Source organism: Electrophorus electricus, chromosome 18 (assembly GCF_041902795.1).
Source record: "Electrophorus electricus isolate QZ-2024a chromosome 18, ASM4190279v1, whole genome shotgun sequence".
NCBI classification, from domain to species: Eukaryota; Metazoa; Chordata; class Actinopteri; order Gymnotiformes; family Gymnotidae; genus Electrophorus; species Electrophorus electricus.
The window spans coordinates 1800887-1945065 of record NC_137514.1 but is presented as its reverse complement, the minus strand read 5'-3'; the positions used below and the strand labels follow the sequence as shown (position 1 = coordinate 1945065).

Here is a 144179-nt window from a genome sequence, read left to right as displayed (position 1 = left end):
GTGTCAAGGTGATGGATGTTGTCTCAAGCCAGTCTTCAAAAGACCTCCGTCTCTGTGCGCTCAAAACCTGGGGGTGCGGTGGGATTACATCATTCAGATGATGAAATTCAGATAAAATGATCAATTGAAAGACAGTGCACGCTCATTTCACAGCTAACCCCCTTATATATTGTTAGAACAAAATATAAAGGGGTGGGGGGGGGGGGGGTTGTCGGTGCAGCTTTCAAGCATATAAATGTGTAATTAATGCGTGAACAGATATTGTAACGTCAGTAATGTGTGTAGTCTCTTTAGATTACGTTTACATGTATGCCAGGCAGAGGAGGTTTTGTTTTATGCTGTACATGACGGACATTACTGGACAAAGTAACGTCCTCTAGTAACGTGTAATGAGTTTTGGATGTTTCTACAGTTCATGTATAAACTGTCTACAATACTCCAAGAGTAGCGAATAAACCAGCAAGATTACTGCAAAACTGAGCGAGTCTTACTCGCGTCTCCTCCACGTGCTTCACAGGCTTCCCTTCCCTCTACCAGCCCCAAAACTCACCGCTAATCTGGGTTGGAGTAAAATTTAAAATAGGCCCAACTCCTAAGCGTTATAACATGTCGTCTTCAAGCTAAACGTCTTGGAATGACTGTATGCTACACGCATTGTGAACAAGCAAGCGTGTGCCTCAGTCGCCAACTTGGTTAAGCCTGCACCGCGCGGCAGAAGTCAACACGAAAACAAACAGGCTTTGTGTTGCTCACCTGCTGGTCTCTCTCCATTTTCAGAACTCCGTTTGTCTTTCAGCTTCTTTGACGGGGCTATTGGACCAACACCGGGAGCGGGGGCGCGCTTTCAGACTCCAATTAATCGGATGGTCGTACCAACCGGCGGTAAAGGGGAAGCATTTAGTCAACTCACAGCAAAGAAACCACGTATATATGTTGGAGCACACAATTCAGTTAACAACAACAACAAAAATCACGCACACATATAACGCTTTTTAAAATTTATTTATTTATTTATTTTATTTATTTTTAAATTTTTTTTTTTTTTTTGGGGGGGGGGGGGGGGGGGCGTGTATTTGTGGAGATTTTATTACAATAGCCACCACAAGATGTCAGGCAACGACTACGCGAAAGAGCAAACGCACTTGATTTCCATTTATCCAGGATACGTGAGGGGACCGAGCGTTAAGTGAATTTCGTTTAATTAACCAGTAGGGCTCTCACCTGGAGGTGGTCTCGTCGAAGTCCTCGGAGCTGACGGGGAGCGTCGTGAAGGCCTGTATGCGACCTAATTCAACCCAGGCAGTGAGCTTTCTGAAACGTCATTGTAAAGGCACAGATTTGGCCGGTTTGTGGAACGTGCACTTTGGTCTGTCTTTCTCCATATTGCATTGGCGCTGCATGGGTTTGTGGTTATTCTTTTGCTAGCACACCTGATGCAACGTATCAGTTCGTGATCAAAGGGACTGCTTTCACGAGTCGAATGGGTTTTCAGCACAGCAAACAGAAGCCTTTAATAGACTTCACGCTCCCCCCAGACATTTTATGAAAGTGTTCGTTATATGTAATAGGCTGCTCAGTAGTTAACCTATGAATATTTTTCGAACGTCAGTTCAGGCTAGCGTATTGCATTTATCTTAACCCTATTATTAAAGACTAAGACGGGGCGCATAGCTTAATACGGGGAATTCGTTCCAGATGGCAAGCTTTACGCAAACGTCCTTTTCGATCTTACGCGCACTATTTTATACAGTTTATGAGGGAGCTCTTTTGCGCGCTTCTGTGAGAATGCTTGTCATAGATCTGGCGAAGGAATACTCCCACTTTACAACGCCGCCATTTGCACTGCAAGCGACGAATTCATTAACAGGTGTATTTTTCATTCATCTTTACGCGCTCGTTCAAATGTTTTGTTCAAGAAAACGTGTCCAAGATTACCCTGGAAGTGTTATAAGACGAGGCATGTAAGCTGCAAAGGACCCCGAGCGCGCGTGTACTTCAGCGCGAGAGGGTCATGCTCGAACAGACCGGTTGTAATCAGGTGCCACTAAATGGTGAGCGAAATAAGTGCTACAGTGAACACACTGGTGATTATAGTTCCCGTTTAAAATCTGAAAGTGCGTCCGGCGGTTCTGTAAAATAAATTGTCTGGTGTAAATCACAAAACTCAAGCAACGCACTTTTAGAGCAAAATGATCACGCCATTTGGTTTGCTCTTAAGATAAAGAAAGTAGTGTTTGTTGTCTTCATGGTCGGAGCTCTTACTGCAGACGTAAATTTCCGAAAGCATAAAGAAATATGCTTTTCGGCTATAATTACTTTGTTTACCTTGTAATTATTGGTAGATCGTGGATTCAGCACCTTCTAACTGAGTAAGACAGTAGCTCTGTGCTTTGGGGGTTTCTAAACTGAACTTCCAGAGTAAATCCATTTACACTTTAAAGGTCACTTAAACAGAATGGCTTCTAAATTCCCACCTTGTCTATAAATGAGAGTTCCGCATCTTATTTTCCTTTCGTTAACGAACACCTTCCTAAAAACTCCAGGGCAGCAGCTGGCGTCTGCAGAGTGGCACCTGGTGGTAGTGGCGTGCCACACCATGCTGGGAGCCCGTGCCTTGCGGCTCGGCTGGCCCCATGTTCTTGCAGGGGAGATGTTTAAAAGGCTTTTATGAGAGCTGAAGCTGCCCTGGCCTTTTTGCTCTCTGAGAAGAAGCGAGAGGAGAGCACTTAGACTGCTGCCTTCCTTTCTGCACCCCCCACTCTTCTTCCCGGGCACACCTCGCCCCTTTTCCTAACCTCTCTCCATTTCTCTTGTTTCTCTAATCTCTAAAATGTTTTACATTTGTGAGGATAGACAAAAGTAAATTCACTGTTTTGTGACATAAGGGTGATGTGTAATGCAGAATCTCTCGTTCTTTTTTTTTTCTCTCTCTGGCTCTCTCACTTTTCCTGCTGTCTCCGTGGCTGGGTTGAATGATGTGATGTGGTGTACATACAGCCATACTGATAAACAAGCAGCACATCAATGCCTCATAATGCAGGGAGGGTCACTAAGCTAAGCACATAACTCACGCACCGACAGCAGTCCTGCTGATAAGCATATTAAAACTTCGGGCTGGTGTTGTGACCTTGGCTCTCTGGCTATGCATATTCTCCTCATATGGCCTCACCTATTGACTCTTAACCACATAACGGATTCTTAACTTGGTGTAAGGGATTGATGAACAGGTACAATACATTTACGCACACACCCACCAATAATTGACAAGCAGCGTAGTGGAGTAGATGATCACTGAGCTGTGGCCAAATAGAACTGAATATGTATTTTATTCATTTATGACCTTTCAGCCCTGTGCACAAGTTCTTTTGCTATTAGGAGTCATTTGCATAGTGACAGGACTTCCGTTGCCGGGGGGTCGCCCTGCAGTAACGCACCCATACACACGTTCTGCCACAATGGATGATCCTAGTCCCAATCCCAACCCCAGACTTCACTGCAGGAGCCTGCAGTAAATCTATCGTCCCCTCACATCCTCAGCTGTGAACACCGTGAACTCTTCCGCACTTCCCCTGACTCCAGACGCACGCGTGTGGGGGGGCACTGCTCTGCCTCTGCTTCTTTGGCAGTGCTGGCGGTAAACTAAAATGTATTGTGGACTCGCATGTGCAGCCTTTAGTCAGGTTATTCATTAATTCATTCGTGAGACACTAAAGCACCATCTGCAGGGGGAGGCAGAACGGTAATTTACCTGTCAGCGCGGGGAAGGCAGCGGGCTTTCCCATACACAAACACTTTCTTTCTTTCTCTTTCGCTCTCTCTCTCTAACTGCTGGGTCTTTGCTGCGCAGTTGTACACTAAAAGGTAAGTGCCCAGCCGGCAAAGCGAGGCAGTCAGTTTCTCTACCGCTCAGGGGCTTCCCGCAGCCATAACCGTGGGAGACGTGTTGCTCTCCTCTCAGCCACAGCGACCTGCCATGTGTCTCACGCTGACCTGTGCCGCATCGAAATTATAACGCATTCTGATTGAAGGCACAGTCGTTAGCGTGAGCCGATGGTCTGGTTCAGAACCATGGTCTAGTGCAGATAAATAGCAACGGACTCTTTTCCTCTAAGTCAGGTGTGTCGGCATGTGTGTGTGCCTGCATGTCAATGTTCATGTGTGTTAGGGAGTTGGGTCTAAAGAGTGATCATAGTGATCATTTAAAAATAATGTGAGGTGATGAAATGGCGTGAATGACCAGAGAATGTGATGACCAATGTCACAGAACTTAGGGAGACCTCTTAGAAATATCGCAGCAATAAAACGTATGGACTTTATTTCTAACATCTTTTATGTATTCCTATGTTGTGGCTGTAACACAACCTGATTTTAAATTGAAACCATGAATCTTGTTGCTTTTACATGAATAGTAGCTTTACGTATATTTTATTTGAATTCAGATCATTTATTGCACAATCATCATACATTAAAATTGAACACAGGCCTGTTATGTCTCAGGCCTTCTGTGGGCTGTTTACAGAATGTGTCATTGCATTTTATTTGTGTGTGTGCGCACAGCTGTCTATTGTGACTCCCTCTGCTTGCTTGTTATGAGCTTTAGCAATCAGGTGCACAGATGTTGGTCATTTGCCTTGCTGATAAGAAGTGTCCGTGGCGTTTTGTGTTGATGTCATCAGAGCGGTCAAGTTTGACGTCTATGCTGTCTCAAGCATGCTGGTCAATATTGGTACCAGAGACTATCCTCAAAGGAAGCCATTGGTCCCCCCCCCTCCCCCAAGCACGCTCTCGCTCTCCATCTGCAATGTTAAGTCTCTCAGTAACTCGTCGTCCTCCTGTTCTAAGTCTTAGTACTGTTGTGTTCAACACTCTCTTTTCACAGTTTATTTATACAGTACAACCATTAATGACCAAGGTGGCTATACAACTGTGTACGAAAAGAAATGTGGGTTTTATGGTTATGTACAAATAAAACTGTGTGTGCATGCACACGCCTGTGCATGAGGCTCTTGGGCAAAGCAAGCAGTCACAGAGACAGTAAACTAAACACATCTGCCAAGTTCCTCTTTTAGCCGTAGGATATCAAAGCCACACAGAGCGGCTGGTTTTTTTCCTTACTCTTTTTTAACTGTCTTGCCTTTCCTGCATATATAGTTTAGAAAATTATATAATTATATTGTATATATTTTCCTTCTGTTTATAAATGCATTATCTTATTTGACATGCAGTAGTTTTTGTAGATTTGGAAGGAATAACCTTTTGATATACTGTAATTTTCACCATCTATATAATCTGAGAATGTATTGAAGAAATACATTTCCATAAGAATGACTACAAATGCATGATAACGTTTGTGTGTGTGTGTTTAACACAATATATCTGCACAACACAGGGTGAAGTAAGTGTGCGCGTGCATGTATGCATATGCCTGCGTGTGTTTAACATGGAGGAGTGGTCTAGTGTGAATTGCAGTAATTGCCTTGTTTGTTTCTCTGCTTCTTCTGTGGGCTGGCACACTACTGCTCCACTGCCTCCGATTTTTTTGTCATTTGCAATTTCAAATGGAATTAACAAGCATACCAAGTAACAAGTCCAAGTGGGACAGAAATTGTGTGTGTGCATTTGTGATGGTGAGAGAGAAAGAGACAGAGGAAAAAAATACTTCACTTTTTTTCTTTCTGCATTCAACATGTCATGGCAAACTCGATCTTTCCACCTATGGATGTTTTCATCTTCTGTGTCGTCTGCACCTCAGTGGCAGACACTGAAAGCTAGATGATTATGCTGACGCAGGTCGTCCTGGGTGTATGATAGAAGTGGACGTTATCTCTAATGTACTTCCAGTGACTGAGGTGGGTCTCAAACACACACCATGAATAGCTGTTTCTCTGGGCTGAATGCAAGATAAGAGTCAGATAGAGAAGTGCTTTTGAAAAAAGGTCACGGGGATTGTAAAGCAATGATGGACTGGGAGAGAGAGTGAGTGAATGATGGGTAAAGAGAAAGATGGAAAGAGACTGGATGACAAGGGGGAAAGGTTATGATGGAGTGTAAATAGAAGAGTTTAAAAATGAGGTGAACAGAGAGAGAATGAGAGAGAAGGTAGACAGAGCTAGACAGACCAGGGTACTCTAACTGGAGAATCTGATCATGTCTGCTCGAACTTTCTCTAGCTGGAGAGAGAGAGTTTTTTTTGCAGCTCTCTCTGCTGAAGTCAGGTTTGGATCTTGTTCGTAGAGATCATATGTGGGACGTCCCAGTTCCAGGCTGTTCAGCAGAGGTAGCCTCGGGACCGCATGTTCCCCTGAGACAGTGAGGAAAAAGGAAAACAAGGCTGAAAGGTGTTTCCCTGTCCAGGAACAGAAACAGCCGCGCAGTACTGTACCTACAAAAGAAAAGGCACAGACAGCTAAAGGGCAGGGAGATAGAGATGAGTTCAGGCAGTAATGTGATTCTCCAGCACCACAATGACCAACCAGATGGAAACACTTAGAAAAATAACCTGGACACTGGCCGCTACATGAAGCTGTTAAGACGAAATAAATCCCACCTTTTAGGGTCTGTGGGGGATTTCGCATGGATGCGTCTGAACGTGGTCGAACCAATCAGGAGGCGGCAACTGCATGTGAAATTCATCCCTGAGTTTGCGAGCTCACTTGCCCGCGTTATAGCGACCACCCCAGTACGGGAATTAACTATTACGGCGAAGCTCAGACGTGCACCTACGTCGGACAGCGAGAGTTGCGCAGTGGACGCCCTCTTTGTTGGCTATCATCATTTACACGCGCTCATAGTTCGTTCGTTTGTTTGTTTTTTTGTGCTCGAGTCGACCAACGTTGCTTCGGCACCCCGTCGCTCGTGTCTCTACCGCGTGTACAAAACCGTAACGGATCATTTCAAGTTTTACATATCTGAATGGCTGTTCAGTTAGTCTGTCTCATTTAACGGCACTGGATAACGTTCCGACAAGTTTGAAATTGACTTTCGGCATCTGATATTTGAGGATTTGACTCTGCCCGTAGGATTCCGGACCTTCTATCAGACTGTCGCCCGTTTGGATGCATACAGTGGGCGGTGGGGTGTCGTTGAGGGTCGCGACGGACCGATCGGGGCAAGGCGCGCGCTTAGTCTGCATCTCGCTAGCTTCAGCATCTGTACCCCGAATGCCTCCCGTGACAGGTCGAGATGACTCGCCTAGGACTCACTTCTCAAGACCGTAACACGGTTTCATTTGTATAGCGCGGCTTGGTGACACCAGTAAAGCGGTGTGTGAGTGTAACAATATTGTCATGTGGTGCTCGAGAACAATGAACATGTGCGTTATAACGAGAGCGAAGCAAAACATGTCACCTGTGATTTTCTTAGAGGATGCGTCCTTTTTTTTTTTTTTTTTTTTTTTTTTTTTTTTTTTTTTTTTTTTTTTTTTTTTAATAAAGATTTTCTAATGGAGGCATGAGACAGCTATATGGACGACTAACTCAAATTCTAATTAATGTTCGTCCATTTGTCTCCATGAAACTATTGTGTAACAGTTTGTGGAGTGTTTTATTATTAATTACGAAATGTAACTCATGTTAGTGTTACAGTTTAGGTATGTTTATCTGAACGTGTTATTTTATTCAAAGCTATAGTTTTTGAAGACTATGGGTCATTAATGAAAGATGACTCTAGCCACCGGTTCTGTCTGACTGTTGGGTAGAGTGTGAATGTTACGAATGATATGAATCAGTCTGAAATAGCCTAGTTGCTTTTTTGACAATAGGTTTACCATTTGACTAAATGAACAATTAAACAGGCTCGTACAGACAGGTGTGATTTACTCCGAGTACGACTGCAGGCAAAATTTAGAAATATGGGTCTACAGACATATTTTGTCAGTCAGTATATATTCTCTTCTGTCTTACACGTACATGCAAGAAAACCAGTAATGTTACGAGGAGTAACTCCCCCCCCCCCATAAGGGTACAATAAACGCTCTATATAAACTGTCGAAACAGTTGCGAGTCTGTTTAAATGTAGTACCTTTTTTTGCTCACCTGAGTCGGTTTGATGCGGCGGAGTGTCTCTGCTTTTGTCTTCGATCATCGCATTCATCATCTTGAGTGGTGTTTGTCACACTCCAATGCCGCTGCACACGCTGTAATGCACGCGCTGATCGACAGGTGTATGTATTAGCTGTGTTAATGATTGCAGATTTGATGTGCTCGCGCGTGCTGTGTGTATCCCCAGGGGTCGGGTCGTATGTCAGTCGCGTGGAACGAACAGTCTCATATCGAAAAGCGCAAGACAGAAACAGAATCAATATGCAAAAATTAAGTTCAAGAATTCAGTTTCTGTGTGTGTGTGTTTGATCTGACCCTTTAGAGTGCATAATATTATTCTAAGTAGCCTATATAACGACGGGCGCAAAAGCGTTGCCTTACGAGGAGTCTCTCCTGCTTTTGACGTACAAACGCCCACACATCTCAGACTGACTGACTTCTTATCGCAGGCAGGTGTGTGAGCAGCGTGCTAATCGGACGTATGTCCAGGTGTGTGTGTGTGTGTCTGTTCAGTAGGCTACCCGAGCTTCACTCAGAGCTTCAACACCTCGCTGCTGTCCTGGCGTCTGCCTCCGGGCAACAGATGTTGCGTGCAAAGAAGCCTGGAAGAAATACGGACTACAGAAACAGTTACGATCCTTTTTACTGGATGATTGCGACTGATGATTTCGGTGGATATAGTGAAAGCTGCCTTTTTTTTTGTGTCACAAATAACATGCACTAATTGGGTGTTTCCTCAAAGACGGCGCTTGAGCGCTGCCTCAGATGATTGCTTGGCCAAGGACACATCGAGAGAGTCTAATGACTCCGATATGATTAATAACACTGATGTATATTTATTGATTAGATATGTTTGATAATGCTGATGTATATTTATTGATTGTTTGATAATGCTGAAGTATATTTATTGATTCGACATGATTGATAATGCTGGATCTGTCAGGAAGGTTAATGGTGGAGGAGAGGGAGTACAGGAGTGATGTAAAGGGGGTGGAGTCCAGATGGAGGAGGCAGGGTCAGTGGAGCAGCTCAGCCACAAACCTGCATGAGGCTCATGGACTCTCGTAGCTGGTCGAGCTGGTGGGCGGAGCTTACGGCCTCCAGTTTAATGTCGGTGAGCTTCATGTCATTATCCCGCAGTTCACTACACAACTACATTACTGTTTCTGCATTGCTGTCTACACACTGAGATCCTGGGACACACACAAACGCAGACACAAGCAAGCAAACATAGATGCACCCATACAAACACAGTACATCAGCCATGGTGTTTGGTCTATCACAGTGATGATGTAAAAACTGCTATTAGAATCACCCAGATGTAACTATCAGTGGGTCACACAAGTCCTGTTTAAAATATTAATAATCAGACTGTTTATGGCCACGGAGCATCTCTCAAGAAATGGTGATATGACCAGATCTGACCAGGCAGCAGACAGAATCAAGCAATTACTGCACACTGGATCTATGTGATTTGAATAGATTCAGGATACACTGTAATCTCTGCTCTGGGATCATTGTACCATAAGATTTAGAAATGTCAGACTTGGACCATTCTGTGATTCTGTTCTATAGATTTTCTAAATTGATTTTGTTTATTGTTGTGGTCTCTGTTAACGGGCTAGACAACCGGTCCTGATGGGAGCACGGTTACGGCCCCATCCACTTCCATAAGCAGAGAGTGAGGAGAGGACAGGGCTACAGACACACACCAAAAATCACCATCTTTCCTTTGACATCTCCAGAGTTAACCTGGCTTGTCCAGGGTAGTCACACCTGTCTCAGATGCACTGTGGGTGTTTCCATGTGTAAACATAGCAACCTAACAGTGGTGGGACTTGAACAAGCGACCTTCAACCTTAAACCCTTAGCTAACAAAGCTGAGGCTTGTGTCTCCACAGTGCCAGGAGAAGAGTGCAGAGCTTACAGCGGGTTGGACAGCGAGAGTCAGCGTGCATCTGTACTGGAGTCAGGGCGAGGCAGGCTGGGACGAGTCCACCCCTGGACCTGGACATGGGCTTCTTCCCGAAGACCTGCTTGAAGGAGCTCCTTAGCTAAGGGGGGAACAGACCCTGGAAGACAACACTGAGAATTCTGGGAAGAAAAGGCTGGGAACTAGCTTGGCTCCCATTCCAAAACGAAAAAGTTGAGGATCACACTTGTCAACTGCAGCTTACCACTCTTCTCATAAACCTGTCCAATGAAACACAGGCCCGCAAGAGAGAAGAAAAGAAAAACTGTATTTCAATATCCCATATTTTGCTGGAGTGATGATTCCCGTCATAGCCGACTGGGTGTGCGCGGTAATGGAAGAATGCATTATTGCGTCAAGGTTTCTGCCTCGACTGTAATGACCTCACAGTGAATCACGGGAGCCAACAGGTCCAGCGCCACACAGCCGGAGAATCTGCACAGGTGGCAACTGGCCTCCACAAATACCTCACTCAATAGGAGCAGCAGGTGTCACGCCCCTGTCCTATAATGGTGTCCACTGATGAACAGCTAAGCTACCAGACATCAGGGCAACGGTGGCCAAGTTTCTGTAAAACTGTTATTTGCATACTAAATTACGCACAATGAGTAGACTCCTCCAATAGGGCCATAAAACTCTTTACTACTAATTGTTCGCAAGAAAATAGTACTGCCTGTGACAGAACTCATCATTTTGATCTCACTAGGGATTTTACACCCAGTCTAATATTTCTACAACATCAAAGCAACCCTTAGCCCCTTTGGCCAGGAGGGGGCGGCAGAGAGCAGGAGTACGTGTGCCACAGAACCCTTACGAAACCCCTCAGTGAAGAGGAGATTATGAGCTCAGTTAGTGCTGAGCGGTGCCACTGGCTCAGAGGTTCAGACGTGTCTCCTGAGAGCCTGTGCATGCCTGTGATGACAGCACCACATTGTCATAGGTGCCCCAAATGTAAGACTGCTCACAGGATGAAACCCTCGGTCAGATTCAGCCATTGTTTCGAGACAAAGAACTCTCAGCATATTGAATCTCCTAACCCTAATCCATCTGAAAACACACACACACACACACACACACACACCTGGGGTACAGAAATGTTTGTGAAATTCAGAAGAATGACAACTTGAAACACACAATAAAGCAATGTAGCAGTAAGCAACTCATGTAGAGTGGAGTTTATTAATTAAATTAATGAAGTGGTTCATAGCACAAGCAAGATCCAAGCTTGGTCAAATCCAAATCCAATTGAGGGCTAAAGGTCTTCCTCAGGGGCCCAACAGGTATCTTAATGGTTAAGGTACTTGTGGTGGAAAAATGAGACAATACTCAACTTTTAATTGGAAGATGGCAGTGGTGGGACTTGAACTGGCAAAGTTGCCACATTTAAAACCCAAGAGCTCAGTCCTCAGTCTTAGTCCTCAGCTCAGTTTATTGTGTTTTATTTCCTGTCAGATGGTACTGAGACAGATTTACAAAATTATCAGACAAAGCAAAGAAGCCTGTCTGGAACACTGGGACAATGACACCAAAACTCAGGCTAAAGGCCCTAAACAGAGATTATGAATGATCAGAATATCTCTACATGGTCAGAGATCGACAGAGAGACAGCTCTTCACCAAGAACAGGCTTAGTAACCACAATCTGACCACAGAAATGGCAGATACAAACAATCCTGGCTGCTCAGAGAGAGAAGACTGAGGTCACCGTGAGAGTGGTGAGGTCCAGACAGAACAACACTTTCACCAAAATTCCATTGTAAAGTGAAGAGTAAATGATGTGAGGGGAGGGGGAGAGAGAGAGAGAAACATTCTGTGTGTGTATTTAAACTTTTACATTTTTAAACTTTTATTTACTAAAATATGAAATTTATGTATAATCTGATTGCTCTATATATTTAAAATTGTCTAGATGTATTTTTCTTACAGAACAAGCAGAGTTTATAAATAGTGAATGCATGCATTTTCTCAATGACTGGAATTTTGTGTTTTATTTCAATTTTTGAGTAAATATTTTTGTCTTCAGAGACTAATCTTATTTTAAAAGTTTTCCTTACTCAGTTATAATTCACATCCACTAAAAGCAAATAGTAATAATCTAAGAAAAATAACACTGGATTTCCAAATGACATTTTTGCCATTCACTGGCAAAACTGAATCACAGAATCATATAAAATAGCTTGTCGCAATTTTTTGGAAACCACAAAATAAACACCCTTACACAACAGAAAAAAACGAAAACAAAACAGAAACTAAAACAGAACAGAACAAACCAAACAGAGAACAATGATACGAAACCAGATGATATACAAAACATAAACAGTCACAAGATGCCAAAATAGCAAATGACATTTTTACAATGCTTCAGAAATGCTGAATCCTATTTGAGAGTTACATTTACTGCTCCGGGTGTATCTATTTTTCACATAATCTTTTACAGAGGAACTCAAAAAGCATTATGTACATCAAAATAATTTTACTAATAAAACTGCAGTTGCTGGAAAGTTAAAGTTCTCCCAATAACCGGACAGAATGGTTTTATGTAGCTAAGTGTTGCGTACTTCTTTAATCTTGTTAATCTCCAAGCAATAAGACATACTTTTCAACAAAGGATGTATATTTTATAGGAGATTTTAAAGCGATGGGCTGTATGTACAAAGGGAAGGGAGCACTCATTTCATTTAGGCTGATTTTGGAGACCTATTGCTCAGAAATTTCCCAAAATGCCAAGACAATTCTACTACCACATAACAGTAGAGAACCTTGTTTATCAGTAGAGTAAGTGCACAAATTTAACTGTACCATTTTTTCATAAACCCATATTGAAATCATACTACCTTTAGGCAAACTCCTGTACTTATTTAAAATATGCTGATTTTATGCAAAATATGCAAACACCTTCTCCTGCTTCTCCATCTGTTGTCTGAGATGCAGTTTTGTAAGTGATGCTGTTCCATTCCATTACACAACGTATTCTTTACACAGCATGTATGCCTGTTACTTTACACAATGTTTTGTTTTACACAGCATGCATGATACTTTACAACAGGTGAGTGTGTGTGTTACTTTGTTAATGTGTCACTTATTAGTGTGTCATTTGAACAAACACTTGACATGGCTCTTATTTTTTTCATTTTTATGGTCCACAAACGCACACACAGAAGCTGTCTAAGCACTGATGTAGCTCTCCACCCATTAGCATGATGTAGCATCTCCTTAACCTCAGCCTTACTGCACTGTGAGTCACTTGGCTACAGAAAAATATCAGACATGTGGCCTAAATGTCTGATATCTCCTGTTTTTCTCTCTCTCTCTCTCTCTCTCTCTCTCTCTCTCTCTCTCTCTCTCTCTCTCTCTCTCTCTCTCTGTCTGTCTGGCTCCAGTTTAACTCTGGTCTCCAACACGTCTTCAGTCTATTCCATGGTGAGTCACACTCCCAAACCCACTTACCCTGTGTTATAAAATATCCATTTAACAGATGAGGTTACATGTACTGTGCATAATGCAGTTACGCTAACACATCTATGAGCCATCACTTATGCTGGCAGACTTTAAGTGAAGTCTTCAGAATTTAGTATCATCACTCATCAAATAAAGGAGAATATTAGATGACTCTGTAAACTTTAATGTGTATTTGCTCCCTTTTGGTGGAAATGAATACGTATAATTATTCCTGGGCTACTTAAGAAGAATGGAATAAGACTATGATAGTCAGGTCTCCTGTAGGACCAGCGAGGAGGTATTTGGCCTGAATTAATAATGACTGTATATCTCTCCTCCGTCTGAGAAGTCTCAGTCTGAGGTAAGTTTTCTCTCTTTTTTGGCTTCATTGCTTAGAATTACAAGAACAAACTTAGTCTGACATTGGACTTTCAGTTGCATGGCTGTTAATGTTGGACTCACTTTGATGTAGTTCAGGCGCTTTCCTACAAGCCTGTATAGTTCTAATATCAACGCTAGCTGTTTCTGACAGGAATTGCATGTTTTCAGAAGGCTGGTGTCTAGTCAGGGTGACTTGTTTTTACACTGATCCAGGATCAGGTTCCTTTGTCCAGCTAGTACAAGTTCAAGTTCGGTTTATTCGTCACATACATAGTCATACACAGTACAACACGCAGTGAAATGGTGGAGAGTGCTCTGTCCAAACTGAGGAAGAGAACCAGGGGTGCATAGAGAAAAAATATATATATACAGATAAATATATATATTCTATGTATGTACAAAAATATATTAACAATGTATGTACAATATATGTATATTATGATTATATACATAATGTACAATGTATATGGTTGAGTATATATATACACAATATATGTAGTATGAGCAAAGCTGTAAAACTGGTCTAAGACCTGTGGAAATGATCCACATCTAGCACCACATTTGTGTATGTCAGTCCCATAGAAGCCACATTGCGGAGCATGGGGCCTCCTGGCAGACACTGAACTCTGTACTGAAACTAACTCACGGGTTGCCAGGCCCAGTTTATGTCAGCCATCCTCCAGCTCTGGTATAGCTCGTCTTGGTTGGTAGTGCATCAGCACGATTTATTATTACACAAATGATATGCTCAGTTTGTAATGTTTCTGGGTACTAGATTTGTATTCAGCAGTGTGTCACTTCAATCTCAGACTGTTGTACTGACTAGGACACGTTCTGTGAGGAAGGGCGTCTAGTAAATGTGTCAACTCCATAATCCCAGAGCTGAGCCTGGTACACTTGTGCCAGCCCAGCACCCACTAGCGTGCCAGCTCAGTGCTGTGTTGGGAATGCACTTATGAGACACACTGAAGTGGTCAGTGGTGATGATGAAGCTAAGAGATGATGACGATGAAGTTGGTGAGCTGACGTTGTGCTCGTATGTTGTTGAGCGGAAAAGCTGTGGTGCTGTCCCTGGTATAGTTGCTGCTACAGCCTGCTTCAGTGTTTGCTGTGTGTGGTTTAGTGTTTTCTGTGCATGGTTTAGCATTTGCTGTGCTGCTGTAGCCTCTGTGTTAGCTGTGCGTGGTTTACTGTTTGCTGTACTGCTGTAGCCTGTCAGTGTTTGTTGTGTGGCTTAATGTTTGCTGTGCATGGTTTAGTGTTTGCTGTACTATTGTAGCCTGTCAGTGTTTGCTGTGCATGGTTTAGTGTTTGCTGTAGTCAGTCAGTGTTTGCTGTGCATCCCTTAGTGTTTGCTGTGTGTGGTTTAGTGTTTGCTGTGCATGGGTTAGTGTCTGTTGTGTGGCTTAATGTTTGCTGTGCATGGTTTAGTGTTTGCTGTACTACTGTAGCCTGTCAGTGTTTGCTGTGCCAGATTTAGTGTTTGCTGTGCATGGTTTAGTGTTTGCTGTGATGCTGTAGCCTGTCAGTGTCTGCTGTGTGTAGTTGAGGGTTTGCTGTGCGTGATTTAGTGTTTGCTGTACTGCTGTAGTCTGCCAGTGTTTGCTGTTCATCGCTTAGTGTTTGCTGTGCATCCTTTAGTGGTTGCAGTGCTGCTATAGTCTGTCAGTGTTGGCTATGTGTGGTTCAGTGTTTGTTGTGCATAGTTTAGCATTTGCTGTGTGAACTTAGCAGACAGCAGAGAACACAATACCACTTTATTCTTCAAAAGGAGGCACTACAAAGTCCTAGTCTTACTGTGGTACAGATTTACAAAAATGAAGAAAAACATAGGGAAAATCCAACCAAAAAATCATCACCCTGAGACTCGTGTTTACACCCAGACTAGGTAGAGCAGGGAACTATGAAGGAAACCAAACTATGAACCATGGAAAACAAACGAGAGCAGGAAAACACAGAAATCAGGTAGATAACCAGGGAAACAGAGAATGCTCAAAGATGGGAGCGTAACAATCAGTGTAACTGTTCTGTCCAGCTGCACCACAAACACACAGCAAGGTGTGGGCTTTAGTACATATGCCTAAATAAGGTGTACAGATGCAAATGCCAAGATTTCTTTATTCCAAATGCATAGTTTTGTCTATAACCAGTGATTTTCAAAGAACACCTTTCAGCTGGTTTAAAGTGTTGACATCATTAGCTGGTGGTTATTTGAATGGAAAGTCCCTGATTGTGACTTTACACAGGTAAATAGTAAATAGTAAATAAATGTGGTATATAATTAAAACAGCTTAAACACTGAAGCAAGCACTGAACATGCCTACAAATGGAATTTTCAAATTGACAAGCAAAAAGTGGTAGAAAAAGATTTGCCAGAGATCCTTCATCAGCATACATGAATATACAGAAGTAATGCTTTAAAGGGACCATCAGAAGTGGACAGGGAAAGCTCGTCACTGGAGAGGCCCATACAGAAATCATCTCCTTGACATACTGCAAGAGGAAATTAGGCTCTCAGCAACTGGACGTTACACACACTGTTCTCAAAAGAGAGTAAACACTACTTATTTAATAGAAAAATGTACAGAAGTTTGAACACCATTAAAATAACATGAGGATGTATTTCAGTCTTTTAGTCACTGTAGTTTTATTCACAAGCCATTACCTTCGTGACAGTGAGACCCCTCTTTACTTCCAAGTTCTCACCGGTGACTTGCCTGTAAATAAAGTTATATACACAATATACGACAGTTATAATTTTTGCTGTTAACGCAACCAAAACAACAAAACTCGATGCCTCAATACTGACATAGTATACATGTACCCCTTCACACTTATCTACCATACTGTTCTGTTCCTCATCTATATGAATAACTTACATTAGGGTTAGATTGTTATTTAGGGAACAGTTAAGTTGTTTATGGTAACAATACTGCAAAGTCTAGTCTTGGACTAAAGGGAAGGTGTGTTTGTGTAAGAGAGAACAGAGCAGACATGGTGCTACATTTACATTTTAATTAGTAATCTGAATCAGAAATAAACAATGCAAAAGGTTGAGCCCTGAAAGATTATGCATCCTTAGATGAAAGACAAAGGTCTGTTTAGACAGTATAGCTGGTCATATACACCTTAAATCCATTAAGTGTGCAGTGAAAAGACCGTTTAGGTTTATTTTATCTCACTTGGGTGTTGAGCATATATTGCACATAAATTTCTTTATATGATTAGTCCTGAAGCTCTTCATCTGACTCGGGCAATTTAAGCATCTTCAGATAGTGCTTTGAGCTTAAATAAGTACCAAACAGAGCCTGTAGTATCAGTACAGTACAGGCTCTTTAATATTCAAGTGGTGTCTCCTTTGCCTCAAGGGTTAGTGGGGGTCTAAAAGGGCTCCAACCTCTGGCCAGAAACACACTTTTGTGTGTGTGTGTGGTCTAGAGCTTCAGCACAAAAAAAAAAAAAAAAAGCACACAGATGGAAAAACAAGGTTTGTCTGCAAGTAGTCCGTCCAGCAAATAGGGAAATTCAGTGCAACTTTACCGGTTACAAGTGCTGAAAGAGAGGCCAGTTCACACTCCCATCAGGCCTACCTCCGTGCAACCTGGGTAAAGCCAGGGTAAGTGCACATCCAATCTCAGCACAGAGGGATCAGACAGGAGCCCATGGAAGCAGAACAAGGAGGGGGGTGGGGTGGCAGGAACTACGGACCCATCTGTCTCAGGCTGGCGCCGGAGTTGGCACAAAATCAATCAGCCGGGTCACAAATGAGCACGTGAGCACTGGGGAAGCCAGACAGTCTGAACACCTGGGGAGGTGAAATCCATTGCGGTGGAAATCCATTGCGTGAAAGAAAAACAACGCAGACATCGATATCTACCCTTGCTGCATCACTACTTGGTGATATACTGGGTATTGTTATTGATTCAACATGCACAGGTATTTTTTGGATGAAGGGTGAAAATGTGGCTACATTAGAAAAGCAACAGGCTTACCTGACAGAGGGAACACTGCATTTTAAGCTATTTATATTATTTTAAAAATTGTATTTTTTGCGATTAATGATGGCCTGCACATCTGTCTAAGCAATCTAAGCATTATTGTGGCACCACACATCTAGTACCACACATGCACCTGGTACCATACACACACCTGGTACCATACATGCCTGGTAGCACACAATCCTTTTTTTAAAGTAGAAGGTGGGCTGATAAACTCCTTTTATTCCAAAACCATAACAATTTATGCTTCCCATATTGACTCAAACCTTTCCTTTTATTTACTAAGATGAAGTCACACTTCATGAAATATGAATACCAGTCAATTCATCTATATTACCATATAGCTCCTGTTCTTTTGTTTACCTCTACAAGGTACTTTTCAGTGGGAAAAGCATATCGTGATTCATGATTATGGCAGGTATAAGTGACTCAGTAATAAAATAAGATAAGAGAAGTTGGAATTAGGTTTTTCTTCAGTACCACCAAAGTAAAAAAAAAATTCTGCTCAGGTTCTGCTGACCCAGCAGTCATTCCCTGGTGTGTGCATCCCAAATGAATAACTTGCTCTTATTCAAAGAGACATAAATGTGTGTCTGATGTCCATGTGCAAACAGACCAGCTTTCCACTCCACTCGCTGTTAAGCTCAGCATCAGGGTGACAAGGGGTCAGATAGTATGGAAATAACGACGTCCTGAAGTAGTTCACTCACCTCTACAGTCAGGTCCTCGCCTCGGTTAGGCTATGAACACCTTGATGACCTTCTGGATGACCTGGCCGCAGCCAGGGCAGGGCATGTGGAAGCGGTGCAGCTTGCGCGCGCAGGAGAAGCAGGTGATCATGTGGGCAGTGCAGCCATGGATGATGTTGCCGTCGCGGGGCCGCACGCGGCACAGCCGGCACGGCTCCAGCAGAGCCTGGCGCCCGCCCTTGGCCTTGCCGTCCAGCAGCTCCTGGTTCTCGCGCTTCTGGGTGCCCGGCGCAGCCCGCGCGGGAGCCTTCCCCTTGGGTGAGCCGCCGCAGCGGGGCAGCAGGGTGCGGGACACCTGGTGGGAAGAGAGGACGACGGGGTCGGACACGGTCCGCGAGCAGTCGGGCACATCCACACCGCTGGCGTCCTCGTCCTTGTGGGTGGGGAGGAACGGGCTGCAGGCGGCGATGTCCGGCACGGAGACAGAGGGCGCAAGCCGCGGGCAGTAGCGCTGCAGAGGCGAGTTGAACTTGCGGTAGGAAAAAAAAGAAGCAAAAAGCACATTTAAAGCACATATGAGGGTAAACAGATTGCCTACCAGCATTCAAGATATGTTAAAAATATGAAAAATAAATAAAGTTAATAAAAATATTAAAAGTTAAGGCACTGTATCAGATAAATTCTGCAAATCAAAAGTGACCACACCTTTTAAAACCATGCATACCATGCAACTATTTTTACATCCTGTTCCTGTGTTCTAAGCTCCTCCCTGCACGTCCCACCCTCTGCCAAAAAGGTGTAGCCACTGCAAGCATCAACGGAAGAATCACCAAACTGCCACGCTGCTCACACCCGACCCAGACTCTTAATTATCCCACAGCGTTCCCGCGTTATACCCCCACCACATCGACCCCTGGGCTGTGGCTGACGGGTAGGAAGGTGTGGGACAGATGGGGAAAGTGTGGAGAAGGCTGGTGAGTGGCAAACGGAGCTGCCGACCAGCCTGAGAAAGCGACGGGGCAGAGAAGGAAACTCTGAGGGACAAACAGAGACACTCTTTCCCCATTGGCCACACCCACAGCGGTGGTGCCCCTCCCCTCTCCTCCCCCAAGGGCCATCGGGCAAAGCCGGCCACGGGGATGTACAGAGACGGTGCCACTCTGTACACACACGACTGGCGGAGCTGGCTGCTCTGCTCTTACCCTCTCATGGCAAATCACAAGCAGGCTCACTGCAGTGGACAGGCACCAACTCGAAAATCCTCAAAAACCGGAACTGCGTATGAGCAAAATCAACTGAAATTTGTCAAAGTTTCCCTCAGCTAACTGATCAGCATTAGGAAAAGATGTGTGTGAACATACTTATGCTCTGTTTATTTCTGCCATAGATCCGTGTTCCTTCCTATCTCACTCCAAAATAGTACTTTTAAATAACTATGACAAAATATGTTAATGCTGCTGTCAGCTTACAAGTCGTCAGTGAGGATCTGTGAGGTTTCTGCCATTTGCCATGAAAGGGGCAGACGAACAGCGCGTCTCCTATGCACAAGCTGTCGCTTTACCTCACCAGGATCTTCACAGGGAGACTCATTAGAATCCTTGCCGACTGAAACATTCTTTGCTGCGTCTGCATTTCAAATAAGACATAATAAACAACAACAACAAAAAAACCTTTGCCCTTTATTAAAAAAGCATACACCAATTCTTAGAAATGAGAAAAGCTTCGTGCCATTATCAAGGTCTGTGTGGGTGAGAAAATATATTAAATGACAGTAGAGTCAACCTTGTAAGATTCTATAGTTTAAATCCATGTATGACTCAATTTTTCTAAAAAAAAACCCTCCACACACGTATGCCTGCGCACATACAAGTTTAACTCACAAAAAATCTACACATGGTAAATTTTACTGGAATCACACATTAGTAGACAAATTTAAATTATGTTCACAAAAATAAAACTCTAAATAGCAGTAGCAGGCAACTTACCATTCAAATTAAACAAATTCCTCTTCAGCATCTCATAGACAGGGCTGTGAAACAGATAGTAGCCTATTAATCTGTGATGTCATGTTAGGAAAATACTATCTAATTTTACTGTTATTACATGTTACACTAGTTTCACTTAGTTTACAGCAGGTATAAACCTACCTTGGGTTTTTAACAGAAAAACTCTCAACCTCCATCAGCTCTCCAAGAGGGTCATCTTGACAATGGACAATGTGCTGCCTTTGTTTATCATACAGTTCCTTTACTATAATGTATTGGCCAAGGTAGTGCATGACCTGTAGAAATTAGGGACACATCACAAGGAGACGTTTCTGGTGAAAATATTTTCAACATAGCTGGAATTCTGCCAAGGGGCAGGTTTGCAGATGGGGTTTAAGAGGAGCAAAATTACATTTCCCATAATAAACCTAGTAGCTGTACGCAGGCCTGACCTCCTTCAGCGTGAAAACCTTCTCTTGAGCGCCGCCGTCCCGGAGAATCTGCAGCAGAGAGGCTTTTGGCAGTAACTGTGGGGTCAACGAAGAGTTCCTTTTGGTTTGTTTTTTTAAACAGGACGCTCAGGTTTAAATGATTTACGACCGCGTGTGTGTGTGTGTATGTGTGTGTGTGTGCAGAGTGTTGAACACACCGACCGACTCTCCTCCCCTGGCAATGCTCTGCACGATGAGCCCGAGCCCGGATGCAGGGTCGAGGACAGCGAGGTCATATTTAGGTGCCTACCCGCAAAGACACTAGAACAAACAAGCGATGAGGCAGGCCAGCGACTTTGAGTCACGATCTTAATGCCTCAAAAAAACAAGGCGAGCGGTACAATTCTGATGTGAAACTAAAGGTTTCCTAGGAGGTCAGCCATCAGGTCGGTCAGCCACGTTCTGTCTGGCTGGCTGACAAGTGGCCAGAGCGCTTCAGGCGCAGCCGAGCCTAACCTAGCCGGTTATCTACACTTACAGTCAGTTATCTGCACTTATGGCACTTTTTAAGGTTCCAGTTAAATGTCCGTCATCACTATAAACAGTACCGTTAACGTCTGCACACGGAAGGTTGAACTAGCCAGCCGAGAAAACTGACTCGCCTTAATGAAGGCTCAGAAAGTCCTCGGCTAGTCTGAGGGACCTGCCTAGCTGCTGACCCGGCTAGGCTAGCCTTTCAGCACGTTAACCTAGCCAGAGAGCTAACGCTAGCTACCTAAAGCTACGGTTAAGTGCAACGGCGCCAAATTAGCCCGCTCTTTCAATCTTAACCTGAAAGTTTTGTTTTAGTCTCCCGGCTGACCAACTATACGTTACCAGCTAGCCCACCATGCAGCTAAAGCTGTGGAAATAACGATGTAAATATTTAACCAGTTCAGGGCAAAACTCACCTGGTATTCAGTCAGGGATTACAGCACTGCAACTCTCACCTTCCCTTGGTCACAGGCAGGTGCAGGCTAACGTGGAGCGGACAGAAGAGGCACCGCGACCAACGGCGTAAGATGAAAAGGAGCGCGCGTTCGCATATATTTTTCAAATCATCATCATTATATGGTGAGACAAGGCAAGGAGGAACACGTCATTAGAATCATTTGGTACCACCATCCCCGAAGAGATATACCTCAATTCCAGTAAAGTCAAACAGATGAAACTACGGAACGTTACATGCATTCTATGGCGACGTGTTGTACCTTATTAAAGACGTAATTGTACTAAATTGGGGGGGGGGTCGGTTCAAGTTTTGTTTATTGAGGCAGTCAGGGGAGCTGCCAGTTGTACTACAAGAGACTAGAGACCCAGTGACGCGAATGGATGAGTTGACGGCTGGATCACCTCAGCCCAGGCGATATTCCCCGACTAGGCTGGAGTCGGGGAAGCTTTCAGACACGGCTGCCCTCTGCCTTCTCTATAGCAGCCACATGTCTGTGCAGACAAACCAAAAACAATGAAATAAATAAAGAACCAGAGATGAACTAAACGCGGGGACTCATACATGACTGAATGTATTTGTAAAATAACAAGAATGTAGTGTGTCTGAACTACTTAAGACGGCAGTTTAAAAAAGAATAATAAGATGGGGTAAAACGTTTTAAAGACACTGCTGAATAGTGAGCTACAATGATATACATATCCTACGTGTGTCAAAACACCACCATAAGACATAAAATAACTTGCTTTATTACCAAACAAAAAAAATCTACTATGAAAATGTCCTAGGAAACTGCTTCCTCTGCTCCACCTCAACTTGCACTGTGGTATAGGTGCTTTGAAAGCTCCCAAGGCAGCGCCCTGGCTGCCACAGCCCTGAGAGGCTGTAGTGGAAGCTACTGCCTCTCTCTCTCTCTGTCTGTCTGTCACTGACATTATATCTTTTACAGGTTTGGTTTGGTTTTTTCTCTTTCTTTTGAAATTCTTCTTCATGGGCATCAGTGTGAGTGCATGCTGAGTGGGGGAGAGGGGGACTGGAGTATATATATATATATATATATATATATATATATATGTTATTACATAGTTATGTAATATGTTTGTTTGTGTGTGTATATATATATATATATATACATATATATATACATATATACATACATACATATATACACATATATATACATACATATATATACATACATATATACACATATATATATATATATATATATATATATACACATACATACATATATATACATATATATATACACATACATATATACATACATATGTATATATATGTATGTATGTATGTATATATGTATGTATGTATGTATATATATATATATATATATAATCCTCCCATTGCACGTGGCGGGCCATCCACGTGACTCGCAAGAGGCGAGCGTTCCGTGACACAAATGCATGCACGCATGCACCAGTCCTAACAATATGTCTCATTTCTTCTGAACTTTCCCCCCAGGACAGTTCTTTCTTTATTTAGTTTTTGGTAAGTTGATCAAAAAGCAATGATGTCTAGGTTCAGAGGGCAGATGAAACATCAGTAGAAGTTTAAACTAAAAAAATCTACGCATGGTAAATTTTACTGGAATTACACATTAATAGTCAGGCATCTCCCTGGTGCACTTGAGACAGGAGACAGTGAGAACATTAGTTCTAATTGGGCATTCAGAAAGATGGATTTGTAAGACGGGAGGAGAGAGAGAATGCGAAAGGGGGTGGATGCAGCACCGAGAAGAAGAAGGAAGGTGTTATGTGATGCGAAGTCTGAGCACCTAAGAGTGGAAATAGGGTAGACAATCTCTGGAAGAAGAAACTATGCAACAAACTGAGGTACTGAACTGCTTTTATGTTAAAAAGCATATTTTTATTCTATCAGAACCGAAAAAGAACCACAGCCATTTATTTTGCTTATAGAGTTATATGCTAAAAATATAACTGGGTGCAGTTTGTATTATTTATTAATAAGTTACATAATGTAACATATTTATCTGTGTATGGTTGGCACACAATTAATGATTATGGAAATGAAGACTTAACTTTATGCTAATACCACACCACCACAACAACAACAACCTTATGGCACAGATTGTGTACTGTAATAAATAATAGAACTGGTGACTGTGGGTTGAAGCAGACTGCTCAGATGATATCATGATTGGAATAAAATACTTCTTATTGTAACATGTGCCAGAGTGCAGAAGGGCAAGGGGCAGGATGCACAGACTCCATTGATGTGTACAAACATTTATTGATACATAAAGCCAAACCATGTGACTCGCGAGAGGCGAGCATTCTGACTCCCGACGCGTCCTTCCAGTGAACACGAACCTCAGACCGCTGTGTACACGTAAACACAAACACAGCATGGCAATGCCCGGTGCCCACCCAGTACCAGGCAGGCCAGGTGCCGCCAACAAGGGAGACCTCACGGTGAGAGGGAGAAAGGCAGCTTCCCTGCCTCTCTCAGGGCAGTCCGGTACGCTCCCAACAACGTTGCGCCTGTAGACCTACAAGAGGTGCAAACACAGACAAACAATAGCACCCACACATGAACACATAAGGCGCTGTGACGTGGCACCCGCATTCCGCGCAGGCACCTTGAACGTGTCCGTGGCCTCAATGGACATGCGGGGGTGCACGTCCGCCCCGGTTCCAGACGTGCTACCCTCCCCAACGGTCCTCCTCTCTCCTGCCGCTCTAGGAACATCCCAGAGGCGGTTTGCCTCCGGTGCTTGACAGACCCCTCCAGTCTCGCTGGTGAGTCTGCTGAAGAGAAGGGACTCAGGCTTCAGCTCTGCCCACCTGAAATCCTGATGGCTCCACCCAACTGCCCTCTTTCTGGTTGTTTTGGTGCCCTTCGGGCCTCCTTGGCCCAGGCTCGACAGCCTTAGGCCCCCCCAAGAAATTCCTGGGGGTGTCCCCCTCGACTTCCGGAGTGAACACAGACACCAGTCATGGTCCTCTCCCCAATCTCCTGGGATCCAGGCAGCAGGGCGGGGGTGCCTAAGCACCTCCCGCTAGGAAAGAGATCGCTTCCTGTGGTGGTTGGTCATTCTGTTACGCGACGCGGCAAATAGGATGAGGAGAAGGGGCACAAGCAAACATAAGTTTTAATTAACATACAGATGACACATCTCACTAAACACTTTTCTAACACCTTGTAAACACCAACAACACGTACTACAACACAGGAGACACACACACACACACACACACACACACACACACACACACACACAAGAGGATTACACATATAGAACAGGTGGACGACACGAAAGGGCGTGGCAACACGGACGAACACACACATGCACACACACCAAGACATTTGAGAAGGGGGCGGGGCCATATCCTGACACTTATTCATGACTGTGAGTTAATTTTGTAAAGCCTATTGCTGCTCTGAATTTGAGTCTGAGAGCTAATCTGGAGCATAAAGATTTAAAATACGTTTGAACACACTCTTCTTTCCTTTATACTTTATTTTATGCTCTTTTTTTTTTTAGCCAAATCTATCCAAGAACATGCCACAAAAGCTGCTTGAGGAAGAATAATGCAAAGGACTTAGTAATTGGCCCAGCAAAGTCTTAAGCAATGAATTACACCCATTGAGTTTGACCTTCCATTTATTTTACATTTCCATAGTATTCATCTTCCAGTGGTGATGAGAAATGCAGCCATGTTTAGCTCTGTAGTCCAAGAACCAGTGTTGAGGTCCTGTTTTCACAGAGTGAAATGTACAGGCTGTAAATTACATAAAGTGTCACTGTAATGGGACTCTGGTCCGTTCCATGTGGACAAACAGGAGAGCCAAATATTAGAGGGATAACATAGATAATACATGGGGAACAAACTTTCCGTTTGCTGGAGTTCTGTAAAGTTATTGTAATTGTCTTACATAGTTCAAGGTGGCCAATTGACACTGTAAACTACTAGAGTTAATGTATATTTGTAGATATAGATATATTCATTATAATAAGGTAACAGGAGTTTTGGTTCAAAGCATGTACTTGTTTTGCTCAGCGTTTGCAAGGGCAGTCAAGAGTCAAGAGTAGTGCCCAAAATTGAGGGGGAGTTGTAGTTTTGGTTCACATTATTGGAGCAGGTAATTTTCCAAATAGAAAGGGGGAGGATAAGATTGTGATGAATGGCTCTGTATTTGTATATGGGTATATTTATTTTAATAATTTTTGGTTAATGGGAAAATGTTTTAAATGATAGGCTTTGTTTTGAACCATAGGGGAGAGATATTATGAATTTAATAAATTAGGTATCTAGAATGGTTCAGTCTAAGAGGCAAAGATTAAATATAAGGAGTGGCGTTAGAATGCAAGACAGGCGCGTTGATTTAATTCCATAATTGGAAGCACGTTAAGTTGCCTTATTTTGGGTTAATTTGTGTTAGTGTGGAGGACTAGATTGATTTATTTTTCTTTGTTTTTTTTGGAATTTAATTTTTATCTGCTTATGGCATCATACCCCTGTCACTGAACTTTTGGAGGAAAATAAATCTCCCTTATTGGCATAATTACTACCACAATCGCCCTCTGTTTGATCTCACCCCACGATCCTGTTGCAGTCACTAAGAGAAATACATGTGTGAGACCATTGGAATAATCTTGATTTCTGAATGAATGTTATGGTATGTGATGTCAAAAAAAAGGTGTTATCTAACAAAACACCACTTTAATTTGACTGTGTCTTCTCCAGATATGTAACATCTCATTTTAGTCAGCACATCCTTGGAAAAAGCATTTGAGAAAATGACAAATTAAATTATTTTTATGTAACAAAAATGACTAGTAATTCCCAATCAGGTCATGAACATTACAGTGTTAAGAATTGAAATGTAGATGTATGAATCAGCACACACAGTGTGTTTGCAGTGTCCTGACTGAGTGTCCTATTTTGGAATTTCAAGTATGCCTCAGATGTAATCTGGAGCGCCTCTCTATTGTACCAAGATATAAGTTTCATGGACTGAGCACACAACCAAAACCATCTCAGAATGTTACACTGCAAGGACGTCAAAGCAAGAACTTCTTGTTGTTTCTTTCTAGTCAGTCATTCTTTTTGACAAGTCCAAAAACATGGGAAAGATGAAAACTGAGGAAACTTACATTTGGTAACAACTTATTTGCAAAATTCAATAACTGAACTTTGGACACGTTTGTCACATGGACAGATAAGTGCGAGGCTGATTATGATATATATAAACCTACGTGAGCCAACAGCTCCTACATATGGTGATAACAGACCAGGGACAAAGGAACAGGAACAAAAACAAACACAGGCATACAGACAGGCATAGGGACAAAAAGTGAGACACAGGAACTGGAACAAGCACAGAAACAGAAGACAACAGGACCAAAGACAAAAACGTGGCAGTCAGAGCAGGCAACAACGGAGACACAGGAGGCATACGGGGAATAGGAGAGACAGACTGAGGTGGGACAGGCAGGGAAAATGAAGCTTGTGAATAAGGAGGCAGGTCCGTGGAAAAGACTGAAGAAACAGCAGTTGCAGCCTTTTGGGGCACATGAGAGCTTCGAGGAGCAACTACTGGGATATGTCCGTCATGAGGCATGGGGACAGGCCTAGCACGAGGCATGGGGGCTGGTGGAGTGGCTTCCTCCAGTCCAGGAACAGGAACCAGCGGGTCCTAGGGTGTGGCTGCAGCGTTCAGCGGAGGCGGGTCCGCAGGTGCGACTGCCGGATGCGCGGCTTTGATGGTCAGCAGTGGGTCCAGGGGCGCAGCTACAGGAGCCGACTTGACACAGGAAACAGAACTGGCCACATCCACTATGCCGAGAACAGGATCAGGCCGGGCGGCGTCTCTCACGCCGGAGGCCGTGACTGGCCGGGCGGCGTCCTCCACGCCGGAGGCAGAGACCAACAGGGGAATGACCCCTGTAAAGGAGACAGGGGCCCGCAGAGCAGCGTCCTCTACACTGGGAACAGAGCCTGACTGGGGGTCCAGCAGTGCAACAACCATGGCCCACAGCAGGTCCGAGAGTTCCAAGGACACAGCTGAGGTAGTTAGTGGCGGGTCCAGAGCGATCAGCAGAGGCAGGTCTGACAGGGGAACAGACCTGGGAACAGGACATGAGGCGTCTCACTCCAGGAACAGGAACTGGATCTGGACGGGCGGTGTCTTCTATGCCAGAGGCAGGGACTTGCTGGGTGGCGTCATCCACGCCGGAGACAGGAGCTGGCAGCACAGGAACTGAAGGCACAGAAGCAGACAAGGTGGCAGTAATTGGGCTGATGCAGCAGCCTCAAGGAGCAAAGGAGGTACAAGATGGGTAAATGGTGTGGATACAGGAACTGTAGGGGTCCGGGAGGCCGACGGAGAGGTCTTAAGGGTCATTGGCTCACTGTGAGGTGTGGCACACCTGTAGCAGCTATTGGGGGCACAGGGGACCTGCTTTTTCTGGTAACGACGAGATGCCTGTGTACCTGCAGTGCCAGGGATTTGCTGTCTGGTTTGGTGACACTGAGATGTAACGAACTCGGACTGTGTGGAAACAGCTAGAGTTTCTTCCCAGTGGAACAACCACCTCCCAGAGTCTTGCTCTCCTGCTGCGTCCTTGTTGGGCTGTTCATTCTGTAACGCTGAGCGGTAAGGAGGCGGATGCATGTGCAGAGAAGAGCAAGATTTAATAGGGGTAAATCCAGAATGAGAGTCATTGTAGCAGTCCAGGGTCAAAGAGCCAACATGGAAAGTACGGGGTTACATGATAAACGAGACAAGGATCTTAGCTAGGATACATGAGTAGCTAAACACAAACAACAATGAGAACTAAACACACAAAAGCACACAGGAATAAGCAGACCAGGAAACACAGAGGCTAGGATAACACAAAGGCACGGAGTACAAAGAAACTTAACCATCAGAATAAACATACATACATGGCTTTTAGAAACATTCACCAAACACAAATGCACAGATTCAAAGAAACACAACAATCCTATCAACCACCATGAACAACCAAGACACAGTGAACACAACAGGGTTTAAAATACATGAACTTAACAAGGTAGAAACAAGGGACAGGTGTACGCAATCAAATGAGGGGTGGAGAAAACCAAAGTATGGCGTGGAACTAAAATACACAAGACAGGGAAAACATGGAACATGGAAGCTAGGAGGGACTAATCATGACAACAGTTGCTGTCAGCCAAGCCTAGAAATGATTTCTGAGAAGGACTTACCCACTCCATATGTTTTCTAATTATAATTATTGTTTCTATTCAGGGGAAACTGGTTAAGTGTTCCTCATTATAAATTTACATTCTGACAGCAAGGAACAAACTGACTGAAACTAGGTAGTCTTAATGCTTGAATATTATGCAAGTTTTCTATTTTTGCCACAAGAAGCAGAGGATCATCTATATTATCACCTCCAATGACAATTGGTCTCCTAGATGGTTTTATTTGTATTTTTATTCACATTTTAGCTTTAAAAACTAGGTGAGGATAGGTGAGATCACCTATCTTGGAAACGTTGTTGGTCATGGTATGATGCACCTGTGAGGGAAAAGGCTTAATGCTTGCTTAAAAGAGGAAGTAAGAAATATGTGACCTTTATGTGACCTTTGCCCTTGTCTTGACCAGTCTACAAGAAAGACGAATAAAGAAGTGATGGCGCAATTAATGAAAAAGCAGAAGTATGAGATATCACTTGGCTGTTGCTGGGCAGGGGTGCAGCAACAGGGAGTAACAAACTGTTCTTAGCAGGAAAGAATGTTCAATGATGGTTGAGATGCCTGGCACCTGGAGTCACGAGATTAGCTCATGAGAGAACAACGGGGAATGGTGGGGGTATATGAACTCATGTGAGAGAGAAGTTTGAGGCTTCTCTCCCTCGGTGCATAAGGGACAGAACCAATAAAGTTTGCTCATTGGCACATCTGGCTCGAGTCTGATTGATTTTTCCTCCACAGCGCCCTCTAAATATCAAAGTGCAAGCCATATGTTCCTTTCCACCTCCCCTAACGAAAAGGCAACTAAGATGGTTTTTAGGTATGGCAAGCTACTACTGCTGGTTCTGTAAGAACTTTTCTGGTGTTGTGTGGTCACAAGCCTGTTGAGCAGCCGAGTCTGTAAAATCTGTATTATTTAGTTAGTTAATTAGTACACCTGTTCTTGCTGCCCCTGATTTCAGTCGACCATTTAAGTTTGAGGTTCATGCCAGCGGGACTGGCGCTGGTGTGGTCCTCCTACAAGAGGATTCCGGTGGGATTGATCACCCCCTTTGTTATTTTTCACACAAGTTTAACAAGCACCAGACAGCATGCAGCGCAATAGAGAGTTTCTTGATCTTAACGCATTCCTTGTACTGTAGTAAAGTAGATACTTTTCCCAGTAACATTAATATACCCGCTGTAGCTGAATCGTGGGGTGGGAAAGGTTTCCCCGACACTGCTGTTCCTATTGGGCTACACCTGGAGTGAGTGATGTCGCATCTGTAAATAAGACACAGCAATAATGGCATGTCACTACCAGAGTCAGCACACAGGTTCATGTTACATCTGCATAATGCATTTTGCTGACACTTTTATCCAAGGAAACTTACAATTCTGAGTGACTACAAACTGAGCAAATGAGGGTTAAGTGCCTTGCTCAAGGGCCCACCAGTTGCAACTTGGCACTGGTTGGTCTTGAACCAACAACCTTCCAATTACAGGTCAAGTATCTTAACCACTGAGCTACCACTGCCCTAACCACTGGTTTAGGGTTAGGGTTAGTTGTGGCATGGTTGTGTAGAAAGGTCAAGGGTCATGTACGGGCAGGTGCTTGTTAAGCATTGCCACTGGTCCTGGGGTTTCTCATTTTAGGGTTTTGTTTTAGGGTGTCTCATCAGACTGTCAAAAGTTGAGGGCTTGGGTGACTCATCGAATGATTTCAAGGTGGCTTTCAGGTTTGCAGAAGGAGTAGGTGCAGAAGGAGTAGATGCCTGTCTGGGCACTTTCTGCTCACCTACCCATCCTCCATAATCTCATTTGACAAGCTAGAAGGTGGGGTTGTGTGTGTGTGTGTGTGTGTGTGTGTGTGAGTGAAGGGGCTGTGCTAGAGATTGTTAGGGTGAATCGTCTCCTGATTTCAGGGTGGCTTTTAGGTTTGCAGAAGGAGTAGGTGCACCACCAGGTTTGGCAGGACACCACCCAGGCCTGTGTGGGCACTTTCCACTCACCTACCCATCCTCCCGACTCTCATTTGACAAACTAGAATGTGGAGCAGGTGTGGGGTTGTTTGTAAGTGAAGGAATGTAGGTGGGAATTTAAAGTATTTTCTGATGTCAGGGGTTTGTGTGGTTGATTGGGGTCAGAGGTCAGGTCTTAGGCTTAGGGCCTAAACATGGAGCAGGCTATGTATTTGAGGGCTTTACAGTTATACATTATGGAGAGGAGATAGAAGTGTGTTGTGTATGGATAATTTGTAGGACACATCAGTAGTGTACCTCAGAATCATCGGATGTTTCGGCCTATTAAACACTAGACACCCTCCTCTGAGGCGGCCCGCCTTGGGTTGATTACTTACAGGCGTGTGTCCTAATATGTCCGATCAAGGTTAAGTTTTGGGGCTGGGGTGAGGGTCGGTTAGGGTTGGGGCTTGGGGGTGGTGGTCAGTTAGGGTCAGGGTAAAGGTGTGAAGTGGTTAGGTTCAGGGTTTAGGGTTAAGGTTAGGGAATTGATCACCTTTTTGGAATATTTAACATGGGCCGGAATATGCGGCATGGAATATATTCCAAGATGTTGTTTATTTCCAAGTTTTTATAATGGCGGGAAATAGAAGCTTGGAATCCAAAAAGTTGAGCCAAAAAAACCCCCAAAAAAATGGCCACCAGGTGCTGCCATAGAGTCAAGGAATCAGATCTTGTTTTTGGAATTTCAGTCTTTTTGGAATGGGTGGGTTTTAAAACCCTGACCAATCAGAAAACAATTCAGTTGTCTTCCAAAATCTGTATCCCAATTCAAAGACCATGATCTATATTATTCCAAAAGTTGTCTCAATTCCAAGAATACCATCTGTTATTTCAAAAGTTGTCTCTCAATTCAAAGTATACCATCTCTTATTATTATTATTATTATACATTTTATACATACATAAAAATTTATAAATATATACATTTCAGTGATGTCAAATATATTGCAAATGGGATAAAAATCCCAATTCAAGTATATTTCAGTTGTGTGTCAAATATATTGCAGATGCTAAAATCATTTATATTTGTGTGTGTTTTTACATTTAAACTTCATCCTTGGTGTGTGTGTTATATTAATAAACTTTTGAAATTTAGTAACAATGAGTTGTTGCAGATTTCCATCAATTCACAACCAAATTACTAATTATCCAGGTAATTATCACAATTCAAGTACATTTCACTTATGTCAATCATATTCCAAAAAGTAAATAAATAAGTGACTATTGGGGTAGGTTGGCAGTGCTGGGGCTTGATCTTGGAAGCATCCAACTACAAGAACAATACCTTAACCACTGAGCTAACACTTATCGGCCTAAGATGCCACTTACCTACCTACTCACACCTATAAACAATAAGCCTTGCAGCGTGCCAATCATGCTCTTGCATATGGAGCAGAGAAACAAGCAGGCAGTCCATTGCATCATTGCTCACAAATGTGAGATGTATTGACAAAATAGAGTTGTTGTCCCTGAGGTACTGAAAAGTTAGAAGGGAGGAGCACAGATAGTAGAAGCTTGGTAAATCCAAGCGCTTGCAAAAAGTAAGGTGGTGTCTGCTATTTGTATACAATTCTGTGAATTCTAAAGCAGTAGAAGCTTGGTATCTTTCCAAATCATTCTATTGGAATATTTGGAAAGTTATCTGCTGCTTTTGCTCTCCACCCAAGGCCACTGGGAGGTGGTGTATTGCATGGTGCCTGCCTATCCAGCCCTTGGTGCCAATCATCTGGCAATGGTTGTGGCCTGCTTGATAATGTGGAATGTGTTTCTTAAGTAGTTTTCCTTTCATTTGGTTCACCTGGCACAACACAGGCATCTGATATTGGTTTCAGTGATCCAAAGAGCCCAGAGACAGAATACCATCCATGAATTTAATTAAAAATCAAAAACTTAAGTCTTCATGACACTTAAATCCAATTTACATAATATTGTGGAGTGCGGTGTATATATTTAATGTACAGTGGTGTCAAATTATATATATATATATAAATAAAAATTATATACATACCTAAAATGTATAAATATGTACATTTCAGTGATGTGAAATACATTGCAAATGTAATGAAAATCCCAATACAAGTAGATTTCAATGCTGTGTCAAATATACTGCAAATGGGATGAAAATCCCAATTCAAGTATAGTCGGACATATGCCACTCTGTGGATAAATGTCGAATTGCAACAAAATGACCAAATATTTATTTATAGCACCCCCACAGACAGGCTAGAATTACCGTGCTGCCTCTGACCGAGTCAGGGTGACCCAACGAGCGCCTCTGATGCACCCCCCCGGTTAGGGAAAAGTCTGGGGGGGGGGTTAGTGCTGGGGGACCATCCAGAGGCATTGCCATGGGAACCATGACGCAAGGTAGGGGCAAAGGTGACAATGTGAAAAACACACACTGAGCAGGGTTGCATGGCAATGCTTATGCATAGCTGCTCCTAACTATAGGGGCATAGACTACTCCTTGGCCAGATAGAGCATAAAAAGGTAAGGGGTTGAAACTGGTAAAGTTGGAGGTACGGCGGCCATGATCCTACTCACTTTGGCCATGATGTGAGCAACTGTCTTTTTTTTCCTCCAAAATACACCCAGGTGTTTGTCTTGGTCCCTCAAATGACATATTGGAGCACCAAGTGGCCAAGAACTCTAAGTACCCATCCATTTCATGTCTCCATGTTCCGATCATCTTTAAACTTGAGAATCATCCGTCAGATTTCATGAGTGACATGTCGGTGTCAGTTGTCTCCAAGGCTGCGGGGACACCCCAGGCTGATATATCTGTACAACGGCTCCAGGGGAGTGCCAGAACTCCAAATAGCTTTCTGGACCTCGTAGGTGTCCAGCACCCCAATATGTCATCAGGGCCACCCCCGTCAACCCATAAGTCGAATCCCGTGGCCCTACGAGGTTGGGAACACTTGCCAGACCTTACCAGCATGTAGGAGACTTTGGAAGCATTGGGCATGCCTCTCTGCAACACACCATCCAATTTGGCCAGGATCCGAGCCACTTTGTCACACTTATATTTTTATAGCATCAAAGGGTTTCTAGAAATACATGAGACCCCCATCCTCTCAATCAACTCAAAAGGACTTGATTCAATATGAACAGTTAGCTCCACCGTCTGTATAGTTACGTCTAACACGGGGAGCATATACTGCTCCTTGGCCAGATGGAATATCCTGAGATTCAGCCTAGTAGATTTAAAGATGGGCCCACAGCGGCCGTGAAAGTTTGATTGCATAAGTAGCCCACACTTTAAGTAGCCTATGAAAAACACATTCAGAAGTGTTGTGTGGCAGCAATTTGGCGTAGCTACACCCAAGTCACAGGGCAAAGACTACTCCTTGGCCAGATAGACTGTCCCAAGATTCGACCTCCTAGATTTAAAGATGGGTGTAAGATGGCCAAGAACCTTTGTTTGCACAAGTAGGCCTCACTTTAAGGAGCCTGTGAAACACACACATTCAACAGGGTTGCGTGGCAACGCTTGAGCGTAGCTACACCTAACTTCAGATGGATTATCCTGAGTTTCAACCTCCTTTGGGCACATGGTCTGAGCAACTTTGTCGTTTTTTTTTAAATCAAAATTCACCCAGGTGTTAATCTTGGTCCCTCAAATGACATATCAGAGCACCAAGTGGCCAGCAAAAACAAGTAGCTTTGGGGAGCAAGTAGAAAGATGGGATAGGTATGTGAGCATGTCTCTCAAGTCCCTGAACTGAGATTTGAGTTTTTTCAAATTATTTTTAAATCTGGTGACATTCCCCGAGTGACATCTCTCAGTTATGGTTGTCTGTGAGGCTGCAGGGAGGCCCCAGGCTGACATATAAGCATTTCTAAAGACCCAAGTCTGCATGAGGGAGACCTCTAGCACCACTGCTGCCCTGCCTGGGTGTCCTGCAAGGATCAGTCCATCCACATGCTGTTGAAATCCTCAACAAAGAGACAAAAAAGGAGAGAAACAGAGAGAGAGACAATAAACAGAATGACAGACAGTAGAAGCAGCACGCAAGGAAATCAGACACATGCTGGCCTAGGTATCATGGTGTACGCGTGTGTGCCCACTGAAATCACCTTCAGAGAGCACGAAGTGACACGACACACACACACACACACACACACTGAAGGGGAGAAACACTAGCTGGCAGTGCAGTAAAGCACAGACCAATGTGTGTGTGTACACAAACCACTATAACCAAACAATTGTACAAACCAGCGTGTAGAGGTTACATCTCTCTCATATTCCTGGCTCGAGTCTTCGAACTGAGGGGCAAACCCAACACCATCTGCCATTTCCATGTTTGCGTTCCAAATCTTTGTTATCGACAAAACATACACGACCCTCAAAGCGCCCGAAACATTCCGTCTTCCCCATATGTCAAGCTCGAATCTTTGGCAAAAAAACCCCCATTTATTAATGGCTCTGGCAGCCTGGTCCAGCAGCTGCGTGCATGCGTGCGCGCGCGTCTGTTTTCTTGTTCTGGCTCTATTTGATCCGCCGAAAACGACGGAGTCATTAGACTCTCTCGATGTGTCCTTGGCCAAGTAATCATCTGAGGCAGCGCTCAAGCGCAGTCTTTGAGGAAACACCCAATTAGTGCATGTTATTTGTGACACAAAAAAAAAGGCAGCTTTCACTATATCCACCGAAATCATCAGTCGCAATCATCCAGTAAAAAGGATCGTAACTGTTTCTGTAGTCCGTATTTCTTCCAGGCTTCTTTGCACGCAACATCTGTTGCCCGGAGGCAGACGCCAGGACAGCAGCGAGGTGTTGAAGCTCTGAGTGAAGCTCGGGTAGCCTACTGAACAGACACACACACACACACCTGGACATACGTCCGATTAGCACGCTGCTCACACACCTGCCTGCGATAAGAAGTCAGTCAGTCTGAGATGTGTGGGCGTTTGTACGTCAAAAGCAGGAGAGACTCCTCGTAAGGCAACGCTTTTGCGCCCGTCGTTATATAGGCTACTTAGAATAATATTATGCACTCTAAAGGGTCAGATCAAACACACACACACAGAAACTGAATTCTTGAACTTAATTTTTGCATATTGATTCTGTTTCTGTCTTGCGCTTTTCGATATGAGACTGTTCGTTCCACGCGACTGACATACGACCCGACCCCTGGGGATACACACAGCACGCGCGAGCACATCAAATCTGCAATCATTAACACAGCTAATACATACACCTGTCGATCAGCGCGTGCATTACAGCGTGTCCAGCGGCATTGGAGTGTGACAAACACCACTCAAGATGATGAATGCGATGATCGAAGACAAAAGCAGAGACACTCCGCCGCATCAAACCGACTCAGGTGAGCAAAAAAAGGTACTACATTTAAACAGACTCGCAACTGTTTCGACAGTTTATATAGAGTGTTTATTGTACCCTTATGGGGGGGGGGGGGTTACTCCTCGTAACATTACTGGTTTTCTTGCATGTACGTGTAAGACAGAAGAGAATATATACTGACTGACAAAATATGTCTGTAGACCCATATTTCTAAATTTTGCCTGCAGTCGTACTCGGAGTAAATCACACCTGTCTGTACGAGCCTGTTTAATTGTTCATTTAGTCAAATGGTAAACCTATTGTCAAAAAAGCAACTAGGCTATTTCAGACTGATTCATATCATTCGTAACATTCACACTCTACCCAACAGTCAGACAGAACCGGTGGCTAGAGTCATCTTTCATTAATGACCCATAGTCTTCAAAAACTATAGCTTTGAATAAAATAACACGTTCAGATAAACATACCTAAACTGTAACACTAACATGAGTTACATTTCGTAATTAATAATAAAACACTCCACAAACTGTTACACAATAGTTTCATGGAGACAAATGGACGAACATTAATTAGAATTTGAGTTAGTCGTCCATATAGCTGTCTCATGCCTCCATTAGAAAATCTTTATTAAAAAAAAAAAAAAAAAAAAAAAAAAAAGGACGCATCCTCTAAGAAAATCACAGGTGACATGTTTTGCTTCGCTCTCGTTATAACGCACATGTTCATTGTTCTCGAGCACCACATGACAATATTGTTACACTCACACACCGCTTTACTGGTGTCACCAAGCCGCGCTATACAAATGAAACCGTGTTACGGTCTTGAGAAGTGAGTCCTAGGCGAGTCATCTCGACCTGTCACGGGAGGCATTCGGGGTACAGATGCTGAAGCTAGCGAGATGCAGACTAAGCGCGCGCCTTGCCCCGATCGGTCCGTCGCGACCCTCAACGACACCCCACCGCCCACTGTATGCATCCAAACGGGCGACAGTCTGATAGAAGGTCCGGAATCCTACGGGCAGAGTCAAATCCTCAAATATCAGATGCCGAAAGTCAATTTCAAACTTGTCGGAACGTTATCCAGTGCCGTTAAATGAGACAGACTAACTGAACAGCCATTCAGATATGTAAAACTTGAAATGATCCGTTACGGTTTTGTACACGCGGTAGAGACACGAGCGACGGGGTGCCGAAGCAACGTTGGTCGACTCGAGCACAAAAAAACAAACAAACGAACGAACTATGAGCGCGTGTAAATGATGATAGCCAACAAAGAGGGCGTCCACTGCGCAACTCTCGCTGTCCGACGTAGGTGCACGTCTGAGCTTCGCCGTAATAGTTAATTCCCGTACTGGGGTGGTCGCTATAACGCGGGCAAGTGAGCTCGCAAACTCAGGGATGAATTTCACATGCAGTTGCCGCCTCCTGATTGGTTCGACCACGTTCAGACGCATCCATGCGAAATCCCCCACAGACCCTAAAAGGTGGGATTTATTTCGTCTTAACAGCTTCATGTAGCGGCCAGTGTCCAGGTTATTTTTCTAAGTGTTTCCATCTGGTTGGTCATTGTGGTGCTGGAGAATCACATTACTGCCTGAACTCATCTCTATCTCCCTGCCCTTTAGCTGTCTGTGCCTTTTCTTTTGTAGGTACAGTACTGCGCGGCTGTTTCTGTTCCTGGACAGGGAAACACCTTTCAGCCTTGTTTTCCTTTTTCCTCACTGTCTCAGGGGAACATGCGGTCCCGAGGCTACCTCTGCTGAACAGCCTGGAACTGGGACGTCCCACATATGATCTCTACGAACAAGATCCAAACCTGACTTCAGCAGAGAGAGCTGCAAAAAAAACTCTCTCTCTCCAGCTAGAGAAAGTTCGAGCAGACATGATCAGATTCTCCAGTTAGAGTACCCTGGTCTGTCTAGCTCTGTCTACCTTCTCTCTCATTCTCTCTCTGTTCACCTCATTTTTAAACTCTTCTATTTACACTCCATCATAACCTTTCCCCCTTGTCATCCAGTCTCTTTCCATCTTTCTCTTTACCCATCATTCACTCACTCTCTCTCCCAGTCCATCATTGCTTTACAATCCCCGTGACCTTTTTTCAAAAGCACTTCTCTATCTGACTCTTATCTTGCATTCAGCCCAGAGAAACAGCTATTCATGGTGTGTGTTTGAGACCCACCTCAGTCACTGGAAGTACATTAGAGATAACGTCCACTTCTATCATACACCCAGGACGACCTGCGTCAGCATAATCATCTAGCTTTCAGTGTCTGCCACTGAGGTGCAGACGACACAGAAGATGAAAACATCCATAGGTGGAAAGATCGAGTTTGCCATGACATGTTGAATGCAGAAAGAAAAAAAGTGAAGTATTTTTTTCCTCTGTCTCTTTCTCTCTCACCATCACAAATGCACACACACAATTTCTGTCCCACTTGGACTTGTTACTTGGTATGCTTGTTAATTCCATTTGAAATTGCAAATGACAAAAAAATCGGAGGCAGTGGAGCAGTAGTGTGCCAGCCCACAGAAGAAGCAGAGAAACAAACAAGGCAATTACTGCAATTCACACTAGACCACTCCTCCATGTTAAACACACGCAGGCATATGCATACATGCACGCGCACACTTACTTCACCCTGTGTTGTGCAGATATATTGTGTTAAACACACACACACAAACGTTATCATGCATTTGTAGTCATTCTTATGGAAATGTATTTCTTCAATACATTCTCAGATTATATAGATGGTGAAAATTACAGTATATCAAAAGGTTATTCCTTCCAAATCTACAAAAACTACTGCATGTCAAATAAGATAATGCATTTATAAACAGAAGGAAAATATATACAATATAATTATATAATTTTCTAAACTATATATGCAGGAAAGGCAAGACAGTTAAAAAAGAGTAAGGAAAAAAACCAGCCGCTCTGTGTGGCTTTGATATCCTACGGCTAAAAGAGGAACTTGGCAGATGTGTTTAGTTTACTGTCTCTGTGACTGCTTGCTTTGCCCAAGAGCCTCATGCACAGGCGTGTGCGTGTGCATGCACACACAGTTTTATTTGTACATAACCATAAAACCCACATTTCTTTTCGTACACAGTTGTATAGCCACCTTGGTCATTAATGGTTGTACTGTATAAATAAACTGTGAAAAGAGAGTGTTGAACACAACAGTACTAAGACTTAGAACAGGAGGACGACGAGTTACTGAGAGACTTAACATTGCAGATGGAGAGCGAGAGCGTGCTTGGGGGAGGGGGGGGGACCAATGGCTTCCTTTGAGGATAGTCTCTGGTACCAATATTGACCAGCATGCTTGAGACAGCATAGACGTCAAACTTGACCGCTCTGATGACATCAACACAAAACGCCACGGACACTTCTTATCAGCAAGGCAAATGACCAACATCTGTGCACCTGATTGCTAAAGCTCATAACAAGCAAGCAGAGGGAGTCACAATAGACAGCTGTGCGCACACACACAAATAAAATGCAATGACACATTCTGTAAACAGCCCACAGAAGGCCTGAGACATAACAGGCCTGTGTTCAATTTTAATGTATGATGATTGTGCAATAAATGATCTGAATTCAAATAAAATATACGTAAAGCTACTATTCATGTAAAAGCAACAAGATTCATGGTTTCAATTTAAAATCAGGTTGTGTTACAGCCACAACATAGGAATACATAAAAGATGTTAGAAATAAAGTCCATACGTTTTATTGCTGCGATATTTCTAAGAGGTCTCCCTAAGTTCTGTGACATTGGTCATCACATTCTCTGGTCATTCACGCCATTTCATCACCTCACATTATTTTTAAATGATCACTATGATCACTCTTTAGACCCAACTCCCTAACACACATGAACATTGACATGCAGGCACACACACATGCCGACACACCTGACTTAGAGGAAAAGAGTCCGTTGCTATTTATCTGCACTAGACCATGGTTCTGAACCAGACCATCGGCTCACGCTAACGACTGTGCCTTCAATCAGAATGCGTTATAATTTCGATGCGGCACAGGTCAGCGTGAGACACATGGCAGGTCGCTGTGGCTGAGAGGAGAGCAACACGTCTCCCACGGTTATGGCTGCGGGAAGCCCCTGAGCGGTAGAGAAACTGACTGCCTCGCTTTGCCGGCTGGGCACTTACCTTTTAGTGTACAACTGCGCAGCAAAGACCCAGCAGTTAGAGAGAGAGAGCGAAAGAGAAAGAAAGAAAGTGTTTGTGTATGGGAAAGCCCGCTGCCTTCCCCGCGCTGACAGGTAAATTACCGTTCTGCCTCCCCCTGCAGATGGTGCTTTAGTGTCTCACGAATGAATTAATGAATAACCTGACTAAAGGCTGCACATGCGAGTCCACAATACATTTTAGTTTACCGCCAGCACTGCCAAAGAAGCAGAGGCAGAGCAGTGCCCCCCCACACGCGTGCGTCTGGAGTCAGGGGAAGTGCGGAAGAGTTCACGGTGTTCACAGCTGAGGATGTGAGGGGACGATAGATTTACTGCAGGCTCCTGCAGTGAAGTCTGGGGTTGGGATTGGGACTAGGATCATCCATTGTGGCAGAACGTGTGTATGGGTGCGTTACTGCAGGGCGACCCCCCGGCAACGGAAGTCCTGTCACTATGCAAATGACTCCTAATAGCAAAAGAACTTGTGCACAGGGCTGAAAGGTCATAAATGAATAAAATACATATTCAGTTCTATTTGGCCACAGCTCAGTGATCATCTACTCCACTACGCTGCTTGTCAATTATTGGTGGGTGTGTGCGTAAATGTATTGTACCTGTTCATCAATCCCTTACACCAAGTTAAGAATCCGTTATGTGGTTAAGAGTCAATAGGTGAGGCCATATGAGGAGAATATGCATAGCCAGAGAGCCAAGGTCACAACACCAGCCCGAAGTTTTAATATGCTTATCAGCAGGACTGCTGTCGGTGCGTGAGTTATGTGCTTAGCTTAGTGACCCTCCCTGCATTATGAGGCATTGATGTGCTGCTTGTTTATCAGTATGGCTGTATGTACACCACATCACATCATTCAACCCAGCCACGGAGACAGCAGGAAAAGTGAGAGAGCCAGAGAGAGAAAAAAAAAAGAACGAGAGATTCTGCATTACACATCACCCTTATGTCACAAAACAGTGAATTTACTTTTGTCTATCCTCACAAATGTAAAACATTTTAGAGATTAGAGAAACAAGAGAAATGGAGAGAGGTTAGGAAAAGGGGCGAGGTGTGCCCGGGAAGAAGAGTGGGGGGTGCAGAAAGGAAGGCAGCAGTCTAAGTGCTCTCCTCTCGCTTCTTCTCAGAGAGCAAAAAGGCCAGGGCAGCTTCAGCTCTCATAAAAGCCTTTTAAACATCTCCCCTGCAAGAACATGGGGCCAGCCGAGCCGCAAGGCACGGGCTCCCAGCATGGTGTGGCACGCCACTACCACCAGGTGCCACTCTGCAGACGCCAGCTGCTGCCCTGGAGTTTTTAGGAAGGTGTTCGTTAACGAAAGGAAAATAAGATGCGGAACTCTCATTTATAGACAAGGTGGGAATTTAGAAGCCATTCTGTTTAAGTGACCTTTAAAGTGTAAATGGATTTACTCTGGAAGTTCAGTTTAGAAACCCCCAAAGCACAGAGCTACTGTCTTACTCAGTTAGAAGGTGCTGAATCCACGATCTACCAATAATTACAAGGTAAACAAAGTAATTATAGCCGAAAAGCATATTTCTTTATGCTTTCGGAAATTTACGTCTGCAGTAAGAGCTCCGACCATGAAGACAACAAACACTACTTTCTTTATCTTAAGAGCAAACCAAATGGCGTGATCATTTTGCTCTAAAAGTGCGTTGCTTGAGTTTTGTGATTTACACCAGACAATTTATTTTACAGAACCGCCGGACGCACTTTCAGATTTTAAACGGGAACTATAATCACCAGTGTGTTCACTGTAGCACTTATTTCGCTCACCATTTAGTGGCACCTGATTACAACCGGTCTGTTCGAGCATGACCCTCTCGCGCTGAAGTACACGCGCGCTCGGGGTCCTTTGCAGCTTACATGCCTCGTCTTATAACACTTCCAGGGTAATCTTGGACACGTTTTCTTGAACAAAACATTTGAACGAGCGCGTAAAGATGAATGAAAAATACACCTGTTAATGAATTCGTCGCTTGCAGTGCAAATGGCGGCGTTGTAAAGTGGGAGTATTCCTTCGCCAGATCTATGACAAGCATTCTCACAGAAGCGCGCAAAAGAGCTCCCTCATAAACTGTATAAAATAGTGCGCGTAAGATCGAAAAGGACGTTTGCGTAAAGCTTGCCATCTGGAACGAATTCCCCGTATTAAGCTATGCGCCCCGTCTTAGTCTTTAATAATAGGGTTAAGATAAATGCAATACGCTAGCCTGAACTGACGTTCGAAAAATATTCATAGGTTAACTACTGAGCAGCCTATTACATATAACGAACACTTTCATAAAATGTCTGGGGAGAGCGTGAAGTCTATTAAAGGCTTCTGTTTGCTGTGCTGAAAACCCATTCGACTCGTGAAAGCAGTCCCTTTGATCACGAACTGATACGTTGCATCAGGTGTGCTAGCAAAAGAATAACCACAAACCCATGCAGCGCCAATGCAATATGGAGAAAGACAGACCAAAGTGCACGTTCCACAAACCGGCCAAATCTGTGCCTTTACAATGACGTTTCAGAAAGCTCACTGCCTGGGTTGAATTAGGTCGCATACAGGCCTTCACGACGCTCCCCGTCAGCTCCGAGGACTTCGACGAGACCACCTCCAGGTGAGAGCCCTACTGGTTAATTAAACGAAATTCACTTAACGCTCGGTCCCCTCACGTATCCTGGATAAATGGAAATCAAGTGCGTTTGCTCTTTCGCGTAGTCGTTGCCTGACATCTTGTGGTGGCTATTGTAATAAAATCTCCACAAATACACGCCCCCCCCCCCAAAAAAAATATTTTTTTTTTTAAATAAATAAAATAAATAAATAAATAAATTTTAAAAAGCGTTATATGTGTGCGTGATTTTTGTTGTTGTTGTTAACTGAATTGTGTGCTCCAACATATATACGTGGTTTCTTTGCTGTGAGTTGACTAAATGCTTCCCCTTTACCGCCGGTTGGTACGACCATCCGATTAATTGGAGTCTGAAAGCGCGCCCCCGCTCCCGGTGTTGGTCCAATAGCCCCGTCAAAGAAGCTGAAAGACAAACGGAGTTCTGAAAATGGAGAGAGACCAGCAGGTGAGCAACACAAAGCCTGTTTGTTTTCGTGTTGACTTCTGCCGCGCGGTGCAGGCTTAACCAAGTTGGCGACTGAGGCACACGCTTGCTTGTTCACAATGCGTGTAGCATACAGTCATTCCAAGACGTTTAGCTTGAAGACGACATGTTATAACGCTTAGGAGTTGGGCCTATTTTAAATTTTACTCCAACCCAGATTAGCGGTGAGTTTTGGGGCTGGTAGAGGGAAGGGAAGCCTGTGAAGCACGTGGAGGAGACGCGAGTAAGACTCGCTCAGTTTTGCAGTAATCTTGCTGGTTTATTCGCTACTCTTGGAGTATTGTAGACAGTTTATACATGAACTGTAGAAACATCCAAAACTCATTACACGTTACTAGAGGACGTTACTTTGTCCAGTAATGTCCGTCATGTACAGCATAAAACAAAACCTCCTCTGCCTGGCATACATGTAAACGTAATCTAAAGAGACTACACACATTACTGACGTTACAATATCTGTTCACGCATTAATTACACATTTATATGCTTGAAAGCTGCACCGACAACCCCCCCCCCCCCCACCCCTTTATATTTTGTTCTAACAATATATAAGGGGGTTAGCTGTGAAATGAGCGTGCACTGTCTTTCAATTGATCATTTTATCTGAATTTCATCATCTGAATGATGTAATCCCACCGCACCCCCAGGTTTTGAGCGCACAGAGACGGAGGTCTTTTGAAGACTGGCTTGAGACAACATCCATCACCTTGACACAGGTTAATGGTCAACGAAAATATGGCGGTCCTCCTACGGGTATGTGGAATTGAATGTCTGACCTGCTGCGGGTCATGCATTAGCAGCCGCCTGCAAACTAACCATGCCTTTTCAATTAACGCCTGGCCCTCGGCTATTGGCTTTCAGATACGTTTCAGAGAACGTGAATAAGAATCGCATATGGAGAGGGCTGAGACGAATCAGACATTTTCTTTGTGATTAAGGCTCCAAGCAAACTTAATGGAAGCCCATAGAAAGTATTACCATGTGTGAAAAATCATTTATCAGTGCTGTGACTCTTTGACTGTGCCTCTAGTTCAGGGTAATTAGACAGCACTTAACAATGGCAAAAAGGTCCAGGTTTACCACCAGTTATAGTAACTGGTCAGCAAACTGCATCCCTGAGCGTTGTTCTATCACTTGAGACGATTATGTTCCATGTGCCTTAGCTAGAGACTCAGAGGCTGAAGTTATAATGTAAATAAACTGAAAGCTTTTCTGTCCGTCCCCTTAAGTGCTCTTGGTTTAAGAGTCTTAAATGCCGACGCTGGAGGGCTTTGGTGTTGTCTGAGCGCTGGCAGAGTGAAGGCAGTTCTGCAGATAATGAGGAACTTGCTTTGAGAACATGCAGCCCTCTGCAGCACTTTGAGTCCATGGGATGGGAGGTTGGATGTGCACTTCTGTTGAAGTTTTGTTTTTTAAGTGCTTATTCTTTGGAAGGTGTTTGTTAGTTGTGTTCAGTTTTGGATAAATTTGTTATAGTTTATACTGTTATATTTTATGTTTGTTATATTGGTATGCTTGTGTTTGTTAAATGACTCCACTGTTCGTTCATGTGAAGAGATTTGTTTGAAAGGTTGAAGGGATGTGGGTGAAAATAGAAGGCAAATGGTGTTTACAGTTCAGTCTTTTGGTTCAGAGCCTTTTGCTAGATGTAGTGGTGTTATAATAAATTTACTCTTGCATCTCAAAATCAATACTGTACATGGTTGTATTTGTGCTGAAGGTGATGAGCCTATCACAGCACAGCAGGTGTGTTCCTGTTTGAGGAGGTGGTTAAGCAGAGGTAACCAATGCTTCTGCATGCCGCCTTTACGCAGTTTGCACTTTCAGTTGCTCTTTGGAGATACACACATTTTGTTGGGCACCGTAATGTAGCCATAAGACTTTCTCATTGCTGAAACCTCGAGAACAATTTAGCAATTGGCTGTGTGTCACACACATTTGAGAATAGTTTCAGCGAGTTGTCACTAATTGGTTTTATTATGTTTTGTGTGATTTGTTGTACAACCAATGGTAAAGTGTTAACATGTTTGAAGGAGAAGACTTCCATTAGGCTAGGGATGGAATGTGTACCAGTGTTCCTATTAAATGTGTTTTACTGGATGAGGCAGGTTTTCCAGTGAAACTCGTTATTCTAAGCTCGGCTGCGTGTGAACAGGAAGTCTCATTAAATGGAGTTACGTTTTAATGCCTGAGATTAATCAAACCGGGACGAAAGGTTGCGATGTCTCCTCACTGGTCACATCCACATCGCTGCTGGGTTCTCATCATTGTTTTATTTCATGTTAACTCCAATATGTGTTGTTTGGTCATGGGAATTGTTTAAGGGCAAAAATTGCAGAAATCAGCCCTGGACTGTAGAAATACGTTGTTTTTTCCGAGACACGTGGCCCTTTGGACATGCAGTTCTTCTTTCGTCGTCTGCCGTATTTTGGCTGCAGCTGCTGTATAAAACGCTTTCACCTGCACAGCAGACGTTGATGTGATTAAGTAACACAGACTTGCTACATCAGCGTGTGTCTCTTAAATGAAAGTGTTTTTGATGTATTATTTAAGGGTTAATTTGCCCCAGAGTACTCAGTTAAAAATGGATCAGTCTGACATCACATCCTTTCTGCTAGAACAGATGGGTGATATATGATGACTACAAGATGAATTATAATGTTTGTATTGTCAAACGGCCCTGTGTTTTCCACACATCTGGCAGATAAAAAGCACAAGATTCTAGTTGTGGCATAAGAGTTTGTCTAATATGAGACTTTGAACTTCTTTTCCTTATCCCCCTCCCCTCCTACCCTTCTCTCTCTCTTTCTCCCCTCCTACCCTACTCTCTCTCTCTCTCTCTCTCTCTCTCTCTCCCCTCCTACCCTTTTCTCTCTCTCTCCCCTCCTACCCTTTTCTCTCTCTCTCCCCTCCTACCCTTCTCTCTCTCTCTCTCTCTCTCTCTCTCCCCTCCTACCCTTCTCTCTCTCTCTCTCTCTCTCTCTCTCTGTCTCCCCTCCTACCCTTCTCTCTCTCTCTCTCTCTGTCTCCCCTCCTACCCTTCTCTCTCTCTCCCCTCCTACCCTTTTCTCTCTCTCTCCCCTCCTACCCTTCTCTCTCTCTCCCCTCCTACCCTTTTCTCTCTCTCTCCCCTCCTACCCTTCTCTCTCTCTCCCCTCCTACCCTTTTCTCTCTCTCTCTCTCTCCCCTCCTACCCTTTTCTCTCTCTCTCTCTCCCCTCCTACCCTTTTCTCTCTCTCTCTCCCCTCCTACCCTTCTCTCTCTCTCTCTCTCTCTCTCTCCCCTCCTACCCTTCTCTCTCTCTCTCCCCTCCTACCCTTCTCTCTCTCTCTCCCCTCCTACCCTTCTCTCTCTCTCTCTCTCTCCCCTCCCTACCCTTCTCTCTCTCTCTCTCTCTCTCCCCTCCTACCCTTCTCTCTCTCTCTCTCTCTCTCTCTCCCTCCTACCCTTTTCTCTCTCTCTCCCCTCCTACCCTTTTCTCTCTCTCTCCCCTCCTACCCTTTTCTCTCTCTCCCCTCCTACCCTTCTCTCTCTCTCTCTCCCCTCCTACCCTTCTCTCTCTCTCTCTCTCCCCTCCTACCCTTCTCTCTCTCTCTCTCTCCCCTCCTACCCTTCTCTCTCTCTCTCTCTCTCTCTCCCCTTCTCTCTCCTCTCTCTCTCTCTCTCTCTCTCTCCCCTCCTACCCTTCTCTCTCTCTCTCTCTCTCTCCCCTCCTACCCTTCTCTCTCTCTCTCTCTCTCTCCCCTCCTACCCTTCTCTCTCTCTCTCTCTCTCCCCTCCTACCCTTTTCTCTCTCTCTCCCCTCCTACCCTTTTCTCTCTCTCTCCCCTCCTACCCTTTTCTCTCTCTCTCCCCTCCTACCCTTTTCTCTCTCTCCCCTCCTACCCTTTTCTCTCTCTCCCCTCCTACCCTTTTCTCTCTCTCTCCCCTCCTACCCTTTTCTCTCTCTCTCTCCCCTCCTACCCTTTTCTCTCTCTCTCCCCTCCTACCCTTCTCTCTCTCTCTCTCTCCCCTCCTACCCTTCTCTCTCTCTCTCTCTCTCTCTCTCTCTCCCCTCCTACCCTTCTCTCTCTCTCTCTCTCTCTCTCTCCCCTCCTACCCTTCTCTCTCTCTCTCTCTCTCCCCTCCTACCCTTCTCTCTCTCTCCCCTCCTACCCTTCTCTCTCTCTCTCTCTCTCCCCTCCTACCCTTCTCTCTCTCTCTCTCTCTCCCCTCCTACCCTTCTCTCTCTCTCTCTCTCCCCTCCTACCCTTTTCTCTCTCTCTCCCCTCCTACCCTTTTCTCTCTCTCTCCCCTCCTACCCTTTTCTCTCTCTCTCCCCTCCTACCCTTCTCTCTCTCTCTCTCTCTCCCCTCCTACCCTTCTCTCTCTCTCTCTCTCTCCCTCCTACCCTTCTCTCTCTCTCCCCTCCTACCCTTTTCTCTCTCTCTCTCCCCTCCTACCCTTTTCTCTCTCTCTCCCCTCCTACCCTTCTCTCTCTCTCTCTCCCCTCCTACCCTTCTCTCTCTCTCTCTCTCTCCCCTCCTACCCTTCTCTCTCTCTCTCTCTCTCTCTCTCCCCTCCTACCCTTCTCTCTCTCTCTCTCTCCCCTCCTACCCTTCTCTCTCTCTCTCTGTCTCCCCTCCTACCCTTCTCTCTCTCTCTCTCTCTCTCTCTCTCTCTCTCTCCCCTCCTACCCTTTTCTCTCTCTCCCCTCCTACCCTTCTCTCTCTCTCCCCTCCTACCCTTCTCTCTCTCTCTCTCTCTCTCTCCCCTCCTACCCTTCTCTCTCTGTCTCTCCCTGACATGTTTGTTCGGTCGCTCTACCAGGCTGGATAGGTCCTGCTCCCGGCCCAGGCTGCGAGGTCTTCATCTGCTGTATCCCACGGGACATGTTCGAGGACTGCCTGATCCCGCTCTTCCAGATCGTGGCGCCGCTGTACGAGTTCCGCCTGATGATGAACATCAGTGGGCAGAACCGTGGCTTCGCCTACGCCAAGTACGGGCGTACCATGGACGCCGAGGCCGCCATCCGGGCCCTGCACCTGCACCCACTGCAAGGCGGCGTGCGCCTCGTCGTCAAGCTGAGCACAGAAAAGAGACAGCTGTGTCTGGGGGAGCTGCCAGCCGGCGTGAGTGAGGAAGCGCTGCTCAACATGCTGCGCGTGGTGTCGGACGGGGTCACAGGGGTCATCGTGAGGGAGGCCGGGCCCAGGGGCAGGACAGCCTCTGCCCTGGTGCTCTACTCTTCACACTACACCGCTTCCATGGCCCTGAAGGTGCTGGTGCAAGGTACGCAGAGGGGTGCAGGTGTGGTCGTGGCTAGCAGCTGGGGGCAGGATTAGCTGCATGGGCATGGTTAGTTTTTCCCAATTCCGATACACAATACTTTTAGTCTTCCCACAACTACAGTCAAGTTGCATCGCACTCAGACACTTTCTGTGTTCAGATGATAATGAAGCATATAAAAGATGAGAGATTTTGAAAGGTTTACTAACGCTGCATTTAAGATTATAATACTTTTTGTCTTATTAAGGAGAGATGGAGATAATATTCGTATGGTTTACTAAGGTGATGTGGAGATTATATCAGTATGGTTTGCTAAAGGGAGATTGGGCTTATAATAGATTGAGCTTGTGGTATCAGTATGGTTTGCTAAAGGGAGATTGGGTTTATAATAGATTGAGCTTGTAGTATCAGTATGGTTTGCTAAGGCCAGAGAGGATCTTGTAGTAGTGAGCACACAGAACCCTCTATGGTGACACAGCCTTGCGTCCAGGCTCATAAGTGATGTCAGCTAGTTCATTACTACACTGAACAACTAGAGAAACTGGTGAGAAGTTTACGGAAGCAAGTCCCAGAAAGTATGCTTCTTAAATGTACTTCAAATCTGTATTTAAAAAAAAAAAAAAAAAAAAAAAGGTTTTAACTTTTTGGTTCCAAGCTTGCTCCTGGTTCAGATCCCAGACTACAGCTGTGTCAAACCCTCCAGAGCACTAAACAAGCCCTGCGTAAGGTGTTGGAGGCTTTACGGCGGCTTCTGGTTCGGCTCGTCACACTGCGCTGTGAAGAATGGGGTACCTGCAGAGTACGTCACTCTGAGCAGATTAGACTGATGAGTCTAATTTATGATAATCTAATTTATGATAATTGGATGAAAATAAAGCAGGTGACTGTGCCATATCATGAAACAACAGTGGTGGGGAAAATAATTAAGGCCTTGCAAAGAGCAATCAAAATCTGAACATAGCTCACTGACTAGCAGAACAGGATGACGGGAATGATTCATATTGTTTTTGTTTCTTTTTATACCTAATCTCATGAGGGAATTCATTACAGCTATGTGAACATGCAACTATAGACCTTATTTGATTGAAATACAGTAACTACGAATGCAGACAGTTGATTGTATTTTCTGTTGCTTTAGCACAGTGTCCTTATGGGTTACACACATTACACTGTCCAAAAGTGAAGGCACTTTTAATTCTAAAAGTTAAGAAAAGTGGTAAAATTCTAAAAATGAATATTAAACAGCCAAAACCAGGGAGGAGTGTCCCAAGAGCAGGAAGGGAGCACACACTTGGCTACATTCCCTGCTTCAGAACACCTGTTTGAATTCTTGAATGGACTGATGATTAGTTTATGGATTGAATCAGACGTGTTTGAGCAACTCATCACACACAGACGTAAATTGCAGTTGGAGAGTATGTGTCGGTGTGCGGGATTAAAGACAAGTGCTGTTCTGATTTAACATACAGAAGTGTCCCATGGGCAGGTGTGGGCGCCCCTGCGTCTTCTTAGCTACGTTTGCATTGGCATTAGATCTGGTGTGATCTGGGAAACGGCCCCCAGCTGTAGCAATCAGCATGGGTCTGACGATAGTAAAATGTCAGCCCTTGTTTCGCATCAGCACATTCACCTGTCAGATACTCGCTGACTTCCCGATGAGCCAACATATGCATCTGAGGCAGCTAGTTCGTGCCAATGTGGGCACTTTCCCACATGCCGTGATGTTGACATGTGCCACCGATTTCGAGGAGCGCAGTGACTGCGTTGGCATAAATTGTATCTGAGCAGTGCTCCTGTTTAGGAGTTGATGCACCAGATTCAGGTGAGGTTATTGCTCGGAAAACGAGGCTTCCTTGTAGGTGGGATGTTTGTTCCTTGCTGGGAAGGGATCAGTAGGGCAGACGCTGGAATTACAGGGAAGTCTGCAAGAAGATTGCATTCTTCCACAATCTGTTATCCTTCACGTCATGAGACAGGTTAGTTTTACCCTATTGATGATGTGGTGTTGCAACAGTAATCCTGCTCAGTACGAGAGGAACCACAGGTTCAGACATTTGGTGCGTGTGGGATTATGACTGAACGCCTCCAAATCAGAATCCTCCCTATGCGTAACAATACCGCAGCACTTTGGTTGGTCCTCCACGTCCCCCGTTTTTGAAAGGCAGTAAAACCTGTGTTGAAGCTCTATAAAATGGGAGTGTTGCTGTACTGAGTTTTGACCTGCTTTCAAGTTACAGGAGAGAAATATCTCAATTTCTTCCTTCAGGGTCCTTTTGTAACAGAAACTATAATGAGAACCAGGTTCCTACATTATTTTCTACATTCTCTACGTTTTTTTCACCTTCTCCTCAGCCTTCAAGAAGCAGTTTGGCATCTTCATCACTGTCCATTGGTTGTCCGGCAGCTCCAAGCCCAGACATTACGAGCGCGAAGAAGTGGGCGCCCTCAACTGTCTGGGTCCTACACCTGTCAGCCAGGCTCTTTTCACACCCACGTGCTTCCAGTTGGTGAGGGCGACCTCCCGCGACCCCCGCCCACAGCGCTTCTCGCGGTTGCGCAATGCTGTGGGCTGCCTGCGTCGGGTGTGTGAGCTGTATGGGTTCGGCGTGCCACTCTACGACGTGCGCTATCACACCAACATCAATGGCTTTCTCTGCGTCACCTACAGCGTGCTGGTACCAGGGTTACCCAAACCGTTCTGCGGTGCTGCCGAAGTTTTCCCCTGCGCCAGCACCAACACCATGAAGGAGGAGGCCCACCACATCGCTGCCGAACAGGTCCTCAAGGCCATGGGTCATGCCTAGAGTTACTGCTGTTACTTCTCAGTTTGAATAAGCTTGGTTCATTTTGTTGTTTGAATTCTCATATTTACCGATGTTACGTTTTATCTTATGTAGTTTTATAATGTTTTAATTATCCAGTAAGAGTTTACAGTTTGTAAAGGCTTTTTGTAGTTTTTGCATGTAGATGAGTTCACAATTTTGACTGTGTTGCACATTAAAAAAGAAAGTTGTTGGATACATTTCTCCCTCTTTTCCCTACAGATATTAAAAATGTTCTCATTGACTGGGGGGGGGGGGGGGGTTTACACCTGTCAAAGCGTAATGCAGGTGTCCTAATGTCAGCTCGGGCAGGACAGAAACCTCCCATGGAGAAGAACAGCAAAAGCTCGTTTGATTTTCATTTTCAGTAGGTATACAGACCGTGAAAGTGGGGCTTCACAATCCTGGCTTTTTGGGTTTTAAGCAGGAAGTGTCAGAAAAGTTACCACAGGGATAACTGGCTTGTGGCGGCCAAACGTTCATGGCGACGTCACTGTTTGATCCTTCGATGTCAGCTCTTCCCATCATTGTGAAGCAGAATTCACCAAGCATTGGATTGTTCACTCACTAACAGGGAACGTGAGACTGTCATGAGACAGGTTAGTTTTACCCTACTGATGTGGTGTTGGTTCAGACATTTGGTGTGTGTGCTTGGCTGAGGAGCCACTGGTGCGAAGCTACCAACTGGGATTATGAATGAATGCCTCCAAATCAGAATCCTCCCTATATGTAACAATACCGCAGCACTTTGGTTGGTCTGAATTAGGCAGGGACTCCCTTTTGGGGGACCCCAGTGAACAGACGCATGTGAACGGACCAGGGATTCAGCTGCAAGGGGGCTGCACTCTCTCTGGTCGCTGCAAAGCATGTTTGTGGAGAACCTGGTGCTAAATGACCTTAAATGACCTAATTCTGGGCCAGGTTCTTGTGAGTGGCAGAGCAGCTACGTTGCTGCGATCCATTGAAGAATAGACCTTGATCCAAGTTAAGAGGTTTAGCCCGAGGAGGGGGGCTTAAGTGTGGTCCCTAAAGGGTGCGCTGCATTCCTGGAGGTCTGGAGCTCCAGAATGTAGAGTGGGACAGGGTGAGGAGTGTGTCCAGGTGAGTATGTGGTATGCTGGGCATGAGTGATGGAGTGTAGTGCCCCAGAGGTGTGGCTGTTCCATAAAGGGAAATGGTGTGTAGTCTGTCTGGGAGAGGATGCAGATTGGTGGGCATGAGTGATGGAGTGCAGTGCCCTGGAGGTATGGATGTTCCATAAGGGGAAATGATGTGGGAGTGTGCCCAGGTGAGGATGCACTTAGTCGAAGCTTTCTCTCTCCTCCTGCCGTATACTCCCCAACTCATTGCAGGGCCGACGCAGAGCATGTGGCCGCACGTTTGCTTGCAGCGTCCAGTATTAGTATATCCTATACTCACAAACCCCATTCAACCGCCCAGCACAGCTGTCAGAGGGGGTGTGTGTCTGTCGATCCACAACAGGTGGTAGTAACACTGAAATAACTTTTTTTAAAGCCAGAATTTACAGAATTTATTTTTCACATTACATTCTATATTACATAAAGTCATTTACTTCAGATCTCAAGGCAGAGCTGTCTACTGTATGGCAAATAATACATTGTTAATACAGATTTTTTTTTTTGTATTAATAGGTTAATAATATTAGTTTTATTCGATCAAGTAGGCTAACGCTGGGTGTTGTTAACACCATCAACTACAATGTTTTTATTTACTTACTTTTATTTACATTCTGAGTGTAAAAGCTCATATTTAAGTAAACATTTACATAAAAGATTCACGATCTTTCATTATGCCTGGGCATACAGAGAAACCGTTTTCCCAATGCGTCAGTCCGGCGGGATCCCAGAGTTTAGAGCGTGGACCCCTTCAGTCCTCCGGTAGCCGTTACTAGAGCTGAGCTCAAGACCTGCACCACTGGGTTGAGCTCCGGTCCCGGTGACCTAGATGAGCAGGTGTGTTCGTGTAGACCCGGCAGTACTGATCTGCTCACAGGCCGCGCGCAGCACTTTAACTCAGAAGGGTCGGAGATGTGTCGTCATCACAAGCACGAGCGCAACTCTCAGCTGTCTTAATATCTGTCCCGTCTGACTCACGGACCGGTACCCGCGAATCGATGGGACGACCCCCTTTAATATCGAAGTATATATCTCGGTAAGGTTTGCACATGTGCAAAGGAGGGTTTAAAATGAATAACAGATTATAATGTTGACAGAAAAATCTGCAGGGGTGTACCAAGATGTTTTCATACGTGGCCCGTTTCAGCGTCTCAGGAGCTCGCTCGCTCGCTCGCTCTCTCTCTCTCAGAATTATCTAAATGGAACCTAAAACAAACCGAACTTGGTAACATCCGCGGTACGCTTGATTTGTGCACGAGGAAAACAAAGCGGCTGCGTTTGGCGTTTTTACGGCGAACCTCACGCATCTTGTACAAATCTAACCTGAGGCGACTCTCCAAAACACAAACTGGAGAATAACGGCTGCGCGTGAGACTGGGATTGTTCAGCAAAATTTGTCTACTCCATGCTGATCTCCCCAGTTTTGTGCAATTTTTATGTCACTTCTGTTTTTGTTGTTAAAAAATTCGTGGCACTTCTCTGTAAAAACCGATGGCAGGATACGGTTTTACCAGACATTGACCACTAGATGGCAGCACAACGCTATTGTTTACATTTACGGTATTTAGCTGACGCCTTTTTCCAAAGCGACTTACAACTTGAGTAATTGAAGGTTAAGGGCCTTGCTCAGGGGCCCAACAGTGGCAGTGGTGCGGCTTAAACCAGCAACCTTCCAATTACAAGTCCAGTACCTTAACCACTGAGCTACCACTGCTATCAGTCACATCCACATGTGACAAGCACACGTGAGAATAAGTTGCACATCAGAGGAGTGCAGCAGCCGGCGAGATGTAAAGGGGAGAGCAGTGCCGAACTGTCTTACTAAAGCAACAGCCTCTAAAATCTAATTAAAGTCTGGTAGATTAAAGCACATTTTGTATAGTTAACCTACGTATTACGTTGGTTTACCATTTTAAATCTGTTTATTATTAAATATGACTGTACAGTAAATGCCTAAAACGCTTGTGCTCTCATAATACTCTAATTGCACTGTTTGTGTGTGTATGGCATTACAACCTCAAAACTACATTACTCTGCCACACATTACAACCTCGCAACTACATTACTCTGCCTCTCATTACTACCTGTCAATTACATTACCTCACATTACTACCTCACAATTACATTACTCTGCCTCACATCACTACTTCACAATTACTTTATTCTGCCTCACATTCAGGGTTATCCTGGAGGGTAGGGGCTATTAATCAGTAACACTGAATAAAGCTACACATTATTAATGTATTCTCATCACGTCATTACTTCTAATCTGGGATTTTGTTAAGTGTCTGCATCTGTCTCTCAGGTGATCATGAGGCAAAGGGGGTTCCCCCCCTGCTTGTAATGTGAAAATAAAGCTCCAAATGTTAGGACTCACAGACCTGAGCATTCTTTCTCTTAACATGTATGACCCTACAAATGACCTTAATTTACAAAGGATGTGATAGGTTAGAAACACGGTATTGTATTTGTAAAAAGATGTGATAGGTTAGAAACATTATTATTAAATACAACCTGTACAGTAAACACCTAAAACATTTAGGCTAATGCTCTAACTGCACTGCGTGTGTGTCTGTTCATATGAGTACATTATGTGTACAAATATTGTATGTATTCAAAGACTGGGGGAATACCCATACACACATCATGTACACACTCTAGGTAGTAGATGAGCTCAACTGAACAGAAGGAGTGAGAGTGAGAGGAGAAAGAAGAGAGTGAGAGGAGAGACAGTGAGAGAAGAGAAGAGAGAGAGTCAGCTTCACAACTACATTACTCTGCCTCACTTTACTACCTCACAACTACATTAATCTGCCTCACATTACAACCTCACAACTACATTACGCTGCCTCACATTACTACCTCACAACTACATTACCTCTCATCAGATAAATATTTAGAGCTAGAGATAAAAACCTGTTTATCATGTGTGTGTTCCATCAAATCCTTTCTGTGGTGACTGTGATGTTATGCTGTAATCGATGTTGTTGAAACTAACACAAGGATCTATTGCGACTTTGTCTCCTAACTGCTCTTTCCAAATCTCTCTCTCTCTCTTTCCCTCTCTCTCTCTCTCTCTCACACACACACACACACACACACACACACACAGCAATAACCGTCTGTAACCTGTTTACTAATACTAATCATTACCACTGAACTGTTAAGACTGATCTATGACCAAACTACGTGGCTCAGCATGTAAACAGCACCGATTATTCCAATTACTTTAATTACAGAACGTGCTTTGTGAAAGATATGCTGAACTAATGAATAAGTCTCTAAACAGGCCTACGGGGTCTTAGTCCATTAAGCCCCACTTCCCTGCTACAGTCTTCACGTCATTTTGCCTAAGTGTGGCCTTTAGCCTACAGCGCAGGGCTGCACTCATTAGAATAGACTATGTGTGACAGCCACCAAGATCAGGCCGGTTACCGGGGTCTGAGCCACGGTCACAGGGGCCCGGTTAGTCAGATGTGAGACACTGCTGTTGCATGTACAGTGCCATCTCACGACCCTTGAGTCCCAAACGCATCGCACATCAACGTAAAAACGTCATACCTAAGCGACGTCTAGAGAGTTGCAGGTGAGACGTGGAGTTCTGGAGAAGGATGAAGTGTGGGTGTGTAACCGGTCCTGCGGGGTAAGAGCTGATGGATGGGATTAGGAAATAATCTCCTTCCGCCTCCGAGTGCCAGCGGTGGTTATTAAAAACGTAATCATGAGCAACAGAGGTAACTGTGCACGTCTTGCTTCCGGTATCATTTTTTGATGTTACCAAGGAAACAAGTGACTTGAAGTCCCCTACAGATTCCATATGATGACGTGAACTGCTTCAGAAAACATCACAGATCATAAGTCCAACTTCCCCAAGACCGGATAATTGTACAGTGGCATACCTCACTCTGTTCGGGGTAAGTGGATTGAATAGCGGGACAGGTTCTAAGGGGTGATTCGTCCTCCTTCGGAGTGTCGGTCACAACGCAGGAGTGTTAGTGGTGATATTAAACGATGGATGTTCCAACACTAGCACATTCACTAAGCACATTAATGTACAGACTCAGGGTTGTTGCTTACAGACAGAAGGTTCTGTATTTGAGGTGTATGACATGAGAAGTATGTGGATGATATGAAGTGGGAAGTATATTATCAGAAGTATGAGAAGTATGGTCTGGAAGAGAGAACAGAACATATAGAACAATAATAATTCCATCACTATAAATGCTAGGCATTCATATGCAGTCATATTCATGGAGAATCAACTATACAGTATGAACGTACTGTAAGTACTTAGGTTGTCCAACACCACCTTCTAGGAGGGGGATGCAGTACTGCTCCTCTATTCTAACAGGAGAAGTTCCAGCTGGACACAAAGCTAAAGCTGTGCTAAGTAACATCATATATATTACACACATCACGACTAACAATTCAGCCCACACTAATGTTGCCTCACAGCATTACTAGAGGAATCATAGAGAGGAATAATAGAATAATAATTACAGTATTGAATTAGCAATTCAGTAAGATAATTCTGTAATGTGTTTACAACAGTCAATTCTCAGTAATAACTCACTCACTCACACACACATTCACTCACACTATCGCTCCTTCACTTCCTCCTCTTGTGTGAAAAAACAAGACATCACTGCACTTTAATGTGTGTGGAGATAAGTAAATAAATGCCCTGTGTCATTCATCTCACAGAGATGAGAAGATTTCCACGCATCTGTGGTTCTGTCGAGCAATTTGCTTCTCACAATAAACCTAGCGGGGTTTCAAACCTGCAGATCTGCAGACAGAATCAAAGTTCAAAGTTGCTTTGTCATTTCAGCTATATGCAAGTACACAGCAAAAATGAGACAATGTTCCTCCAGGACCATGTTGCAACAGAAAACAACAGTGCAACAGACAACACGTTACACAAGTGCAAACAATCCAATACAGATAGACAGTGCCATTAGACAGTGACAGTCCAATACAGATAGACAGTGCAATTATTTAGTCCAGTACACAGCACTGGGAATATGTAAAGTGGGTTGTGCATAGGAATCAGTGACATGCTATACTGAACATAGCAGTCACCGGTAGCAGCAAGAACATTTCAGAGTACAGTGCTGGTTTAGTACAGTACTCTAGCAGCAAGTAGGATAATATGCAAGACTGCAACAGGAGTGCATATTGTTTGTGTGAAGTTCGACTAATCCGATGCAAAACAATGTGTAGTATATGGATATGTATATATGTATGTGTGTGAGTGACTGTGTATAAGCATGTGTGTATGTATAAAAGTGTCAATTTTTGGAATCTGAATTCGGATTGAAGTTAGCCAGAGTTCAGGAGTCTAATGGCTTCTGGGAAGAAGCTGTTGCACAGTCTGGAGGTGCGGGACCGGATGCTGTGGTACCTTCTTCCAGATGGCAAAAGGGTGAACAGTTTGTGTGAGGGGTATTTGGGGTCTTTCACCATGGCTTTTCGGATGCAGCGTGTTGTGTAGATGTCTGTGATGGAGGGAAGAGAGACCCCAATGATCTTCTCAGCTGTTCTCACTATTCTCTGGAGGGTCTTGCGGTCAAAGACGGTGCAGTTGCTGCAGTGTACTGGTGAATAGAGGTCTTAGATCATTGTACTGGTGAATAGAGGGCTTAGATTATTACAGTGTACTGGTGAATAGAGGGTTTAGATCACAGTAGTGTACTGGTGAATAGAGGGCTTAGATCACTTCAGTGTACTGGTGAGAAGAGGACTTAGATAAGTGTACTGGTGAATAGAGGTCTTAGATCATTGCAGTGGACTGGTGAATAGAGGGATTAGATCAGTGTACTGGTGAAGTGAGGGCTTAGATCAGTGTAGTGGTGAATAGTGTAGTGGTGAGTAGAGGGCTTAGTTCAGTGTACTGGTGAATAGAAGGCTCAGCTCATTACAGTGTACTGGTGAATAGAGGGCTTAGGTCAGTGTACTGGTGAGTAGAAGGCTTATATCATTACAGTGTACTGGTGAATAGAGGGATTAGATCATTACAGTGTACTGGTGAATAGAGGTCTTAGATCATTGCAGTGTACTCATGAATAGAGGGATTAGATCAGTGTATTGGTGAATAGAGGGTTTAGATCAGTGTACTGGTAAATAGAGGTTTTAGATCATTGCAGTGGACTGGTGAATAGAGGAATTAGATCAGTGTACTGGTGAATAGAGGGCTTAAATCAGTGTACTGGTGAATAGAGGGCTTAGATCATTACAGCGTACTGGTGAATAGAGGTCTTAGACCAGTATACTGGTGAGTAGAGGGTTTAGATCACTGTAGTGTACAGGTGAATAGAGTGCTTAGATTAGTGTACTGGTGAATAAAAAGCCTCTAGATCATTACAGTGTACTGGTGAATAGAGGGCTTAATGCAGTGACTCTAACAGGTTCCTCAACCTGGTTCGATTAACCATGTATGGCTCACAGAGACTGTGATACATATAACATTCCAAGGTGTACTTAATTCTGAGCAAAATCTAACTAGCCTCATTACTACTGAACTATGAGGGGCCGTTTAGGGAGAAATCAGGGAAACACTAGCGCACACGCACACTACTTGCACATACATATGAAACACTTGTGCATACACATTAAACATTTTCACATAAATAGCCTACTTCTTACATTTGTATATAATCATTTAAACTTGCCCATTCAATCACTGGTGTGTAAACATAGAGTTGCACTATGCTTATGCATGTATGGGTGTGGCTGTGTGTGTGAAAAACAATTTTCAGTGTGCCCGGAAGTCATTTCATTGTAACTTCAAGACAGATATTTAATGTTTACAGTGTGTGTAATAGACTGTTTGAGCTACTAATATTAGGACAGTTATGACATTTGTGTAATAAGTAGTGCTTTCTATCTCTAAGTAGTGCTTCTCTTAATGACAAATGCAACTGTTTTCCCATATGTAATTGTGTGCTTTATATTGTTTGTAAGAACTTTGTCTTTTCATTTAGAAATATGCGGACTAAGTGCTCAGGTGACATTAGTGTGATAAAAATGTTCCCACCTATTATGGCTTAAAAGACAATTATCACCTCTCCCCAAATATCAATATCTCAATATGCTTTTGTGTTCCAGTTGTTTTATTTCCCTCTTTTTTTCCTTTTTATTTACTATATTGAACTGATTTGTGTCTTCTAAGTTAATTCGAGAAATGGAGGAATCCACCCAACAGGGTGGATCTGGACGCAGCGGAGCTGATCACAGTCAGCCTCTGGGTGAGTACAGAAAAAGAACTGCTAACTCATCTCAAAACAGCAATTATTAACACACTTTGACCATTAAAGTACACATGAAAGCATATTTACTGTACCTGTACTGTACCCTAAAACTAAGAGTTTAAAATGAGAAACCTTAAGACCAGTGGCGCCAGCCCGTACATGACCCTTGACCTTCCTATACAACCATACCGCCTGATGGACAGCAATGGGGGAAGTCATTTCAGATTCTCAAAACCTAACCGTATGTTTCCATGGCCTGGGTCCATGCGCGGCTATGCGGGAACACAAACATGATAGACATACAGTCATCTGTAGCCACACACATAAGTAATAAGCTTGTGATTTTGTCCACAACTTCATTTCTTTTGCTTGTTGTTAATTTTGATGCGTTCAAAATTAAGAACACTCTATCTCCGGATGAGAGAGAGACAAAGAGTTGTTGAAGCAATGTGCCACTGCTTAAAAACACTGGACAAATTCTATGTTGCCAACTCCAACCTGGAACATTCTGTAAATGTTCGGTCTCTATTCATCGATAACTGCATCTTGGTAAAACCTTCATTAAAACAGTAAATAACACAGAGATACATATGCAAACTACTCCATGAAACCACTAATATACTTATTTACCTTCCTACATGTATGATACCAGATACACACTTACCTAATGCAAACTTTTTTATTCAGGTCTAGTGAGACCTGGAAAAGAACAAAATGAGAACTGATTTGAGAACTAATGCTAAAAAGTGCACTACACAAATAAATTTATCGATGTTTTCTTAACAGCTAAAATGCAAACAACAAAAAATGAACTTTGACGATGACTTCAAGAGAACAATCAGGATTGCTTTCATGGGCAAATGGAATGAACTTCCTTCACTCAACTTCAGTCTGTAAAATTTCTGTAATACAAGTCTGTTCTTTACCTGAACTCCAGAGGTCTCCAGTGGGGCAAGTCAGGCTATTTGGATCCTCCCTGTGTATTGGATACTAAAGTTAGGGTTACAGAATATAGAAAAAAAATCATATTTTATCTGTAAAGAAAAAGAAAGATTCTGTAAAAGTTATGACAGCATATTGAAAATATGTGTAAATTCTGTAGAACTGCATAACCCATATAGAATTAGGGTTTCAGAATACAGAAAAAATATGTATATTCTCTTTAAGAGCATAGAAAGATTCTGTAAAGGTTCTGCTAGTGTACAGAAAAAAAAAATTTATTTTATCTGCCAGGACATAAAACGATTCTGTAAAAGATAATAAAAAATATGTAAAATACATACAACTTCTTACAAAGATTCTGTAAACTGAAAATGTAGAAAAAATTATTTCTAACCATAACTTTAATCTGTTTAATTTCTTCCTTTCAACACTTGCACTTGTGGAGGCAAGACATTTTTTCATTGCTTGAGAAATTACATTTTTTTTCTATAATCTCAGCAAACATATGTAATTCTTCTACTTTTTCCAAAATATTACATAATTTCTCTACTAAAGGTGGTTTTTTAAAAATAGAAACATTATGTAATGGAAGTAGTGCTATTACTGGATTTACATTTATATTTACGGCATTTAGCAGACACCCTTATCCAGAGCGACTTACAAAAGTGCTTTGTCGTTTACTCATAGAATATATCCTAGTACAGTACAGTAGGTTAGAATCAAACATACCAATGAACTAGAATACTGTAGAATACAGGAATGAATGCTGATACCTAAAAGTCCAAAAATACATAAGGTCTATCTTAAACAATGATAAGTGCTAGAAACAATAAGTGCTAGAGTTTGTTAAACAACATAATAATAAACAATAAGTACAATAAGTACTTATACAAGTACAAGTACTTGAACATTAATTTACTGTAATAATGTAATGTAACAAGTACATTATTGTACAATAAGTACAATAAGTCAATAAGGGAGCAGTGTCAGTTGTCCTTTAAATATTCTGCAAATAGATGGGTGTTCAGTCTGCGTTTGAAGACTGCAAGGGACTCTGCTGTCTGGACAGCAAGCGGGAGTTCATTCTACCATCTTGGAGCTGGGACAGAAAATAGTCTCGATGCTTGTCGTCCATGAGACCTGAAGCAAGGTATTTCAAGCCAAGCCGCACTTTAGGTTCGAAGTACTCGAGGTACGGCTCTGGCTTTGACCATCAACTTTATGTATGAAGGGGCTGAACCATTTTTATCTTTGTAGGCATGCATCAAGGTTTTAAATCTGATGCATGCAGCTACAGGGAGCCAATGAAGGAAGCGCAGCAGTGGAGTAATGTGTAAACTTCGGAAGATTGAAGACCAGTCGTGCTGCTGCATTCTGGACAAGTTGTACAGGTTTGATGGCTCTTAGAGGAAGACCAGCAAGTAGCGAGTTGCAGTAGTCTAGCTTTGAGATCACAAGAGACTGCACAAGCACCTGGGTAGTTTCCTGCGAGAGAAAGGGGCGAATCCTTCGTATGTTACAAAGGAGAAATCTGCAAGGCCGGGTTAGATTTGAAACATGAGTTGAGAACAACAACTGGTTGTGCAAAGTTATGCCCAGGCTACGGGCAGCTTCGGATGGTGATACCATGGAGTTCTCAAACGAAACTGTGAGGTCATGGTAAGGTTTGGGAGTACCTGGGATGTACAGAAGCTCAGTTTTACTGGAGTTGACCTTCAAGTTGTGGGCTGTCATCCGTGACGCAATGTCAAGCATGCTGAGATGCGTCTGGAGACCTATGTGTCAGATGGTGGAAAAGAAAGAAATAATTGTGGTAGGAGAAACCAGAAAGTCTTTTGGAGAAAAATAAAAGTCTTTTATTAACTTGCCTCACTATGTTGTGAAGTTTTAGCAAAAATAATCATGCAAACTCGATGTATAGTGACTGATGACTTTGTGCGCCTTTGCAGAGGTGGAGATGTCTAGGACACCTAGTGGCAAATACTGTGTAGCGAATTAGTTATTTCATTTGTACACTCAAAACTGTTCAATTTATTAGACAAGACCCCGGTGAATAAGGAAATGTAGAGCATGACTGAAAATGAATCTGCTGCATACACATTATACACCCCAAAAATCAAAGGCATTTTTTTGTTTTTTGAAATTTTCTTCTGTATTAGATGAGCTGAAATGGAACCTAAATGAAGGGAAAATAAGCCTGGATATGAATGGATAGCTTGTCCCAAGTGTCTACTTCAGTGTGTTAAAGTGAACAAGTTCACATGCTGTGATTACATATTACATCCTGTACACACAGAAGGCAAGAGTGAAAGGATGATGTGCAATACTCAAACATGTCCAAAAAGTTACATTTCAGCACAGAGCTGTGTGACTTTGAGAACTTTTTAAGGAAGTAAAATTCCTGTAGTGTAAAGAAGGTTGGGTCACTCTTTATGTTATATTGTAGTGTCACAATGTCTATTGTGTATATATATATCTCACGCTGTCTATTGTATAATACACAGCCTATCACTGAGCAACTTTGATCCGTCTTCATTAACACTACACATCTGCCCATGCTGTATTCCTCCCACTTTGTGGGAGGACACATGCCTGAAAGCTCTAAACAAAGAATACTGTAGCTCTCCTCTTTGCATAATTACTTGATTTGTGATCATTTTGCTTCAGACAAAACTATAATATGCTTCAAACTAAATCAGTTTCTTTGTTTTCAGTTGATGATATCAGAAGCAAATCCTCCTTTTGGCAGTGTGCCAAGGCAGGAATTATATGTCATAAATGTGGTTTCTACCTCTGGCACAGATATCAATCTGCTGTGGGAACGTTTCCAAATGATACAGACAGCAAAATTTACTTCATGGGAAGCATTAGAAAAAATGCAGAAATGTCATGGAATTCTCCTCCCCCCATGAGTCATGTGGTATACTTTGTAACCACGCCCCTTTGTTGTGATTCTTCCTCCCTGGTTGACTTCCTTTTTTTTTGCTGGAGACAAAGACCTTTTCCTCTGTCTCCTATATCTCCTGCTGAAATGAAAAGGCTACCTGGATGCTCCAGAGACTTGCACTTACTTCCCTGTTACAACATGTGCACCTTCTGCACACCCTTCCTTCAGCTGGAGCCTTCACTGATTGGCTAGAAAATTGAGAATGTTCACACTGAGCTGAAGGCTCTGTGAAAAACAGTAGCTTATATTCATATAAATTAAAGGTAAAACATGGAAAATACATTATAGTAATCAAGATGAAAAGTTAATGTTGTGCATATTCAAATTGTGTTTGACAGTTTGTAAGCTCTGAACAAGAAATAATTAGTATATTGTCACATGTCTGCAATAACTGCAACTTTGGTTTAAAGAAATGTATGGTTTGCTATCATTACTTGTCTTTACACTAGATAGAACATTATTTGGTTTTTACAACATTGCAACAAAACCACAAAACAAAACTAAATGAAAAATTATGAATGGTGCCCCTATCCCCATGGCCATTCCACTGGAAATTTTACAGGCTCATGCAAATGGACATACTGACCAAGAATTCTGATGATTGGACAAATCTTAACCTGTTTATTGTCAGTTGTCAACTGATAGGCATCCTCTATTGGCAGCAGTTCACTTGGGCTGGCTCTAAACCCTATAGGTAGCATTCCAGAAGGATGGCTGATGACACACAACATACAGATGGACTGCTCAGCATATTAGGAATATTATTACCACTGCAATAAGGTAATCAAACTTCACTTACAATTTAGTACCTTCTTTGCTCTGCTCAACCTAATTCACCTCATTAGGTGAGCCCCCAGCAGGCTCTCGTTTCTGGCTTTAAGCAGCCTGGGCCCTCTTCCCAGGACTGGAATTAGTTGATAGGTCAGGTGTATTGGGGCAGGGTAAGCAATTATTTGGATTTGTGAACTCTTTGACATAATTAAATGATTCATTTCTGTGCATATTTCACAAACATAATAATCTGTCTTAAATCTTCACACTATAACTAAGGGGTCCATTCTATTGTAATATTTTCTATAATACATTTCCAGATTTTACTCTGCAACTTCATGGTAGCAAAACGAAGGAAAGAAACATAAGAATGCCCAGAGTCACGTACACAGTAGAAGGGCGGAGTGCTCTGCAGGAAATGGAAGAGCTCAGACGCACAATAAACTGGCCTCAAAAAGAGGACCAGATCTGAAGAAGTGTAAACAGTCCAGGGGAAAGCCGGGATATGTGGAGGAGAACAAGTGCTGGTGGTTAGTAGGCTGATGGCCCGTGACAGTGGCAGGAGTAGCCATGCAGGTGGTAAATATAACCTGTTTAACTGACTATGACCAAAACAAATGACCACTGCTCTGCTTAGCACATCATTGCACCCAATGTTTTAAGTCCTACTTATTTTAAAACTGCTTTTTTTTTTTTTTGCATTTCAAAGGGAACACTATTAAGTTTTATATGCATGGGTGTGGCATAGAAAGCTATTCTTTGTGGTACAGCTTTGTGAGGGATGATGGGAGCATGCGAACCCATGTGTGCTTTGCAGACTTGGGAAAAAAGCATAAGTTGTGGGAGGTGATTCAGGATTAGAGTATGTGTCACTGTTTGGGTGGTTCATTCTCTGTATGAAAGTAGTAAGTGTAATGAATGTAAATTGGGTTTCGTTGCAAGGACTCTCACTGCATAATAGGGTGTGGAGCTCTGCAACCCGGGAATGCTTCGTGCTTAGTAGAGACAATGTTCCTCACATCTGAGAGGAGCCAATTGAGGTGGATAGTGAATCTTAAAATGGCGCTCCCTGGTCGAGTCCCTCTACAGCTGTTCCAGGCAAATGCCACTGGAGGGGTGCCCAGGGGCAGACCCAGGAGCCACTGGAGGAATTACTATATTATAATTATCTCTATATTATATTATGTAGCTGACCTGGGAGCAATTGGGTGTCCCATGTGAGGATCTGGAACCTGTTGCAAGGAGTTGAATAGTCTGGGCTGATCTTCTTGACATCCTGTGATAATCATGGTAGAAACAGACAGAACAGATATACAGGAAACCTATTGCTACATAAGTACTTACATAGATATTTGTACATTTCCATGTCAGTTTCATAGTCTCTTAATGTTAAATTCTGTCTCAATGAGGTCTTACTATACCTGGCCAAAGCTAGAGTTTTCAGCATATGTGATGTGATGCACAGATTCCACTATGATAAGCTGACAGACAAGTCAAGGTACTTGACAACCTCGCAACATCTTTTGGAAGCCAAGAATGCCAGCGGGAATAAGTCCAGCACCAGAGGTGTTCCGGCACAGGCGCACACAGACACCAGATGTTCAATGTAAGTGAAGAATTATGCGACAGAAGGCTTAATGCATCTAGCAGACGCACTTAGCAGAGCTCACCTGCAAGAATGGAACACTGGAGGTTTCCGCTGAGGCTGAAATTCATAATCATATTGGAGGAAGGACTGGGGAAAAGGCTGAAACAGAAAGACAAAATACTCCAGTCCCTGGAACAGATCATACCACAAGGTTGCTGATGGCAGAAGACAGAAGTGATGGATATAGTGAAACCACTACATGTATTTAAAATCCTAAATGATGGTTTGGTTTATGTGGTGGACCGACGGAAGGTGGGTGACCGTTCCCACGTTGTGCAGACGTCCCTCATCAACTTGACCATCTCGGAGCTGGTCTCTTTAAACTCCTCGATCATGTTGAGGTAGACACGGAAAAAGTTGTGGAATACCAGCACAATTATGTCGTAGATGGAGAAGACAATGAACCAGCCCCAGGCGATGTCCAGACCAGAAGGGCCTTCGGGGACTGCACGCTCACCTGGTGCATTCTGGGATTGGACTTTGGCTCAACCCCTTTCACAAAGCCCCATTTTTTGTTTGATAAGCTTCTTACGTTTGTGAAAATGGCTCATCACTGTTCATGTTGGCAGGACTACCGAGGCTCCGTTAGGAGGGTTTCATACCTGTGGGTAGAGTTCTAGCACACCTGAGTGTGTTGCATAAATTCTGTGGAAGTATGTTACCATAGCAACTTGATTTACTTTGAAGTGTTGCTCAAAGAATTGTCAAATACAATGAACAGCCCTGAAAAGGCTCAATAAGACACCAAACCAGGTTTGGATGCAAAGCAGTCAGCCATCTTCCCTCTGAAGCTAAGAGAACATGAGTGGCTTGTGAAGTGTGCAGCAGGACAGTAGGATGAAATCTGCCAGCTTCTGCTCCAGGACATCAAACTGGCAGAGAAGAGAAACTTCATGTCTGGCTTCACAGCACTTCACTGGGCTGCTAAACAAGGAAACAGCAAAACAGTGTGCAAGATCCTTCATCTTTCACGGCGAAGTGGGCCAGGGGTTGAAGCTAATACCAAGAGCTATGATGGCTACACCCCGATACACATCGCTGCTATTCACAGACACAAATTCCTGCCTGATCTGCCCCCCACAGATGACTGTGACCTGCATTACTTCCGGGTAAGCTTCAGCCAACTTAAACTGGACCACTGGATCATAGTGCCCCACGAGTATAACCCCATGTATTGCAAGGGCACCTGTCCGAGGGTGGTGGGCAACATCTATGAGTTGCCGATGCACAGGATGGTGCAAACTATCATTTACGAGAAACTTGATTCCTCTGTGCCCAGACCCTCATGCGTTCCTTCTGAGTACGACCATTCCGAGTTTTGACCATTGAAAATGACTGCTCTATTGCCTACTGCTTACTCTATTGACTCTAATGACAGCTCTGTTACCTACTGCTTACTGTCATGATCTGAACTGATTGCTGCCCAACGTCGTGTGTCAAAACAAAAGGTGGTCATTTTCTTCACTGTAGCCATTTCATCCAAACAGTATTAAGAACATTTGAGTGTTCAGTAAAGGATTTGTGTACTCTTTCCACTGTTCTCTAAATTTCCATCATGCTAATGAACAGAGGTTTTGGGATGGAGATTTTATACCTGATCTATAGGAGTAGGTCTAATGGACTATAAAGTTGACGAGAAAAAAAACATCAATTTTGCCACCATTTATGTCCATAGATGCTGCGATTACAAATAATAACACTGTGTTGATTCTTTAGATGACAGGTGATTTGACCGGATGTTGCAGCAGTACAGCCAACTACTCCTGATCATAACATATTCATTACAACTCTTCCCTTTTTTATGTCTGAGGTGCTCATGTTCATGATGCTCAAGAAAATACCAAGACCCACAAATGCCACTCTAACATGACAACACGTGATCTTGCAACTTGTATGTGTTTTAAGAAAAACGCCCAGTGTTTTAAAGTGCAGCAGCAAACATGTAACTGAACTCTATGAGCGGAGTAATTTCTTCCATTCTGTTGAAATTAATAGGCATCTGTTAAACTCATTCATGAGCGTATTTTAAAGTGCATTCAATATTGCCCTAGCTGTAATCTTTTGAATCTTGTAACCATGTGGCATCATATGTATAAAAAAAGACACACTTACAAAAGTGGCATGAATTTGTGGCGGAACAGCATCCATCCCCTTCAAGTTAGTAGCAGCAAGTTCTAACATTTTAGATCCAACCTACATTGTAGGACAACTTCCTGTTGAGCTGGATATCAGTGTTTTAAGCAGTGTGGAAAAATCAAATGGACTCGACCCAGATGTGCAGATGAAAGAGCTTTATTGGTTCTGTCCCTTATGCACCGAGGGAGAGAAGCCTCAAACTTCTCTCTCACATGAGTTCATATACCCCCACCATTCCCCGTTGTTCTCTCATGAGCTAATCTCATGACTCCAGGTGCCATGCATCTCAACCGTCTGTGAACATTCTTTCCTGCTAAAAAACAAGTTGTTACTCCCTGCTGCTGCACCCCTGCCCAGCAACAGTTAAACGATAACTGTCATAGTCCATTACTTTTCTATTCGCCTTTCTTGCAGACTGGTCAAGACAAGGGCAAAGGTCAAGTATTTCTTACCTCCTCTTTTAAGCCAGCATTAAGCATTTTTCCTCATAGCAGGTTTCTGTTTTGTAGGAAGACGGTAAGCAGCTGGAAGATTCCACCGTCTCAGTGCATCATAGAGTGAATTACCAACACAGCTGTCGACTGTTACAACTAACAAACCACTTTAAATTTTGATAGATAGAGCCCTTTTTAGATAGAGATTTTCTCCTCTCTGGAGAAGTAACAGAAGAGCGTTCACTAGTCCAGTTCACCCCTGCATCTCACTATCATCTGTACCCAACTCACAGGTCCTCATCCAGTACCCTTCTCACTACATGACCAAAGCGTTCTGCTGAAGTGCATGCCACACTTCCACAGACACCCAAATGCGTTCCATCAAATTCCTGACTGACTCCATCTGAGGTGTTGCGAGCTTGTCTAGGCTCAAGGCCATAACACAAAGTGGGAGGAATACAGCGTGGGCAAATGTGTAGTGTTAATGAAGACAGACTGAGACAGACCAAAGTTGTTCAGTGATAGCCTGTTATATATTATACAATAGACAGTGTAATATATATCATATATATACACAATAGACATTGTGACACTGCAATATAACATAAAGAGTGACCCAACCTTCTTTACACTACAGTAATTTTACTTCCTTAAAATGTTCTCAAAGTCACACAGCTCTGTGCTGAAATGTAACTTTTTGGATATGTTTGAGTACAGCATGTGAACTTGTACACTTTAACACGCTGAAGTAGACACTTGGGACAAGATATCCATTCACATCCAGGCTTATTTTCCTATCATTTAGGTTCCATTTCGGCTCATTTAATACAGAAGAAAATTTCAAAAAACAAAAAATGCCTTTGATTTTTGGGGTGTATAATGTGTATGCAGCAGATTCATTTTCAGTCATGCTCTACATTTCCTTATTCACCAGGGTCTTGTCTAATAAATTGAACAGTTTTGAGTATGTACATGAAATTACTAATTAGCTACACAATATTTGCCACTAGGTGTCCTAGACATCTCCACAGTGTTCAAAAATCTCTGCAAATGCGCACAAAGTCATCAGTCACTATACATCGAGTTTGCATGATTATTTTTGCTAAAACTTCACAACATAGTGAGGCAAGTTAATAAAAGACTTTTATTTTTCTCCAAAAGACTTTCTGGTTTCTCCTACCACAATTATTTCTTTATTTTCCACCCTCTGACACATAGGTCTCCAGACGTATCTCAGCATGCTTGACATTGCGTCATGGATGACAGCCCACAACTTGAAGGTCAACTCCAGTAAAACTGAGCTTCTGTACGTCCCAGGTACTCCCAACCCTTACCATGACCTCACAGTTTCGTTTGAGAACTCCATGGTATCACCATCCGAAGCTGCCCGTAGCCTGGGCATAACTTTGCACAACCAGTTGTCGTTCTCAACTCATGTTTCAAATCTAACCCGGTCTTACAGATTTCTGCTTTATAACATATGACGGATTCGGCCCTTTCTCTCGCAGGAAGCTACCCAGGTGCTTGTGCAGTCTCTTGTGATCTCAAAGCTAGACTACTGCAACTCACTACTTGCTGGTCTTCCTCGAAGAGCCATCAAACCTCTACAACGTTTCCAGAATGCAGCAGCATGACTGGTTGCATGTCTCTAGCTCACATAGTGGGTAAACAAATAAGGCAAGTGAGGTGTCTATGTTTTCGTCTAAGCATACTCTATTTGTTGAAACAGCTGCCAATCACTTGGCTTGCGCCTGGAAAATGCTTGTGAATTAATTTGATATCCCCCTCCTTGGTAAGCCTTGGTGAGAATTGCTGTGACTCCAAAACAACAGCAGTGCAATGGCCAATAGAAATCAAGGAATCTAAGAAAAGGGGGGTCTAATGCTCTATTCAGAAGCAGTTTTACATCAGTAACGTGCATTTTGAGGTGACTAAAGGCTTGCATATTTTGTGTTACGTTGCGAAGGAAGGAAGTGAGCACGTAATTAAAGAACTTTACTAACAGTCTATATACCTTTTAAACATGTCATGCAGTTGGTTTGATGGTAATTGAATTTTCTATGACAAAATATGAAGTTATACTATACTAGAAGCATTTTTTAAAAGGACAGGCACGATTGTTGGAAATTTGCCAGAAAAACACAACATCTTCTGCATGGGATTTCTGGTGATTTCTGGATTTCTGGTTTATGTAGATAGCTGAAAATTGGTAAGAAGGTACCTGTGTTAATCATAAGAAATATTATGTTGAAAAATGTACTGTATCTTAAGAATATTCGATGCTATCAAGTGGTTTATTAGTTTGGGCCCGCCGGCGGGCCCGCAAGGGGGCGGCGTGCAACAGGAGTTTTTTAACCTTAGGAAATCTGTGTTCTACATATTCAAAAGAAGCACACTGGCTTCTTCTTTGATGAAAATCTCCTTGTTAAAGAACCTTTTTTTTTCTACTGCTTTGTTGTAAGTTTAAATTTGGTTAATGTTTGTTCAGAGTTGTATGATTTATAATATTTTTACTGTTTGGAAAGGCTTATAATCTTACAAGGTGGAACATTATCTTCAAAATATGTACCAACTCAAGGTTAATAGAAGAATGTGTGACTTTGTACTTTGTTATATATGTGCTTGTCTACAGTGGGGATTTTTTTTGTTCAGTCCTTGCTTTCTAGTACATATCTTGAGCCATAGGTCAAATACATAATTTAATTTTACTTTAATTTAATATTTGTAGCTGTTTAATACAAGCATGCAGGGCGCCCCTGTCAACTCAAGGCTCCAGATTGTGCTCTTCATATGCGCACTGGCAAAGTAGTGATTAAGGGAACAAGAGTAGTTGCATATTATCAACCTTGAGACAAAAGATTGCATTCACTGTATTCACTTTCAATAGATTTATTTTATACAGACCCTGTGGAGTCAGATAAGCTGTCCTAAGAATATGAAAGATTCTGGTGAGTTCCATATTTCCAAAGCAAGTCAGTGTTCTTGCATCACTGGTTGGTCAGGAGCTCTTTGAAGTTTAGAACATAGTCTGTCCTAAATGATGTGTACTGTCTGTTAGATCCTGGAGCCTTTCTGTCTTCAGGCACCCAACGCAAGGTCTCTGCTTATCAGCCATGACATGGCGGCTTGACCGTGAGCTGGTCGCCCGAGGTTATCCGCTCCCTCTTCTTGTCTCCTTTACCCCTCCCTTTCTCTTTCTCTCTCTCTCTCTCTCTCTAAGCACAGGAGTGGCTCATGGTGGGCATGGGAACAGCTCGTGGCTTGTTCATGCAGAGAACATCTAATCTTTACTAACCTTGTCTTTCCTTTCTATGTAGACCCTTAGAACATGCCTCACTTTTGCCCATCATCCTGTAGATTTAGATAGTAGATATAGGACACATATACCCTGTGCTTTCCTCATTAAAGTGGAACTCTCTTGATTCACTACCTTGGTGTCAGTGTCTCTTGACTTCCCCAGGTTGATCCGGCTACAAAGGACGGAGGGCAGAGGGTAACTTGGAGGAGATCAAACAGGACTGAAAATCGACTATTGTCTGATCTATTGTCTGATCTGGCCTGGCAATCTCTTTGTCTTTGGCAGGCCAGAAACCCTAATGGGACTCATTGGTAATAGGCGAACCGCAGTGGTAATTTCACATTTTACAAAGGGCCTAAAAGTGGTCAGTTGTGTCAGTTTTGATTAGGGTTAGGGTCTGCTTACTAACTTTAACTTTTCTGTTAAATTATGTAATTTTTCTTTTAGGTTTTTTTGGGAGGGAAGGAGGATTTGCTTTTTTTAAATGTATTTTTAATCCAATTTATGTAATCGTGTTGGACAGCAAAAATGCATGTTATAAATTACAACATAATTGAAAATGATGTAATATTTCTACAACAAACACATAACAATATGTATTCTGCTTTTAAAAGTAATACTTTTATTTTGTTGTAGGACTCATTTTTCACCACGAGGTGGCGGTGTTATGTAGTATTTTGTCCTTAGAGATAGTATACCATTTTTACACTGTACACATTTACAGAATCAAATTTTCCTATATATATATATTCTGTAACCCTGGCTCTAATCCTAGTATCTGATATACTGGGAGGATCCAGATTGTTTGACGTGCCCCACTGGAGACCTGTGGAGCTAAGATAAAGACCAGACTTGAATTACAGACATTTTACAGATTCTTTCTAGGTCCTAATAGAGAATTTACATATTTTTTCTATATTCTGTAACCCAAAGCCTCATTTCCAGCATGTGGGCAGGATCCAGATGCAGAAAGTTTGCAGAATCTTTCTATGGAGAATTTACATTTTTGTATAATCTAACTAAATGTTTACAGAATATTTGTCTTTATAGATAATATGCAAATGTTTTATATGTGTATCCATTCTAATTTTTCTTATAAACTCATGTTTGTATTTAATCATCATAAAGGTTTTGTAAGTTTAATGAAATTTACATCATTTAAACATTAAACCACATACAATTTTCTGCAATTTTTCTACTTTTTTTCCAGGGTTGTGTCGTTCCTTAATTTTTCCCAAGTTTCCAGCTGTTTATTCAATACACACTAAATAGAAATAAAGTTGCAGACTCTGGAATTAATTGAAGAGAATAGCCAATCCCGTCTTTATTCTGAGCTCAATGTTACAAATGAGACATTGTCTGGAGAATATCTTACAGTCTCAGGTGGGTTTAATCTTTATACATTTTCATCAAGGTCAGTTACATAACTTATTTAAATATTTTAAATATCTGCCTTGAAGTTACAATGAAATGTCTTCCGGCCACACTGAAAATTCTTTTTCACACACACAGCCACACCCATACATGCATAAGCAGAGTGCAACTCTGTTTATGCACCAGTGATTGAATGGGCAAGTGTGTGTATATGCAAATTTAAATTATTATACACAAATGTAAGTAGTAGGCTATTTGTGTGAAAACGTTTCATATGTATGCGCAAGTAGTGTGCGTGTGCGCAAGTGTTTCCCTGATTTCTGCCATAACGGCCCATCATAGATCAGTAGTAATGAGTCTAATTAAATTTTGCCCAGAATTATATGTATGTGGCTCTGTGTGTGTGTGGCTCTGTGTCAGTAGTGGGGCCCGTGGCCTGATTGGAGTGTTTGCGGATTGAGAAGGAAGAGTTGGAGAACTATTTGCTGGAGCAGCTGAAGGAGCTGAGAGTGCAGAAGCAGAAGGAGCTCCAGGTTCCTCAGGAGATACTGAGACACAAGCAGCAGGAGGAGACAGAGCTCCTGCAGAAACAGCAACACGGCCAAGTAGAGCAGCTCTGCTCACAGCCCCACTCAGGTCACACACACACAACTATCTTAAACAATAATAAGTGCTATAAACAGTAAGTGCTAGAGTTTATTAAACATCATAATAAACAATACCCTACAATAAGTGCAATAAGTACATTGTACATTAATGTACTGTAATAATGTAATGTAATGTAATAAGTACATTATTGTACAATAAGTACAATAAGTCAGTAAGGGAGTAGTGTCAGTTGTCCTTTAAATATTCTGCAAATAGATGGGTCTTCAGTCTGCGTTTGAAGATTGCAAGGGACTCTGCTGTCCAGCCAGCATGTGGGAGTTCATTCCATCATCTTGGAGCGAGGACAGAAAATAGTCTCGATGCTTGTCATCCATGAGACCTGAAGCAAGGTATTTCAAGCCAAGCCGTACTTGAGATTCGAAGTACTCGAGGTACAGGCTTTGACCATTGACCTCATGTATGAAGGGGCTGGTCCATTTTTGGCTTTGTAGGCAAGCATCAAGGTTTTAAATCTGATGTGTGCAGCTACAGGGAGCCAATAAAGGAAGCGCAGCAGTGGAGTAACGTGTGAACTTCGGAAGATTGAAGACCAGTCGTGCTGCTGCATTCTGGACAAGTTGTAGAGGTTTGATGGCTATTCGAGGAAGACCAGCAAGTAGCGAGTGGCAGTAGTCTAGCTTTGAGATCACAAGAGAATGCATAAGTACTTGGGTAGCTTCCTGCGAGAGAAAGGGTCGAATCCTTCGTATGTTACAAAGGAGGTATCTGTAAGACAGGGTTAGATTAGAAACATGAGTTGAGAATGACAACTGGTTGTCCAAAGTTACGCCCAGGCTACAGTCAGCTTTGGATGGTGATGCCAGGTGATATATGCATGCAAGTAAGCATCACGTTCGGCATACGCAGACCTTTTAACCTAGAGACTTCAAACCTAGATACTTCATGTCACTTCATCTCTCAGGTCTAGTATCTATCTATTGAGTTTGGGGCTCCTACGTTGTACGAACAGGACCACATAGGGTCACAAAATTTCATGGGTGGGATGTAGGCGGTCTCATGGATGACATATTGGGGCAGTGGCCCACTAGGTGAACAGAAACAACAAAAATCAACTGTTCTCAAGGTTGTCCAAAACTAGTATACGATTTATGAATGGAAACATGAATGGAGTGGGATGTTTACAAACAATGTTTGGAGAGGTGCCCATATATACATACATATATATACATACATACACACACACACACACAGACACAGTTTTGAATTACGCCAAGGCTCAAACATTTCTACATCATGCATAAGGGGTTAACAAAAACTGAGTGAAAATAACAGGTAGGGGGACAGACTGTAAGGGTCGGTGCCAGGCTGAGGCCCCTCTGGCTGAGGCCTTGAGTCAGGCACACCACTAATCAGGCTTAACACACAACAACTGGGCTAGGCCTATATAAGCCCAGTGACCAAGTCACTCAGTGCTGGGTATTTGCCAAAGTTCTGAGTCAAGTTTCTAGCCGGTAACTTCAGGTATGGAGGTCTGTGAGCCCTTGAGCCACACCTCACTTCTGCACTGTGAGGGTGTCCGTGTTTTTACACGTCCCCTCCCCTCTCCAATCCCCCTCAAATCTGTCTCTCTCCCGAGGCTCCCCTTAGCCATTACAGTTCCACCCTGTTTTCTGGTTTTGTTTGAGAAGTTTTAGTTTGGTTTTTCCAGGGCATCGGGGCTGCCATTCTTCCCGTGGCGTCCTTGGTTCTCCTTCTTCCCACGCTTGGCATGGTGTTTAGTTTTTTTTCCCTCAAGTTTTGTCGTCCTCCGTTCCTCTGAAGAGCGATATACAGATATGTCTAATAGATAGAAAGACACCAGCAAAATGACACTGCCAATAGGTTAATGAACTATGCTTAAACAAGGCACTATGCCTAAAGTAACTTGTATCCTACAATTGAAGATTTTTTTCAACAGCAAAAAAAAAAAGAAAAGTTTTTTCTCACCAAATTACCTGAGTAGCGGAAATGCAAGCGTCCTTACTGCCTAAGCCGGAAGACATTACAGAGGAGCGGTTCTCCTCTGCAAATGTTCTGGATATATGCTGATCGAAGCAGAATGAAAAATAATACATTAGATGCGTCTCTGATATAAGTTGTTTTGTATGTCGTCTTCACGTTTTTTGACGAACGTTTGTACTATCAAGGCCTTGGCTAAGAAAAAAAAAACACCCTGGGGGTTGATTAATAAACAAAGTGCTACACTGAGACGCACCGTGAAGTCTGTAGCGCATCAAGGTAAGGTCCTGCACCAGCTGGGTAGTTTATGACGTTATTAGCTTGTTTTCTCAGTCGTGCTGTTTGGCGGAGTGGCTTGAGAACGTTTTACACGCGGTGGGTTATTGATCGTCTGTCATGGCTCATTCAAACGCTCGTGCTTGTAGGCAATTCCCTGCGCGTGCAGTGCAGTCGTTCGTTCACCTCCGTGCGATCTGATTTCAAGCTGTTTTTTCTTCGTAAATATGAACATTTGCTGAGCTGCGTCGTTTGTGTTGATGGTAGAACTGTATTAAGAATTAGTCCAGAAACACACTTTTAAATGTAAAACATTTTTAAAACTTTTTCTTTCAGTTAATGTCTCTTATTCCACCACTGGAGATGTCTGAGGAATGCAGTGAGGAGGTTCTACTGGAGTTACAACAACCATGTGACTCCGAAACATCCTGCACAAAGGCAGTAGAGACTGACCTCTCCATGGAAGATATTGGAAACATACAAACAGAAGTCTGTGAACTGAGAAAAATGATTGCACTGCTGGAGAGAAAGTTGAACCAGCAAACAGAAAATCTTTCTAAACAGGTTTGTGGCATTTGGATTGAAGAAATGAAATACACACAAGAAAGTTGTTTTGCTATTTGTTTTTATTTATTTACATGTATGTATATGTAAAATACTGTAAATTAATGTGATCAAATGCATTTAAGTGGCTGGTAATCATTTTATATTCTCATGTGTATGCTAGCTGTTTTATGTGTACTGATTCGGTTATTTAACTGACTATAGAATTACAATACTTAAATGACAGTGTGAATACTACTTAAAATGACAGTACTTGTACCATATTTGTATTTTTTATGTTTGATTTCTTGTGATCTTTTTCACAGAAAGATGTTTCCACTTTGTGTTCTGTCTGTAAAGCAGAACTAAACCACACAGAAACACAAGACACTGGTCACCATGGTGGAGAGTAGCACACACAGTACATGGAGAATGTACCCAGTCTGTCTCCAGTGTGTAAATCTGAACCAAACCCCACAGAGACTCTGAAACCAGACTAATACTGGGTACCAATACATAAAGCAAGAGCAGCAGGAGGTACCCAGTCAGTCTCCAGTGTGTAAAACTGAACCAAACCCTCTAGAGACACGAGATACTGACTGTAACACTGGGCACCAATGCTTAAAGCAGGAGCTGCAGGAGGTACCCAGTCTGTCTCTTGTGGATATAATTGACCCAAACCCCACAGAGTCCACTATCTTTGATGGTGGAGACCAGCACACACTGAAGACTCCATTAAATACATTTTCAGTGAGACATGGTGGTAGTAACAAGAAGGATTTGATCTCATCAGGTAAGTAGTTTTTCCCTTTCTACATTTGATCCATGCTCATTTCATTGTTTTCTTGCCAGAGCACTGAGAAAGGAGGGTAAGGGTTAGGAGGCGGGGTTAAAAGGTTGTTGGTGTTTATTTGTTTCACGATATTTGATCTGACCTTAAACAGTATGAATATTGTTTACATTATGTATGGCCCCTAACAATTCTGTCATAATTATGTTCTCTCACTCACTTTGTAATGTCTTTTTCCCCCACAAATGAATAACATTCAATTGCATAACCTCAGATTCTATTATTGAATCATTTTTCATACTAATACAGACTGACTCTTTACAGAACCTTACTCTGCGTGTTCCCTCACTCTATGCTGGTCTCGCTCCCTTTTTCCTTTGACAACTTCTGCAGATTTTTAAAATCAGATGGCACTGTGCAAGCTAAAGGAGACGGAGAGGCAGCAGGGGAACAGTGTTAAGAGGTGGGAGGAGCCAGACTGAAATAACGGATGGGCATTGAACATGTGAAGATGAGGCACCTCACCTCTAGAGATGGGAGATTCAGAAAGGGAGGAATAAAACAGCAGAGAATGAGGAAGAACGAGAGTAAGTGACATCCACAAACGTTTTATAACAGTAGCCAGCTAGCTGATTTGCATGCTAATACAGGGTGACATTAGCAAAATAGTAGCAAAAAGGTGTTATGCGCAGCTTTAGGTGTTGTAGAATTTGTGCTCTGCCCCCTTAGTCCTCTAGATTTTTTACTGTTTGATTCTTTGTGTTGTTTCTGTTTCTCTGTTGTTCTGGTTTTTGATTCACTGTTCAGTGTTCGCTCTGTTGTACTAATTTTTTCTTGTTCGGATTCTGAGTTTGTTTATAGCCCTTTTGTATAATCATCGTATACAGTAACGCACCAGGTACCCTATCTACTGGGGGTGGGTTTTGTAACTGTATTTCTATACTTTGGGAATTAGGGAAGCAGTCTTGGAAGTAGTCCTGGAAGCTTCAAGGTTGAGAAGAATGGTAGCTTATTGCACTTATCTAATGATTGCTGTTGGTTTTTGACAAGTCCCAACAAAAGGAAATTCCATCCTTTAATAAGAGAGCCAAACACTTTCCTAAAGACATAGCCAGCCATATATATATATATATATATATATATATATATATATATATATATATATATATATATATATATATATATATATATATATATATATATATATATATAATCAGACAAGTGCCGGTTACACCAATATTATTAAACATCATACATGCCATGGTGAGCATCGCTTAGTGTTTACAGCCTTTCACAAACCATATGGAAGTGTACTTGGCATTTTCCTCCACCTTACTGTACTCTTTTGTGGTGTGACCACATCAGTTGTCATGGCTACCTCAGTCATAGCTACCTCAGTCATAGCTGGTAAGAAGGATGGTAGATGCAAATTTTTGCAGTCAATATCAGGGACAGATGCTAAATAAAATTATTACCTATTAATAAATTAATAGGTAAAGACAATTTTAAAGAAAGAAATTCAATGGTAATTAAGCTTTAAGAGATTAGAAAAGAGCTTTGTTTTGCACATTCCCTTGGTGTGACGTTTCTTCAATGGATTCCTTAGTTTTATTTTTTTGAATAAACCATTACCTGTTGCAAGCTAGAGAGAAGTTGAACAATAAAAACAGCACCACCAGCTGATGCACCACAACTCTGCATTCCCTGGTCTCCTTCTTTCAATCCATCAACGCAGAGCCTCGCCAGGGGGCGGCAGACAGAGAGAAGGGGTTACATAATATTTATGGGGACAAGGATGTTTCACGCGTTACAGTGAGCAGAGGAACGATGCAGCATTTTGTTGCTGCTGTTCCTTATATGTATGCAAGTTGCACCGTGAAGAAGCTGTGCAGGGCTAGTTGCATTAAGATGGATTTAACAGAAGCCACACCAAATCCAGTTGCAGGAAGTATGCACAATGCAAAGCTCTCCTCATCACCCGCGCCGTTGAACGTCGGTGCATCAGATTTGTGCACTGAATTCATGCTGTAGATGGAATCACAGGTTTTTCAAAATAGCCAGTGGAACAGTACATGCTCGGGATGTAGGACAAAGAGCTACAGTATTGCACTGTATTGTCGCACCTGTTGAGGATTTTTTTCGAACCTACCGGGAGAGAAAGGTACTTATGCGTAAACAGTGTCCGTACTAAAGGCATATTTTACACCTCCAAAGAACGTGGTGTTGGAAAGAGAAATTCACAGAGAATGCAACCGCCAGACGATGCTTATGTAAACGCGCTAAGTTAGCTAAATCATGTGTTGGAACGCTTGAATTGGACGTGTTGAGGGACCAGCTTGTGGAAAAGTGTATGCACAAAAGACTATGTGACAGATTTTTTCAAGAAGAGGGACTAACATTAGACAGGGCTTTCAATTGCTAAAATCTTCCAGTCAGCTCAGATGAAATCAAAATTGCTGCCCGATAATTGTAAGACCAAAGATATATGTGAATTACATGAGAAGTGCAAGAAACTGAAATCCAACTTGCAAGACAAAGTGCGAACCGGAGTCTACGACTCTGTAAAGGAAGAGTGTAATGGCGACACCAAGTCATAGGTGTGGACTTGCCACAAATACAGCAATTTAATGTGGAGCAAAAACAGCTAAATGTCTTTTTTGTAAGAAAAAGTGGACATTATGCGTGTGTATGCCCACCCACCCAAAAAAAAACAAAAAACAACCAACCACGCCCCACAATGCACAAGGGAAGAAGTACAAAGGCAGTCGACTGAAAGTAAAAAAGTAAAAAAAGAGAAACCAGTAAGGGCATTGAACGAGTCATCATCAGACTCAGAGGAATTTGTCTATTCTATAGATCCAGAGGGCAAAGAAACGATTAAAGTGAATGGGCAGAAACTGAAAATGGTCCTACATACTGGAAGTGAATGAAAATTCATGGGAGAAAAAAAAAAAAAGCATCACAATGTTCCTAGACCAACAAACTGAAACCAACCAAAAGGAAATTCTATGCATATGCCCAAGACAAACCCCTTCAGTGCATAGGTTACTTTGAGGCACATTTGTGGCAAAAGTGAGTCAAAAGATGAAATCTATGTGATCAAAGGAAATGTTGAATCAGAAGGTTGCCAGTTCAAGGCCCACCATGATCAGGTTACCACTGGTGCATTCCCAAGCAAGGCCCTTAACCCTGAATTGCTCAAGTTGTGTTCAGTCATAACTGTAAGTCACCATAGATAAAAGCATAAGTTAAAAGGTCATGAATGTAAAATGGAACTATAACAATTATTAAAGTTAATTCTAAATATTTATGGATGTTTTTCAGGCACCATGTAGTGAATATTAAAAAAATAATTAAAAGCATTGGCAAGAAAGAGTGAAATGAGCAAAAAGGAAAAAAGGGGGAGAAAAACAAACACTTACTTGACAAAATAATTCTTGTGACTACCATCATGTCTACCACTCCTGCAGTCCACCGATCTCACTCAACAAGTCTTCACAAGAGACAGATCGGGTACCTTCTGCAGCTCGTTTTATGTATTGGTGCCCAGTGTTACAGTCAGTATCTTGTGACTCTACAGGGTTGGTTCAGTTTTACACAAAGGAGACTGACTGGGTACTTGCTCACACTTTAAGGGGTGACATTTTTGGATCAGCATACGAGGAACCTTCCTTGGGCTTTCTTCTTGTTGCCTCCTCCTCACTGCTCAATTTTTTACGGAGAAAACCACGAGAAAACCGAGAGAGAGAGAGACACACACACACACACACACACACACACACACACACACACACACACACACACACACACACTTCAAAGGTAGAACTGCTGCTAATATTTGAGTTCTATATTGTCTTTACTTGTTTCCTCTTCTTACACTCATCTGGAAAAAGATGCAGCGTGGATTTTCTTTTCTGCTTCCTTTTTCCTGACTGTTCAGCCACTGATTCTTCCTCTGGCACCCCCTCTACAAGACTTTCAAATAAGTCTCTGTGTTCTGCCTCTTGACTATTCAAATTTAGCCCAAAGACTTTGTTGGTGGTGGCGATGTCATGGCACACTGAATGTGCATAAGATGCAGACTGAAGGACAAATAAGGAAACATAACATTAGACACAGGATGGGAATAGTCAAATGACTGACATTCTGTGCCATCTCTGAAATGTTAAGGGTTCAAAGCTAAATGTCATGCCATCTTACATCAGGCTCATCCTCCTTGTCCAGACGAATCCTTGGGACATCATAGATGTTAATTAATTTCTTTTTTTGAAGCTGCCGTCGCAGAAGTCCGTTTTGTCGCCTGAGGAGGTGGACTGGTGTTGAGAGGCTGTCGAGCTCCACGGACATGTCCTTACATTTCTTTTCTAATTTTTTCATTGTTATTACTTTTCTTTGGCATGCAGCATTTTCGCATGGCTCAGGGCATGGGGCATCTTCAGCTGCAGGGCCTATTTCAACATCTTTTAATTTTTCCCACCACAATTCCTCCACGATGTCCAAAATGGAGACCATTGCAACAGCCGGCTGTGATGCCCGAAGCTCAGCCAACTTTGCAATAATGCATTTTCTTTTGAGCTCATCCAGGACTTCCTTCTGCTTATCTTTAGAAAGCTCCGTGTGTGATTTTAGGTGCCGGTCCATCCGGGTTGTATGCTGATTGCAGCTTGGCATGGGGCAGATGCCCACTCTGACATCCACCCTCCCTGACACCAGCTTTAAAAGAAGGGCCTTTTCTTCTTTATTTGCCACACCGTGGCTAATCCTAAGGTGCTGTCTTACTGATGAAATGTTTTTTCTGCATATAGGGCACCCGTCCATTGCCATTGTTGAATCTGGATGAGAAATGAAACAAGAATTAATTGGAGATGCAGTTCCATACGATATAAATCTGGGCACCCATTTAAGGTCTGCTAGCCCTGGAACCACCTTGCCTGCATGCTGCTGTAGTGGACCCAGGGAGGCTGAATACTTACCCACTGCCCAAATGACTTTGTTAACGCTAGGTTACCGAGGTCGTCCGAGCATATCCTGAAGAGAGGTCGTGTGTCTCTTAGTGCTTAGCACTAAAGGTGGGGGCCTACCCTGGTAGAAACCAGAGCCAGTCCCCAGAGCCCAGGGCCAGCTGTGAACAGATCACTGCCTCCCAGAGGTCCCAGGACTGGGGTCTGTACCCTAAACATGCCTTCTAATATCACCACAAGGTTTCCTGGCAGCTTATTTCACTATGTGTGGAGCCTACTCCAGTATATGCTGGAGCCAGATCATAAAAGCCCAAAGTGGGCCTACAGAGCCTGCGCTCCTCCCACCTAACTTTTGGTGGCTTGGGGACACTGGGTCTATTCTGTCAATACATTTTCTATTCATGGTGAGGCATATAATAGAGGAGATTGAACTTTATATGATGCAAAAAAGCCTCTTTCTAGGTGCTTGCATTTGAGATATTGTCCTTCAAAATCTTTTAGCTAGATTTCCCACGATGCACTGGGCTCCTCAAAATTAATTTTAGTAATCTCCTAGTGTTTTCAGTGGAAAGGGTTAGAGCTTGGTTTTAAAGATAGTGTGCATGTGTGTGCGTGTCCGTGTGTATGTGAGCAAGTGTATATATGCACATGAGTGTGCCTGAATTTGGAGGTCATCCCAATTGTAATATTTGACAACTAGAATATACTGGGAGTTGTGATCCCACTTGTAGTATATTTGACATAAAAGTACGCCAAATGGGACACATGTGAGACTCTGACCTTTTGACCTATTGTCTTCAAGTATATGACTTATGAATGGAAATATACTTCAAGGGGGATGTTTACAAACTGTTTGCAGAAGTGCCCAGACTTCGCAGCTTTGACTCTTGGCTCATCTGGGTGCCCTGAACATACCAGAAAGCAGGGTTTCTACCCCCTTCCCCTTACATCTAAGGGTCTGGCACTCCAATATGTTGTCTGTGTAGCCTCCCATATGCCACCAGTGCAATTTTGTGAAAATGCAAGTTGGGTAAAGCCTACTTTCTGTTCCTTAACCCCCGTTTTCTCTGGGTGCTCCCTCACTGAGCGACTGGATGTGATTGGTCAGGGAAAACCTGACTGAGCCCCAAAACAACCATTTGTAGTATTTGAAGTGCAATTCAAATATACTGAGTGGCATCCAAGAACCACCCCCTTGACATGGGATGGGCTTGAGTGAACCAACGAACAACCATCCAACCACATGTATATATGCCACACAATGTATAAGAAAAAGATGCTACATTAGTGCTACGGCTAGCAATGAACCATCAGGCTGCAGCACAATGGCCAACCTTGACATCAGCAATATATCGAGATCACACATCAGTACTGCTATTCAAACTTGCATGCATGACCCAGCACCCAACGTGAACAGAACAGGATACAGAAATTGCTTCTGTAAAAGTCAGGGGAAGATCCATCTACTTGGTATTTTTGTAAGTTTGTGAGCTCATCCATTTAGCAAACCTTACCAAAAAAATAAATAAAAAATTTAGTTTATACGTAATGATTTCTCTACTGCTGCAAAGCAATTCTTCTCTGTAACAGATATCGGCAGGTTCAGTGCTTTTAAGCTGTGTGACAGTTTTGCCATCAGAGCACATGATTTTAACCCAAAGTAATCCAGAGGCTTCTCTTCAGAGATTTACTGACATTTCCCTTGTCAGATATAAATGAGCAAAATACAAAATCAGCTACCACATTATGTTTGTTACCTCTTTTTTTTAGCTATAAACTGTACCTACAAGAGCTACACTACTGCCAAAGGTATTTGCTCACCAATCCAAATCAGTGAATTCAGGTGTTCCAATCGCTTCCATGACTACAGGTGTATAAAATAATGCACCTAGGCATACAGACTGCTACAAACATTTGTAAAAGAATGAGTTGTTCTCAGGAGCTCAGTGAATTCCAGTGTGGTACCGTGATTGGACTTGTTGCACAGCTGGCATCGTGTCAGTTTCCTCACTACTAAATATTCCACAGTCAACTGTCAATTTTAACAAATTGGAAGCGATTGGGAATGACAGCAATTCTGCCACAAAGCAGTAGGTCACGTAAAATGACAACGCGGGGTCAGCGGCTGCTGGGGTGCATAGTGCGCAGTGGTCACCAACTTTCCACAGAGTCAATTGCTAGAGACCTCCAAACTTCATGTGGCCTTCAGATTAGCTCAAGAATAGTGTGTCGAGAGCTTCATGGAATGGGTTTCCATGGCCGAGCAGCTGCATCCAAGGCTTACATAATCAAGTGCAATGCAAAGCGTCAGATGCAGTGGTGTAAGACACGCCCCCACTGGACTCTAGAGCAGTGGAGACGTGTTCTCGGGAGTGACAAATCAGGTTTCTCTGATCTTTCAATCCGATGGATGAGTCTGGGTTTAATGGTTGCAAGGAGAATGCTACTTGTCTGACTGCATTGTGCCAAGTGTAAAGTTTGGTGAAGGATTATGGTATGGGGTTGTTTTTCAAGAGTTGGAGCTCAGCACCTTAGCTCCAGTGAAAGGAACTCTTAATGCTTCAGCATACCAAAAGATTTTGGACAATTTCATGCTCCTAACTTTGTGGGGATGGCCCCTTCCTGTTCCAGCATGACTGCACACCAGTGCACAAAGCAAGGTCCATAAAGACATGGATGAGCAAATTTGGTGTGGAAGAACTTGACTGACCAGCAGAGTCCTGACCACAACCTAAAAGAACACCTTTGGGATGAATTAGAGCGGAGACCGTGAGCAACGCCTTCTTATCCAACATCAGTGTCTGACCTCACAAATGCGCTTCTGGAAGAACAATCAAATTCCCATAGCCACACTCCTAAATATTGTGGAAAGCCCTGCCAGAAGAACTGAAGCTATTATAGCTGCAGTGTGAGCCATCATCATATTAAACCCTATGGATTAAGATTGGGATGTCTCAAGTTCATATGCATGGAAAGGTAGCTGAGCGAATACTTTTGGCAATATAGTGTATTTGCCTAATTAAGTAACCAGTGAAAGAAGGAACAAAGGAACTGTGAAAGGAGAAATTGTCACGGTGTGCCAGGAACCCAATACAAGGGACACACCCACCCCACCTCCCTAGTTCCCAAAGTCCTGATTATTGATTGCAATCACCTGTCCCTTGCATGCCCATTTGTTTTCCGTTCTATGTAAGCCCACAGAACCACTTTTCCAGTGCTGCACACTGTTCCTCACTACTCCTGCCCACCAACAATACTTTGAGTTTATTTGCCAGTGCTGGTTCCTTTGTTTCTGGCCAGTTCTCTACTGTGCTCGTTTCCCCTTTCTGCTATGGAGAATGAAGAAACACCAAATGTGCCCCCCCCCCTCCTCACAGGAGCAAGGTGATGGTCATTAGAAAAAAATGTCAACTTACTCAGCATCACAAACTGGTCAGTGGTGCAATATGTTAATGACACTATTTGGTCCTGTATTTTGTATTTAGTTTTGCATGTGTTAAACATGGTCCTGGAGAAATTTAGTTTCAATGTATACTTGAGTACAGCCGCAACTTTGTCTAGAGCCTCTTAATTTAAGCTGTGTTAGTGAGAGTAAAATAGTGTTCAACTTCAAAATGGCTGACAACACCAAGGTTGTGCCAGTGGTGATAGAGGCACTTGGGGCTGTGATCCCTAAGCTGGACGAGCGGCTCAAACAGATCCTAGGAATGACACAGTTTAGAAGAACGTAAACCTAGGAACAGCAAAAATAGTGGACCCTCAAACTACCAGACCTCTGGTAGAAGGCCAAAGTGTGTGGAAAAATATATGACCATCCTCAGGAAGGGTGAGAGGCATGATTTACTGGAAATAAACACTCAGTACTGTGCTGAGCATGGTCTACCAGTTCAGTATAATCTACTTCTGGTGAGCAGTGGTCTTGTGATCAAAAACTAACCAGTGATTGGTATAGCAGATGGTTGCCAATGTGTGTATTGTATCAGCTTGGCTACAGTCTGTAAATGTAGCCAAGCAGATACAATGCACACACTGGCAGCCATCTGCACCAACAAGATCAGTGAAGTAACCTAATGAAGTAACCAGTGAGAGATGGAACAAGGTGGGTGTTTGTCAAAGTTTGAGTATATACTTTTAAAATATTTGAAAATTGTAAGTCACCATGGATAAAAGGCAGTTAAAAGGTCGTGAATGTAAGGCCGTATGATGTTTATTTTCAGGCACTATGTAATAAATGTTTAAATAAATGAATTAAAAATGCATTGGCAAGAAAGACAATGAAATTAGCAAAAAGGACACAGATCAAATGTAGAAGGGAAAAAAAAAAAAACACTTACTTGAGCGAATAAAACAATTCTTCTGACTACCATGTCCACCACTCCTGCTGTCCACCAGTCTCACTGAACATGTATTTAATGGAGTCTGCAGTGTGTGCTGGTCTCCACCATCAAAGACAGAGCCCAGGGACTCTGTGGGGTTTGGGTCAATTTTATCCACAAGAGACAGACTGGGTACCTCCTGCAGCTCCTGCTTTAAACATTGGTGCCCAGTGTTACAGTCAGTATCTCGTGTCTCTAGAGGGTTTGGCTCAGTTTTACACACTGGAGACTGACTGAGTACCTCCTGCTGCTCTTGCTTTATGTATTGGTACCCAGTATTACAGTCTGGTTCCAGAGTCTCTGTGGGGTTTGGTTCAGATTTACACACTGGAGACAGACTGGCTACATTCTCCATGTCCTGCGGTGTGTGCTGCTCTCCACCATGGTGACCAGTGTCTTGTGTTTCTGTGTGGTTTAGTTCTGCTTTACAGACAGAACACAAAGTGGAAACATCTTTCTGTGAAAAAGATCACAAGAAATCAAACATAAAAAATACAAATATGGTACAAGTACTGTCATTTTAAGTAGTATTCACACCGTCATTTAAGTATTGTAATTCTATAGTCAGTTAAATAACCGAATCAGTACACATAAAACAGCTAGCATACACGAGAATATAAAATGATTACCAGCCACTTAAATGCATTTGATCACAGTAATTTACAGTATTTTACATATACATACATGTAAATAAATAAAAACAAATAGCAAAACAACTTTCTTGTGTGCATTTCATTTCTTCAATCCAAATGCCACAAACCTGTTTAGAAAGATTTTCTGTTTGCTGGTTCAACTTTCTCTCCAGCAGTGCAATCATTTTTCTCAGTTCACAGACTTCTGTTTGTATGTTTCCAATATCTTCCATGGAGAGGTCAGTCTCTACTGCCTTTGTGCAGGATGTTTCGGAGTCACATGGTTGTTGTAACTCCAGTAGAACCTCCTCACTGCATTCCTCAGACATCTCCAGTGGTGGAATAAGAGACATTAACTGAAAGAAAAAGTTTTAAAAATGTTTTACATTTAAAAGTGTGTTTCTGGACTAATTCTTAATACAGTTCTACCATCAACACAAACGACGCAGCTCAGCAAATGTTCATATTTACGAAGAAAAAACAGCTTGAAATCAGATCGCACGGAGGTGAACGAACGACTGCACTGCACGCGCAGGGAATTGCCTACAAGCACGAGCGTTTGAATGAGCCATGACAGACGATCAATAACCCACCGCGTGTAAAACGTTCTCAAGCCACTCCGCCAAACAGCACGACTGAGAAAACAAGCTAATAACGTCATAAACTACCCAGCTGGTGCAGGACCTTACCTTGATGCGCTACAGACTTCACGGTGCTTTTTTAAAATAGCACTTTTAGTTTATTCAACCCCAAAGGGTGGCTTCCTTAGCCAAACCCTTGACAGTAGGAAAGTGCGTAAAACACGAAAACTACATACAAAACAATTTATATCTGAGGCACACCTACAGTTGATTCCCTTTTAGTTTTTGTTAAAGTTCGCTCTGGTCAGTGTGCGTCCAAGGATTGGAAGAGAGGAGAATTTCTGCTAATGTCTTCCGGGTTTGGGGGTGGAGCTTTGAGGCGCCCGCAAGAGTCCAAAAAGAATGGGAGCCAACGTAGCTAAACTACTAAAACGAAAAAGTAAAGTATATTACATTAAAATATAAAACAAAACCCTTCCGTACATTTCCTTTTTTTCTAGGGAAACTGTCGCTGGAATAGCAGAAATTCTATCGTTTTACTGCCCGACACCCCTTTTGTGTGGTACGTTTGTTTTTCCCGTCTTATGCCAGAGAATTTCCGGGTAGTGACCATAGATTGTTTATACAGGTGACCTAGACAACGGCGGGCGAAAAGCCACAATGTGTCTACTTCCCTCTAGTGGCTGACTGCAATACAACTTTTAACCCCGCGATGCAAGTGAACGGGTTAGACGACAGTTACTCTTAATGGCTGATAAAACTCCAACTCCTTCCAGTTCGGTTCCTCCATTAGATAGGAGCATGACCGGTTTAAAAAGCATGTAGGAAATAGCCATCAAAATAATATAATAATGGACCTTGATTCAAGAAAGACCAAAAAACAAAAATTGTTAATTTTTTGTCTACCAGATATATGCATATTTCCATAACATGGAAGGTATATAGCTACCCCATCCTTCTTACCAACTATAGCCATGACAATTAATGTGGTCAAACCATGAAAGAGCAGAGTCAGCTGGAGGAAAGATGCCAAGTTTACATTTAGTTGATGCTTTTTTCAAAAGAGACTTAGTTATGACTGGACACATGAGCAACTGAGGGTTAAGGGTCTTCAGGGACGCAACAGTGGCAACCTAGTAGTGGTGGGGCTTGAACTGGCAACCTGCTGATTATTAGACCACCACCACCTTAAACACTGAGCCACTACTGCCTCATTTATATATATATATATATATATATATATATATATATTAAAAAAAAAAAAAAAAACCGGCATAGGTCAGAGGCAGGAATCTTAAGTCAGACACGTGAGGGTCAAAAAGACAAGGATAAAAGAACAGCTTGGTATTCGAACAGAAACTGAAGGCAATACTTCATGATGGCTTCATAGTCCTGGAAGCTTTATATAGCACTATACAGCCACTTATACAGCCACTTTATTCAGTACACCTTGCTAGTACTGGGTTTGGCCCTGTTTGCCTTCAGAGCTGCTTTAATTCTTCTTGGCATAAATGTAACAAGGTGCTGGAAACTTTCCTCAGAGATTTGCCAGCTGCAAATCGATGATGCGAGTCTCCTGTTCCACCCCATCCCAAAAGTACTACTCTATTAGCTTGAGATCTAATCTGTGGAGGCCATTTGAGTACAGTGAGCTATGAGTTGAGCTTTGTGGCATGGCATGTTATCCTTCTGGAAGTAGCCAGAAGATGGGTACACTGGTCATAAAGGGATGCTACATGGTCCACAGCAATAATCAGGTAGGCTGTGGCATTTAAATAATGCTCAATTGGTATTAAGGGGCCCAAAGTGTGCCAAATTATCCCTTACACCATTACAAAACCAATAGCCTGAACCATTAACACAAAGCAGGATGGATGCATGCCTTCATTTTGTTTGTCAATTTCTGACCCCAACATCTGAATGTCGCAGCCAATTTCAGGACTAAGCAATGTTTTTCCAAATTTTTTTGCCCAATTTTGGTAAGTCTGTGTGAATCGTAGCCTCAATTGCCTGTCCTTAGCTGACAGTTGTGGTCTGCCGCAGCTGTAGCCCATCTGCTTCAACATTTGACACCTTGTGCATTCAGAAATGCTCTTCATACCTTGGTTGTAATGATTGATCTGAAAAAAGAGAACATATCCAGTAAGTGGCAGTTCTCTGGGCTAAAATCCCTTGCTGATGTCAGAGGTAAGAGAAGGATAGCCAGACTGGTTATTTGAGAGAGAAAGGCAAGAGTATCAGCTAAAACCATTCTCTGTAAACCCTAGAGATGGTTGTGTGTGAAAATCTGAGTAGATGAGTAGTTTTTGAAATAATGATCAGAACAATTAACAGCCATGCAACATTCAGTCACTTCAATCATATTTCTTCCCCATTCTGATGCTTGGCTTGAAATTCAGGAGGTCATCTTGACCATGTTTATATGCACTGGGTTGGTGCCATCTCATTAGCTGATATTTTCATTAATGAGGGCAGTGATAGTTCAGTGATTAAGGTACTTGCCTTGTAATTGTAAGGTTGCCACTGTTGGGTCCCTGAGCAAGGCCTTACCACTTGAGTTGTGTTCAGATTTGAAAGTTGCTTTGGATAAAAGGATCAGCTAAATGCTAAATTTAAGTGAGCATTAACAGATACCTGATAAAGTGGCTTATGAGTATGTTTGTAAGAAATGTGTCCTCCTTTGGATGCAAGAGCACAAAGCTTTTATTTACATATACCAGGAACATGCATGAAAAATGCACACTAGGGGCAATCAATATACAGCTATTATGTTCATAAAAGCTAAACACAGCTAAGAACTTAAGAACCGGATCGTTCGAGTGTAACATCCGCCACAAGAGTTACCTGACTACACACACGACGGAAATTAAACCGAAATTTGATAACTAGCTAGCGAGGTTTTCTCCTGTTCCATGTTTTCACCATTTGTGGATAATGGCTCTCCCTGTGGTTTGCTGGAGTCCCGAAGCTTTAGAAATGGCTATATAACCTTTTACAGACTGAGATCTTAATTACTTTGTATGTCATTCGTTCCTGAATTTCTTTGGATTACAGCATAATGTCTATCTTTTGAGGATCTTTTGGCCTACTTAACGTTGTCAGGCAGGCCCTGTTTAAGTGATTTTGATTGAGAACAGGTGTGGCAGTAATTAAGACTGGGTGTTGCTAGAGAAATTAAACTCAGCTTTCCATAGATGTGATAAACCAGTTAATTTGTTTTAACAGGGAGAGGGGCAATCACTTTTCCACACAGGGCCATGTAGGTTTTGTTTTTCCCCTTAATAAAAACCTTCATTTAAAAACTGCATTTTGTATTTACTTGTGTTATCTTTGCCTAATAATTAAATTTGTTTGTTTGAGTGCTTCACTAGCACTGATGGCCAACAAGCTACCAAGACAGTTTCTTCCTGATATTACCTAAGACGCTGGCTAGCTAACCTTACTTGCTGGACAGTCTCATCTGGAGTATGGGTTATGTTGGTTCATTCATTTGCAGTTTTTTTTTCTAAAATGCTGGTTTGTTATCAGTGTCTTAGAGTGATATTTATCCAAATTAGAATTGTCTGGAATTTTGGATTCAATACGGTTCGCTATGACATTCAACTTCCTCTGGAACAAAAATGTTCTGCAAAAGGTTAGGTTCAGACACTGTATTTTGGTGCTTATTTTAATTTAAAAACTAACTTTAGTTTTGAAACTAAAATGTATATAATTTTACGGCAAGTGTCGTACTCACACCTAATTTGGCCTAATTCGTTATCATTCTAATAAGAGGCTCAAGATGTGAGTTTAGGTGTTTGACACAGGAATGCAGTGTAGTTCCTTAAATTCCCCAGATAAACAGGATTGAAAATCTACTGATCTAAGACATTTAAAAGCCAAATTTAGTTTTTTGTTTATTTCTTTTTCAACATATTTGATGTTAAACAGTAAGAATGTTGTTTATATCTTATATTTTATACATGGTTCCTAACAGTTCTGTGTCATTTTGTTGCATTCCACTTTGAACTTGAATTGTCTTTTTTCCCCCAGAAGTGATTGAGAATCTGGCACCCAAAAAACATTGGTAATACACAAACATTCTCTGTTACAATCCACACTAAAACTTCACAGGCGATCACAGAAGGACTTGGAAAAGGAGAGAACTTATTCTGTTCCTGTTCCTCATTAATTCGCACTATTCATCCTGATCAAATATGTATGTTGCTTGTCACATCGACCAAACTCCAAGCTCACTACAATGCCCAACATGCCGTTCGTCGCAAGTCCAAGAACTCATTCAATCATACACATTCATTCAGATCCTCATCATCACAATATTGACAGCACCTGTGTTCCACTCCACACCTGTATTTAAACCTGTTGAGACCTCACTTACATTGTGAAGTATTGCCACTAGTTTTGACTGTGCAGACTGAGTGTTCTCATTAATTGCTTTCCTGTATTTTGACTGTGTGTTTTGCTCTCTGGACTTCTAATTTTTGCCTACCTCTTTTGTATTGTTTGCCTGGTTTGTTATTGCTCTTTGCATTTTGGACTCAGACTGTTTACCCTCATGATTTGGATTATCCCTGTCTTGGCTTGCTTGGTTTTGACCCTAGCTTATTCACCTATCACGAAGCTAGAACAAAATAAACCTATCTACATCCGCAAACGTCTGGCCTTACTTGTCCTGTCACAGAGCTTACTTAAAGCTTATTGTGAACAAATTGTTAAACACTCCTAGATTTGTTTACTGAAATTCTTATAGGAATTAATCAAAACAAAATATATTAAAGTCTGTAGTTTGTAACTTGAAAGGAATCAAGTTGATTATCCAGTTGCTCCACCCATCCTAAGGTTTGTTTTACAAACTTCATTCCATGACCAAGAAGTAGAAATTGATAGTAAATGTATAGATTTCTTTGTTTAAGTGATTCATGGTGGATTATATGTATTCCTGTATGTCCTACAGGAATTCTTTTCCCCATCGTAAAAACAAAGGCTATTGAATATGCATGAACCAGGCATGCCCTGTCCCCCAACATATACCTGGAAAGTTCGACCCCTTCTCAGTCTGGTACAAGATGTGAACAGAAACAGACCTATGGAAGGGGGTCTGAACCCCCCAGAACTTCTGTAAGGGGAAATGAAGACTCAAATATTTATTTTGAACTAAATCAATAGCCTTTTGCTAAGCAGTTAGAAAGGCTTGACTCTCATGTTATGGTTTTTTTTTCTTTTTTTGCTTGCTGGTTTGCTAATTTCTTATTGTTAACTCGTGTTCATCTGAATTTGCTCATCAGAACTTGTATCAAGCAAACCTGTATCAAGCAAGGTTGTTTTAATACTGGAGTTCCATTGTGTGGCTGATACACATCCAGCACTCCTGCCCATGAAGGCCTATTTCCTCTCATCTGTGATACAGCTTCATCAGTCCCATAATTAGTTTTCCCTCTGACTGTTTTGCAATGCTTTATCATCTCTCTAAGTCTTCCTGTTATGCTTAGTCATGCTCAGACTAATACCATCCTCTTTGTTGCTTGTAGTTTGGTTTGATAAGTAGACGGCCAAGTTGATCATTCTTGCAGATTAATTAAAGTTTTCAGAGATTTTGTTTGTTACATTTGGTATTTTATAGCAACTGTTAGAAGACTCAGTAACTCTGGTGATTTAGTATAATTTTAATGATATTTATGCATGTTCTCCTATCTCTCTTTACTCAATAAACATACCTGTGAGTCAAGAGTGATTTTAATTTTTCGTAGATGCAAACTAATCCCGTTATTGAACTGGTGCCTGTCATGAGACTATTATTAGTCATGAATAAATTTGTTAAAATGAATAATTTCCCTGTTAATCAGAGTGGTGCCCCAATTAACCTCACCAACTGTAATTGACAATGTATTAAATTGTTAGTGTAAACTTGCATATTCAGGCATACTATGTTTTACATATGATATCTTGTGTTTCTGAAGCACCACAGATTTACATCTGTGAAACAGATAACTACATATCTCATGTCTGTGAAGCACCACAGATTAACAACTGTTTGAATAGCTCTAGGCTTCTTGGCTTGGTCTGAGTTAGGATCAGTGCAGACACGCAAATGCAGGTGAATTATTTTTCTTCCTGCTATCCTGTTTAGGTTAAGAGAAGAGAACTGAAGAGAACAGATAAAGAGAACTGCAGACAACACTGAAGTGAATGACGGCACACCTGCACCAAGCGTAAATGCAAAAGACAGTTTGGGGGACGATAGCCATTGCACATCCTTGTGTAAGTGAATCTGCCACATATTTTACATTCAGTGAGACAGCAGGGGCTACAGAGTATGCTAAGCTACCATTAATTGCTTTTTGTGAGTTTTTCCCAGTGTTTAGAAAAAAAAATTATTTTGACTGATATGCTTTGTTTTTACTTCTCTTCATACAGTATAGAATCTCAAGCATATATATATATATATATATATATATATATATATATATATATATATATATATATATATATATATATATATATATGTATGTATGCATGTATGTATGTATAAGTGTGTGTGCAACCATTTAGATATTGCAACCATTTAGATATTCAAACACCTGGAGACCTGTATCAAGATAGTATCTTTCAGATACCTTCAGGATATATGAGGAGTTTGAGAAGGCTGAACCCAAATGGTTTGACAGATATCTTATGCTAGGTGGCAGGACTACTCAAATCATATTGGCTATCCAAGTTGGTTGGCTAATTATTGTATTATAATACTCCATCCACTGTGAATGGGAACAAGAATCAGGACTACAGATTCAGGAATTACTTTGTGATGATTCAGGAGTCACTTTGGGATGATGCCCTGAGCTCTGCTAACTCAATGCACCACCTTAAACAATTCAGTACTTTGCTACTTGTGAAAAGAAGTGTAATACAACAAACTCTGAGATAAAGACAACCACAAACATGCCTCATATTAAATACATAACAATGTCAAAGATCTGAGTTATATTTTCCTGTTCTGCCCATTTAAGCCATTTCTGTGTAATTGAACATCCTTTTACTACTGCACTCTGAAGTGTATGTACTTCTCTGTATATACTTCCCTTAGTTCGTACCCAGAGCAAAGGGGAGCACTGCCTTAAGAAAAATCATACAATACAAATTTAGAAAATGTTTAAAATACAATCTTAATTTCCTTTGAAAAAAGGCTTGGTTGGATAATTAAGGAATATAGAATCAAATCAAATAAAATGTATTTATACAGTGCTTTTTACAACAGATGTTTTCACAAAGCAGCTTTACAAATGTACAAGTCCAAGGCCCCAGTGTGCAAGCCAAGGGTGACTGTGGCAAGGAAAAACTCCCTAGAGCATGAGGAAGAAACAAGACTCAAAGACTCCTATGGCCGACAACGGTCACCACAATAGTAAAAATTTAAAGAGAAAAATAAATAAATAATAAAATGAAAAACTAAGCAATTAATGTCTAGTCCGATTTTCTAGAAGTCCTAGTCATATCCTGATTGTGTGCATGTGTCTGAAACCCATCCCAAGAGAACATCCAGTAAAGGCACTGGAGAAGTAGTTGGCTGGGGTGGAGGTGTGGTGGGCTACAACAGGGGACATCAGGGGGTGGTGGGAGGAACCATGAGACGGGTTGAGGCTAAGAAATATCATGACATCAGGGATAGGTGAACTTCAGCAGAAAGAGAAAACAGATTAAGTTAATAAAATGCCTGACTGTACAATTAGGTTTTCAGCCTAGCCCCCTGTGGTAGATTCTTATTCTTGCTCCTAATAGAGCCTGCACCTTTTGATCTAAGCAGACGTGGTAGATCATATTACACTAAGAGTCCTCTAAGGTACTGTAGGGCAAGACCATTCAGTGCTTTGTAGGTCATTAGAAGTATTTTTAGTCAATACAAAATTTTTTCTGGGAGCCAGCATAAAGTAGCTAAGTTAGGAGTTATGTGATCAAATTTTTTTAATTATAGTAAGAACTTTGGCTGCTGCATTTTGAACTATCTTAAGTTTGTACTATCTGGTGCAGCCAGATAGTAAGGCATTACAGTAGTCCAATCTTGAAGTAATAAATGCATGGACTAGGTTTTCTAGATCATGTGAGGAGAGTATGTGGGGTGGGGCAGTGGTAGCTCCGTTGATAAGGTACTTGACTTGTAATTGAATGGTTGCTGGTTTAAGTTGCCACTGTTGTGCCCCTGAGCAAGGCCCTTAACCCTCACTTACTCATATTGTACTCAGTCATAATTGTAAGTTGCTTTGGATAAAAGCATCAGCTAAATGCCATAAATGTATGTTTCTAATTGCTGAAATGGTGGACAAAGGCAATCCTAGAAATATTATTTACATGAGCTTCGAAGAAGAGACTGGAATCCATAATCCATAATAATTCCAGATCTTTAAATGTTAGAGATGATGTGATTTGGAGACCGTTGAGGTTCATTGAGTAATTAGTGAGTGAGGACCTAGCTGTCTGTGGGCCTAATAGAATCACCCCTGTTTTGTCAGGATTATGTGAGAAAAAGTTACTCAACATGCAGTGTCTGATGTCCTTTATACATCAGTCACTAATACTAAGATGATATGTCCTCTGGTTTGGCTGAAAATGATCAGTGTAGCACTGGAAACTAGCAGACTGTTTAAGTATAATGTCACAGAGGTAGCATATATAAAGAAAAAAAGCAAAGGCCCTAGAACAAATACTTGTGGAACACCCTAGCTAACTACTTTAATGAGTGCCATTTCCTTACTGTGATTGGGCCTAAACCCTGACTGAGACTTCAAGTATCTGGTTTCGATTCAGATATGATCTTAGCTGCTGAGCTACAGCTTTTTCTAGGATCTTGAAAATAAATGGAAGGTTTGAGATTGGCCTGTAGTTTAACAGTTGACATGGGTCAAGGTTAGATTTTTTTGATAAGTGGTCTGACTACTGCCATTTTGAATGATTAAGGAACATCACCAATATTCAAGGAGGAGTTTATTAAATTTAGTAAAGGTTCAATTACTTCAGGTAGGATTTCCTTAAGAAAGTGTGTGGGCAGTGAATCTAGTAAGCAAGTGGAGGATTTTGAGTGCAAGATCAGATATGTAAATTCTTGCTCTTGGATAGGTGTAAAGGATTTTAGAGTCCTTTTTGGCTTGGTTTTTCCTGATCTCTAAGTAGTTGCCCATTGTCACATTAATAATCTTAATGTTATCTCCAATGTGCTTAATTTTCTCATTAAAGAAATGTATGAACTCATTACTACTATGATTTTACAGTTTGAGCATTGGTGTCAGTTTTATTCCTAGTTAGATGTGCAACTGGACTAAACAGAAATCTAGGATTATTTTTGTTATTTTCTATTAGGGATGAGAGAAGCTGTTCACGTGGTAAAAAGTGCTTTTCTATACTTGAGAAGGCTCTTCTTCATGCAAGCTGGAAGACTACAAGCTTAGGGTGGTGCCATTTACATTCTATTTTTTGAGTGTTTTGTTTTAAATTGCAAATGGGATCATTATACCAAGGTACTAATTTTTTGTCCCCAATTTTTGTCCCTACTTTTAATTGGAGCAACATCATTGAGTGTGCAGCGAAATACTGGTTCTATGCATTCAATTATTTGGTAAAGTTCCATGGGGTTTGAGGGTATCCTAGTCACAAATGATAAATCTGGGAGATTCGCAATGAGTTTAGGTGCAGTGGCTGACGTGACCTTGGTTGACGTCACATAGTGACCAGCAGATGGTTTGTTTAGCCTGTTTGTCTGCTGACTGGCCTCTGGTATTTTTATAGATTAACTAGGTCTGTTTTAAGACTATGGCTTATGTTACAGGACGTTGAGCGGTAAGGAGGCAGATGCAAGTGCGGAGAAGAGCAAACTGACTGGCAAATCCAGTCAGTACAATGATCCAGGGTCATTGAGCCAATACTTAAGAGTACAGGGATACATGATAAACAAAAAACACATGAAGGCAAACAAGGGAAGAAGGCTATAACAGAGACTAGGAAACATGAAGGCTAGGATAAACAAAGAGTACAAACTTACGGATACGGGAACAGGATCAAGCTGGGTGGCGTCTCTCACTCTGGGATCAGGAACTGGATCAGGATGGGTATAAATACATGAACTTAACAAGACTAGATATGATGAACAGGTGTGGAAAACCAAACGAGGGTCAGAGAAAATGAAACTATGGAATGGAACCAAAACACACAAGACATAGAAACCATGGAACATGGAAGCTAGGAAGGACTAACCATGACAGCCCTCCCTGGTAAAATGGGTAGAATCCTGCCCTAAAAATCCAGGCTTGCCCTCAAATGTGTTCCTTCACTAATTGACAGACCTCTTCAATATTATTTTCAGCAATCTCTGACTGGCAAAGGTATATATCGTTAGCTCCAGATCTTGTACTTCTAGGTCCTTAATAGGTCTAACACTTTGTAAGGTCTGGATATGCACCTCTAACGCTAAAATCTTCTCCATCAAACTAGCAATTAATCTGCACTTCTCACAGATAAAATTATCACTAACCACGGATAATACTTGAATTGGGATCCCATCCCACTTGCAGTATATTTGACACAATATAAATATATACAATATATGCAAGTGGGCATGATAAATATATAATATACACTTCTGTATATATTCTCCAATTTACTCATTTTACAGGCATTTAGCTGATGTGTTTATCCAAAGCATCTTACTATTATGACTGCATATAACTTGAGCAATTGAGGGTAAAGGGCCTTGCTCAGGGGTCTGACAGTGGTGGGGCTTGAACCAGCAACCTTCCAATTACAAGATTACCCGCAAAGCACTGGGCTGCATGTGTTTGTCAGCATGTATATGTATAAGTGCATATGTTAGGGCTCGGCACACATACCTTTTAACCTAGAGGCTTCATCTCACTTAGGTCTAGAATCTAGCTACCAAGTTTGGGGCTTCTACATTGTACGGCTTGTATTTAGCACCCTGAAATGTTAGTTTGACCTCTCCTATTCAAATGCATTGCCTTTAAGTGTATATATTAGGGGTTGGTGTATGCCGACCTTTTAACCTAGAGACTTCAAACCTGGGACATTTCTTCTGAATTAGGTCTAGTATCTAGCGATTGAGCATGGGGATCCTACATTGTACGGCTTGTGTTTAGGGCTCTAAAATGGACACATCTTGGGTTAGGGTTAAATTTAGGGTTATCATTTCAGGAACAGGACCACATAGGGTCATGAAATTTAATGTGTGTGATGTAGGAGGTCTCATGAATGACATATTGGAGCAGTGGCCCCCTAGGTGATCAGAAACAACAAAAATCAACTGTTCTAAAGGGTGCCCAAAACTAGTATATGACTTATGAATGGAATTATACTTGGAGTGGGATCTTTGGGGAGGTACCCAGACTTCACAGCTTCGACTGGTGGCTCATCTGGGTGCCCTGAATAACATATCAGAATGCAGGTTGCTATGCCCTTCCCCAACATAGAAAAAAATAAACAAATTTATTCTAGAAAAATGTTCTCTAACTGCTCCTAAGTGTCTGTGTGCTTTCAAGTCTATACGCAATGCAAAGAGAAATCTTCAGGGCTTTAAAATTTATTTATTTTTTTACAGAAAGCAACACACTAGGGTGTCCTCATTTCACACACTGTCTCATGGGTTGTCCATAACAAACATAATGGAATGGAAGATTGCCTCTATCATGTTGGGTCGGCTGTTTTTGTCAGTAAACTTGACCGCTTGATAGGTTACTGGCAGGTGCCACTTACCCCCATGCATCAGAATATAATTTTTTGAACTAATTTCTCTGTAAGTTATAAAATCACAAAAAATACTCGCAAAGATACACATTGTTTTTCTGCATTTTTTGTTCTGAAATAGGTCTTCTGAACATTCATATCACACTCTTCTAACACAGCTGGCTCTGATACAGTGAAAAGTTACGGATGTCTTTGATTAACTGCATCATGTGTGTTAGATTAGAGTGGGAACTAAAATCTGCAGGGTTGTAGATCTCCAGGACTGCAACTGGACACTCCTGGTTTAGAACATACACAGTGTTTAAGAACTATACAGATGGTGCAGCTGTTTTCATTAGACAGGAAATGAGACTAATTGCAGGGGCTTATTAGAGCACCATGCAGAAAACTAACATTTGTAGTAGTTGCTCTGCAAACCTTTCTGAAAGAGTTGAAAAGACCAGAATCAAACATCTACAGACCACACAGGTGATCACACATATTAGCAGTAAACGGTCAAACCACTTGATGGTTTAGGATTATCAGGAGCTTCTTCATGAGACACAGATTATGGTGTCATTATTTGCACTTTATTTGCATTTTAAGTGATTCATAAGATTGTAGGTGAAATGATAGAATGTCCATTGTCTCTAGACGATGATAAGGGCAGATTATAACAAAAAAGTTCTATAGTAACTTTTTTACTCAAAATGACTCAAAATGCACAGAAGTCAATGAAGACATTTTCTTAAACTGGCCTATTGTGTCTGAGAAGTCCCTCCATGTGTCAAAGTCAAAACCAGGGAATGTGTCTTAGATTTATAGCAGAGGTTTAAAGATGCTCTGGTTTATCCTGATTTATTCCCTTGAGGTCCCTTGATGTCGTATGCTGTTTTCCTTCATATATATTCCCTGCACAGTGGCCAAAAACAATAACTATTCTTTATTTTCATTATCTGATTCTCTGTTAAGAATAGTTGTTACTATCATGTGAAATGTAAAGTGATAGTTTCCTATTGCACACATTCCACTTGCACTAAACATTTACCACCATCATCATGCACAAGGAACAATAGCCATGTTTTTCTGTTACACATTGCACACATACAATAGTAATAAATCTATTCTTATGTTTTTATTATATTGAATTACATATCTGTATATGATGAAACCTTTTTATTCTTATTTCATTTTATCTTTCTTACTTTTATTCTATTGCTGTGTTTTATCTGTCTTGCTGCTCTAGCATCCAAATTTCTTTCGTTATGAATAAATTATTTCTTATTCTTACCAGGGGGCACCGTTAACATGCCATATCAGTTCTTCACATGACTGTGAACTGTCCAACACAGATATGCTGAAGCAGGCCTTATGGCCAGGGCTTCAGCACCATGGACAATGACTCTGATTTACCTGTTGTCATAAGAGAGTGCACTATACTGTTTGACTAGCTCTGAACCAACCAATTATCTCCAGCAATCCAAGCAAGGGAATCCTTTTCAATGCAATGTGTAGGAATGAATAGCAGTGAAAGGAAAGTTCACAATCATGTAGCATGTTGTGGACCATATCTATGGTCACAATTCCAGACCAAATTCTACCTGGAGGCTGAAGCTAAAACTATGACTGCAAGGAACTGAAGGGATGTTTGATACTGTGTTTTCTTACCCCTCCCTCACCTACAATCAATGACAGAAATAGAAGATTAATGCAAAGGTATCTTAAGACCTGTCTAACAACACAGGAGAGAGAAGGAGAATGTTGTTCTTAAGCAATGTTCCATGTGCTTCTTTGTTTTGGTTCTCTTTGGTTCTGCCCTCTATCCTGTGTTTTCCCATTGTTTGTTGGGTCCAGCTGTATCTTGTTTTGGTTTATGTCCCTGCGTATATATACCCCATTCTTTGAGTTCTTGGTTAGTTTTGTGCATATACTGTTGTGTTGGAGACTTGCCTTTATGTGTGCTTATGTTTCTCGCCTTGCCTGTTTGTTTCCCTGTGGTTTTGCTGTTCCTGTGTTTGTTGTTTCTGTTTTTTCCCCCCTTTGTGCTTGCCTTTCTGGTTTTCACCCAGGTTTGGTTTCCTTATGTTCTTCATGTTTCCCAATAGCCTGCTGTGGATTACATCTCTTCCACAGGCCATAATAAAAACATTTGACTATACTCTTGCATCCTGTCATTTCTGCTGCTTCATTACAGAGGGTGGGGGGATGATGATAATGGAATGGGTGAATTAGACCTAGAGCTCAGGGAACGTTTTCACTTCTTAACCTTGGTGTGTTCAGCTGGTGTATTCAGAGTTTTTTGTCTACTACATATGCACTTGTCCACAACAAGAACAAAAAAAAAATAATTGAAGATAACATCCTTAACTGTGACTGAGGTAGCCATGACATCACACCATGAAAGAGCATAGATAGCTGGAGAAAAATGCAACGTTCAAGTGCATATGGTTTGTGAAAGACTGTAAACACTACGATATGCTCTACATGGCATGCATGATTAATATTGTTAGTGTCACTGTCACTTGTGTTCAATTATGATAGGCCTGGCTACAATAGCAGTGTTTAACACTTTGCGTGGTTTGTCATGTGGGTCTGGTTTATTCACCTTTATTCTCGATTTTATGACTGCTGAGTTCTACCAAATTATTTTCTTGTTTATTCACCTTAGCTTCAAGTTTCCTACTAGTGGATTCTACTGAGTGGTTCTATTTACAGCAGTGCAAGTGTTGGAGCAGGTAATATTGTCAGTGAAGGTAATGTGGCGGAGCAGCTAATATTGTCAGTGAAGGTAATGTGGCGGAGCAGCTAATATTGTCAGTGAAGGTAATGTTGCGGAGCAGCTAATATTGTCAGTGAAGGTAATGTGGTGGAGCAGGTAATATTGTCAGTGAAGGTAATGTGGTGGAGCAGGTAATATTGTCAGTGAAGGTAAGGTGGTGGAGCAGCTAATATTGTCAGTGAAGGTAATGGTGGCGGTGCAGGTATCGGTGGTGATGAAGGTAACAGTGTAAGTGATGGTGGTGGCAGTGAGGTTGCGATCAGTTGTTGGTGCTATTGTTCTATCTTGTAAACCAAACAATAAACTATTTTTTTGTGTATTTAGTTTTTTGTCCAGATTGCTAATGCTGATTGCATATACTCATCCCACTCAGGATTTCCCTGTCCATCCAGAATACACACTATGGCCAACCGTAGGTGTGTGTCCTGGAATAAACCCTCATGCAGATGTGTGTGGCCAAAATAAAAGATGCTGGAATTATTCACCCATGGAGAAATTTATGTCCCCTAACCACTTCTATCCATCCATCCCAGAGCAGGGTGTGTCACCCAGTTGAGTATTTACACCCATTTGAGAGAGAAAAGGGGACAGTGGGGTTGTGCACAAAATTATGGAAGAAACTTCTGATCTAACACTTTTTGGCAATATTTCTTCCTACCCAATTATATTCTCCCACCCATTGGTGCAAAGAAACGGCCACCACAGAGAAGCAGTGTTAAATCAGATTAGAGGAAACATGGACAGTCCATGTCTAAAGTACATGATCTTTTTCAAACTAGACCAACATACATAATTTTATTCTAAGGACAAGAATTTGATCCTTAACCCGTCTTTAGGAAAAGGTTCCTTTATTCGGACTTGAAGGTAATGATAATTAGACAAGCATGATAAGCTACCTTTTATTTGTCAACTTTGGAGCTTGCAAGGCTACTAAAAACAATAATAGTAGTGCTAGTAATGAAATGACAATATTTTGAAACTGCATGGATTTATTAGTCACTAACCATCACTTTTTCTTATATGTTTGAAAGGAATTTGTCCTTCACTGTACAGTCGTGGCCAAACGTTTTGAGGCTGACACAAATTTTGGTTTTCACAAAGGGCACTGCTTCAGTGTTTTTGTCAGATTTTTATATGGTATAGTGGAAGTAGGTTTTGCCCAGAAACTGATATCCACCATGCTAAGGCGAATTGCAGAAGCCTTAAAAAAGAAGGGTCAACCCTGTATATATTGGATGTATTTGTCAATAAAAAGTAAAAAAAAAAAAACTTATGAAATGCTTATAATTGTACTTCACTATACCATATAAACATTTGACAAAAGGACCTAAAATACTTATGCAGTAAACATGCATAACAACAAAGTTAAACAAAAGTCAATATACATAAAAGCTAAGGAACATCAAAACACAGTCAAAACAGAACCAAGAAATTGAAAAACCCCAAAACATACCAAGTTGTGTGAGCTTAAATAACTACAGGTATTGTCTGACCAGACGGTGACTCTGAGAGCTGATAGGCTGACGTGACTGGAAGCGGGACTTTTCTCCATCAGTGTGCCTACTCCTCATGTTGTAATCGACAGACTGTGCACACATTTCTGGTGTGCTTTTAGATTTCCTGAACATGTAAAGCATTTTCCACATTCAGTGCAGCTGAAAGGCTTTTCTCCTGTGTGAATCCTCATGTGAATTTTAAGGTAACTTGATGTTGTGAATCTCTTTCCACACTGAGAACAGCTAAAAGGCTTTTCCCCAGTGTGATTCCACATGTGCTGTGCAAGACGCTCAGATCTCAAAAACATTTTTCCACACTGAGGGCAATTAAAAGGATTAACCCCTCCATGAACTCCTTGATGTGCTTTTAAATCTGAGATGCTTCTGAAACTCTTGTCACACTCAGAGCACTGATGAGGTTTCTTTCCTGTGTGTATGTACCTGTGGTTTCTTAGAGTACTTCTATCACCAAAACTCATTCCACACTGTGAGCATGTAAAAGGCTTTTTACCAGTGTGTGTCATCATGTGGATCTTAAGGGTGCCTGACCGTGAAAAACTCTTTCCACACTCAGAACAAGTAAATGGCTTTTCCCCATTATGAACCTTTATGTGCCGTTTATAGTGGGCTTTTCTCATAAAACCCTTTCCACACTGGGAGCAGGTAAAAGGCTTTTCTCCAGTGTGAACTCTTTGATGTACTTTTAATTGTGACTTATATTTAAAACTCTTCTCACAATGACAGCACTGATGAAGTTTCTCTTCTGCATGTGTGAGCATGTGGGATTTTAGATGGCTGACAAAAAGGAAACCGTTTCCACACTGGGAGCAGGAAAACAGCTTTTCCCCAGTGTGGGTTCTTTGGTGTAGTTTCAATTCCGAGGGCCATGTGAATCTCTTCTCACACAGAGAGCAGTGATGATGTTTCCTTTCTGAAAGCATCAAAAACAAAACAATAAAGCAATATGTTATATTCATAAATGCAAGATGTTATATTCTACATAATTGCATCAGTTAAAAAAAGGTAATGTTGCAGCTGATTTCTGTAAGTGTTCAATAAGCTCGAGTTCATTCAAAACTCAGCAGCGAGTCCTCATTGTTACCAAGCACTTAGCACACGTCACCCTCTTCCTTCTTTCTCTATTTACTGTACACTTTTCCTCTGCCTCAGTCCAACTGTTTTTTCCTTCTCATTCTTGTTTTCCTCATAATGCATTCTATGATCTGACATGTCGATCAATGCTTCCATGGTGAGCAAATTCAAATCCACACAGCTGCTATTCAGGAATTCTTTGAGTAATTTTCATGAAGCTTGACAGGACCATTCAAGTAAGAAGTTTGAGGTAGCCTGCAAATTTGGTGTATTTTTGTCCACGGGGCACTATAACAAAAATGTATTAGAAAACCAAGAAATCAGACAACCCCACTGTGCTTGAACTGGGTCATCTATATTAGATTTGTGTCAATAAACAACATGAAGCACTTCCTTTTTCTAAATATTAAAAATATGTTGACCCTAAAATGTGCAATGGCTGGCACATATCGGTGAGTTTCCTAGAGCAGGCCGCAAGTCATCAATTGTCTAAACTGCATAAATGAGAACGGTATGTACAAAAACACTTCCTTTGAGTCAGTGTTTGGGCAGTGCTATAGACCTCTTGTCTGAAATATGAATGGTGAACTTGTATCGATGTTGCATCAGCCGAAGTGTTATGTACTACCACCACTACTACTACTAATACTACTATTACTACTTAAATAGCAGCAGTTCAAAAATACAGCAATATATAAACAAATATAAGCTAATTTAAATCTTTTTTATGATCTATATTAAGAGTGAATCATTTTTCTGTAGTGAAGTTTTATTAAATAAACAGTCCAGCCCTTGGAATTCTACACTCCCTTAAAAAGTGCAGTCTGCAAAGAAATGCTGCTTGTTTTGTGTACTTGGTTAGTTTTTATTTATTTGTTTATTCTACCTTCCCTTTCTGTGGTGATTGGTTTATTTGCTTGGTTTTTTATTTTTGGACCTGGGCTCAATTTTAGCAAAAGATTCCCCCTTCCCACACTGGCACCCAGCCTGAGGGACACACAAACACACGCAACCTTGCATCTTCCACACACCCAGTCTCCCGATTAATGACCACCTTGACCTTGTTTTGCCTTTTTTCTCCCTTTTATTTGAGCCCACAGGAACACTGCCAGCTACAATGGTGCTTGAAAGTTTGTGAACCCTTAAAAAGTTTCTATATTTCTGCATAAATTTGACCTAAAGCTTTGGATTGTCATACAAATCTTAAAAGTAGACAAAGAAAACCAAATCAAACAAATTAGACAAAAAAAATTGATCATTTTCCTCATTAAATAAATGACAATGTTGCATATCTGTGAGGGGCAAAAATATGTGAACCTTGAGGATTATCAGATGAAATTTGAGTCAGTTGTCAATCAATGGATTGTCAATCAGGTGTGAGTGAGCAACCTGTTTTATTTAAGGCACAGGGACCTAGCAAAGTCTGATCTTCACAACACTTTTGTGGAAGTGTACCATGGCATGAAAAAAGGAGATTTCTAATGACCACTGAGTTGTTGATGCTCATAAGGCTGAAAAAGGTTAATAAAAACATCTCTAAAGAGTTTCTAAAGACTCCACCAATCCACAGTCAGACAGATTGTGTACAAATGGGTGAATGTTTAAGAATTTCAATTCATTACCTTCCTCGAGTGGTCGACCAATGAAGATCATGCCAAAAGCAAGGCTTTTAATAGTCCACGATGTCATAAAGGAACCCAAGGTAACTTTTTAACCACTAAATGAACTTCCAGTTTTAAGGTCACTTTTGGTTTTTGGGCACTTTGGAGATGTCTAGAACACCTAGTGAATAATACTGTGTAGCTCCTCAACAATTTCATGTATATGCTCAAAACTGGTCACTTTATATGCCAAGACTCTAGTGAATGAGGAAATGTAGAGAATGACTGAAAATTAATCTCCAGCATCCAAATACTTTATTTATTCTAAAAAAAAAACTTTTCTTCTGTAGTAAATGAGCTCAAATGGAACATAAATGATGGAAAAATAAGCTTGAATATGAATAGATGTCTTTGCCTAAGTGTCTCTTTCAATATGAATCCTGAATGATCATTGTGCTATGTGTACAATTTCAGATAACTAGTGTTAAAGTACAAAGCATTCAAAAATAAGCTTAAAACTAGAAGTTCACTTAGGGGTTAAATGGAAAGATAAGTCCTTACCTATGTTTAATCACTGGGTTAAATATCTGATGTACTATTTCACTTTGGAAACAATCCTTTACACTATAAGAGGTGATATTGCAGGATGTCATTACTTATGTAGAAAAAGTGAACTCTATGTATTTCGATTATAAGATCCACTAGAACTATAACCATTATAACTACTGACATTACTATCACTATTCTTATTGCCACAGAGCTCAGCTAATTTTTTTCATGAATTTGATTATATATTATTGATCTGTATCAGTGGGGTTTGTGGCTCTGTTTTGTTCCTTTTATTTATTTTTCTTCTTTTATGTTCTTTTTTCACTTCCCTATGCATCAAACTGATGAAAAATAATGAAAAGATGTTTGAACAAAAAAGAAAAAAAGAAAAGGTAATCCCAAGCCTATTTAAATGTATACATTTAACTAGGTTAAACAAACTGTCTAGTGATGTATTTGACTGTTTAAAATTGAGAAAGCACATTAACAAATTCACTGATCTAAGGTCAGTTAAATCAGCAGTTAAAACAGATGAAGTGCAGTGGTCCATGAACTGGATTGTCAGTTCTCTCATGTATTGTATTCTCTGGTCTGCTATTCATATCAGTCACCAACTAAATCTGAGATTTAGTTTCCTCCTACAGTTTAACATTATGGACAATAAAGTTATTAAAAGACAACAATTTTTTTTCCTATTCAGGTATGGCGTGAATATTTAAATAAATGCAACAGCAAGAAAAGAAGAAAGAATCAGCAAAAAAAGACGCGGATCAAATGTAGAAAGAAAAAAATTACTTACCGGATGGGATCAAATCATTCTTGTTACTGCCATCATCACCATCATGTCCACCACGCCGGCAGTCCACCAGTCTCACTGAACACGTCTTTAATGGAGTCTGCAGTGTGTGCTGGTTTGCACCATCACAGTCAGAGCCCAGGGACTCTGTGGGGTTTGGGTCACTATAACAGTGTATAGAGAGGCTGGGTACACCCTCCTCCAACTCCGGAAGTGTGGACTGATTCTCACGGTCACATACAGAATCCAGTGTGGCTGTAGAGGTCTGTTCAGGTCCACAAATAGGAGACAGACTGGGTCCATCCTGCATTTCCTGCTTTATGTATTGGTCCCCGGTGTTACAGTAAGTATCTCGTGTCTTCACAAAGTTTGATTCAGTCTTACAGAGCCTTACCAGAGATAGACATGGTACCTCCTGCAGCTCCTGCTTTATTTGTTGGTATCCAGTGTTACAGTCAGTTCCCAGTGTTTCTGTGGGTTTCATTTCTGTTTCACACACTTGAGACATACTGGGTACATCCTCCATGTCCTGGAGTGTGTGCTGGTCCCCAGCACTGTGATCAGACTCTTGTGTTTCTGTGTGTTTTAGATGAAGTTTATAGACAGAATTCAAAGTGGAAACATCCTCCTGAGAAAACAATCACAAAAATAATAAACATAACAGAATCAGCGCACATAAAACAGCAAGCATGCATTTCAGAATTAAAAACATCATGATCAAACATGATTCCTAGCCACTTGAAGGCATCTGATTATCACCACAATTTACTTTACTTATTTACACACACACACACACAAACAGAAATTACCTTGATTGCATTTTTTTGAGCTGCATTCAATTTCCTTAATTACAAAACTAACAGCCACAAACCTGTTTAGACAGAGTTTCTGTTTGCTGGTTCAACTTTCTCTCCAGCAGTGCGACCACTTTTCTCAGTTCACAAACTTCTGTTTGTAAGTTTCCAATATCCTCCATGGAGAGGTCAGTCGCTACTGACTTTGTGCAGGATGTTTCAGAGTCACATGACATGTGTAACTCCAGTAGAACCTCTCCTCTCTCCTCACTGCAGTTTTCCATGCTGAAGTGCCCAGATATCTCCAGGGCTAGAGTAAGAGAATCTGTAGCTTTGCCTGATTAACTGAAAAGGAAACCATGTTCACAGGAGTTTTGAATAAACTGTTTTTGTCTATTTTACTGGTTCTTTATTTCTCGTGTTAAACAATAAGCACACACTATGTGGTCATCACCAGGAACAAGTCTGCAAATACCAACAGAAGTGTATTCCACAAAGTTGGTTAGCCACTAACCTGGATCTGCTAACCTGTAGTTCCTGGAGATTTAGGGTTTTCCATTCCAAAAAGAATATTTGTAGGCTATTTGCTATGACAACATATCTTATGAAGCAATCCTGTTATCAAGAGATAAACCAGAGTTTATCAGAACATCGGACGAACGTACAATGCGGAAGTTCCTAAAACGGGGGCTAGAGTATTTAATTAATGTTGCGATTCAAATTATTATTAAAATGTGTAATTATATGAAATGATGAAGAGTGATTAGACATCATTTAAACATTTTATTACTTTTATTCACTAACGTACTGTTTCAGCCCAATCAATCTTTTGAACATTCATCACCATCGGATTTTACATGAGAGACTACATGATCATGGATTGGCCCTCAGTTTAACTACAAACTGTATTCATAATTGTTTTTGTTTTTTTTTTTACAACTTTAAACTTTCTTTTAACAGAATGCAATGAACACTGTAGGGCATGTCCTTTTACCATTGGTTGTTGGTCTATTACAAAAAGCAGGCCCTGATATTTTCCTGGGCATACATTTATGAAAGTCAACAAGATCTCCATATAATTTTAATTACATTAACTAGAATTAATAAATATATGAGGCTTGGCCAGTTTAACACTATGCATCTTACCATGAATCCTTTATTGCTTATAGCCTGCATAGACTTATATCCTAGTGCTACTTCAGTATGCAAACAAATTTTTCCAACCAATTAATATGCAAGCAATTACATGTTTTCTTGCAATTCAAGGTTTTATTTTACAATATATTTGCTTTCTCCACCATCAGTAACAATTAATAATAACCATAACTTATAAATAATAACAGCTGTCAGTAGCCTAATAATTATTGGCTAAGTGATGTAGGCTGCAACAAATTTGCATAAGGCAAATGTCATGTCATTGTCTTATAATCACATGTTCATTCCCCATGTGATTAAGACAGATGGTACATCTGCCTGCTGCCTCTTATAACACAACAGAACTACACGGTTGGAGAGCCGTGTAGTTCTGAATGCAGGGGGGAAAAAACCGTCATCGGGGAAGATACTGCAATTTATGAGGTAGGCCGTCATCTCTGCAAAGGTCAAAGGACCCACATGATGACATAAGATCACATAACAGCCTATCACAGGTGTCCAGTCCGATCCACCCGCTCCACTACAAATTACGATTAGTCAACATAACGTTGCCTTAATTTGAACAAACTCATAGCGTACCCACGCGGGGCCCTCCAAAACACTAGGCCTAACTTACCTTAATGTGCACGTAGTTTTCGAGGTGCTTTTAAACTTCATTGCACTATTATTTGGGATTTTATTTTTGCGAAATGGTACAAGTGTTTTAAAAATGTTTCATGAGGTTAGAACCATGAAAATATTCAAATAAAATCATAATGATATAAATAAAATCATAATGATACACGACTCCTCTTTCGTCTCCTCTTCGCGTTAACTGAACCACGGTCGGAGCGAAACTCTAGTCACTAGGACCCACGGTAGATGTCTTTGGTCTGCCTGCTTTAAATATCGCTGTTCGTTAATTCATGCACTAACAATATATTTTTCCAATTTTTTAATTTAAAAGACGGATAAATACAACTATTCAGATAGAACGCATGTGTCTGTTAAAATATTTTTGCTTAGTAGATGGTTGTTGAAATGAATAGATGGATAGACCTTACATGAAGATTATTGAAAAAGTAATGATGGGCCAAGCAACTAATACTGATCATAATACGATAAAGAAAATAACATATCAGGGTGCACGATGGACACTATCAAAAATTAAAACTGTGAAAGCAACTAACATGCACATAGTACTAGGTTTGCATAATATTGACCCTAATATATTAATATAGCACTAATATTATCACAATTATAACTAATTTAATATTATAAAAATGTTGAATATTTGTTCATCCGATGAAAGGCTGTTTGGCCAGGGGTCTGAGTAATAATGCTCAAATCATAATGAACCAATCATAAAGCAGTACTCGGTTCTATTTTTCCACAAGATATTGAAGTTGTGGTAGTGCAACTTTTGTATGTCGTTCATATTTTATTTTACTCCTGCATTACACCTTTTTATTTGTGTTCATAATTCTTGTTTTTCTGTGTTAAGTATTGTGGAAAGTCCATGCTCTGGACTTTGCAAGAGAGCACATCCTGGTATACTAGGCCTGACCTTTACCACACTGAATCAGAGATAATGTAAGGTCCTGAAGATAGCAGCAACAGCCTGTTTGTAACTGGGCAGAAAGGTAAATGAAGCAGAAATGTAATGAAGTGACTAACAATTATGACTGAGTACAACTTGGAAGGTTAAGGGCCTTGATCAGGGGCCCAACAGTGGCAACTTGGCAGTGGTGGGGCTTGCATACTCCAGACGAGACTGTCCAGCAAGTAAGACGAGCAAGCAAGGTTAGCTAGCCAACGTCTTAGGTAATATCAGGAAGAAAGTGTCTTGGTAACTAGTTGGCCATCAGTGCCAATGAAGGATCATGCAGACGCACAGCTCATACACTTCTATATGTAACCCTCTGTGTGGACTGATTGGTGTTACTCTGCCTCTCTCTGAAGTTGGCAGCACTGAGTATAACCATGCTTATTTGTATTTTTTTTATTTTTTTTTTGCAATATATGTATGATTTATTTTGCTATTTCAACTTCATCTTATTTTTTTTTACAGATACCCAAGAGCAGTGAGTGTGATGAGGTGAAAAATACGGTACTTTTACTCTGCAGCTCATTACCTGTTGGCCATCTGTTATGAATAATGAATTTTATTGTTTTTTGTTTGTTTAAAAAATATCGCTGTTCGCTCACCCAGGGTCATCCGCTCCCTCTTCTTATGTACTTTACCCCTCCCTTTCTCCTTCTCTCTCTCTCTACGCACAGGAGCAGTCCATGGCTCAGTCATGCAGAGAACATCCTTTACTAACCTTGCTTCTCTCTTTTCTTCGAAGACTCTTGGATTAGACAGTAGAACATGCCTCACTTTTCCCCATCATCCTGTACATTTAGATAGTATATATAGGACACATATATACTCTGTGCTGTCTTCAGGTAAGTGGAACTCTCTTGATTCACTACCCTGGTGTCAGTGTCTCTTGACTTCCCCGGATTGATCTGGTTACAGAGGAGATCGAACCTGAAGTTCTGGTCACTTTGGACCAGTTTCTAACAAGTATTAGTCATTCAGTTAAACCATCCATCAACACTTTCCATTATGGTTGACAGTTAACAAAACTTTTTTTTTAGTCTGATTACAAGATAGTGTTAGCAGGGTTTTTTTTTCCATTTGCAGAGTGAAAGACCAGATGGACTTCCCGGTAATATTACAGAGGTTAGAGACCGGAGTGCCAAAGTTTGTTGTTTTTTTTTATATAAATATACTCTGTTTTTCAGTTCCCAATTTTCTTCCCCAATTTAGTCATATCCAACTCCCACCTGTTAGGTGAGTCTCCCATGTCACACAACAGCTGCCAACTCAAACCATAGACCCTACTGCTGAGAGGCAAACATGCTAATCACTAAGCCACCATGCTGTCTGTACATGTCCAGTGTTTATCAGCTGCATGACTGTGATCAGGCTTTTTTGACTTAATGCACTGCTGCACAGACCAATCACAGGCTGGCTCAGGCTTTTCCTTTAAATTTAGAAGGTAGAAGCATGTGTTGCACTAAAATTAGCAATGAAAACCAACCTGTATAATTCCTTTGTTTTACAGTAAACCAGTTTTTGGCACTTCCTTCTCTGAGTGCTGATGTCTGCTGATCATGCCTGGCTTCTACTCAGGACCCTATAAATATCCTACTTCATTTCATCTTCCTATCTGTCTTTTTTCATCTTCGTCCCTCCTTCCTGGTGTCACAGTTCCCATGGTGCCCACTTTGTGGGTTTGACCCACCCCTAGTTACCCTCCTGTGTCTGATTATCCCTCATTAGCCTGAATATTTTAACCCTGCCCCTTGTTATCCTCACTTGTGTCTCATTATTCCTCATTAACCTGAGTATCGTCACCCCGCCCTTACTTAATCTCACTTGTCTGACTATCCCTCATTAGCCTGCCCATTTTAATTTATTTATTCTTGTCTGTGTCTGATTATGCTGCATTAGCCTTAATATTTTAATCCTGTCCCCAGTTATTCTCACATGTTTCTGTTTATCCCTTATTAACCTGAGTATTTTAATCCTGCTCAACTACCTGGTGTAGTTTAGATAGTATGTTATGGCGTCTCGTTTTGTCTTGCATGGTTTCATCATGTGTTTGCCACTTGTTTGACCACTGGTTATCTGACTTTGGACCATTCATATGACTGATGTTTGAATGACCCTGATGTTTGAATCACTCAGCATTACAGATGACTGGCCCAACTAAGAGCACAGAGCCCATCTGCCCCCATTCATAATTATACACTTATACAATTTTAAATGATCTTACAATGCTGACCTAGTGTAAAAGAAAACAGAAATGTGTGCAGGAGAGATTAGTAAATTATTAGTAATGAGTAATATTAAAAGTAAATCTAATAATAGGGAAATATTTAAAAATAATTATAATATGGATATCAGTACAATATCATTAAGCACTTTAAAAAACAAGGAATGGGAGCCAGTGCAATTTTTTCAAAATAAGTTTTTTTTTGTTTGTTTTGTTTTTTATATTGTAAAATATTTTTGTTAAGGTCCATGCTGCTGAATTTGATAAAAGTTTTAAGAGGTGTAATGATTTCCTGGGCAGTCCACTTAATGAAGCATTACAGTAATTAAATCTCCTTATAGCAAACGCATGGCCAAGTTTTTCTGTCACACTGAGGTATACATAAAACCTTTTGTAACATTATCCTGAGATTATTTTGTATACACTGCCTTTTCAAAGTAGCCAGTAGAACGTAACTGTGATCAGCATGAATTTCTCCAGCACACCAGCGACACCCGGAAGAAGTATTCCTTCAGCCTGTTTCAGTACTAGAGGCGTCTTTGTCCTGTATCGGGAAGGGTCCAAAATACATGCAATACACTTTGGTAAACTACTCGAACGGCAAACACATTCTGTTCAGGTTATTGGCAGTTCCACTTTCCGTCACTAGGTGGCGGTTGCTCATGAGTGAGCCCGGTCCCTCACCCTCACTTTGGTAATCTCCTGTAGGCTAGCTAGCTAAGGTAACTACTGCAATGTTGATAATACACTGTATAGCTAGTTACGTGGCTGTTTATTTCGGTTTGCAGGTGAGTTGCACATATAAACAGCATTTCTTTATCATTTTATCGGTTGTGTTGGTGAACCTCTCGTGTTATATGCTAGCTACCTAGTTCATTTGAGATAACCCAGCACTGGTAGCGTGAGCTTCTATTACCGAGCAGAGCATATGCGTATCGGGTTTGATTTATATTAATGGGGAACGTTTGTGCTAATATGCAAGTGAAATTTGTGTTAATATGCAGACGTAATTACACTGTTACCTCTGTTTAATGTCGGTTTGCAGCCTTTCAGTAATAAAAGGAAAATTGTGTTTGCATATGTTAAGACCTCTTTTCCATGTTTGCGTTAGACAGACTAGCATCTGTTAGATACCTTGGCCTTAGCTCGCTACAGTTATCAGCGTCAACTGAAAAGAGGTCAGCGCTGTCTATGGACCAATTCACTGATTAAGATTAGACTAGATTAGGCAACAGTGTCCCAGTACAAGCACCAAAGTTTCATGCAACGCAAAAGTGTGTCGCTTCTCTTCGGGAAATCGCTGTTTCTCCAAGGTACAGGATTCTTATAACGAGTATACTGAGTTCGGAGTGACTTCCATCTGTTCTTGAGCTCCAGGTACTTCCATAAAATTGCATACAGTAACATCAGGGTAATAAGAGATGATCTACTTGTTCTCCAGACACTGCGCACAAAAAATATTTTCCGTGTAGTAAAATATGCCTAGCTAGATGAAGACACAATACCCTATTCAGATTAGTATATAGTATCTCGTTTCGAGTCAAATTTAGACTAAGCAGGCTATCAGAAATCTCCCTCACATTTACCTGACACCTTTTCATTATGACTGAATGCAATTTGAACAATTGAAGGTTAAAGGCCTTGCTCAGGGACCCAACAGTGGCAACCTGGTTGTGGTGGGATTTGACCTGGCAGCCTTCTGTTTACAAGTTGAGTACCTTAATCACTGAGCTACCACTGCCTGCTGTCAACACCGTCACCAATTCAATATGCACAATCGACCAAAACAGCGCTGATGAGGACCAACTAAAGCCAGTGTTGTGGAAAAGTCGCCTGTACTAGTTGGCTCTAGTTGGTCCTTGTCAGCGCTGTGGAACAGCTGTCATTACCTTGACATTACTGATTGCAGTTTTGTGAAGAAGACGCTCAAGAAGAAGGGGTAGCCCTCAGAACTCAGTAATACGAACTATTCTTTATATTCCTTACTCCTCCTTAGAGATTAGGGGTTAAGAATTGTGCTAAAAATCTGTTCATATCATTATGTGAAATGTAATATGATAACAGTGTTTCCTATTGTACACATAAGAATTGCACTTGCGCTAAACAGTTACCATAATTGTCATGTTCAGTAAGGAACAATAACCATGTTGTTCTATTGCACATTGCATACAACAACTTTTATGTTACTGTATGCAGTTTCATGGATGGAAGGTGCTGAAGATGATGGAGTCACTCAGATCTCAGTGTAGTCATTATAAGAGGTCTGTACCTTAAGCAGTGGGTTTGAGTTGTTTTCTTCCGTGTAGGTGCAAAACATAGGCCTGTGTCGTTCGTCAGCAGTAGTCTGTTTGAGGTGTTTGAATGTAAATGCACACAGACAATGAGGGGTGACAGTGAGCTGATGGAAGGCTATCATCAGTCGTTTATTTATTGATTTAGCTGTTAAAGAAATTGTTTCACCACTCTGGATGTCTTCCATTACCATAGTGTGCGTCTTTCTGGTGATGTTGCTCATGAAACCATTTGTATACATCTGGAGAAAAACTGAAAACCTTTGTGAATAACACGCATGCTTCAAAGGCAACAAAATATCTAATTCATAATATATGATTCATGCTACTTTTTAATTGCATTTTACTGTCTTACAGGTTATTCTGTGATAAACATAAGCTTAGTGTCAAATAACCCAGCACTGTATGAGTTCAAGTAGAACATATTGAACAGTAATGTCACCAAAACACTCAGTATGGAATTAGCTTCAGTGCTTTACTAAACCAAATTACCAAAATGAATATATTTAAGATGGCATGTTGGGTCACAGATGAATATAAATATCGAATACTGAATAGTTTTGCGCCATGAGATGTGCCACAGTTCAAACATAGCGAACATTTTTAAACCCTTCTGTACAGTTCATTAAAAAATAACAAAGGTAAATGAATAAACAGCCAAATCTAAGGCTTTATGTCAGGATGACAGGATGTATGAAAGCACCATGAAGTTTGATATCAACTGGAAAGAAATTGCACACTTAGGTGTTACACAGGTGTTACACAGGGCTTTTCTCCCAGTAATGATCAAACACATCATTTATGTGACAGGAAATAAAACCCACCAAAATAAAACAAAAAACAAGGTTATTTAAAGTGGATCACATTGTATACATGTTTGTTTCCTTTTCAGTTAATCAAGCAAAGCTGCAGTTTCTCTTGCTACACCCCCTGAGATGTCTGGACACTTCAGCATGGAGGACTGCAGTGAGGATGGGGCAGAGGTTCTACTGGAGTTACACTTGTTATGTGACTCTGAAACTTCCTGCACAAAGTCAGTTGGAACTGACCTCTCTATGGAGCATATTGGAAAATTACAAACAGAAGTCTGTGAACTAAGAAAAGTGATTGCACTGTTGGAGAGAAAATTGAACCAGCAAACAGAAAAACAATCTAAAGAGGTTTTTATTGTTTTTATTATTATTATTATTAGTTTCATGTGCTGATGTAGCTATTTAGTTTGCTGCAAGCAGTAAAATTAATATGCATTTAGGTAAACTTAGTGAATATTTTTGTGATCTTTTTTCTCCTTATTCCTCAGGAGTTAAATGTTGTCACTTCGTGTTCCATATGTGAAAATGAACCAAACATCACAGAAACACAGGACTGTTATGACAGTTACGAGTATGACACACTACAGGACCTGAGGGAGGAACCCAGTGTACCTGTGTTGTGTAAAACTGAACCAAACCCCACAGAGACACGAAAACATTACTACAACACTGGGGACCAACACATAAAGCAGGAATTGGAGGATGAACCCCATCTGTCTTCAGTGTGTAAAAGTCAACCAAACCCTGCAGACAGACTGGAATCTGACTGTAACACTGAGGACCAGCACACACTCCAGGACGTGGAGGATGAACCCAGTCTGTCTCAAGTGTGTAAAACAAAACCCACAGAAACACTAGAACCTGACTGTAACACTAGATACCAACACATAAAGCAGGAGCTGCAGGAGGTACCTTGTCTGTCTCTGGTAAGGCTCTGTAAGACTGAATCAAACTTTTTGAAGACACGGGACACTGACTGTAACACTGGGGACCAATACATAAAGCAGGAATTGGAGGATGAACCAATTCTGTCTCCTTTTTTTGCACCTGAACAGACCTCTATAGCCACACTGGATTCTGTATGTGACCGTGAGAATCAGTCCACACTTCCGAAGTTGGAAGAGGATGTACCCAGTCTCTCTCTACACTGTTATAGTGACCCAAACCCAGCAGAGTCCCTGGCCTCAGACTGTGATGGAGGAGACCAGCACACGCTGCAGACTCCATTAAAGATGTGTTCAGTTAGACTGGTGGACTGCAGGAAAATGCTGGAGCTGAATGAAAACATCACAGCACAGGGAGACCAGAGTGGTGATGACATTGATCATGAAGATGATGATTTCCATCCCCCAAGTAATCCTCACTTACTTTCTATTTATGCAAATATTCCTGTAGTCATAATATAAGAATATGACCATAGTCATTATGTAAATATGTCCCAAATTCACTCACATTGATTTTTCCACATGGTGTGGCAACATGCCTTTAATTAATGATATCTTAGAACGAATGAAAATGCATGCCCAAGCATATTTTTTTACTTCAGATACTTTGCGTAAGCCATTTGATTTTAGCATGTAGGTGGAAATGAAAAAAAGATTTTTCAAGAATAACAAAACTTACATTCAATAATTACTTACAGAAAGTACATAATCACTAGAAAACTAATTCCAAGTTTGTGTAATTCATTTAATCTATGATTAAATTATTATTCTTTGTTTAAAATACTGAATTAAAAGAAATTAAAATGCCTAGTTGAATGATGCTTTGTTTAGCTGAAGGTTTTAAACATTTTTATTTGATTTGTAAGTCTAATTTAAAAGAAACCACAAATGTGTGACTGTTGTAAAAAAAATGTTTTATTAATCTATCGATTTACTTTGTTCTTACTATATAAAATTAGAAGAGGTTGAAGGTGAAGGACGGGAAGTGAAGAAGCTTCATGGAGAAACTCTGAGATGTCACCAAAACACTCAACTTGGAAAAAGCTTCATTGATGCCTCACACCTGAAAGATCCCCTAAGAACTCACACTGAAGAACAGCCTTTCACCTGCTCTGATTGTGGAAAGAGTTTTCTGAAATTAGCCAACTTGAAGACACATACATTTATTCATACCAGGAAAAAGCTATTTTTGTGCTCTGAGTGTGGAAAACGTTTTTTAAAACCATGCCACCTTAAAAGTCACATGAGGATTCACACTGGGGAAAAGCCTTTTATCTGCCCTCAGTGTGGAAAGAGATTTTCACAAGTGTGCAACCTTAGACGCCATATGAGGAGTCACACCGGGGAAAAGCCTTTTACTTGCCCTCAGTGTGGAAGGGGATTTTCACATGTAAGCAGTGTTATAACCCACACAAGGATTCACACTGGGGAAAAGCCATTTATCTGCACTGAGTGTGGAAAGAGGTTTTCAAGAGGAAACAACCTTAGAACACACATAAGAATTCACACTGGTATAAAACCATTTGCATGTCCTGAGTGTGGAAAGGGTTTAAGTTCTTCTCAAAGTCTTGTAAAACACATGCGCAAACATGCAGGAGAAAAAACCTAGTCAGTTCACTCAACCTCTATCATAGCTGAGCCCAGAAGTACTGGTGAATGTAATAATGAAGATTGCAACATGCATTGGGCCTGAAAGCCCATGAGAGGGCAGTAGAGACAAATGTGACAAGAAGTGCAGCAATTTGGACACAAGACAATTAAGAGGAGGGGCTGTACTGGTGAAAAGCAACAACCCACTTACAGGTTAGGAGTGGGTGGGGCCTTCTTCAGTCACCAAACTCTGTTGAAAACAGAAGGCACATAAAACACATTTTACTTAGCAACTGTTATGTATATTACCAAAATACAGGAGTTGTCTGCCTGCTCTGTTGTATCCATCCCCACCAGCATTGTCACTAGCCCCCAACTCTGTTCTTTCGCTGAGTGCTGTCGTCTGCCGATCATTCCCTGCTCCTGGTCAGGACTCTTAAATACCCCTCATTCCATGTCTGTTTGTGGAACTTTGCATGGTTGACGTGCAGTCTTTCTGGTCCCTTGCTATTGGTGTTTTTTTTAATTTTGTTTCTTTGTCCGCCCCGGTCCCTCTACCTGTGGCATCAGAGTTTCCATGATGCCCACTTTGTGGCTTGGACTTAGTACCTGTCTTGTGTTCTGTGCTCACCACCCTTAGTTATCCTCACCTGCATCTGATTATCCCTCATTATCTTGAGTATTTTAACCCTGTTCTAAGTTATTCTCACCTGAGACTAATTATCTCTCATTAGCCTGAGTTTTTAATGCCGCCCCAGTTATCCTTTTAAGCCCGCCTTTAGCTCAATAAATATAAGGTTATTAATCAGATGTGGAATTAGTTACATTCCGTAAATTAAAAATTAATCAGCATTTTTTTTCATATAAATTTCAGGAGTGAGTTGGTGAGGCAATCGTACTGACAGACAGATTGAGTGAGTGTGTGTGTGTGCGTGCATGTGCTGAGGGACAGTATTGTATTAATTTATTATTTTATTTATATATCTGTCATATCCATATGTTTGTAAAATAACATGTATAATGCATCCCTCACCAAATCAATTTCCCAAAAGTACTGAACCATAGCTCTATAGTGGTTTTTGTTTTAAAAAATGTTGGCTCGGTATTGATATCAGATGACATTGAAATGTAAGATATCGGTATCAGATCTGTACAGAAAAACTGGTATTGTGCTATCTCTAGGAGGAAGTAGGCTTTTACATAGCGTTTAGATAGGTCAGGGAAACTGTAGGTTTAGTCTGTCATTAATTTTAAAGCCATGAATCTGTTTAATTAAGGTGTCTTTCTGTTATATTATACTTTTATGTTCTGTTTGTATTTTAGAGGATAAAATCCTGTATTCCCTGACACCTGTATCCAATGTAATTCATAACAGACACAAAACCTTTTAACATATTAGATCATTTTTTACAGCACAATAAAAATAATTTTCATAATTCTTCATTATATTGATCAGTGCTGTGCAGTTACATGCTCAAGGACCATTAACACAACATACCAACATTAATACATTATTAGTATATAAACTGTTACTTGGAGGTGATTTAAGTTTTCCAGTAAAGAGAGTCAGGTGTCTTAGTTCTATAAATAAAACAGAAAAACAGTTATCAGACAGCATAATGTTCTCCTGTAACAAAGTCTGTTATATCATTTTCCATCTCATTATAGCACCAAGAATTACACATCTTTTCCAAATATGACCATGAAAATTAGCAAAGATGCTCTAACAATGGACCTAGAGTTGAACCATTCCAGTGTATGTTTAGTGGTAACTGAGTTGAAGCTGTTTTGTATGGCGGAATGGGCTAAAATTCCTCCAAGCCGATGTGCAGGACTAAACAATTATGAGAAACAATTATGAGAAACATTGCTGCACAAGGGTGTCACACCAGATACTGAAAGCCAAGGTTCACATACGCTTGATACATATACGTAATATTGGATTGTTTTCCTCAATAAATAAATGACAGAAGCTAATATTTTTGTGTCATTTGTTTGATTTGGTTCTCATTATGAATGTTTAGGTCTTGTGTGATGACCTATTGAAGTTTTAGATTGAATTTATGCAGAAATACAGAAACTTCTAAAGGGTCCACAAACTTTCAAGCACCACTGTATGTATGAATAAGGAGCAGGAAAAAAAAAAAATAAATAAATAAAATTATATATATATATATATATATATATATACACACACACACACACACACACACACACACACACACACACACACACACACACTAACATTTCGAACATAAAAGCAGAAACGTGGTTGGAATGTCTCTTTGCCCTATCTGCCTGCCTGTAAAACTAATGTGTGTTTACCTTCCATTTCACAACTGTGCAGAACTACACAGAAAAACTTTCTAATTTCCATCACCCTTTAATTTTAATCAAACATCCCAAGGACAAAAGACACTTCCACACTACCTTATTTGCTTTGCAGGAGCTATTAATATTTATAATAAATATCTATATGTATACAGCTCCAGAAAAAAATGAGACCACTCCAATTTTTTCTTAAATCAGCATCTCAACATGTACAGCAGCCATTCCATTCAAGTGTTTGTTGAATTCCTTCACAGACACACCTCATTCTACTTAATGAGATGCTGAACAGGTGATCACCTTAAAAAAATCCTATTCGAACGAGCAACTGTATAAAAACCACTGCTGCTGTCATCACTATTCTCTTGTTATAGAATCAGTTGGATGGGAAAAGCAGTGCTAGGACTACCCAAAAAGTAAGTGTAGTCAAAATACAACTACAGACCGTGCCAAGAGTTGAAAAGAAAGGTTCTTAATGAGGAAAAGAAGGGTTCAATTGTAGCTTTATTGGCAGAGGGATACAGTGAGTGTCAGGTTGCTTCTGTCTTGAAAATTTCAAAAACTACAGCTCATAAGAACAAGGTCAAGCAGCAAACACATGTGACAACAACAGCTACAGACTGGCAGAGGTCAAAAATGACTCTACCGAGCATGATGCACAGCGAGGATGATTCAAAACACGCTTCTGGAGGCAGGGCTGAAGTCGTGCAAAGATAGAAAAAAGCCCGTCATCAATGAGAAGCAAAGAAGAGCCAGACTGAAGTTTGCAAAAGACCATAAGGATTCGACCGTAGAGGACTGGAGTAAGGTCATCTCTGATGAGTGCAATTTTCAGCTTTGCCCAACACCTGGTAATGGTTAGATGTCGACCTGGAGAGGCCTGCAAGCCAGAGTGTCTCGCACCCACTGTGAAATTTGGTGCAGGATCGGTGAAGCTCTGGGGGTGTTTCAGCAAGGCTGGAATCGGGCAGCTTTGTCTTTGTGAAGGACACATGAATCAAGCCACTTACAAATCTGTGCTGGAAGAAAACTTGCTTCTTTCTGCTCTGACGATGTTCCCCAATGCTGATGACTGGTTTTTTCAACAGGACAATGCTCCATGTCACACAGCCAGGTCAAACAAATTGTGGATGAGGGACCACTAGATCAAGACCCTATCATAGCCAGCCTAATCTCCAGATCTGAACCGCAGTGAAAACCTCTGGAATGTGATCAAGAGGAAGATGGATGGTCACAAGCCATCAAACAAAGCTGAGTTCCTGGAATTTCTGTGCCAGGAGTGGCATAAAGTTACCCAACAGCAATGTGAAAGACTGGTGGAAAGCATGCCAAGACGCATGAAAGCTGTGATTAAAAATCAGGGTTATTTCACCAAATATTGATTTCTTGACTCAGCCCAAGTTGAAATATTAGTAGTGTTGTTTATAAATGAATATGTGCTTGTTTTCTTTGCATTATTTCTGTAACTGTTTGTTATTTTGACCATTAGTCATTTTCATTTAAAACATGCTCTAAAATACAAAATTTTTATCTGGAATTTGGAAGAAATGTTGCCAGTAGTTTATAGAATAAAACAAAGCTGCTCAGCCTGGTCAAACACATACCCATCAATTGTAAAACTAGAGAAATTTTGTAAAACTGATAATTTTGTAGTGGTCTTTCATTTTTTTCCAGATCTGTATATCCATATCTATATATTTATATATATAATAAATCTATTCTTGTCATAGTGCCATATAGCCCGGAGAAATTATGAATCTATGGTCTACCAGAATATTATTTCCCCCAAAATATTTCAAAATACTTACTTTGCTGCCAAGGCAGGTCATACTAAATACTGACTTTTGCCTGTAGAAGCCATTTTATTCAGAATTTCTTTAAAATTGTGTGTATATTTCCTGTACTTTCTGTTTGTATCTTAATAAAGTGACAGCTAAACAATTATACCATTGCTAAAAAAAGAAGTCTAATGATGACCTAAGACTTTTATACAGTACTGTATACTTATTTTCCCAAAGATATAAGCTCTACAAAGTAATGACCATTTAACATGGTGTTCACTATGACCTTAAATAGTGTAATAAGATCATGTAATGACTGGTTGTCTTAGTGTAATCTTCAAAATGTGTTTGCTTCTGTTATTTTGATCATTATTTATCATAATTATCTTTATTACATGTTGCTTACCTTATGCACATCAAACACAATTGATAACTATTTACTGGTAATCTTGCAATAATCTTGTAATAATAATAATAGTAATAGTAATAATAATAATAATAATAATAATAATACATTGTATTGTGATTTTGAAGGTCCCAAAGATGCTTACAATAGTCAGTACAAAAGAAGAGACACTGATAGGACAACATATCCAGTATCCATTACATTTACAGATGGCACTTACAGGACATGGACAAGAGCTGATGAAAGAGGTTAGGATTGAGAAATATTATAGGCAAGGGAAGAGAGATTTTTAAGGTTAGACTTGAATAGAGAGAGTGGCAGCCTGCTGGACCAGAAGGGGAAGAGAGTTCCAGAGTGGATGAGCACATCTGCAAATGGCACAATCACCATCGCCGTGTAGGCTGGAGGAAGGAACAGTCTGCAGCCTGGATGAGGAAGATCTGAGTGTGAATGGGTTTGTAAGGAAGGAGAAGATCAGACTGCTATGAACAGGTTATTTCGAGCTTTTTAGGTGAATAGGAGTATTCTGAATTGAATACGTTATTTTACAGGAAGCCAGTGAAGATGCTGGAAAATGGGTGTGATGTGATGGTGAGAGCCAGTATGGGTGAGAAGGCAGGGAGAAGATTTCTGAACCATCTGAAGCCTGTGAACAGAGGAAAAGCTAATGTTGAATAGAACAGCTGCAGTAGTCCAAGAGGCTAGAGATGGAAGCATGAATGAATTTCTACAGCAGATTGAGAGAGGGATGACCTAATTTTAGCAATGTTACACAGATGGAAAAAAGACATTTTAACTACAGAGTTGGTGTGGGCACTGAATGAAAGATTGGAATCAAGGATGACACCCAGATTTCAAACTAGAGGGCAGGAGATACAACTGTATTGTCAATAGAGAGTGAGAGAGAGAGAATCAGCTTTTTTGAGAATTGATTTAGAACCGATTCGCATGAGTTCAGTCTTATCACTATTTAGCATGAGAAAATTGCTCTTCATCCATTTCCTGATTTCTGACAGACAGGTTTGTAATTGAGGTGGATTTTTAATTGAGTTAGTGCACCGCATAGCGGTGGAAGTCGAGGTTAAAGTGTCCTAAAGGAAGCATGTACACAATGAATAGGTCACCTTTTTAAATTTTAAAAGGGGCTAGTGAATTGAGGGACTCAGTGGCATGTTCCTCAGAGGAAAGCAGATTCAACTGGCAAGGCAGCATAAATAGAATGGTTAAATATAAGAAGATCAATAGAACGAGTCTTACAGAAGAAGATTCATCTTTTGATTAGAGTGATGAGGAATAGCCAGAGGAGCTGTGAACATAGTAATCCTGTGATCAGAGTGGAAATAGTAGAGGACAGAGATCCAAAACAGGCAAAGAGGAAGAACAGGCTAAGTCAAGAGTGTGATCTTTGAGTGGGAAAATCTACATGTTGTATGAGCTGGAAACTCATTTATATGAATATTAAATTCAACTTCAAACAACCTTGAGAACATAAGGAATGATGCATTAGGTTCTGTAGATGATAGAGTAGCAGAGTAGTTATAGAACTAGGTCATTTTGGATTAAAAGATGTAATGGATATAGGCCTGACTTCTGTAATATTGATCTAATGATTGAAAATTACAGCCACACCACCTCCACCCTCAGTCGAGTGAGGATTGCAGATGAACTTGAAGTTGGTTGGGGTTGCCTGATAAAGGGCATAAAAAATCACCCACTTGTTGCCATATTTTAGCAAAGAAACACATATCAATATTATTTACCAGTATAAATTCTTGAAGTGCAGATGATTTGCTAGAAAGAGAGTGAACATTCAACAATGCAAAAGAGGTGCCAGGAAACGAGGGAGCAAGAGAATGCAAATTATACAGATTAGCAGTACGACATACAGAATGTGAGGTATGTAGAGCTGGAAGAGTTCTGGTCCAGAACGAAAACGTTCTATTGCCTTGAGCCCCAACACGGCATCGGCACTGTATGCCAGCTCTACTGGCAGCTGCAGCAGCAGCAGCAGCTTCAGGGAGGTGGTATAAATTAAATTTCCTTAGTTCAGCAGCAGTGTAGGTCAAGTAGTGTGGATTAAACAAGAGGCTTTGGACAGTACTGAGAATGGACGGGGTCCGGAAAAGACAGCTAATGGCAAGGCCAAAGAGATTAAGAGCTGCGTCATTCAAAAAGTAGAAGAGAGAGGTCAGAGTCAGTCAAAACACAGAGCAGCAGTGGTGATACAGCGATCCAGTCACGATTAGTGTGCAGGGTAAAGTAGCAGTGGCGAGAGCAACTGCACCTGCAAGGGCAGTGGAACGGCAGTAACAACAGGCAGGTCCAACCAGAAATTGTTCCAAGAAATGTATGATTATTTTGTTTTAATTAACTTATGGTCACCCTCCTTAGAATGCCTTTAAAAAAATTCACCCTTGTTTTTTCAGAGAAACCAAACCAATAGCCTTTCACGAAGCACGTCTTAAAAAAAGTGTTTTAATCTTCTTGTGCATGTTTATCAGAATTCACTCAACAACCTTTTCATTACCTACATTTTTTTTATCAAGCAAACTAGTTATGTTTTGTGGTGATAGATACGTTTTGCCACATGACCAGCAATTAATCATTTCTAGAGTCTTCAACAAAAAATAAGGACAGCCTACAAGAACCTACTAGTACAAAGACTCCTGCTATGTCATCATCTTGAAAGGCTGTCGCTAATGTATGAAGCCCTGAATGTGCCAGCTTCAGGAATCAATTCCAGTGGATCATGAACAGCTGTGTCATTTCTTTCACCACTGACCGTGAGTCATGGGCACAGGCTTGTGAACCAGTAACACAATAGAAAGGGGAGCCTTTATTGCTCGACCAATATCATTTAGCAATGAAACAAGGAAAGGATCTTAAAACACATATACGATGATTACGAATTTACTAAAATTGTCACATTGTGTTGTGCATACACCTAGCGATTAGGGCTAGGCACCTCAGGTGTGTGTGGGGGGGGAATAAATTGGTTTAAGAGAGTGGAAAAAACAAAGACTGCATCAAAATGCAGATAGGATGATGAAAGGTAAATAAAATATGGATTTACATGCATCATACTAAATGAAGAACAATACCCAATGTGTTATGATCAGAGGTACTTGCAAAGGTTTCAAACCTGTGAAATTAGTAAGGCACAAACACCAAGCATCTGACATTCAAAGACAAGCTAGCGGACAGAGTAGCCATTGCTGGCTACTCAGAAATGGACAACTGGCTAAACCACAGTGACATTTCAATTCCTATGATCTGCTTGCAGAAACAGGCTCAGCTGTCACACAGAATAAGGTACAATTATCTTTTTATAGTATATATTTAAATCAGCAAAAGTGAATCATATGTACGACATGCAGAACGTTATATTATTTTTAGCTTATCAAGAGTTTTCTCAGTTTTGCATGAGGGTGAATGTAGTTGGGGGTTCAAAGTACACAACGGAAGGGGTTGCCTGTCCAGAAAGGTTGAAACCCCTTAAACTAGGCTACAAGGACTTCAAGGAGACACACTTTGGCTTGCACAGGAAAAAGGCAGAATGATAAGTTTTGTACAGGACTAGAACAAATATTTTAATTTGGTTCTAAGCCTACCTGTGGGTTATGAATATTAATCTGCATTTGGAACTTATTCATCAGTGACATGTTTTCTTCCTGTGAAGTCTCTGTGTTCCATCAAGGGATGAAATCTCTTGTTAGTCAGGTTAATGAGAATACACATTTCTTTTTAGCAGGATGCTGATGATGCGCAACCATGTACATCTACAGCTACTGGACCTCGATGGCCGATCATCTCCTTTATTTACTAGAGGAAATCAAATTATCCTCTACTAGTGCATTGAGAAATGTTACACTGTCACGTGTAGAGACCATATCATTGAATGCTAAAAACTCAAAAATCAGCAGTTACTTTCGACAATGTCATTATCTTTACGAACCTAAGGGCATGAAGTAATGTTTGCAAAATGGCATTCTACCCCTTTAGAAATACGTCCAAGTTCTGTGACATCCTCCCAACAGCATGGTGTCTCAACATCACAATAAACTGATTCTTAGGTTCCAATCAAGGTTTGGCTTTATAAGAGAAATATGCCAGTCATACCACCTACCTGCCTACAGAGAGTAGGGGAAGTATTTTCTTACAATTGCCCTACTCTGTGCAGTTTCCTTCCTAATCACATGAGGGCTGCTATAAGTGCATTTAAGAGGACAGTAAAGATCTCTCTCTGCTATGATTAGTGTTTTAATTAGCCTGTAATTAACCTGTAACTGCTGCACTTTTATCCTTTGCTTTACATTTTGTTTTTACTTATTCAGATCGATTTGTATTCTATTTCCATTACATGTTTTCTGCAAGGCAGCTTGTAAACCTATTTTTTAAAATGCCTTATAAATGAAGTGGATGAGTAAATTTTAAAAAAAAAATTTTCATTATTATAAATCACTACATGGTAATTTTGTTTACCAACAAAAAGCCTTAATGGCCCCAGTGTATGAGAGGACCAGAAACACAAATGGCTCAGGCGCCATGAAGAAGCATGGCCAGCCAAGTCCTTCAGGATCTGAGAGAAAGAAAACAAAGCTCGTTTTGCCTTTTAAACAGACAAGCAGGGAAGTTGCACAAGTCAAGCCAGAGTTGTGCAAGAAACTGAAAACAAAACCCACTATTTCACCAATCCATGCCCACCCAGAGAACACTGCCACCTAGCCTTAGCTGAGGGCAGTGCACCTCATGTGTTTTTTCTTGTGAGAGTGAAAACTGCCCAGGTAGGCAAAGGTCTCTGAACACACTGTACAGCGGTAAGGCTTCTCCCCAGAATGCTTCCTCTGGTGGGTTTTTAAAGTGTCCAGCCTAGCAAAGGTTTTCTCACACTGAGAGCATTTGTAAGGCCTATCTCCAGTATGAACTCTTTTATGCACACTAAGACTGTAAGGTTTATTGAACCTTTTTCCACATGTAGCGCACATGTACGGCCTTTCGCCAGTGTGTATTCTCTGATGCGTTAAGCAGTCCTTCAACCACGTGAATGTTTTCCCACACTGAGCACAGAGGTAAGGCTTCTCCCCTGTGTGTATTCTCTGGTGACACAGTAAATACCTCATTACTTTAAAACTCTTCCCACAGTGAGAGCACTTGTGAGGCTTTTCTGCAGTGTGTAATTCTTCATGTGCTTTTAAACCATGGGATCTGCAAAACGTTTTCTCACAGAACGAGCACTGGTATGGCCTCTCGTTTGTGTGTGAGCGTACATGGTTCATACAGTGGGTTTTGTAACTGAAGCTCCTGTCACAATAGGAACACTGGTAAGGTTTTTCCCCTGTGTGAACTCTCAGATGTGCCTTAAGATTCCCTTTACAGCTGAAACGTTTCCCGCACACGCTGCAGTCGAAGGGCTTTTCACCATGCCTCGCCTGGTGTGCTTTAAAGACAGTGAGCTTAGTGAAGACCTTCGCACAGGGGGAGCACCTGTATGTCTCTCTTCTTGCATGTAAACTTTGGTGAACTTTGAGATTGCCTTTAGTACTGTAATTCTTCCCACACTCGTTACAGTGGAAGGTCTTCTCTCCGGTGTGTTTCATCATGTGTGTTTTCAGATAACTCTGTGTGGAAAATCTTTTCTCACACTCTGTGCAGGTGAAGGGTTTTAATCCATATTTAGTGTACTTCCTTTTCACATGATTTAGCTCCTTGGACGGAAAGGACCCACTGCATTTAGAAGACGTTCTGTTTACACCTGAAAGAAAAGGAAAATAAATAAAATGTTACATACATTTCTAAACACAAATACTATATTTAACAATAGGTATTGTATAACCTATTATATTATTGTATTATTATAAAATTGTATAAGTTATGTGGAAAAAAGTCAAACTTTTAAAATTAAAGGCTATAATCAAATTCATAGTACACATTTACATTATTTTTAATAATAATATTTTCAAGACCAATGCAAATTCATTCCTATTCAAAACAATGCCTACAATAATCAAGAAGAAGTGTTTAAATATAAGGTGTTTAAAAGCGTATCTGTTATCCAATAATAAAGTAGTAAGGGCACAATAAACAAAGACAAGCTCTAACTAGATCTGACAGCCAGATTTTTGGCAAAAATTATTCATACTTGTGTGAAAAGACCTGCAAGAACAAATGTATAGTTGAACTTCAATTAGAATTATTATTATTATTCATCAGTGATCCTGCCTGAAAGCTACCAGGATGTAAACTAAACGTAAAGCTGATTAGCCATATAGTTAATATAAACAAACCAATGTAAAGCTGATTGTCCATACAGCACCAGATGAGCTGAAATCAGTTTTGTTTTGCCACGTGACTTATGTGCATGTGTAGGTCAGTGCAGGGTCTAGCAGGGCTGTTTGATCAAACAAAAAGTCTTACTCCTTCAAGGCCCAATATCTGACTCCTACCCCATGGCACTCTGCTACGTAAAACAAATAAAATACATTAAAAAAAAAGTTGCAGTTTTTGCTTCTGTACCAGTAATGCAAGAACAAAGGGCAATGTACTTTTTTGAAGCAAAAGGTCAGAATTAAAAATGTCAGAGAAGACAATAGGATGACAAGAAAATCTGCAGTACATCTCATATTTCTAAGACAGGCTTACCTGAAGGAACAAAATCATCACCATCATCATCACCATCACCACAGTCACCCTCATCATCATCATCATCATCCCCAGCACATTCAGCATCATCACCACCACTCTGGTCTCTCTGTGCTATGATGTTTCCATTCAGCTCCAGAATTTTCCTGCAGTCCACAAGTCTAACCGAACATGTCTTTAATGGAGACTGCATTGTGTGCTGGTCTCCTCCATCACAGTCAGAGTCCAGGGACTCTGTAGGGTTTGGGTCACTATAACAGTGTAGAGAGAGACTAGGTACATCCTCCTGCAGTGTGGACTGATTCTCATGGTCACATACAGACTCCAGTGCGGCAACAGAGGCCTGTTCAGGTCCACAAACAGAAGACTGACTGGGTTCATCCTCCATGTTCTGCAGTGTGTGCAGGTTAAGAGTGTTACAGTCAGGTTCCAGTGTGACTGTGGGGTTTGGTTCAGTTTTACACACCGGAGACTGATTGGGTACATTCTCCATGTCCTGTGGTATATGCTGGTCTTCACCACTGTGATCAGAGTCTTGTGTTTCTGTGCAGTTTAGTTCAGTTTTATAGACAGAACTCCAAGTGGGAACATCCTCCTATGAAAAAAAAATCACAAAAACAGAATCACAAAAAGAGCAACTAGGACTAATATAATTTTAAGTACTGGAGTCAGTTAAGTAACTGAATCCACACACAAAACTGCACTTGAAAATTTTAAAAACACATCTCAATCAAACATGATTCCTAACCATCTGAAGGATTTCAACAATACTTCGGTTTTTTTTGCATACTTTGTTATATACGTTATACACTGCCTAGCCAAAAAAAAAAGGTCACAGACTAATATTTCCTTGGACTGCCTTTAGCTTTGAATATGGCATGCATTCAGTGTGGCATCCTTTCCACAATCTTCTGCAATGTCACATTTATTTCTGTCCAGTTGCATTAATCCCCCCCCCCCCCAGATCTTGTATTGATGATGGGAGATTTGGAGCACTGCGTAAAGTCTTCTCCAGCACATCACAAAGATTCTCAATGGGGTTCAGGTCTGGACTTTGTGGTGGCCAATCCATGTATGAAAATGATGCTCCCTGAACCACTCTTTCACAAAGCATGATGAATCCTGGCATTGTCATCTTGGAATATGCCTGTGCCATCAGGGAAGAAAAAAAATCCATTGATGGAATAAGGTGGTCATTCAGTATATTCAGGTAGTCAGCTGACCTCATTCTTTGGGCACATAACTTTGCTGAACCTAGACCTGACCAACTGCAGCAACCCCAGATCATAGCACTGCCCCCAGAGGCTTGTACGGTAGGCACTAGGCATGATGGGTGCATCACTTCAGCTACCTCTCTTCTTACCCTGAGGCACCCATCACTCTGGAACAGGGTAAATCTGGACTCATCAGACGACATTATCTTCTTCCATTGCTCCAGAGTCCAATCTTTATGCTCCCTAGCAAATTGAAGCCGTTTTTGCCGGTTAGCCTCACTGACAAGTGATTTTCTTAAGGCTACAAAGCTGTTTAGTCCCAATTCCTTGAGTTCCCTTTGCATTGTGCATGTGGAAATGCTCTTACTTTCACTATTAAACATACCCGAGTCCTACTGTTGGTTTTTCTACGATTTGATTTCACCACACGTTTAAGTGATCACTGATCATGATCAATCAAGATTTTTTTCCGACCACATTCCTTCCTCGAAGATGCAGTGTGTGTAATTTTATATATATATATATATATATATATATATATATATATATATATATAATGTGTGTGTGTATATATATATATATAATGTGTGTGTGTGTATATATATATACACACACACACACACACACACACACACACACACACACACACACACACACACACATATATATATATATATATATATATATATATATATATATATATATATATATATATATATATATATATATATATATATATGGAACACACAAACAAGAAAAAAATATCCTCGATTTTATTTTCCTTCTTTATGTTGAATTACTTCAGTTAAAAAAATGCCACAAAAAAGCCACAAACCTTAGAAAGTTTTTCTGGATTCTGATTTAACTTTCTCTCCAGCACTGCAATCACTTTTCTCAGTTCACAGACTTCTGTTTGTAGGTTACCAATATCCTCCATGGAGAGGTCCGTCCCTACTGACTTTGTGCAGGATGCGTCAGAGTCACATAACAGGTGTAACTCCAGTAGAAATTCTCCTCTTTGCTCACTGCAGCCCTCCATGCTGTAGTGCCCAGAAATTTCCAGTGGTAGAGTCAGTTTTGCCTTTCAGTTGCTTTGCTTGACTAACTGAAAAGAAACCCACATGTTCACAAGGAGTTTTGAATACATTGCTTTTGCCCATTTTGCTAGATCTTTATTTTTTGTGTTACACAATGAGCAAACACTAAACACTATTTAGTCATCACCAGCTCTTATCATAAGTCTGGAAATACCAACAGTTCAGTGTGTCCATCTCTGATCCTTGTCACCAATAAAAAGTAAGATGCAAGACCATGTATGTGTCCCAACTATGAACATGACAAATTCAGCAACAGTACACATAAATGCATCAACTCAGGTTTGTTTTAATAACCACAGACCACAAATCACTGAATGTGCCATGTTCTCATTTATTTTGAGGTATAAAACCACCAAGAGTCAGACTAATAGATTCTCTTTACAGTAGAAATGCAGCCCAAAAACATTCTTTAAATCTTTTCATATTACAATGATATTAATTTATATATTTCATATTTACAGCATTTAGCAGGCAGCCTTATCCAGAGCAACTTACAAAGGTGATGTCATTTACTCATAGAATATATCCTAGCTAGTACAGCAGGTGAACTAGAATACTGTAGAAATACAGGGATCAATGCAGATGCCTAGAAGTACAAAATACATAAGCTTTATCTTAGACAATGATAAGTGCAATAAACAATAAGCATAGAGACTGTTAAGTCAACATCAGTGTAAACAATAACCTACGTATTAAATCTTAGTTGAATTTATAGCCTATATTTTAGAAAATGCGTATTTTAGATTTTAATCAATCAGTTTTTAAATCATCAATGTTAGGATGAAAAGAAGAATAAGTTCTTAACTAATTTATGATCATATGTTCATTAGTACTTCATCCATGTCTGTAAAAGCAAACAAAGTGCGCAACAAATTCACCACAGGAATTCACGAGTCCCTTCACAAATAAGAATTTCCGCCGTCGAATAAAAAGCAGCGAGTAAGTCACTAATTTCAGTGCTGTATAATGGTGAGTCACTATTTTCTGTGCTGTACAATGGTGAGTCACTATTTTCTATCACAGACAACGCTAGCTACAACAGTCGAAATCCTTTATGAGCAGAACGAGCCGAAACCTGAAATTTCTGTATATTCAACAACATATACATGTACGAGAGAGTGGGTAATAAACCGGAGACGCTATCAGTTCGTCATTGCAGAATATGATGGGAAAAGATAATAACATTGCATTAATTTGAACAAACCCATAGCGTAGCTACGCGGGGCCCTCCCAAACACTAGGCCTAACTTACCTTAATGTGCACGTAGTTTTCGAGGTGCCTTTAAACTTCATTGCACTATTATCTGGGAGTTTATTTAACGCATATGGTACGAGCGTTTCTAAAAATCACTGTCAGGAGGGTAGAAACATGAATGATAAACGTAGCTAACTAAACTTCTGCCGCGACACAATATTCCCCTTGTGTGTCTTTGGAAGTTTTGTTCCGTCCCGTAGTCTTCGCAGTAGAGCGAAGTTCGGAGCGTACGTCGCTGTGGTCACTAGGACCCCAGGTAGATGTCTTTTGCCTGCCTGGTTTAAATATTGGTGTTCTGGCATTCATCCACTAAGAACATTTTTCCCTCTTTCTGTGTAGTCTGTATAAGTCAACAAATATAACCTTGCATACATGCATGGGGGCACCTACAACTTTTCAAATAAAAATATTAGATTATATGATTTTAAGACACAGTTTTTACATTATTTCCAAAAGTAATGAAATGTTTGTTCTTACTAAAACAAGATTAATTTAATAAGACAGATTGATCTCTTAAATATAGATAAATATAAACAGTTTTACATCTTTATCTCAAACCAAGCTGAACACTAGAATGATGGGACTTAATTTAAAGATGCCGTATGTAAGTGCACTTCTTGAAAGTAAGTAATACATGTGGTGTGCATGTAAGATGTCTGATCACAGTACAAGTAGCTTGTAAGATTTCAGGCAGCTTCTTCAGGATGCAGTTGTGGCCTTATGTAAGGATTCCCATCGGCGGATGGTATGATCCACTGGAATTCCAGGATTTAAGCATGGTTTTGCAGCAAGGACGGCATACAGGGTTCACCACACCAAAAGTACAGGACACCTCCAGAGTGTGCTCAATCTATTGGTAAAATGGTGAAATTAAAGGGAAAAAAGAAAATAAATGGTTTGAAAAGTAAACAGCAGTTCAATAGGACTCTAATGCTCCTCAGGCATTAATCAACAGTCCTATTAATAAACACTGGACGAGGTTCTAGGACCAGGCAAAGCTAGACTTAGATCCTGTCTTACCAAACTTCCGTTCTTCATCATCTTCACCCCCCACCCCCCCACCCAGGGCTAAACCAATATGCAGGGGATTCTACAGAAGAACAATAAAATCTATTTCAATATAATACAATGTGTCCATGTCAATCCTGTGCACAGTTCGATGGCCATTATATCAATATATTTACCGTTAAACGTGAACATTTATTGACTTAGTCATTTTCTCTCCGCAGGTGTTCTTCTTTGGCAGCTCCCCCCTACCCTTGTATGGTCATGGGCCCATCTGACTTGTACAGGGGTTGGAGCTGCTCTTGCTTTCACTCTTTTGGAACACGGATCGTAGGTAATTCCACTTGTTGCTTCGCTACCTGTTGCAGCAGGTATCGCTACTGTCTGGCAGGTGACATGGTGATGGAACAGCTTTCTGGCTTCATCACACCTAAACATCATTATCTTGAGCACTGCCCTGAACTCATCAGTCATAAACATTAAAACAAGAATATTCCCTTCTCCTCTGCTCTTTCACTACTGTATGTTTTATCTGGTGTATTTATATTTTTTTGTGGAGACTATCAGAGAACATTTGTGGAATCTTTTGGGTGCCATATTCTCATATTTCATCTCTCCTGATTTCAGCAGGTTGACATACTTCTCATGGTGGCATCCAAGGTGGTTGTGTTTGTGGAGGTCAATTTGAGCTGTATAGAAAAGTAGACACAGAGCATGAAGGAATAAAAGACAAACTCAGTGTGAGATCCATAACAATAATGACAATAACTGTTTGATACTATTTATACTGTGTAAGGTCAAATAAAAATATGTTGAAACAGAAGTAATTAAAAAAAAACTAACAGCGCTTTTTTTTACAACAGATGTTTTCACAAAACAGCTTTACAAATGTCTAAATCCAAGCCTCCAGTAAGCAAGCCAAGGGTGACAGTGGCAAGGAAAAACTCCCTAGAGCATGAGGAAGAAACCTTGAGAGGAATCAAGACTCAAAGGTGGGGAGCATCCTCCTCTGGCTGACAACGGTCACCTCATTAGTAACAATTTTAAGAGAAAAATAGTTAAATAATAATAAAATGAAAAGAAAAAAAAAGCAATTAATGTCTAGTTCAGTTTTCTAGAAGTCCTAATCTGGTCCCAATGATGTGTGCGTGTCCGAAACCCATCCCACACAAGAAAGTCCATCAAGGGCAATGGAGATGTAGTTGGCTGGGGTGGAGGTGTGGTGCGCTACAGCAGGGGACATCAGGGGCTGGTGGGAGTAGCTTGTTATTTGAATGATGACAAACATAAAAATGAAGAAGCTGTACTTGTGAAAAGTGGTCACTGTCTCTTCTTTCTATGAGTGTTCAGTCAGAGGCTTCTTCAGCTCTGCTACAGTAAGGTCCACTACAAGAATCATTCCTGCCCACTGCAGTAGTTATATACAATGACTTACTTCTGTGCAGCTAGAGAAGAGACTCCTTCTCTGAATTTCTAATACACATGGTACATCAATTAGCACATAGTGCATGTTTACATTATCGCACTATATCTATTTTTGTACATTTTTACAATATTTGCAGTATATGTATGTTTTTTATTCCATTTGTGTCATCTATCTATCGATCTATCTATCTATCTATCTATCTATCTATCTATCTATCTACAAAGATGTGGTAAAGCATCGGTTTTCACTAGTTAGATTTCTTAGGAGTTCAGATATAATCTTAAAAAAATGCACCATATCCACTCATTTGAATAAACTAACTGATCAGATAGATTAGATGTGTTCATTCGGGCTGGACATGCAGAATAAATATTTATAAGGTAATTACTCTCTGTCTCTCATTCCTGAGAAGAACTGTTCAGATATTAGGCTATTAATCCATGCAGCCAGTTCTGGTACCAACTGAATCCTCCTCAGAATGTTCTTGTCATCCTTACCACTCACACTGCCCTCAAAAACACCCATACTACCCTCATACACCCCAAACTGCCCTCATACGCCCATACTGCCCCCATGTTACCGCATTACCTCATAAACCCCCATAATACCGCATACTCCCTCAAAAACAACAACAACAATAATAATAATAGTTTTAATTTATATTGTACATTTCTCCAACTCAAGGTCACTTTACAATAACAATTCAGTGGGAAAAGAACTCGCAGCCCCATACCCCCTTTAGACCCCCCAATACTTCCCCATACCCCCACATTGACCTCCTAAACCACCATACACCCCCAACTGCCATCATAAACCCCCAGGTTACCCTCATACTGCCTCATACCCCATACTGCCCTAATACACCATACATACACCCCCACACTGCCATCATAAACCCTTATTCTACCACACACTACACTCATAAAGCCCCATACCCCCAGCTAGCCAGCTCTTTTACAAACTAAATCCTACTCAGAATGTCTTTGTCATCCTTTGCAATGCTGTGGTTAAAAGTGTAACAGAGTGCATAATGGTAAGATTAACCTGTGATGAGGTGCTCACTGGGATTTTACTGCAGGCATTGACTCTTCAACTAGGGCATGTGACTGAAGAGATTCCCTTTCTGAGCCAACGGAAGGGTCCATCATTTTAGTATTGTTTCCCAAACCATATATTTTTTGTAAATAGCATAATCTCTGGGACTTTCTGCCCTCATGCTAAATTTAAGTAAAAAAGTCCAAAAGCTGAAATTTCATAATTTTATAATATAAGATTAGTGCCAGATACTGGAACAATACAATTCCTGTTAGATACCAAAAGAAACATCATAAAATGGCTCCAGGTTTCTGAACATATCTGCTGTCAGAATTGCTACAATATGCTTGTAACGCAGAGTGACAGTGAGATGGATGCTAACGAGATTTATTAAGATTTATTAAGATTTATTAAGGGCAATTCAAATGTCAGGTTTGTTGTAACAGTCCAGTGTCACAAAGCCAACAAGAACAAATCCGGGGAAACATGATAATGCGCAAAAAAATTAAACACAAAAATCCGGAAAATAAATGAACATGCCACATAGAAACAAACAACCACATAGAAGATGTAATACAAGGCAGGACAGCGAACATAACAGAGGCTAGAAGACAGGGAGCAAGAACACAAGGGCTTGTACAATGTTTATATCCTTTGAGTATTTTACGCAGTTCTGACAGGGAGGCCAAAAATATTACTAGTAATGGTCTATACGCTTTCAAAGTACAATGGAGATTTTATTGATGCATTTACAGATATGATGAAGCTATTATTAAAAAATAAAAACTTGGATGCAACTATGTTAAGTAATTACTGACCTAAGTCAGATCTACTGTTTATTGGGAAAATCACTGAGAATTTTTTCAAACAACTTACTGAGTTCCTATCTGCAAATGGCTGTTCACACAAATTTCAGTCAGGATTTCAGTCTACTCACAGTACTCAGACTACTCTAATCAAGTTAATTAATGATATTCGTTGAACACAGAATCAAGGAAGCTGTCAGTTCTAATAGTGTTTGATCTATGTGCAGCTTCATGCTGTAGACTTCTTATAGGTAGGTTCAGTTCATATGTGCAAAGCAGGTTAATTATTTTGTTGAATTAGAAAATAAGGTTTCTGAAAGCTTCAGCTTGGACAAATCCTAAAACTCTCTGGGCTGTTGTAGCACAGCTATGCAGATGACACTCAGATTCACGTAGCCCTTTCCCCAGACAACTATGGTCGCTGTAACTCTCTGTCAGTGCAATGAGCACGTCATGAATGGGATGGGCCAAGACTTTCTGCAACTGAATAAAGGTAAAACATAGATTATTATATTTGGTGAAATTAATGAAAGTCACAGACTAGCTGTCTACTTGGACTCTAAACTCTATTTCATAACCTATATGTACTAATAGACTCTGACCTCAGTTTATCAATCACATAAATTCAGTAACTAAGTCAGCATTTTATCTTAAGAACATGAACAAGATCAGATTTCTTGACTAAACCATATATAGAAAAACCTTTCCATGTTTTTCTCTAGAGCAGACTTGACTACTGTAATAACTTCTTAATAGGACACCCAAAAAAGACAAACAGCTTCAACTGACTCAAAATGCAGCTGCTAGAGTTCTCACCAGGAGAAAAAGAAGAGAACAAATCACCCCCATTTTTACGTTCTCACACTGCCTACCAGTACACTACTTCAATTTCTACAGTGCACTACAGAATTTACTTCAGTACTGGTCTTTAAATTGCTTAATGTTGTAGGACCAGCATAATTATATGCTGCAGAGTTATGAGCCGAGTAGAACTCTCAGGTCCTCAGGAACTAATCAGCTAGTCTTGCCCGAGGTAAACACAGCACGAAGAGGCAGCAATTAGCTACTATGCTATTTCTGCCAGCTATCAGAGGATATTAGAAGAGCTCTAACACTAGATGGTTTTAAATCAAAGTTAAAAACATCCGTATTTGGCTTTACGCTCAGATTAGATACTGTTATTTCAGTTCATGTGGCATTCTCTGGTACTGCATTTAAGCAGCATCATTTTATTTCTAGTTTCTTTCTTTATTTTTATTATTTTATTTAATTCTTGATTTTTTATATACTCCTTATTTTAGGCATTTTTATTTTAATTTCTCTCAACCTTTCAGTTTAATTCCTTAAACTGTTTAATTTCTCTTAATCTTTGTTTTGTTTATTTCAATTCTTGTTTTTAATATTTCAATTTTAATAAATCATGTAACATTTTACTATATTTCTTGGCAAAGACCTTCTTTAGGTGATAGATCTCAGGTTGTAATAAGCTTTTTTGTATTGTTAAGCACTTTGAATTGCTGCTGTGCATGAAAGGTGCTATAGAAATAAACTTGCCTTGTCTCGGCTTTTATGCAATATACTGAGAATAAAAGGTATATGACATATGCTGTCCTTTTAGGGTTTCTGTTCCATTCGTGAACCTTTACTGGCATGACAATATTATGCTATTGTATTGCTAAAGTATTAAACCTGTTTATCATACATGTTTCTAATACACACATACATAAACATCTATATACAAGCAAACCAAGAGAATCCTGTATAAAACATTTCTAAAGCTATATAACTAAGATATATAACTATATAAACAAAGTGTTTTGTATGTATCTTTGACAGTAAAGGAGAAAGTGCATGTTGCTCTCCACCTTCTGTGTCACAATGATTCTATAGTGGGCAACCATCTTTTCCCATCATCTCCTCGTATGGCTCAGTTGGGGTCATTTAGATCTGTACTTGTTCTGGATAAGCAAGAAGTGATAGAATTTTGCCTCGGTGTCTGATAGATTAATTGGCCTTGGAGTTGTGTTTGTTTCATAATTTGGGGAATTGGAGTTTGTGATATAGATGTACACCCACACCACTATACTGTTCAATTCCATCACTCTGCCCCCATACTGAGAGTTGAATGATGTGTTGTCTATAACAAAAACAAATACAGAGAAACGAAATACATCCAACTTAAATGGCTTATTACTGGGTATACAATAAATCTCCCTTATCTGGTTGCTATTGCACATGTACTTAACAGATAAACCATAAAATGATAACACAACAGTTCTACACAAGGAAGATATGACTTACTGACTGCTCCTTTAATTTACAGCATATACAACCTTTCATACTATATAGAATCCACTCTGACAGGAAGATAAACTAGTATTAACATAACTAAGCCACATGGCAAGCAGATTGTTAAAGGGGCATGTTATTGTAAACCTCTGTACAACATATGCCCCTACCCTATTAAATGTTTTATGAAAATTTAGATGGTCTCATAAAGTCTCAGCTTTCACTCATTCTGTATTTGATTTAAAATCTTATGGTTTATGTTTACAGATTTGATGTGTGTACTGTACACTATAGTTCTACCATATGTCTAACCTCCATATTATGTGAATTGTTAGCATTAATTATAAACAAGAAGCACACATGAAACAAGTCATCTATGCCTGTTAGTGTAACAGACTGTCATCTTCTGCGCAGGCTTGACTACTGCCTTCTCCACCTTTATTTGTTTTTTGGAGGGGCAGCTCGATTCACCACAGCTGATCATTTCTTTCGGTCTTTTGCGTATTCTTCCATGACGTCTATCGCCTGCATGTCCTACCTCACCACATCCAGCCTCAACTGCCTCTCCACAAATGACTTTTCAGACGTTAACAACATTTAACATTATTTCAAGATTTCAACATTTCAGAATTACATTTTACATTTAAACAGCATTTAATATAATTTAACAGTATTTGTCGGGTTATCAACATTAAATCAGCCCCTTATTCATTTTTAGCTGCTTTGACAAGCCAATAAAGTTCATGAACTTTCTAGTGCAGTGCATTTGTGTTTCTTAAAAATATTAAAATAAGTGAAGTTCTGCCCATATTTCTGAGCAGTAATATGGCTTCTCTCCTGTGTAAATGCGCTGATGATTGTGGAGATGGCTCTGTTGAGAAAAACTCTTCCCACACTCTGAGCAGTAAAATGGCCTCTCTCCTGTGTGAATGCGCTGGTGTCCGTGGAGATGACTCTGTCGAGTAAAACATTATCCACATTCTGAGCAGTAATATGGCTTCACTCCTGTGTGAATGCACTGGTGTCAGCGGAGATGACTCCGCTGAATAAAACTCTTTCCACATTCTGAGCAGTAATATGGCTTCACTCCTGTATGAATGTGCTGGTGTGATCTGAGACCACTCTGTCAAGTAAAACTCTTTCCACACTCTGAGCAGTGATACGACTTCTCACCTATGTGAATGCGCTGGTGTGATTGGAGACTACACTGTTGAGTAAAACACTTTCCACACTCCAAGCAATAATACGGCTTCTCTCCAGTGTGAATGCACTGGTGTTTTCTGTTGAGTAAAACTCTTCCCACACTCTGAGCAGTGGTGAGTTCTCTCCATTTCCATGTTTTTCTGTGATTGTCTGTGAGGTGTGTAGTGTGGTGATTATCAGAGGATGGTTGTAGACGTTTTTGGTGATTCTCCAGATTCTTGTTATTAATTTCTTCTGATTTCAGCAGAGTGGCGTACTCCTCATAGCGGCATCTACTGGTTGTTTGTGGAGGTACATTTGATGTTTAGGAAAGTGGACACACAGGGCAGGAGAAGACTTGCAATAGATATCACTCACTTCTGGTAGAAAAATAGATATTACAAACTCCTTGTGAGATGCATGACAATAATGACAAAAACGTTTAGGAGCTATATATAATCTAAACAATATTCATACTGTTTAAGGGGAAAATATGTTGAAACAGCAATAATTTAAAAATGTGATTTGTAAATGTCTTCTGGATAATGTCTAGAGCTAATAAGTAGGGATAAAATAATCACACTGAAATGCATTCAGTATCTCGCTGGTATAGCTGAAAGTAACGTTACTGCTAATAAATAAGACAACATTTTAGTAAAAATGGCATTAAACCTAATGCTACAGAACCCATAACCCATAACCCAGACGACACTGCCATCTAATAGCGATCCAACGTCTTAGGTAATATCAGGAAAAAAGTGTCTTGGTAGCTAGTTGAAGATAACTTAGTTATTCATCAGTTGGCCATCAGTGCTAGTGAAGCAAGTAAAAAGAGGCTAGCTAGCTCGTTAGCAAACTTCCGTTTAATTCATTTCGTTTAAAACACTGTACCCGTCGGTATATATAAAATCTAAAAAATATATAAAAAACAAGGTTCCCATTTTGAATACAAAAAAGCTGGGTTTGTGTTAGACAGTGAGATATACAGGTGGTTTGTTTGCTAACCCTAGCTAACGCTAGATACGATAAACAGCATACTTTAGTCAGAGAGCGCTTGCGGCAGTAGTGATGTTACATTCTGGCGATCTTTTAAAAGGCTCTTTGGTAAGAACGACGAGACCGGAATCGTACTTCAGATTAGTAATTTTCATCACTGTGGCCAAATTTCACTGCCTGTCCTAAATACACTACCCTCCCCAAGTGAACAGTGAGAATCAGACAGTCACAGACTGTCGTCTGTTAAGGGCAGAAGCAATCGGATTTATCGTTTGCTGTTGAAACAAACAACGAAGTTGGCTCCCCAACGCAATATATATGGCGAGAGAATTAGAGACTTTCTCTCAGTACTTGACAGTACATGGCTTGAGCTTTCCTTTTACCCTTGAGTGATTAAAACGCTCATACTACGCTCATACTACATGGCAAGGAATTGCAAAATTTAAGTCCATGTAGAAAATTTTATGTTTTTAGTAAAAGATTTAAGGAAAGAATATTTAAGGAAACTAAACATGCTTTTATGTATTATGTGTGTCACAGTTGAATAAATAACTACATATACTAATTAGAGCTTTTGTATTTTATGAAACGTCCCATAATGTCACCCCACTTGGCATTTTAACCTTAAATTTATATTATCTGTTATCCTATGATTCAGCCACTCTCTTCACTGTACAAATAACAGATGAATGATAACAAATAATAAATTTTGTGATTCGTGGCCAGTTGCCT

General features: G+C 41.1%; 7 protein-coding genes and 3 long non-coding RNA genes across 28 annotated transcripts in view; 4 read left to right on the top strand and 6 right to left on the bottom strand.

Annotated features, from left to right (window-relative positions):
- The window catches only part of LOC118242669 (dead end protein 1-like), an 8650-nt gene extending 5502 nt beyond the window's left edge, over positions 1-3148 (bottom strand). The window contains exons 1-2 of the mRNA XM_081701566.1: positions 3128-3148; positions 1-67 (exon numbers count right to left, since the gene is read on the bottom strand). The exon at positions 1-67 is cut by the window's left edge and continues 39 nt beyond it. Of these exons, the coding sequence (XP_081557692.1) occupies positions 1-67; positions 3128-3148 (88 nt within the window). The remainder of the gene's footprint in view (positions 68-3127) is intronic.
- Positions 3149-18562: 15414 nt separating this feature from the next.
- On the bottom strand, positions 18563-21228 carry LOC113568350 (protein Mdm4-like). Its single transcript, XM_081701565.1, has 7 exons — positions 21151-21228; positions 20954-21028; positions 20664-20797; positions 20502-20545; positions 20078-20142; positions 19413-19550; positions 18563-19045 (listed from the first exon to the last, which is right to left on the bottom strand). The coding sequence occupies exons 1-7, from the start codon at positions 21226-21228 to the stop codon at positions 18563-18565; spliced, it is 1017 nt and encodes a 338-aa protein (XP_081557691.1).
- A 20119-nt stretch (positions 21229-41347) lies between these two features.
- LOC118242670 (dead end protein 1-like) lies at positions 41348-52968 on the top strand. Its single transcript, XM_081701564.1, has 5 exons — positions 41348-41368; positions 44421-44526; positions 48583-49044; positions 51394-51744; positions 52916-52968. Exons 1-5 carry the CDS (start codon positions 41348-41350, stop codon positions 52966-52968), a joined length of 993 nt encoding a protein of 330 aa, XP_081557690.1.
- A 5362-nt stretch (positions 52969-58330) lies between these two features.
- LOC145652076 (uncharacterized) lies at positions 58331-61212 on the bottom strand. Its single transcript, XR_014118273.1, has 3 exons — positions 61176-61212; positions 60914-60948; positions 58331-58625 (listed from the first exon to the last, which is right to left on the bottom strand). It is a non-coding gene; the product is annotated as an uncharacterized LOC145652076 (long non-coding RNA).
- A 12508-nt stretch (positions 61213-73720) lies between these two features.
- Positions 73721-98788, bottom strand: LOC113591581 (uncharacterized). Of its 6 annotated transcripts, XM_081701368.1 has the most exons (8): positions 98590-98788; positions 88113-88340; positions 87311-87809; positions 82216-82847; positions 81893-82097; positions 76663-81717; positions 76403-76492; positions 73721-76247 (listed from the first exon to the last, which is right to left on the bottom strand). In XM_081701368.1, the coding sequence occupies exons 1-6, from the start codon at positions 98779-98781 to the stop codon at positions 81590-81592; spliced, it is 1884 nt and encodes a 627-aa protein (XP_081557494.1). In that variant the 5' UTR covers positions 98782-98788; the 3' UTR covers positions 73721-76247; positions 76403-76492; positions 76663-81589. The 6 variants fall into 6 exon arrangements, with proteins under 6 accessions (XP_081557494.1, XP_081557493.1, XP_081557496.1 ...); XM_081701367.1 differs by having other exon boundaries at positions 76403-81717; XM_081701370.1 differs by lacking the exon at positions 98590-98788 and adding an exon at positions 88827-89274 and having other exon boundaries at positions 76403-81717.
- Positions 98789-103893: 5105 nt separating this feature from the next.
- On the bottom strand, positions 103894-111388 carry LOC113591574 (uncharacterized). Of its 2 annotated transcripts, XM_027032127.3 has the most exons (5): positions 111162-111388; positions 109905-110005; positions 109468-109735; positions 108600-109224; positions 103894-105489 (listed from the first exon to the last, which is right to left on the bottom strand). In XM_027032127.3, exons 3-5 carry the CDS (start codon positions 109672-109674, stop codon positions 104630-104632), a joined length of 1692 nt encoding a protein of 563 aa, XP_026887928.3. In that variant the 5' UTR covers positions 109675-109735; positions 109905-110005; positions 111162-111388; the 3' UTR covers positions 103894-104629. The 2 variants fall into 2 exon arrangements, with proteins under 2 accessions (XP_026887928.3, XP_026887929.3); XM_027032128.3 differs by lacking the exon at positions 109905-110005.
- LOC145652071 (uncharacterized) lies at positions 110904-114835 on the top strand. The gene is made up of 3 exons (XR_014118268.1): positions 110904-110968; positions 112596-112634; positions 112805-114835. It is a non-coding gene; the product is annotated as an uncharacterized LOC145652071 (long non-coding RNA).
- A 99-nt stretch (positions 114836-114934) lies between these two features.
- On the top strand, positions 114935-120846 carry LOC113591573 (uncharacterized). Of its 7 annotated transcripts, none has more exons than XM_081701378.1 (5): positions 114936-115139; positions 117535-117802; positions 117943-118380; positions 118510-118807; positions 119358-120846. In XM_081701378.1, the coding sequence occupies exons 2-5, from the start codon at positions 117578-117580 to the stop codon at positions 120005-120007; spliced, it is 1611 nt and encodes a 536-aa protein (XP_081557504.1). In that variant the 5' UTR covers positions 114936-115139; positions 117535-117577; the 3' UTR covers positions 120008-120846. The 7 variants fall into 7 exon arrangements, with proteins under 7 accessions (XP_026887927.2, XP_081557504.1, XP_081557502.1 ...); XM_081701376.1 differs by adding an exon at positions 116548-116612 and having other exon boundaries at positions 114940-115139; positions 117943-118807; XM_081701377.1 differs by lacking the exon at positions 114936-115139 and adding exons at positions 115154-115664; positions 116548-116612 and having other exon boundaries at positions 117943-118807.
- Positions 120847-126962: 6116 nt separating this feature from the next.
- LOC113591575 (uncharacterized) lies at positions 126963-134936 on the bottom strand. Of its 7 annotated transcripts, none has more exons than XM_081701374.1 (5): positions 134706-134936; positions 133192-133461; positions 131143-131737; positions 130918-130960; positions 130101-130255 (listed from the first exon to the last, which is right to left on the bottom strand). In XM_081701374.1, exons 2-5 carry the CDS (start codon positions 133393-133395, stop codon positions 130234-130236), a joined length of 864 nt encoding a protein of 287 aa, XP_081557500.1. In that variant the 5' UTR covers positions 133396-133461; positions 134706-134936; the 3' UTR covers positions 130101-130233. The 7 variants fall into 7 exon arrangements, 5 of the variants coding, with proteins under 5 accessions (XP_026887930.2, XP_035391058.1, XP_081557499.1 ...); XM_081701375.1 differs by having other exon boundaries at positions 130918-130957; XR_014118253.1 differs by having other exon boundaries at positions 130117-130255; positions 130788-130960.
- Positions 134937-135942: 1006 nt separating this feature from the next.
- Positions 135943-137008, top strand: LOC113591577 (uncharacterized). The gene is made up of 3 exons (XR_003412210.3): positions 135943-136047; positions 136341-136453; positions 136577-137008. It is a non-coding gene; the product is annotated as an uncharacterized LOC113591577 (long non-coding RNA).
- Positions 137009-144179: the final 7171 nt, after the last annotated feature.

Excerpts from the sequence above, each read along its gene's own strand:
- LOC113568350 (XM_081701565.1), bottom strand. The coding sequence starts at position 21,228 with ATGACCTCGCTGTCCTCGACCCTGCATCCGGGCTCGGGCTCATCGTGC. Across the intron at positions 21,029-21,150 it reads CAGGGGAGGAGAGTCGGTCG|TTACTGCCAAAAGCCTCTCT; the intron begins GTGTGTTCAACA and ends TTGACCCCACAG. Across the intron at positions 20,546-20,663 it reads TTTTCTGTTAAAAACCCAAG|CCCTGTCTATGAGATGCTGA; the intron begins GTAGGTTTATAC and ends TCTGTTTCACAG.
- LOC118242670 (XM_081701564.1), top strand. The coding sequence starts at position 41,348 with ATGCATAGCCAGAGAGCCAAG. Across the intron at positions 44,527-48,582 it reads ATATGGCGGTCCTCCTACGG|GCTGGATAGGTCCTGCTCCC; the intron begins GTATGTGGAATT and ends TCGCTCTACCAG. Across the intron at positions 49,045-51,393 it reads CCTGAAGGTGCTGGTGCAAG|CCTTCAAGAAGCAGTTTGGC; the intron begins GTACGCAGAGGG and ends CCTTCTCCTCAG.
- LOC113591581 (XM_081701367.1), bottom strand. The coding sequence starts at position 98,781 with ATGTTCCATGGTTTCTATGTCTTGTGTGTTTTGGTTCCATTCCATAGT. Across the intron at positions 87,810-88,112 it reads CAGAAAATCTTTCTAAACAG|AAAGATGTTTCCACTTTGTG; the intron begins GTTTGTGGCATT and ends TCTTTTTCACAG. Across the intron at positions 81,718-81,892 it reads GCATCTTTTTCCAGATGAGT|TGAGGAGGAGGCAACAAGAA; the intron begins GTAAGAAGAGGA and ends AAAATTGAGCAG.
- LOC113591574 (XM_027032127.3), bottom strand. The coding sequence starts at position 109,674 with ATGGAAAACTGCAGTGAGGAGAGAGGAGAGGTTCTACTGGAGTTACAC. Across the intron at positions 109,225-109,467 it reads CAGAAACTCTGTCTAAACAG|GAGGATGTTTCCACTTTGAA; the intron begins GTTTGTGGCTGT and ends TTGTTTTCTCAG. Across the intron at positions 105,490-108,599 it reads GAATGATTTGATCCCATCCG|AAAGGAAACATCATCACTGC; the intron begins GTAAGTAATTTT and ends TGATGCTTTCAG.
- LOC113591573 (XM_081701376.1), top strand. The coding sequence starts at position 117,578 with ATGTCTGGACACTTCAGCATGGAGGACTGCAGTGAGGATGGGGCAGAG. Across the intron at positions 117,803-117,942 it reads CAGAAAAACAATCTAAAGAG|GAGTTAAATGTTGTCACTTC; the intron begins GTTTTTATTGTT and ends CTTATTCCTCAG. Across the intron at positions 118,808-119,357 it reads TGATGATTTCCATCCCCCAA|AAGAGGTTGAAGGTGAAGGA; the intron begins GTAATCCTCACT and ends ATATAAAATTAG.
- LOC113591575 (XM_027032129.3), bottom strand. The coding sequence starts at position 133,395 with ATGGAGGGCTGCAGTGAGCAAAGAGGAGAATTTCTACTGGAGTTACAC. Across the intron at positions 131,738-133,191 it reads ATCCAGAAAAACTTTCTAAG|GAGGATGTTCCCACTTGGAG; the intron begins GTTTGTGGCTTT and ends TTTTTTTCATAG. Across the intron at positions 130,256-131,142 it reads TGATGATTTTGTTCCTTCAG|GTGTAAACAGAACGTCTTCT; the intron begins GTAAGCCTGTCT and ends CTTTTCTTTCAG.